Below are 136,385 nucleotides of genomic sequence, written 5' to 3'. Positions count from 1 at the left end.
CTGAAACTTTATACTCTAACCTGCAGTCAGTGTTAATTTAAAGCTTCTCATCTCCTTATCACATGATAATATGTGTAATGGAGCAAATTTTGCAATGTACCTACTTAGTCTTAAGTACGGGAAGAGCTGGCAATGGCACTTTAATTAACATTGTTTAACTTTCCTTTACAAAGCCCTGGACGGAGCAGCCTGTATCAGCCTACTGTGCTAGGCTGTGGCTGCATTAACATTTATTGGATTTTAGACATTTTCTCTCCTCGTTTCTTTGGTTTCCCATGATGTCATATTGGTATTAAAACTGTGGGATGGTGATGAAACGAACCCATGCTGGCAAACAGAAGCAGGCCATACCAAGCCACTGCAACAGGTATGATCAGGAGGAGCCAAGATGGAGCAGGCTGGGCCACAGGCGGGCTGTAAATCAAAGAAGATGAGACACAGATGGATGGAGAAGTTCCAGAGATCTCCAACCAACTGACAGGGAAAAACAGGGACTGGGATACTGCCTTCTTCAGATAAGATGATGGGGAACACCAGGAGCAGAAAGCACACAAATCTGATAGCAAAATGAGCTGGGAAGCATAGCTGATGCACTTTAAACTCACAAGTAAGCTAAACTGCTGGTCAGAGAAGGAGAAAAGAAGCTATTTGGCCACAGGCCTGACTGGAGAAGACCTCCCAGTTCTTAGGTCTTTAGGAATGGAGGAATGTGACAACTACCAGGCCCCACAGGAGTCCCTTGCTGTCCGGTTTGGGGTGGAGAAGCAGACGGACATGTCCACATCCAAGTCTGGTTATGATGGAGGGACACAGCAGAGAAGCTCCGAAGTGTTCCTGGGGGGTTGCAGCAGCTGGTGTGAGTGGCTTATTTATGGCTTCTGGGGAAATGTTCGAGGAGAGGATGCTGCAGCAGTTTGTGGATGGGCTAAATGATTCCAATCTGTAGGGGCAGGTGAACCTGAGGGGACTCAAATCCCTGAAGGAGCCTTGGTAGCAGCCCTGAAAATAGAAGCAACCTGCTGAGCAGAAAACCAGACCAGTTGGTTAGTTCATGGTGAAAAGTTTGCCCAGCATCAAATAGAAACTCCGTGGCAGAGACAGAGATAGAATTCAGTTCTCCCGGGCAGCAATCAGCTGCCCTAAGCATGAGACCTAAAGATGAGCTAAAGATGAAGACACCATGAGATGATTTAGTTGGTGTTGGTCATTCTTTGAGCAGGGGGTTGGACTAGATGACCTCCTGAGGTCTCTTCCAAACCTAATCTTCTATGACTCTATGACCTTCCTTTATTTCCTGGAAATCCCCTCCCTCATTCACTATATGTCCTCTAACTTCTGCAACAAATGAAGTAGGGCTGTATAGACAACAGCCTTCTTTACTACACAAGCCTGATTCATAGCCAGAGCATGGTCCATCCTGTGCACTGAATGAGGCAGGGGTTCTGTGGGCAAAAAATAGTATGAGATCATGTAACAAAAGATGATATCACAATTCATAAGGAGTGTGTGTGGGTTAAGGTTGTATGGGCAACCTTAATTCATACGTTTCCTAACTTTTGAGTGTTTGGGTTTGGTACCTTAACATTTTTAACGTATTTTCAATAAGTAATATATTCATCTAACAGTCAAGCATGTTTGAGATTTATGCATGCCTCTAACCTCCAAATTAAAAAAAAAAAGAAGCACATTAAGGTGTATGTAGTATGGCCACTCTTCCTGTAATACATTATCATATCTTATTGTTGCTAAGATACACTTTCTAGTCATGAATTTGACAATGGGTATTGATTTTTTCTCTTTCAGAAAAAAAACAAGATGCCATTAAGTAAGTATTCACTGATTTAAAATATTTTCACCAAATTTTATATTCCATATTATTGGGACCTTGATTGATTCCCCCACATACCCAGACTGTTCTAGGTAGAAAAGAGGTATTTGGAGCCCACAGTGTTGGGTGTGAAAATTAATTAGAGAAGAAAGGTTAACTCACAGGCTTAATTGCTCTTTCTATAAGGTTTAAGGACTGGATTGATATCAGAATATTATGGTAATTTGAGCTGACGTAATTTTAATGGGAAATTAACACACGATAAATTTCTGTATTATATTCTTCTTAGCATTTATGGGATAATTTTTTATTGCTCAAAATGTATACAATATGCTAAGGCAGTTTTCAAGAAGGCCATTTGGTGCAGGACCCCCTTGGCACATTAAAGAGGTCCTTACAATTCCTTTGCCTATAGCTAACCCTTGGAAAGCTGGACGCCACTAGCCATCACCTTCAGCCCCCAACTAAAAACTCTCCAACGCATCATCAAGGATCTACAACCTATCCTGAAGGACGACCCATCACTCTCACAAATCTTGGGAGACAGGCCAGTCCTTGCCTACAGACAGCCCCCCAACCTGAAGCAAATACTCACCAGCAACCACACACCACACAACAGAACCACTAACCCAGGAACCTTGCAACAAAGCCCGTTGCCAACTGTGTCCACATATCTATTGAGGGGACACCATCATAGGGCCTAATCACATCAGCCACACTATCAGAGGCTCGTTCACCTGCACATCTACCAATGTGATATATGCCATCATGTGCCAGCAATGCCCCTCTGCCATGTACATTGGTCAAACTGGACAGTCTCTACGTAAAAGAATAAATGGACACAAATCAGATGTCAAGAATTATAACATTCATAAACCAGTCGGAGAACACTTCAATCTCTCTGATCACTCGATTACAAACCTAAAAGTCGCAATATTACAACAAAAAGACTTCAAAAACAGACTCCAACGAGAGACTGCTGAATTGGAATTAATTTGCAAACTGGATACAATTAACTTAGGCTTGAATAGAGACTGGGAGTGGATGGGTCATTACACAAAGTAAAACTATTTCCCCATGTTTATTCCCCCCCACACACCCTCCACTGTTCCTCAGACGTTCTTGTTAACTGCTGGAAATGGCCCACCTTGATTATCACTACAAAAGGTTTTCTCTTCTCTCCCCCCTCCCCCCGCTCTCCTGCTGGTAATAGCTCATCTTAAGTGATCACTCTCCTTACAGTGTGTATGATAACATCCATTTTTTCATGTTCTGTGTGTATATAAATCTCCCCACTCTATTTTCCACTGAATGCATCCGATGAAGTGAGCTGTAGCTCACGAAAGCTTATGCTCAAATAAATTGGTTAGTCTCTAAGGTGCCACAAGTACTCCTTTTCTTTCAGCTTATGGCAGAAATTCTTGTTGTTAGTCCCTAAGTGCATGATCTTGCACTTTGTATAATTAAATTTCATCCCATTTCTATTACTCCAGTTCTCAAGGTCACCCATTTCTTCTTGTACAATGGTCTGATCCTCCTCTGTACTCATGGTGCCTCTGAACTTTGTAGCATCAGCAAATTTCATTAGCTCTCGTCCACTTTTTGTGCCAAGGTCATTAATGAACATATTAAATAAGAGCAGCACTTTCATTATAACAATGCAAAATTATAACAAGAGTCAATAACTGGAAACTGAAGTTAGACAAATTCAGAATAGAAATAAAACAAAAAGTACAGTGAAGGTAACTAATGATTGCAACAGCTTAGCTTGGGATGTGATGTGTTCTCCATCACTTGAGGTTTTTAAATCAAGATTGTATGTCTTTCTGAATGATGTGCTCTAGTTCACCCAGAAGTTATGGGCTTTATGGAGGAATCACTTGATGAAATTCTCTGGCTGCTCTTATGTAGGTCAGACTAGGCTATCTTAATGGTCTGTTCTTGCCTGAAAGCCGATGAGTCTATACAAAAGGGGAAGGGGGGAAAAGGGGTGAGAGAACCGTGAAAAATAAAATTCATGATAAAAATGAACATTTTGGAAACTCTCAAAGGAAATTTTTAAAAAATCAACAGAGAAATTTTGAAAGGATTTTTTCCCACTGGAAAATTCCACCAGAAAAAAAATTACCATTGTCCAAGCAATTCTAATGAAAAACAATGAAATGGGTTCTCTCCTATTTTTTTCTTCTTCTCTTTTTTTGTTTTTTAGAACCTAATGGAAACTACACAGCTACATTTTTGTATTTACTGTATCAGGGTTCTCTGCAATCTCCTTTAATATCACATTTCTTGACTACTATTTATTAGGGCTGTCAGTTAATCACAGTTAACTCATGCGATTAAATCAAAAAAATTAATCACGATTAATCACAGTTTTAATCACACTGTTAAACAATAGAATACCAATTGTAATGTATTAAATATTTTTGGAAGTTTTTCTACTTTTTCAAATATATTGATTTCAATTACAATACAGAATACAAAGTGTACACTGCTCACTTTCTATTATTATTTTAATACAAATATTTGTACTGTAAAAATGATAAACAAAAGGAATCGTATTTTTCAATTCCTCATACAAGTACAGTAGTGCAAACTCTTTATCGTGAAAGTGCAACTTACAAATGTAGATTTTTGTTTGTTACATAGCTGCATTCAAAAACAAAACAATGCAAAACTGTAGAGCCTACAAGTCCACTCAGTCCTACTTCTTGTTCAGCCAATCACTAAGACAAACAAGTTTGTTTAAATTTACAGGAGATAATGCTGCCCACTTCTTATTTACAATGTCACCAGAAAGTGATAACAGGCGTTCACATGGGACTTTTGTAGCTGGCATTGCAAGGTATTTACATGCCAGATATGCTAAACATTCATATGCCCCTTCATGCTTTGGCCACCATTCCAGAGGACATGCTTCCATGCTGATGATGCTCACTGAAAAAAATGCATTCATTAAATTTTTGACTGATCTCTTTGGGGGAGAATTGTATGTTTCCGGCTCTGTTTTACCTGCATTCTGCCATATATTTCATGTTACAGTAGTCTCAGATGACGATTCAACCTGTTGCTCATTTTAAGAACACTTTTGCTGCAGATTTGACAAAACGCAGAGAAGGTACCAATGTAAGATTTCTAAAGATAGCTACAGCACTTCACCAAGGTTTAAGAATTCCAAAGTTTGAGAGGGACGAGGTGTGGAACATGCTTTCAGAAGTCTTAAAAGAGCAAGACTCCAATGTGGAAACTACAGAACCTGAACCACCAAAAAAGAAAATCAACCTTCTGCTGGTGGGATCTGACTAAGACGATGAAAATGAACATTTGTCAATCCGCACTGCTTTGGATTGTTATTGAGCAGAAACTGTCATCAGCATGGATGCATGTCTTCTGGAATGGTGGTTGAAGCATCAAGGGACATATGAATCTGTAGCGCATCTGGCATGTAAATATCTTGCAACGCCAGCTACAGCAGTGCCATGTGAACGCCTGTTTTCACTTTCAGGTGTCATTGTGAACAAGAAGTGGGCAGCATTTTCTCCTGTAAGCGTAAACAAACTTGTTTTTCTGAGCAATTGGCTGAACAAGAGGTACGACTGAATGGACTTGTAGGCTCTAAAGTTTTACATTGTTTTATTTTTGAATGCTGGGTTTTTTTGTACATACTTCTACATTTGTAAGTTCAGCTTTCATGACAAAGAGATTGCACTACAGTACTTGTATGAAGTGAATTGAAAAATACTATTTTTTTTGTTTTTTTACAGTGCAAATATTCGTAACCAAAATAAATATGAAGTGAGCAGTGTACACTTTGTATTCTGTGTTGTAATTGAAATCAATGTATTTGAAAATGTAGGAAACATACAAAAATGTTTAAATAAATGGTATTCTATTGTTAGTGCAATTAATCGTACAATTAATCACAATTAATTTTTAATAGTTTGACAGCCCTATTATTTATTAATCAAATTCACAGTTTATGGGTGTAATTCTTGGACAGGTGAAATGGTTTCCTGCTTGCAATTGTCTGTGCTCCATAAGACTGTTTAACCACTGCAGCCATTTCTTCAATGAGCCAAAGGGAATTTGATGTCCATGTTAACTCCCTGAGGGTTCTTTTAAAAATATCCATCTAACAGCTCAGATATGGAGTGAACTAGAGAATAAAGATGGGAGTTTCATAAACTCCCAAAACAACTAAAGATTCTCTGTGGTGTTTCTTTACTCATCATATAAAATCAAATCAACCAATGACAAGGTGCTATGATAACACAAATATATTATAATAACAAATAATATTAACTATTTTCAAGCAAGATTTCACTTTTTTATTTCATTTTTAAAATGGAAATATATATCTAACAATAATACACAGTACAGTAAATGGAATTTTCAAGAATTCATAAATAATTTTTCTGTTGCAGAATGGATGCCATTGTTGTATTTTATGCTAGTTCTTACTTCCATCATCGTCATTTTCATCTGATGTAGAGGGAAATGGTTCACTAAGAATTTCAACATAAAATAATATTGATTGTTACAACCAACATATTCAAAATACACAGGCAACTTGAATTCTGGCTTTTCCTACTTTTTGAGTGCTTAACTATTGAGATGTAACAAGAATATTTTAACAGAGTTTTTAGTATATTTTTCAAACTTTTTTTTAAAAAGTAAAATATGTTCTGAGCAACTGTAATCCCCTCACGTCTACATCATCAGCCTTTGAACCCTGGGTCTTCAGAATTTCAGCACAGACCTCTAGAAATTTAGCTAGAGGATTAACTGTAATAGGTAGCAGAAGGAATAGGTTGTAATCTTCTATAGACCAGCCACATTATATAATCTCAGGTGTGAAATTGGGTCAATAGTTGTTTGCCCTTGAAATTACACCAATCAGGGTGCCAGACTACCTGAATTCTGGGTGTTTTTGAACACTCATTTGATGATGGAAATAAAATTTCTCCTTCAGTTTTGGAAACCAGGTTGAGAGTTGGCTGAGACTGAGGTGCATTACATTCTAAATATTTCCTGTTGTCATAATAGTATCAGGTGTCTTGTTTGATTAACTTGGAAAGAACAACCTACTGTAGTTAATATAATGTACCTGATCCTGACTAATATAACCAAATAGGAAATAGGAATGCAATTCTCCCCTAACTTGTTAAAAAAAAAACCCACAATAGTTTGCTCAGTCTTCAAGAAGTCACTATTCAACCTCTGCAAACATAGTCCTGTCTCCTCAATAATGAGAGAGAATTAAACATCAAGCTCCAACAACACGTGATATCAGCCAACACTCCGGATGCCTCACTATTACAGTTCAGACTGGGGTGCAGCACAGACAGCTCTGGTGGCTCAAAAAGACTGATCTTCTTATGTCACAGGCAAAATCTCCCTGCTCAAACTGCAGGGCATCTCTGCAGTTTTTTGACACAGCAGACCAAAGCATAATGCTAACCTGCCTACATGACATAGCAGGGATAGATGGCCAAACACTACAATGGCTCAAGTCGTTCCTCTCCAGCAGAACATCAGAGAGTGGGAAAGGGGAACTGCTCCTCTTATCGGAAGGCCCTCACCTACAGGGTCCCTCATGATCCAAACTATCTCCTCTTCTCTCCAATGTCTACATGAGACCAATGGGAGAGAAAGTCGGACACCATGGTCTTAGCTGCCAATGGTATGCTGATGGCTCTCAGCTATACATCTCATTTCTCAACTGATGCAACCACTGCCACTGCTAAGAAGTCAGAACATCTATGAGAGATCAATTCTGGGAAGAAGAACAGCTGGAGAAGCCTGAAGCAATACTGCTCGGAAAGAGGAAGAAATAGCTTGGACTTAGTTTCCACCTTCCTGGGTGCAGCCCCCATTCATCAAAGTGGTACATAACATTGGCGTCTTGTTTTATTTCTCATTAAACTTGGATGACCAGGTAGCATCAATATATACAAATTCCTTATTCCATCTCCTCCTTGCTAGATAGTCTTTATCACAGAAAGGGAAAAGTACCAGAGTCTCAATGAAATCCACTAAGGAGTTCGCTATTGTTACTGATTTTATATGCAAGGGCCACTCAGATATTCAAGTGATGTCTGCCAGTAAAAAATCCTTAGACAGATAGCTAGGACTACAGTTTTGTTTACTTTATAGCATCAACAGCAGGAATGTTTTATAATTAAGGTTCAAAAGCGCCATTATATTTAACACCTCATTTCTAGCATATGTTCCTATTATTAAAAGTAAGTATGGTTAGGCTTGACACAATTTGAATTTTATTTATTTATGATTTCAATGATTTTTAAGCATTTTTTATTTTTCCAATTTAAATTTTCAGAGTTGTGGGAGATAATCGGGGGGGGGGGGGTCAGACAATAGTAGGGGGTAGACAATAATTATTTAATGACAGTAGACACTGAGATTCAAAACATTAATGCTTTATAACCATTAAAACACAAATTGTCCACATCACATGTGTCATAAATATAAAGGGAAGGGTAAACCCCTTTAAAATCCCTCCTGGCCAGAGGAAAAATCCTCTCACCTGTAAAGGATTAAGAAGCTAAAGGCAACCTCGCTGGCACCTGACCAAAATGACCAATGAGGAGACAAGATTCTTTCAAAAGCTGGGAGGAGGGAGAGAAACAAAGGGTCTGTGTCTGTCTGTATGCTGCTTTTGCCAGGGACAGAACAGGAATGGAGTCTTAGAACTTTTAGTAAGTAATCTAGCTAGGTATCTGTTAGATTATGATTTCTTTAAATGGCTGAGAAAAGAACTGTGCTGAATAGAATGACTATTTCTGTCTGTGTGTCTTTTTTGTAACTTAAGGTTTTGCCTAGAGGGATTCTCTATGTTTTGAATCTAATTCTCCTGTAAGGTATCTACCAACCTGATTTTACAGAGGTGATTCCTTTACTTCTATTAAAAGTCTTCTTGTAAGAAAACTGAATGCTTTTTCATTGTTCTAAGATCCAAAGGTTTGGGTCTGTGGTCACCTATGCAAATTGGTGAGGATTTTTACCAAACCTTCCCCAGGAAGTGGGGTGCAAGGGTTGGGAGGATTTTGGTGGGAAAGACGTGTCCAAACTACATTTCCCAGTAAACCCAGTTAAAGTTTGGTGGTGGCAGTGGAAATTCCAAGGACAAAGGGTAAAATTAATTTGTACCTTGGGGAAGTTTTAACCTAAGCTGGTAAAAGTAAGCTTAGGAGGTTTTCATGCAGGTCCCCACATCTGTACCCTAGAGTTCAGAGTGGGGGAGGAACCTTGACAACATGTCAAAAAATACAAAGTAAGTATCCTTAAATCAAAGTCCAATGAATTGTCAAAGTCTAATAGCATTTTTCTTACCTGGCCTATCTGTACATTTTTATTATTATGAAAGAAATTATTTTTTCATTGGTTTCTGTGTGTCTGCTGAAATCTATGTTTACCAACATTTACAGAAAAAAATCTAAACTTTCTGAGCCTAAATACAGTATTAAAATCATAGAATCATAGAATATCAGGGTTGGAAGGGACCTCAGGAGGTCATCTAGTCCAACCCCCTGCTCAAAGCAGGACCGATCCCCGACTAAATCATCCCAGCCAGGGCTTTTTCAAGCCTGACCTTAAAAACTTCGAGGGAAGGAGATTCCACCTAGGTAACGCATTCCAGTGTTTCACCACCCTCATCGTGAAAAAGTTTTTCCTAATATCCAACCTAAATCTCCCCCACTGCAACTTGAGACCATTACTCCTTGTTCTGTCATCTGCTACCACTGAGAACAGTCTAGATCCATCCTCTTTGGAACCCCCTTTCAGGTAGTTGAAAGCAGCTATCAAATCCCCCCTCATTCTTCTCTTCCGCAGACTAAACGTCCCCAGTTCCCTCAGCCTCTCCTCATAAGTCATGTGTTCCAGTCCCCTAATCACTTTTGTTGCCCTCCGCTGGACTCTTTCCAATTTTTCCACATCCTTCTTGTAGTGTGGGGCCCAAAACTGGACACAGTACTCCAGATGAGGCCTCACCAATGTCGAATAGAGGGGAACGATCACGTCCCTCGATCTGCTGGCAATGCCCCTACTTATACATCCCAAAATGCCATTGGCCTTCTTGGCAACAAGGGCACACTGTTGACTCATATCCAACTTATTGTCCACTGTAACCCCTAGGTCCTTTTCTGCAGAACTGCTGCCGAGCCATTCGGTCCCTAGTCTGTAGCAGTGCATTGGATTCTTCCGTCCTAAGTGCAGGACTCTGCACTTGTCCTTGTTGAACCTCATCAGATTTCTTTTGGCCCAATCCTTCAATTTGTCTAGGTCCCTCTGTATCCTATCCCTACCCTCCAGCGTATATCTACCACTCCTCCCAGTTTAGTGTTATCTGCGAACTTGCTGAGGGTGCAATCCACACCATCCTCCAGATCATTTATGAAGATATTGAACAAAACCGGCCCCAGGACCGACCCCTGGGGCACTCCACTTGATACCGGCTGCCAACTAGACATGGAGCCCTTGATAACTACCCGTTGAGCCGGACAATCTAGCCAGCTTTCTATCCACCTTATAGTCCATTCATCCAGCCCATACTTCTTTAACTTGCTGGCAAGAATACTGTGGGAGACCGTGTCAAAAGCTTTGCTAAAGTCAAGGAACAACACGTCCACTGCTTTCCCTTCATCCACAGAGCCAGTTATCTTGTCATAGAAGGCAATTAGATTAGTCAGGCATGCCTTGCCCTTGGTGAATCCATGCTGACTGTTCCTGATCACTTTCCTCTCCTCTAAGTGCTCAGAATTGATTCCTTGAGGACCTGCTCCATGATTTTTCCAGGGACTGAGCTGAGGATGACTGGCCTGTAGTTCCCAGGATCCTCCCTCTTCCCTTTTTTAAAGATGGGCACTACATTAGCCTTTTTCCAGTCATCTGGGACCTCCCCCGTTCGCCATGAGTTTTCAAAGATAATGGCCAATGGCTCTGCAATCACATCCGCCAACTCCTTTAGCACTCTTGGATGCAACGCATCAGGCCCCATGGACTTGTGCTCATCCAGCTTTTTTAAATAGTCCCAAACCACTTCTTTCTCCACAGAGGGCTGGTCACCTCCTCCCCATGCTGTGCTGCCCAGTGCAGTAGTCTGGGAGCTGACTTTGTTCGTGAAGACCGAGGCAAAAAAAGCATTGAGTACATTAGCTTTTTCCACATCCTCTGTCACTAGGTTGCCTCCCTCATTCAGTAAGGGGCCCACACTTTCCTTGACTTTCTTCTTGTTGCTAACATACCTGAAGAAACCCTTCTTGCTAGCTGCACCTCCAGGTGTGATTTGGCCTTCCTGATTTCACTCCTGCATGCCCGAGCAATATTTTTATACTCTTCCCTGGTCATTTGTCCAATCTTCCACTTCTTGTAAGCTTCTTTTTTGTGTTTAAGATCAGCAAGCTGGTCTCCTGCCATATTTACTATTCTTTCTACACATCGGGATGGTTTGTCCCTGTAACCTCAATAAGGATTCTTTAAAATACAGCCAGCTCTCCTGGACTCCTTTCCCCCTCATGTTATTCTCCCAGGGGATCTTGCCCATCAGTTCCCTGAGGGAGTCAAAGTCTGCTTTTCTGAAGTCCAGGGTCTGTATTCTGCTGCTCTCCTTTCTTCCTTGTGTCAGGATCCTGAACTCGACCATTTCATGGTCACTGCCTCCGAGGTTCCCATCCACTTTTGCTTCCCTTACTAATTCTTCCCGGTTTGTGAGCAGCAGGTCAAGAAGAGCTCTGCCCCTTGTTGGTTCCTCCAGCACTTGCACCAGGAAATTGTCCCCTACATTTTTCAAAAACTTCCTGGATTGCCTGTGCTCCACTGTATTGCTCTCCCAGCAGATATCAGGGTGATTGAAGTCTCCCATGAGAACCAGTGCCTGCGATCTAGTAACTTCTGCGAATTGCCGGAAGAAAGCCTCGTCCACCTCATCCCCCTGCTCTGGTGGTCTATAGTAGACTCCCACCACGACATCACCCTTGTTGCTCACGCTTCTAAACTTAATCCAGAGACTCTCAGGTTTTTCTGCAGTTTCATACTTGAGCTCTGAGCAGTCATACTGCTCTCTTACATACAGTGCAACTCCCCCACATTTTCTGCCCTTCCTGTCCTTCCTGAACAGCTTATATCCATCCGTGACAGTACTCCAGTCATGTGAGTTATCCCACCAAGTCTCTGTTATTCCAATCACATCATAATTCCTTGACTGTGCCAGGACTTCCAGTTCTCCCTGCTTGTTTCCCAGGCTTCGTGCATTTGTGTATAGGCACTTGAGGTAACCTGCTGATCGCCCCTCTTTCTCAGTATGAGGCAGGAGCCCTCCCCTCTCACGCGCTCCTGCTTGTGCCTCCTCCCGGTATTCCACTTCCCCACTTACCTCAGGGCTTTGGTCTTCTTGCCCCGGTGAACCTAGTTTAAAGCCCTCCTCACTAGGTTAGCCAGCCTGCTTGCGAAGATGCTCTTCCCTCTCTTCGTTAGGTGGAGCCCCTCTCTGCCTAGCACTCCTTCTTGGAACACCATCCCATGGTCAAAGAATCCAAAGCCTTCTCTCCGACACCACCTGTGTAGCCATTCATTGACTTCCACGATTCGACGGTCTCTACCTAGGCCTTTTCCTTCCACGGGGAGGATGGACGAGAACACCACTTGCACCTCAAACTCCTTTATCCTTCTTCCCAGAGCCACGTAGTCCGCAGTGATCCCCTCAAGGTCATTCTTGGCAGTATCATTCGTGCCCACGTGAAGAAGCAGGAAGGGGTAGCGATCTGAGGGCTTGATGAGTCTCGGCAGTCTCTCCGTCACATCGCGAATCTTAGCTCCTGGCAAGCAGCAGACTTCTCGGTTTTCCCGGTCGGGGCGGCAGATAGATGACTCAGTCCCCCTGAGGAGAGAGTCCCCGACCACCACCACCCACCTCCTTCTCTTGGGAGCGGTGGTCGTGGAACCCCCAACCCCAGGACAGTGCATCCCATACCTTCCAATCGGCGGAGTCTCCTTCTGCTCCCTTCCCTAAGACGTATCATCTTTTCCTTTTGCCAATTTACTGGGACCTCTCCAGTTTTTCAAAAATGAAAGTCAGTTTCCTGAACCAGCCATTCAATCTATCTGGTTATTCTCTCAATTGCTTTTTGTCAATAGATGGTTTTAGAAGATATTAATTAGTGACTAACTTCCTAAACTTAGTATCTTTGGCCCAGATAATTCATTCCTAGGGAGAGACCCATGGGATGGGAAGTTAGAAGCAGGAATATAGATTTTTGATATACTGTGGAACCTCAGTGCTATGAACAACAGTGTCACAAACTGACCGGTCAACCACACACCTCATTTGGAACTGGAAGTACACAATCAGGAAGCAGCAGAGACAAATAAAAATAAAATAAAATAGAATAAAAAAGCAAATACAGCACAGTACCGTATTAAATGTTATCTGTTAAAAAATATAAAGGGAAAGATTAAAAAAGATTTGACAAGGGAAGGAAATGGTTACTGTGCTTGTTTAATTTAAATTCAGATGGTTAAAAGCAGCATTTTTCTTCTGCATAGTAAAGTTTCAAAGCTATATTAAGTCAATGTTCAGCTGTAAACTTTTGAAAGAACCATAACATTTTGTTCAGAGTTACGAACATTTCAGAGTTACAAACAACCTCCATTCTCGAGGTGTTCGTAACTCTGAGGTTCTACTGTGCTAAAAGCCCTTTTGCAATCACTCCTTTTGGGAGTAGTGGGGAAGCGAAAGGACACTTTCTTTTATCCTGGCTCTTTAAGGCTAACCAGATATTGCAAAAGATTTTACCTGTGGTAACAGAACCAATGGTGACCTTTTTGAGACAAGTTACAAAAAGTCAAAAACAACTTTCCAGTTTCACCCACAGAAAAATGAAACAGTCAGCAGTACCTAAGTCCCTTTGTAGGCCTGGGCCTGAGATATTAATTGTGATGTTCCCCTCTGATATTATCTGGACTGGTGATCTGCCAGGTCACTCCAATCCTTGACTCTGGGAGCCAGCCTTACCCTGCTCTGCTGTGAGAACCCGCACTTCTGGGCTGTTCACGCACAGCCTTTGGCATGTAAGCTCCTCCTTGGATTGTGCAACCGAATGACACAAGCCAATATCTCCAGTCCCAGTCACAACCCTAGGAACCTCTGTCTTGCAGTGTCCAGTTATGCCCGCTGGATGCTGCAAGCTTATATGAGTTCACCAATTTAACAAAGAAATTGATATGTACCAGGCTTGCTATCCCAAAGGGAGTCTCTGACATGCTTCAAACCAAATGCACTGCTTCAGGTAGGATAAACAAATAGACTTATTAACTACAAAGATAAATTTTAAGTGATTGTAAGTGAAAGCATAACAAGTCAGATTTGGTCAAATGAAATAAAAGCAAAATACATTCCAAGCTGATCTTAACACTTTCAATGCCCTTACAAACTGAGATGCTTCGCACCACAGGCTGGGTGGTTGCCCTTCAGTCAGGCTCTCCCTTTTGATCAGCAATGCAGTCGCTTGGTGATGATGTCTGTAGATGGAGGTGGAAGAAAGAGGAAGAGCAGGGCAAACATCTCTCCCTTTTATCATGTCCTTTCCTCCCTCTTGGCTTTGTCTCCCCCCCACCCTTCAGAGTCAGGTGACCATTACCTCATCGCATTCCCAAACTGACCAAAGGAAAGGGAGTGACTCACTCGAGAGTCCAACAGATCCCTTTGTTGCTGCCTAGGCCAGTGTCCTTTGTTCCTGGGAGGCTGGGCTGTGTTTGTCCCATACATGCCCTGATGAGGTGTGAACTGCCTCTCTGCTCTTGGAGACTTTTCGCCTGGTCTTATTTTAAGCCATGAGGATACATTTTCAGCCTCATAATTATATATATGAAATTATAACCTATAACATCACTATAACAACAATACTCAGTGCATCATGATCCTTCCGAAGACACCCACCATGACAAACTTTGCATTGGATACCACACAATCATTTTATAAGGATGAACATGGGGTATAGGGTGTTCCCACGAGGTACAGAATGTCATACTAATAAATAACAAACCTTAGCATTAATTATTGCTTCTGTAGATCCAGGCCCGCTCCCTGACTTTAAAGGGACTAGGTGTGTGAGTTAGTGTTTTAAGATTGTTCAGTGATAGCCAGTGCAACGGTGATTAAGGGCTTGTCTTGTTTCCTTGTATTTCCTCATCTGTCTGTCTCTGTCTTCTGTCTTATATTTAGATTGTAAACTCTTTGGGGCAAGGACTGTCTTTTTTGCTCTATTTTTGTACAGCGCCTTGCACAATGGAATCCTGGTCCATACTATAGGCTCCTAGGCTCTATGATAATAAAAATAATAGTAATGATCCTGCAAAGTTCCCTAATACTGCACAGTATTTCAGTGCATGCTTAAATTTAATTAGGTTAACTGACTTCCTTGGGGCTACTCATGTGCTTCAGGCTAATCTTGTATTTAAATGCTTTGCTGGAGCATAGTGCTTGGCATCTTGTGTGAGGAAAACTAGAAATTCACCAGGTAAAAGGGCAGAATGGTTCAGATGCCATAAAAACACAAGATAAAGATAGTGTTTATGTGGATGGTGGGGGCAGGGGTGGGACTTGGATGGGGGAGTCAGAACCTGTGAGAAAAGGGTTTTAGAAACTACAAAAAAGCAGTAAATAAAAAGGATTTAAAAGTTCACAAGAGCCCTGAGCAAGTTCTGACCCTGAATCAGTTAACATTATTTTATATTTTTAAAATTACTTACTGTATCTTACTCTTTATTTTTCAGGTCATACATGGATGAGAAATATAAATTGCACAAAACAGAAGGAGAATAACATGCGTTCTGTGTATCCTGTTAAAATAGGACTCTGTTTTAAATTAACTGTACCTTTCCAGGTTTTATTTTTGGTCTTATGTTTTCTTCCAGGTTAGCTTTTTTACTGTTTATTTCTATCATAATTAGAAGAAGTAAATTTTAAAATTAACAAAAGATGTTTATGAAAGTTACAATATAACTTCTTATAGTCTCTTTACACAAACATACTATAGCACTTTAGAGTGCTGTGAAAATGGAAAACTTCAGAAAAGTCCTCTCAAGTGAAAAATCTATGTGGAAAATAAGTGACACCAAATTAGGCAGATAGACAGGACCATAAATGATAACTCCAGCTGCAGAAACATAATGGCTGCATATGCTCAGACTCCTTAATTAGTGATCTGTCCCAATGCAGCCATATGACTACACAAAGTAATATTGGGATGGGGAGTCAGACTCTAACAAGGAAGGAAACAATGAATCTGCAGAAAAAAAATCTCTAAGGCTTGTGTGACAGAAGTCACAGGTGGCAAATAACTTTTCTCCACACTATCAGCTGTAACCCATAGGACGTAGCCTGTGGGAAAGGGCAGTGACCGCCCAGGTGCATAACCTCACAGAATCCTCAGATGAATGGATTAAGTACAGACACTGCAACATCCCTTTAAGGAGTAACACATAGTCTCTCTTTCTCCTCCACCCACCGGCACATGGGTGGAATCAGAGCTTTGCTCACTCCCTGTCTCTCCCCAACCCTCTTGGGCACTATTCACCCCTGGATAGTAGACAGAAGAGTGCAAGGACTATGGTGTGAACATGAAGATTTTAATCCTTCTAAGCCCTTTACCAGGCAGAGGGAAGTTTCTTAGCACTCTCTCCTCAGTGTGTACCTCTGTGAGAGTGAGCCAGAATTTAACACTATGTGGCTCCATTCTAATTACCTTAATATTTCAGGAATACAGTGTAATTAACTTGTGAACCTGAAAAATTACTAAAAATGTACATAATCTACCTTCTGGTTATATTTTTAAGCTCGGGCTGCTCCAACTGGGATCAGGGATTACTCTGGTAAGTAATCTCACAATTTCCGGTGTGCAAAAGGTGTATTATGTGCACTTTATTATCACACACAGACACATTTACGTTGAAGAATTAAATCTGCTCTGGATTGAATTTCACCCACAGAGAACAGTGTAACTACAAATTGATAATTCCTGGTAAATGAAACTTTAATCTGTGAAGTATATCATGGTTAATGGGACATATATCAGAAGCTGGAGAGTCAGAATCAAAACAGTAATTCATATATTTCATTTTAAAGTCCAAGTAATTTAAATCTATTGGTGGTTTTTTTCCATCATAGTTACTTCGTAGTGTTATTTTGAAATATGCACACCCACCACAAAATGTATCAAAAAGTGTAATGTTGGAGTAAATATAGTGTAAATGCAACATAATTAATTTATTTGGATTGTAACAAACCCAAACCATCCCCAGTCTAATCAACAGCATACATATTGCAGGGAAATTCAAAAAACACAAATGGGAGTTAAGCACCCAAATGTCATTGACTTCCAATGGGAATTGTGAGTGTAAATGTCGTTAGTGTATTTGATAATCTCCCCTAAAATAAACAAGAGAGATAATCAGTGATATTCATGAAAAAATTATGCACTTCATCAACATTTTGCCCAACTTCTTATCCATTTACTTTCCAGATCCTGTTCCAAATCCTACAAATGCAAGTTCCAGGGCTCCTGGTAAGTGAAATTTTAATGTGTGAATATATCATGGTTTGGGGGACAAATATCAGAAGCTGGAGTATCAGAGCCAAGACAGTAATTCAGACATATCATTTTAGAGTCAACATACATTAAATCTATTGTTTTTTACACCATAGCTGCTTAATACTGTTATTTTGAAATATACCCACCTACCACAAAACGTATTAAAAATATAATTTTGGAATAAATATAGTGTAAATGCAACATAATTAATTTATTTGGATTCTAACAAACCAAAACACCCCCAGTCTAATCAACAGCATGCAGACAAAAGTCCTATCCAGCTGAGTATTCAGGGCTTCATTTCGAAAATGGGTGGGGCTGTGATGACAACCACTGATTAGAAATGGACCAAAAAAAGATGAACTTTCATCCACTAATAAATGGAGGGTCGGGGAGAGGAGGGAAGAAGGGGAAGGGCTGGCTCTGCAGGGAAAGGTATTACAGCACTGCATGACCCCAGTTCAAGGAGATGGCAGGTGCAAGTCATTCCTCACCTGACACTTCTTTGATGTGGAGGTCTGCAGAGGTTGTGATGATGGATCCTACGCAACATGCAGCTACCATATGATGCAGCCATACCCTGAGCAGTGCACCTGCTTGGAGGCGAAAGAGGCCATCCTCTACCAGCACCTAGCAAAATGGGATACTGGTCTGTAACTAGGGCTCCTATCTACTGTAATAACACAAATAAATAATAATAAATGAAATACTAGCATTCAGAGATGCAGTGTCTCCCCAAGAAGATGCAGAGGCAGGAGTGAGCGGGACCCAAAAAGATCCCATCTCTTTTGACTAGCACCTATTTTCTGCCATAGAGAACCACGGGGGTCTATGCCTCTGTCTAAAGCTGAATGATTGAGGAGAGCGGGATGGCCTCTTGGGGGACAGAAAGGCCCTGGCTTGGGGAGAGTGGTTTCTCAAGGAAAGAGATTTTGTATTTCTTGATCATACTCACTGTTAGCTGTCTCTCTCTGTTACAACTCTGACCGTTCCACATGCGGGATAGTTTGTGGTTTTAATACCCTAGGAAAGGGTCGGGGTTTTTTAAAGGTGACCTATAGGGTGTGGCGGGGAGTGGGGGGACTAGCCCTTTCTGCCCCTTTTAGCATCTGTATGATGAATTAAGTAAGCCTGTCTTTTTATTTTTTTATTCTTATGCTTGCTTTTTTACATGAGAAATTCCAGTGCTGTCTACCCTGGAAGATTCTGTGGTAACTAATGAAGTAGTGTAGTTATGACATTAAAAGAATCAAGATTGTGAATGTCAAGCAGTTGTGAAATAAAGGGATTTTTATTCAGACAGTTTAAAATACACTGTTGTATTTTTTTAACTTCAGTGACTAACATTTTGGAGAAAATACTCTATTTCTCTAAAATCCAGTCCCTTTTTCCCAGGATTACAGCATGTTTTGTTAACAATGTGAATCTTCTAAGACATTTAACAAATCTTTTAGAAAACTAAGGAAACCAGAATTGATATTCCTGTCAGCCTGATAATTCTAAGATAAAAAACCAAGCAGGAATAAAATAAAATAAAATAAAATTTCCAGCCCTGTATACAAGGAATGAAATGTGGGGGGAAAAAGATGAGGTTTTTTTTGCAATCTCCTCTCAAGGTCACCTGTAAGTTCTTTCATTTGTCACACCAGTAGCTCTCTATAGCTAAAGTATTTTATGGTGCTTTAAACTTCAAAAAAATAGTATTGGATTGTTGTCCGTTACTTTATTTTAATGACTTTACTAAAGAGTAATATTTTAGGAATTAATTTTAAACTGATATTTCAAATATATATTTGTGATGGCAAAAAAAGAAAAAAAAAGTCATGATTAATTTCAAGAATGGTTGCCTTCATTTCCATCCCACTGGTTTAGAAAAATAAGGGTGGGTTTGTGGGGTTGTTTTTTTTTTTCAAAAATTTCACATTTTTTTCTGAACATTTGTTGTGTTTTGGGATAAATGTTGATTTTTAAAAATGGCAAGAATAGGAAACAATTTATGAACCATTTTCTGAGGTGGGGAAGAGCAGAAGATGAAGAAGGATGGGTGCTTTTTCAGAGGAGGTGTGTCCCATGGAGGGGAGGGCAGGTTCTGCAGGGAGCTGCAGAGGAAGTGAGGAAGGAGGTGGAGGTGGGGTACAAAGGTTTGTCCCATTCTGTGAAGGGAGGGCATAATATGCACTCAGAAGCTGGTTTGACGTGGTGGCAGCTGAGGAGTTGGGAGGAAGCGTAAGCAGGCATTTCAGCCTCTTGGGACCAACTGATACACAAGTTAATGGCTAAGGATGCAGCCTGTGTTGTAGTTGTGAGTTGGGTACACCAGCAGCCCCAGCTTCCAAGGGGTTTGGGGTGGCGATCTCAGCCCCAGGGCAACCTAGCCGCAGGAAAAAAGGAACAGCAGAAGCTGCAATTGCCACCAATAAGCCTTGGCTCCTTTTCCAAAGAACAAGACCAAGTGCTGCTAGTGCTGGAGTTTTCTGTGAGTGTGGACACCAGAGGAGCTGAGAAGGGCAAGGAGGAGAGAAGGACCTCTAGAGATCAACGAGTGGTCCTAGAGGAGAGGGAGGGTGAGATGACCCAGCCGGAGAACGACCTAAAGTCTCATGAGCAGGCCTTCTTCAGGCAGATAAAGGTAGTTAAGGCTGCACTTTCCCCATCATGAACCTGCTCTCTTTAAAAGAATAATAAAAATATAAGTTTAGATCGGTTCTTGGGGCAATGTGCAGGGGAGGGATTTGTCCAACTCTGTGTGTTCCTATCCATGTTTTGTATGTGGTTAGCTGGGGAACCTGAGAGCACCGCATTTATGGGCGCTCTCACACAACAAACACACAGCTACACTTTCCCAGGCCCTCTCCTCCTTGGGCTGCTGTTGGGGGGCTTTTTCCAAGTCCATCTGTGTCGCTGGACCTGTCTGTGCCAAATGCCTCTTCCACCTCATTGGCCATGGAGCATGTGGCTTCCTCCATTTCTGTGTTCTGAGGGGCACACAGCACCAAATGCAAACAAAGTTCCAAATGGAGTAATGGCCTTTGTGCGGAACTTGCATTTATTAGTCAGAGCTGGAGCCAAAAGGGCATGCCAGAGGTAGGCCTGATCCTCCCTTCTGCTGGGCCAGACACAACCCAGGCTTGTGTTGCAACAGTGAGCTGCTGCTGGCATTCCAGTACCCCAGTGGAAAGAGACAACCCTCCTCAAGATACATTGTAAATTCTGGCCATCTGTGGTTTCCATCCCTGTAGGTTCTAGATATTGATGTGAAATTTGTATGGTAAATCTGTATACATTTATAATCTACTGTGATGTATATTATCAACTTTAATATCACTCATCTGTCAAGGTGACAGTAAAATCCATCATCACCATCAACTATACGACATTCATGGAAAATCTACGTACTTCATCTACATTTTGCCCTCATTGTTATGAATCTGAATTCCACATCCTGTTCCAAATCCTATAAGCGCTAATTCCAATGTTACTGGTAAATGAAACTTTTATCTGGGACTATATCATGGTTTGTGGGACAAATATCAGAAGCTGGAGTGTCAGAACAAAGACAATAATTCATACATTTCATTTTAGAGTCCAAGTACTTTAAATCTATTGTATTTTCCACACAATTGTCAAGGTTCCTTCCCCACTGTAGGGAGCCAGGGTGGCTTCCCTCCGAACCAGAGGGTAAAGAGCCACCCTCTCAGCCTGAGTGGGCGGGGCCAGACCAAGTTTACGCCAATCACCGGAAGGGGAGGGGTGGGACAGGAAGTACAAAGGGCGAGGCCCTTTGCCCAGTGAGGAGAGCACCAGGGAGGGAGACGGACACAGGCTGCTCCCTTGCGATCCTGCTACCGACCCAGGGGAGGCCTGGGGCCAGGAGGAACCTGACCGGGAGGAAGGCCTGTGGCGACCAGGACTGCCAGCCACTGAATACCCAGAGGACCTGGAGGGGCCCAGCTGTAGTCCGGGCCAGCGTGGGCCCGACACAGAGGGGGAGCTGGAGCTGCCAGCAGTGGAATACCCGGACGAGCTGGAGGGACCGGAGAGACCTGATTGAGAGACTGGGTAGGAAGTAGCCCAGGGGCAGAACTGCACTGTGGGGAGGATGTGTTTGGTCAGTGGGCGCGGATGGCCCCCCGCTGACCCAGGGGTGGGACCTTTGCCTCCCGCCACTGTCGGGGCCCTGGGCTGGAACGCAGTGGAGTTGGGAGGGCCTGCGTTCCCCTAACCCGGCCAACCTGCCTTGGGTAGCAGAACTGTGCGCCGCAGACGCGTGCCGGCGCTCCCCTGCCTGAGGGGTGCGCCGCAGACTCCAGCCGGCACACCTTCCCTGCTAATTCCCCAGTGCCCGAAAGGTGTGACTAAGGCATGCCAGTGGGACCATAGCTCTCCATTGCCCCCTAGGGGATCGGAGGACCGACTGAACCCGTCACACCCACTCTGAACTCTAGGGTACAGATGTGGGGACCTGCATGAAAACCTCCTAAGCTTACTTTTACCAGCTTAGGTTAAAACTTCCCCAAGGTACAAACTATTTTACCCTTTGCCCCTGGACTTCCACTGCCACCACCAAACTTTATCTGGGTTCCTGAAAAAATGTAGTTTGGACACATCTTTCCCCCCCAAAATCCTCCCAACCCTTGCACCCCACTTCCTGGGGAAGGTTTGGTAAAAATCCTCACCGATTTGCATAGGTGACCACAGACCCAAACCCTTGGATCTTAGAACAATGAAAAAGCATTCAGTTTTCTTACAAGAAGACTTTTAATAGAAGTAAAAAAGGAATCACCTCTGTAAAATCAGGATGGTAGATACCTTACAGGGTAATTAGATTCAAAACATAGAAAATCCCTCTAGGCAAAACCTTAAGTTACAAAAAAGACACACAGACAGGAATATTCATTCTATTCAGCACAGCTATTTTCTCAGCCATTTAAAGAAATCCTAATCTAACACATACCTAGCTAGATTACTTACTAAGTTCTAAGACTCATGCCTGACTAATCTAATCGCCTTTTATGATGAGATTACTGGTTCTGTGGATGAAGGGAAAGCAGTGGATGTATTGTTTCTTGACTTTAGCAAAGCTTTTGACACGGTCTCCCACAGCATTCTTGTCAGCAAGTTAAGGAAGTATGGGCTGGATGAATGCACTATAAGGTGGGTAGAAAGCTGGCTAGATTGTCGGGCTCAACGGGTAGTGATCAATGGCTCCATGTCTAGTTGGCAGCCGGTGTCAAGTGGAGTGCCCCAGGGGTCGGTCCTGGGGCCGGTTTTGTTCAATATCTTCATAAATGATCTGGAGGATGGTGTGGATTGCACTCTCAGCAAATTTGCAGATGATACTAAACTGGGAGGAGTGGTAGATACGCTGGAGGGGAGGGATAGGATACAGAAGGACCTAGACAAATTGGAGGATTGGGCCAAAAGAAATCTGATGAGGTTCAATAAGGATAAGTGCAGGGTCCTGCACTTAGGACGGAAGAACCCAATGCACCGCTACAGACTAGGGACCGAATGGCTAGGCAGCAGTTCTGCGGAAAAGGACCTAGGGGTGACAGTGGACGAGAAGCTGGATATGAGTCAGCAGTGTGCCCTTGTTGCCAAGAAGGCCAATGGCATTTTGGGTTGTATAAGTAGGGGCATAGCGAGCAGATCGAGGGACGTGATCGTTCCCCTCTATTCGACACTGGTGAGGCCTCATCTGGAGTACTGTGTCCAGTTTTGGGCCCCACACTACAAGAAGGATGTGGATAAATTGGAAAGAGTCCAGCGAAGGGCAACAAAAATGATTAGGGGTCTAGAGCACATGACTTATGAAGAGAGGCTGAGGGAGCTGGGATTGTTTAGTCTGCAGAAGAGAAGAATGAGGGGGGATTTGATAGCTGCTTTCAACTACCTGAAAGGGGGTTCCAAAGAGGATGGCTCTAGACTGTTCTCAATGGTAGCAGATGACAGAACGAGGAGTAATGGTCTCAAGTTGCAATGGGGGAGGTTTAGATTGGATATTAGGAAAAACTTTTTCACTAAGAGGGTGGTGAAACACTGGAATGCGTTACCTAGGGAGGTGGTAGAATCTCCTTCCTTAGAGGTTTTTAAGGTCAGGCTTGACAAAGCCCTGGCTGGGATGATTTAACTGGGACTTGGTCCTGCTTTGAGCAGGGGGTTGGACTAGATGACCTTCTGGGGTCCCTTCCAACCCTGATATTCTATGATTCTATGATTCTATGATTCTATGACTCCATTCCTGTTCTGTCCCCAGCAAAAGCATCAAACAGACAGACACAGACCCTTTGTTTTTCTCCCTCCTCCCAGCTTTTGAAAGTATCTTGTCTCCTCATTGGTCATTTTGGTCAGGTGCCAGCGAGGTTACCTTTAGCTTCTTAACCCTTTAGAGGTGAGAGGATTTTTCCTCTGGCCAGGAGGGATTTTAAAGGGGTTTACCCTTACCTTTATATTTATGACAACAATAATTACTTTGTAATGTTGTTTTGAAATATACACACCTACCACAAAATGTATCAAAGTGTAATGTTGGAGGAAATGTTGTGTAAATGCAACATAATTAATCTGGATTCTAAAAAACCAAAACACACCCCAGTCTAATCAACAGCTTTCACGTATAAGTCCTATGGACCTTGAGTCCTCAGGGCGCCATTTCCAAAATGGGTGGGGCTGTGATGACAACCACTGATTAGAAATGGACCAGAAAAAAAAGAGGAACGTTCATCCACTAATAAACAGAGGGCAGGGGAGAGGAGGGAAGAAGGGGAAGGACTGGCTCTGCAGGGAAAGGAGATGTCACCGCACTGCATGACTCCAGTTCAAGGAGGTGGCAGGTGCAAGTGATTCCTCACCTGATACTTCTTTGATATGGAGGTCTGTTGTGAGAATGGTCCCTTTGCAAAATACAATTACCACATGATGCAGCATCACCCTGAGCACTGCACCTGCTTTGGGGAAAGAGAGGCCATCCTCTAACAGAGCAGGGGCAACGGCAGGCTCTGGAATGGGCTGGATTGAACAGCACTTAGCACAATGGGGTCCTTGTCTGTGACTAGAGCTCCTATCTACTATAGTACATAAACCTAATAATAATAATAATTAATTAATAATGAAAATACTGACATTCAGAGATGCAGAATCTTCCTGAGGAGAAGCAGAGGAAGGAGTGAGCGTGATCCAGAGAGATCCCTTGTCTTTTGACTGGCACCTATTTTCATAGAATCATAGAATATCAGGGTTGGAAGGGACCTCAGGAGGTCATCTAGTCCAACCCCCTGCTCAAAGCAGGACCAATCCCCAATTAAATCATCCCAGCCAGGGCTTTGTCAAGCCTGACCTTAAAAACTTCTAAAGAAGGAGATTCTACCACCTCCCTAGGTAACGCATTCCAGTGTTTCACCACCCTCCTAGTGAAAAAGTTTTTCCTAATATCCAACCTAAACCTCCCCCACTGCAACTTGAGACCATTACTCCTTGTCCTGTCATCTTCTACCACTGAGAATAGTCTAGAACCATCCTCTTTGGAACCACCTCTCAGGTAGTTGAAAGCAGCTATCAAATCCCCCCTCACTCTTCTCTTCTGCAGACTAAACAATCCCAGTTCCCTCAGCCTCTCCTCATAAGTCATGTGTTCCAGACCCCTAATCATTTTTGTTGCCCTACTTTCTGCCATACAGAACCACAGGCTGTGTGCCTCTGTCCAAAGCTGAGATATGGACGAGAGAGGCGTGCCCTCTCGGGGAATAGACAGTGCTGGAGAGGGGAGAGGGATTACTCAATGACAAATATTCTATATTTCTTCATCAGATCCCCCTGTTAGCTGTCTCTCCCTGTTACAACTCTGGTCTTGCCATATGCAGGATATTTCAATATCCTAGGAAAGGGACATCGTCTTAAAGGTGACCTTAAAAGGAGGAGCGGGGGCTTTTTCTGCCCCTTTTTTTGCATCTGTAGGATCAGTTAAGTAGGCCTGCTTTTTATTTATTTATTCTTATGCTTGCTTTTTTTCCATGACAAATTCTAGTGCTATCTAGGCTGAAAGATTCTGTGGTAACTAATGAAGTCGTGTAATTATGACATGAAAAGAGCCAAGACTGTGAATGTCAAGCAGCTGAGAAAGAAAGTAATTTTTATTCCGACAGTTTAAAATACATTGTTTTTGTTTTCTTTGCGGTGGTGGTATTTGGTTATTGTTGATACCTATTTAACTTTTATGACTAAAATTTTGGGGGAAAAACTTTCTTTCTCAGAGAGCCAATACCCTAATTCCCTTGATTACAGCATGTGTAGTTAACCATTTGCTTCTTTTAATACCCTTAACAAATTTTCTAAAAAACTATGGAGACTGGAAGAGATATTCCTCTTAGCCTGATATTTCTAAGATAAAAAGTAAGCAGGAATAAAATAAAATGAAATAAATAAAATTTTAGGCCCTGTATATACAGCATAAATTTGTGTGGGGGAAAACAATTTTCTTTCCAAAGTACTTTCAAAGTCACCCCTAAGTTCTGTCATTTTGCACTGCAGTAGCTCTCTATAGCTAAAGAACTTTCTGACGCTTTAAACTTCTATAGAATTTCACTTGATCATTGACAGTTATTTTATTTGAATGTCTTTAAATTTAGATTATAAAAATACTAAACGTTTATTAACCGGCTATTTGAAATATATAATATATTTATTAAAGATGGTAAAAAAATACGAATGCAACCATTTTTGAAATTAGTCATTACTTTTTTTCATCACACAGCTTTAGAAAAATAAGGCTTTTTTTCAAAATTTTCACATTTTTTTTCTGAACACTTTTCATGTTTTGGATAAATATTCATTTCTAAAAATGGCAGGAGTAGGAAACAAGTTTTCAGACATTTTGTGAGGTGGTGAAGAGTAGATGGTGAAGAAATTTAGGTGCATCATGGCTGCTAAGTCAGAGGAGGTAGGTCCCCTGGAGAGAGGGCAGCTTCTGCAGGGAGCTGCAGAGGATTTGAGCAAGGAGGTAGAGGGGTGGGGAACAGAGGTTTTTTCCACTGTCTGAAGGGAGGGAGTAAGATGCACTCAGGAGCAGGTTTGACATGTGGTGATAGTGGGGAGTTGGGTGGAAACCTAAGCAGGCACTTTGGCCTCTTAGAAGCAATGGATGCACAAGTTAATGGCCAAGGATGTGGCTCATGCTGCAGTTGTGGGCTGGTTACACCAGCAGCCCTAGCATCCAAGATTTTGGAGATGGGGACCTCAGCCTCAGGCCAACCCAGCAACAGAAAATGAAGAAAGAGCAGAAGCAGGAATCACCACCAATGACCCTTGGCTCCTTTTCCAAAGAACAAGATCAAGTGCTGCTAGTGCTGGAGTTTTCTGTGAGTGTGGACAACTGAGGAGCTGAGAACAGCAAGGAGGAGAGAAGGGCCTCTTGAGATCAACGTGTGGCCCTTGGGGAGTGAGAGAGGGAGGTGACCCAGCTGGAGAAGGACCTAACTTCTCATGAGCAGGACTTCTTCTGCTGGATGATGGGAGTTAAGGCTGCCCCTTCCACCCTGAACCTGTTCTGTTTAAAATGTAATAAAAAATTAAGTTGATCAGTTCTCGGGGCAGGGTGCAGGGGGAGGGATTTGTCCAACCCTGTGTCTCCCTGCCCATGTTATGTCCATGGTTAGCTGGGGAGCCTGAGAGCGCTGCATTTATGGGCATTCTCACACGACTCACACACAGTGACACTTTCACCAGCCCTCTCCTCCTTGGGCTGCTGTTGGGGGGCTTTCTCCAAGTCCACCTGTGTTACTGGCCCTGTCTGTGCCAAATGCCTCTTCCACCTCATTGGCCATGGAGCGTGTGGCTTCCTCCATTTCTGTGTTCTGAGGGGCATGCAGCAAAGTCCCAAATTAAGTACAAGCCTTTGTGTGGAACATTCATTTATAAGTCAGAGCTAGAGCCAAAAGGGCATGCCAGAGGTAGGCCTGATCCTCACTTCTGCTTTGTGGTCCTGAGCTGGGCCAGACACAATCCAGACTTGTGAACTTCTACTGGCATGGAAGCAGTCCTATTTTAGATACATTGTAAATTCTGTGCATCTGTGGTATCCAACTATGTAAATTCTATATATTGATGTAAAATTTGTATTCTAAATCCTTATTATCTTAACAGATGTGTAATCTTCTGTGATAAAAATTCTCAACTTTAATAACACTCACCCGTCAAGGCGACAGTAAAATCCATCATCACCATCAATTGCAGTCTCTGCACTTCATCTACATTTTGCCACCTTCTTATTCATTTGTTTTCCAGATCCTGTTCCAAATGCTACAAATGCAAATTCCAGTGTTATTGGTAGGTAAAACTTTAATTTGTGAATATATCATGGTTTGTGGGACAAATATCAGATCCTGGAGGGTCAGAATCAAGACACTAATTCATACATTTCATAGAATCATAGAATCATAGAATATCAGGGTTGGAAGGGACCCCAGAAGGTCATCTAGTCCAACCCCCTGCTCAAAGCAGGACCAAGTCCCAGTTAAATCATCCCAGCCAGGGCTTTGTCAAGCCTGACCTTAAAAACCTCTAAGGAAGGAGATTCTACCACCTCCCTAGGTAACGCATTCCAGTGTTTCACCACCCTCTTAGTGAAAAAGTTTTTCCTAATATCCAATCTAAACCTCCCCCACTGCAACTTGAGACCATTACTCCTCGTTCTGTCATCTGCTACCATTGAGAACAGTCTAGAGCCATCCTCTTTGGAACCCCCTTTCAGGTAGTTGAAAGCAGCTATCAAATCCCCCCTCATTCTTCTCTTCTGCAGACTAAACAATCCCAGCTCCCTCAGCCTCTCCTCATAAGTCATGTGCTCTAGACCCCTAATCATTTTTGTTGCCCTTCGCTGGACTCTTTCCAATTTATCCACATCCTTCTTGTAGTGTGGGGCCCAAAACTGGACACAGTACTCCAGATGAGGCCTCACCAGTGTCGAATAGAGGGGAACGATCACGTCCCTCGATCTGCTCGCTATGCCCCTACTTATACATCCCAAAATGCCATTGGCCTTCTTGGCAACAAGGGCACACTGCTGACTCATATCCAGCTTCTCGTCCACTGTCACCCCTAGGTCCTTTTCCGCAGAACTGCTGCCTAGCCATTCGGTCCCTAGTCTGTAGCGGTGCATTGGATTCTTCCATCCTAAGTGCAGGACCCTGCACTTATCCTTATTGAACCTCATCAGATTTCTTTTGGCCCAATCCTCCAATTTGTCTAGGTCCTTCTGTATCCTATCCCTCCCCTCCAGCGTATCTACCACTCCTCCCAGTTTAGTATCATCCGCAAATTTGCTCAGAGTGCAATCCACACCATCCTCCAGATCATTTATGAAGATATTGAACAAAACGGGCCCCAGGACCGACCCCTGGGGCACTCCACTTGACACCGGCTGCCAACTAGACATGGAGCCATTGATCACTACCCGTTGAGCCCGACAATCTAGCCAACTTTCTACCCACCTTATAGTGCATTCATCCAGACCATGCTTCTTTAAGTTGCTGACAAGAATACTGTGGGAGACCGTGTCAAAAGCTTTGCTAAAGTCAAGAAACAATACATCCACTGCTTTCCCTTCATCCACAGAATCAGTAATCTCATCATAGAAGGCGATTAGATTAGTCAGGCATGACCTTCCCTTGGTGAATCCATGCTGACTGTTCCTGATCACTTTCCTCTCATGTAAGTGCTTCAGGATTGATTCCTTGAGGACCTGCTCCATGATTTTTCCGGGGACTGAGGTGAGGCTGACTGGCCTGTAGTTCCCAGGATCCTCCTCCTTCCCTTTTTTAAAGATTGGCACTACATTAGCCTTTTTCCAGTCATCTGGGACTTCCCCCATTCGCCACGAGTTTTCAAAGATAATGGCCAATGGCTAAGACGGTTAATGGATAAGAGCATTGGATTTTTTCTGGGGCCACTAACAGGCCATTTTGGCCAAGAATCTGAGACAAAGATTCAAGCTGTTGTTCCGTGACCTGGGGACCACTAAGCAAAATGTCGTCTATATAATGGTAGACCTTTCGCGTAGGGTACCGGGCACGAAAAGGGGTGAGGGCCCGATCCACAAAAAGCTGACACAAGGTTGGACTATTTTGCATTCCCTGGGGCAAGACCTTCCACTGATACCTTTGAGAGGGTTGCTGATTATTATATTGTGGCACCGTAAACGCGAATTTTTCGCGATCTTGTGGGCAAAGGGGGATGGTGAAAAAACAATCTTTTAAATCTAACACACAGAGCTGATCGGTTTGAGGAATTAAATTTGGATTTGGTAAGCCAAACTGCAAGGGGCCCATAGGTTGGATGCGTTTATTTATTTCCCTTAAATCATGTAACAGCCGCCACGCACCAGATTTTTTCTTAATAACGAACACCGGGGTGTTCCAGGGACTAGTAGAGCTCTCCAAGCGCTGTGCCTGCAAATGCTGCTGCACAAGCGAATGAAGCGCTTTCAGCTTTCAGCTTTTCTAGAGGGAGGGGCCACTGGTCAATCCATACGGGCTCTAAGGATTGCCATACCAAGGGTAAGGCGGAGGGCAATGTGGGTGAGGGAGGGTTTTGGGCCATCAGATGTTAATATCGAGGGTGGTGTCCAGCTTTGTAAGTAAATCACGGCCCCAAATATTGAGGTGGACAGGGAGCACAAAAGGGCGAATAGTAGCAAGGGCACGGCCTCCCGATTTAGAGACTGTGACCCAAGACAAACTCTGTCGCCCGGGTTTACTACCCCCGATCCCCCACAACTCTTTAGAAGGAACCGTAGGCCAACTAACCGGCCACTCCGGATCACGAATCACCGTAACATCAGCTCCAGTGTCCACCAGCCCTGTAAAAGGAACATCATTTAAGAGAAGTGTTAACTGAGGTTTTGAGGGGCGGACTGACATTGTTAGAGCAACAAGTGGAGAGGACGTGCTGTGAGACGGCGAGTGAGACAGCGTTGATCCAAAGCCGCCTCTGCCCCGGGTTCGATCCTCTGCGGCTGGCACCTGATAGGGGACTAAAATCAATTGTGCAATTGACCGTCCACGCGGGAGCGACTGTGGGAGATGAGTCCACACCTGAACCTTAATAATGCCGGTGTAATCAGCATCAGTGACCCCGGGGATGACAAAAAAAGCCCTGTTTCCCAGCATGTGAGCGAGGGAGAACGAGACCCACAAAGCCAGCAGGGAGAGGTCCCGTCACCTGGGTAGGTATGGCGCAGACCTCCCCTGGCAGCCGAAAATCAGTGTCCTCCTGCATGATCAAATCAAGCCCTGCACTTCCAGCAGTCGCCGCCCTCATAGAGTCTATGGATTTTAAGGCAGAGGAACGGTTCTCTGAGTGGGAAACACCCCCGTTTGGCCCTGGGTTCGGGGGGGACCCGTCGCGCGGTTTCCCGACCCGCTACGACACTGATTAGCCCAGTGATAGCCCTTCTGACACTTGGGGCACTTCTTTGAGGGTCGGGCGGGTGCCTTTGATGAGTGGCACTCCCGCTGAAAGTGACCCTCCTTACCACAGCGGTAACAACGCTTCCCCTCCTTCCCGGTCTTTCTCAGGGCGGCAGCCAGAACTCCAGCCTTATGGGCTTGTGTGCCGATGTTCTGGCACGCCCGTAGCATGTCTGAGAGCTCTAAAATGCCAGAGGCTTGAGCCGTCTGGAGAGCACGGCGGCAATCCTCATTTGCATTTTCAACCGCCAGTTTTAACAGGATTTCCTGAGCTGCCTCAGGGTTATCCACCTGTCGGAGGATAGCCTCCTGCAATCTGTTGGTAAAATCCAGAAAGGACTCTGATGCACCCTGACGGATACTGACAAAGCTTTTAGTAGGCTTGCCTGACTCTGGGACCTTCCGGAAAGCATGCTGGGCACAGGTGGAAATAATGGGGAAGAGGGCCGGAGGGAGTCGGGTCTGCATCTCAACAGTGGCAAACTGTCCCTCCCCTGCCAAATGGTCAAAAATGATACCGTGCCCTCTAAGAAGCTGGGCCTGGCATTCTGCCATCTGCCGATACTCACTAATCCAAATAACATACTGACTAGGTGTTAACATCATGCGCAAGAGCGCCTTCCAATCTTCAGGGATTAGGGAGTACCCAGTACCTATCCCTTCAATGAGACCACGCACAAAGGTGCTAGTCAGGCCGAACTCGCGAATAGCTTTCTTTACCTCTCTAATCACCGAGTAAGGCAAACTGACCCAGGTTCCAACCGGGTGGCCCTGGTCATCATTTTGCCAGGTCACTGGACAAACTGAGACCAGTTCAGCCAGCTCCTCTGCTGTAAGATCTGAGCAAGTCTTCGCTGCGTGAACCATTTGCTGCACCAGCGAAAGCCTCTGAGCAGATGCAGACGACTCCCCGGGGGGCCCCAGAGCACGGGGCCCCACGGGCGGAGGGCGATCACCCACCGGCTCCAGTGGGGAAAACAAGGGAGGTGGTGGTAATAAAGGCACTGGGGGCGAAGCAGGGAGAGGGATAACTGCAGGAGCAGACGGGGGTGGCGAAATCAGCAGCCCCTCTGTTGGTGCGGGAGAGGGTCTTTCCTAGGCGACACACTGTGTTGCATCGGCAGGAGGGGGGAGAGCTGCAGGAGCCGACGGGCGTGGCGAGATCACCAGCCTCGCGAGAGAGGATCTGTCCGAGGCGACACGCAGTATCGCGTCACGACAGAGGTGCCAGGCATGTAAAGCCTGCACGGGCGCCCAAGGCTCTTCGTGCAATGTCTGGCCCAATCGCTCCCAGTCCGCTAGCTTAAGGGTTCCTGCTTCAGGGTACCACGGGCACTGGGCACGTACCTCCTGTAGCAGGAGAGTGAGTGCTTGAGCAGGGCAGTCATGCTGAGCCTTATGCAGCAAATACTGTAGCTCATTGCGGTGTTGCACTTGCAAAGCAGAGAGAGAGCTTCCCATACTTACCACAATGAAAAATACTCACCGGGATCCACGAAGCGGATGAGTGACGCGTCTGAAACCCTTGCCGGGCGAGGTGAGTGCTGAGGGCCCCACGTTGGGCGCCAGTTGTGGTGGTTCAATAATGAGACAGAACACAGCTTTATGCAAGCAAGCAGGCTGGTCAGCTGAAATGGGCTGCTGCCCCCCCAGCTTTCAACCTTCTCCTTTTATTATATTTCTCCCCCATATGCATTACATACTCCTACTGCAAAAAGATACAACAAAGGAATGCATGACGTTGATTAATATTCTTACTTACCAACTTTTATCTACTACAATCCTGGTTCTCAGGCCTTGAGCCCAGGCTAAGAAAGGTTTCCACGGTCACCGTCTTATAATTAACTTTTTATGGTTCATATCTAGTCTTTGTCCTTGGATAGAAGCAATGTGTGCATTGTCTCTACAAAACAGACAGAGTGTGCTCTGACTGTTTCCAGGTGGAATAACCAAACATGAACCCTTCATCATTCCATGTGATTTTAGACTTTTTAACCCTTGAACCTCTAACAAGGCAACCGCGGACAAGATGCCAAGTTGAGCTCTTGGGTAATTTTTTCTTTTCACATCCTATGTGGCACTTAGTATGCCACTCAGAGGCACTACATTCTTCAGCATTGGTAGCAATTGGATGCACAGGAATCTCTCTGAGTATTTAACCAGTGGGATGTTTGTGTCTTTCCCCATTAAAGAAGTGGCTCCAATTCGACTGGTGAATGGCTCAAGTCACTGTGCTGGGAGAATCGAGGTGCTTCATAACCAGCAGTGGGGAACTGTGTGTGATGGCAGCTGGGACTTACATGATCCTGAAGTCATTTGCAGGCAGCTGGGCTGTGGGATGGTGCTATCAGCCCCAGACAGAGCTCGATTTGGGCAAGGATCTGATCCCATCTGGCTGGATGAGGTCAACTGCACAGGAATGGAACTTTCCCTTTCTGAATGCAGGACTAGACCTTGGGAAGACTATAACTGTAACCATGGGAAAGGTGCTGGTGTTGTGTGCTCAGGTAACCCTCATCCATGTCAACTCCTACATAGCACCACAGGGCGGTGTGCTGCAGGGAGCGGTGTTGGTGTTGTCACAGGTCAGGGCAGTTGCACCTGTATTCACCCTGTGTGGTCCAGAAAGGGCCCCCACTCTCAGGTTTCTGACTCCACTGCCGTCACCTGTCTTGGGCACAGAGCCACCTCTCTCTCCCTTCTCACTGAGGTGTTTCAAGGCTGCATAATCTCTCTTCATACCATGATTTTCCCCAGCAAGACAGACTGGCTAAACAGAGCTGCTTGCTTTCTCTTCAGAGACTAATAGTAGCATCACTACCCATAGTTAAGTTATCCCACAGCTCTTTCTGAGCAAGCACATTTATTCTTAAGGTGAGAACATTACAGATAAAACATATTAAAAACAATAAAAGAACCTACAAGTGTGCTAATCAGCCTATTGGACATCACCCTGTCTGCAACATGGGCTGTGGCAGGAGTTCTCCTTCACCACACCCAGGGGTTTTCCAGTGGTTTCAAGTTGTCGCACTCTGCCCCGAACAAGAATTCAGTCCTATGGGACCACAGGAGGCGAAGCACTTCCAAGCCTTCCCTAAGCATTGGGGCCCTCCATGCACTTGAAGTCCTGTGCATTTGGTGGGTTGGGAAGGAGGTCCTGAGTCAGTTTCAACACAGGTTATTTATCCCCAAATCCTTTCTTGTCTGCTGGTCTCAAGAGAATCCAGTTTCACCCTTTTAAAAGACTATGGATGGGTGATCAGCCACCCAGTGTGTTCCCTCCCCATGGCCAAGCTTCAATGGGCCTAGAACCAGAGGGATCAAATTAGCTTCCCCCCTCCCGCTAGAGAAGTTACAAACAATCTCACAATCCTTGAGGAGAGGGAGAGTAAGATGACCCAACAGGAGAATGACTTAACTTCTCATGAGCAGGCCTTCTTCAGCTGGATGAAGGGAGTTAAGGGTGCCCCTTCCCTTCCTGAACCTGTTCTTTTGAAAATAATAATAATAAACAGCTAAGTTAAGAGGGTTTCTTGGGGCAGTGTGCCAGGGGAGGGATTTGTCCAACCCTGTGTCTCCCTACCCATGTTTTGTCCATGGGTAGTTGGGGAGCCTGAGAGCACTGCATTTATGTGAGCTCTAAAACAATACACACAACATCTCTTTCCCCAGCCCTCTCCTCTTTGGGCCACTGTTGGGGGGCCTTCTCCAAGCACAGGCTCTGTTGGTGGCCCTTCCTGTGGCTACTACTTCCTCCACCTCATTGGCCTCCTCCATTTCTTTTTTTTCTGAGGGTCACACAGTACCAAAGGCAAGTAAAATCCAAAATAAAGTAAAGACCCTAAGCATGGAACAGAAAGTTCTAAAGCACAGCTGTAGTCAAAGTGGCATGACAGATCTAGGCCTGGATCTCACTTCTGCTTTGTGGTCCAGAGATGGGCCAGAGACTATCCCGGTTTGCATTAAAACAGTGTATTACTGATGGCCTGGCAGCAGCCCTGGAAAGGAGACAACCCTCCTTTAGATATGTTGTAAATTCTGTGCAATTGTGGTGTCTATCCGTGTAAATGCTAAATATTGAAGTTTAATTTCTATGGTAAACCCGTATTCACAGTATAAAATACAAATATGGTCTGATATAAATGATCAATTGTAATATCACTCACCCATCAAAGCGACAGGAGAATCCATCAACAACTGTAAAAGATTAGTGTAAAACAATACACATCATTTACATTTTGCTCAACTTCTTAATCCATTTGTTTTCCAGATCCTCTTCTCCATCCTACAAATGCAAATTGCAATGCTAATGGTAAGTGAAACTACAATCTGTGAAAAATATCATGGTTTGTGCCACAAGTATCAGAACTTGGAGGGTTTGAATAGAGATATAATTAATACATTTCCTATTACAACAGGCAAATTCACACATTGTATTCATACTTCATTTTGGCAAAATTAAAAATCTTTATTTTTTCGTACCAGTCTACTTTCTCATTTTTCATCCCCTCCCCTCACAGCTAAAACTACTTTAAAATCAGAAAGTTCCACTCTGGAATGGAAGAAGAAACCGAGAATATGATATTTTAAAAAATCTGATAGTGGGATAATTTGGAGTGGAGGAGAGGTGGAGTACTGAGGCAGAGAGATGAGAGATAGTGTATCTGGAAGGGATTGGGAGGAAATACAAAGATATCTGGAGGATGATGAAGAGGGGTGAGGGAAGAAGGACGAAAAGGGGATGTTACTGCATTGCACATCTCCAATTCTTGGAGGTGGCAGGTGCAATTGTTTCCTTATATGGCACCTTTTCCGTATGGAGGTCTGCAGAGTTTATGATGATGGATTATATGCAACATGCAGCTACCACATGATATACTAACACCCTGAGCACTGTGCCTGAGTTGGGGATAGAGGCCAATTTCTGCTGGATGAGGAACAATGTCAGGCACTGCACTGGAGTGGAGATGGCAAATACCAACAGCTCCCCCAGGAGAAGCAGAGGCAGGAGTGGGCGTGCTTAGCAGAGACCCCTTCTCTTTTAATGGGAACATGTATTCTCTACCATGCAGCACCAGAGGGTCCATGCCTCAGTCCATAACTGTGTGATGAGGGGGAGAGGGATGCCCTCTAGGGGGAAAGGAGAGCCCTAGAGAAGGGAGTGGCTGTCCTTGAGGATAGAGAGAAGTTTTTTGTTACTGTCCTCAGACTGTTGAGATCTGTAGCTCCATATGTTCCAAATCTGACCTTGTCACATGTGGGATAGTTTGTCATTTTAGTGTCTGAGAAAAAGGACTGTCTGTCAAACGTGATCTGGAAAGGGACACAGCTAAGCTTATTTCCTTTTCAGCTTTTTCATAATGGAGAAAGTAGGTTTGAAATGGTTTGTTTTCTTCTTCTCTCTTTTTTTGCTTATACTCTTACATTAAATCCTCTTCCAGCCATGGCAGGACACTCTGTGTTGTATTGGGAACAGGTGAAATAACTACATCAAAAAAGCTAAGAAAGCAAACACTGAGTTGTTGAAAAGGAAAATAGATTTTTTTTATTTTGAATGTTTAAAACTTATTTGTTTTTTTAAACAGCTGTTTAAGTTAAATGACTAGGCAAACTTTGGGAGAAAGAAAATCTTAGTAAAAGGGTTTAGAAGCTCATTAAATGCATCCTATGAGATCACGGTAAATACATTAGCAAACACAAGGGAGGCCAGAGATAACTTGATGATTTATTATTATTTCATATTACTCATGTTTATTGTGGTCATGCCTAATGGCCAGCCAAGAATGGGGCCTCATTGTTCTCCACAATGGACAACACAGAGCAGCAGATGTTACTTGCCCCAAGGAACCGACAATCTAACTAGTCCAGACAAACACATGGACGGGAAAGGGCTATTACAAACAACAGTGTGATGGCAACAAATGACATGTTAGCTTTCCTTTGTTTTCCTTTTCTTTCTCTCTTTTTAGGAGGCGATTAGCTAAAAGTAAAGGGATGGGGGAATGTTAAAAGAAGGGGATTGAGGGAGACAAGGCAGGGGAGTAGAAGAGGATAAAGGCGGACACAGGGTCAGTGAGTCTGAAGGGCAGAAGATGTGAGGGAGGGGACAGAAGGGGGTTGAAATGAACAGCCAGTCAGCACAAGACACATCGTCGTCTTCCTCCTCCTCCTCTCCCTTCTGGTGTAGAATTAGGCAGTCTTTGAGAACACCTTCACATTGGACCCACAGAACATTAGGAAGAACAATATCTTGTCCATGGCTTGCTTTGGGGTTTAGGAAGGAGGAAGGCATCTGGGAACATCAAGTGAGGCAGCCATGCACACATCCAGAGGCAGAAACAAAAACGTCTGGGGAACTTTTACAGCAATAATATGAGTATTGGGTGAATTTAGACACCTACAGGGTTCAGCAGCAGCCAAACAGTAAGTTCATGGATCGCAGTGTCCCTTGAGAGCAGACTTAGGCACCTCTAGGTGCCTACGTCCAGTACTGGCAAAACATGTTCGTTAGTACATTAGCTAGCATATTTTAAGAAACACTTTTAAATCTGGTGAACACACATTTTTAGGCAAATATGAAAATATCAACTGTCATTCTAAAGCTCCTGGTCCTGCGAGCAGATGATTAACTTTATTACCCTGTGTGATCCCATTGAAGTTAAGCATACGCATAAGTGTTTGCAGGATTGAGACCTTACACAGATAAAATAGGGGTTGTTTTTTTATGTTTGTGTTGCTCCATAAAGTGATATTACAGCTTCTTGTCTGATATAAATCTAATGTGAGCTGCTTGAGCAATGTTTTTTATCTGAAATGGTATTATATTTCTTACAATATTGAATAATCACCGATGTTTGTAATATTTCTTGGATGATTCTTCTACCACAGATTGGATTCAGATATTTATTCTGATAGTAGTTGTCCCGATCTTCTTCATCTCTGTCATCAACCTGTTCATCAGTTATAAAAGTGAGTATTGTGATAAGAATTTGCACCTTAAACTATTGATTGGTATAATATATTTTGAATACATTTAGGAAACGAGCGAAAATTTTATCTTAAAATTGTTACTGTTGCTGGGATCACACATTCCTATAATGACAAATGGATTTTGATTGGTATTTAGTAATGACATGGCTTTGACAGTCATTCTTCTTCGAGTGGCCTCTACATATTCCCACTCATACGATCAAGGCACCTGTGCCGGGAGCTACTGTAATGTTCCAGAAGGCAGAATCTGTTGGGGTTACTCACACTTCTCTCCCCTTCCCTTTCAGTGGTGTAAAAGGGGATCAGCCCCAACCACCCTTCAGCTCCTTCCTACCATGTAAAGTGCAGCAACCTCCGATCAATCATACACAGGATCTTCCATGCTGCTCTCGTCGAGTTTCTTTCTTTCTGCCCTTCGGAGGCAAATGTCATTTACAGTAGATCAATTGTCACTTGGTCTGATTTCCTGTAGAAAAAGAAGAGAAAAGCAGATGTCCATCCAGGATGGGTTTTGTCTGGATCCTTGGAAGTGGGAGGGCTACCTTGCACACCCCTCAGGTCCAGTCCATTGAAGTCTGGTCATCTGTAAATCCAGCATCCATATAAGGATCCACTCACCAGCAAGGTCCCTGGGTTGCTCCAGCTTGACCCAGCAGTCCTGGCTGTGAGGCAAACTCTCAGCCGATCTAGGGCTGCTCACTCAGCTGTTGTTCTGACTCTGCAATCAGCAGGGTTGGCAGTGAATCACCCCTCAGGTATGCGACAGCAACCTATCACAAAGCAAAGACTGGGTCAGATGACCCCAGGCTCAATTATTTCCACAATGCCAGCAAAGCTGCAGATGAGTCTGAGCATCAGCACTACCCAGCCAGGGACCCTCCTGCTGCCTCGCAGTGCAACAGACTACAGCAACTCCCAACCCTTGCGCCTGCCCCTGCCCCTGCTCCTGCCACAGAGTTGCTTCAGCCCTGGCCTTGCCCTGGACTAGCCTTATTCCAGTCTCACCACTGACCTGCTCCAGCCTGGCCTCTGTCTTCTTATCCCCTCTAAATCCTGACATCTGGCTCTGGTCCTGACACTCATTTGGCTGCAGACTCTGATCTCAGTTTTGACCCTTGTCCTACCCTATATCATGATTCCAGTACAACCCCTAGCCCTGGCCTAACATTAAACCGAGCTGTGACTCATGATCCAACCACTAGGTAAGATTGCTGGAGGCAAGGCCTGATATACCAGTCTAGCGTCTCGTTTTTCATTCCCTCCCCTTGCAGCTAAAAATGAATTTTCCTCTTTAAAATCAGAAAACTCCATTCTGGAATGGAAGCAGAAACAGAGAATATGATATTTAAAATTTTGGATAGTGGGAGAATTTGGAGTGAGGGAGAGGTGGAGTACAGAGGCAAGGAGAGGAGAGATGGTGTCTCTGGAAGGGATAGGAAGAAAATACACTGATATTTGGAGGACGATGAAGAGGGGATGAGAGAAGAAGGAGGAGGCGGCAAAAGAGATAAATTGGAATTATCTGGATTTATCACCTGTCAATTCATGGAGGTGGCAGGTGCAAATATTTTTATCAGGCCCCTTTTCCATATGGAGGTGTGCTGAGGTTTCATGATGGATTATATGCCACATGCAGCTACCACATAATATAGTAACACCCTGAGCACCCCTGTGTGGGGAGAGAGGCAATCATCTGCTGAAGGAGGAACAATGGTAGGTATTGGACTGGGGTGGAGATGGCAGATACTAACAGCTCTCCCAGCAGAAGCAGAGGATGGAGTGGGTGTGCCTTCTCTTTGATTGGGAGCACATATTCTGTAGTATGCAGTACTGCAGGGTCCATGCCTCAGCGCATGTCTTTGTGATGAGGGGGGGAGAGGGATGCCCTCTAAGGGCACAGGATGGCTTTGGAAGAAGGAGACGGTGTCCTTATGGATAGAGAAGGTTTTTTTTATTTCCTGTTCTAAGGCTGCTGAGAGCTGTCGCTCCATCTCTTCCAAATCTGACCTTGTCACATATAGAATCATAGAAGATTAGGGTTGGAAGAGACCTCAGGAGGTCATCTAGTCCAACCCCCTGCTCAAAGCAGGACCAGCACCAACTAAATCATGAGATACTTTGTCATTTTAGTGTCTGAAAAAAAGGACTGCCTGTTAAAAGTGACATACAAAGAGATAAATCATAGAATTATAGAGTCAAAGGATTGGAAGGGACCTCGAGAGGTCATTCAGTCCCCAGCCCTAATGGCTGGACTAAGCAGTAATTAGACCATCCCTGACAGGTGCTTGTCTAACCAGCTCTGACAAATCTCAAATGACGGAGATCCCACAACCTCTATGAACAATTTATTCCAATGCTAAACTACCGTGACAATTAGGAAGATTTTCCTAATGTCCAACCTAAACTGCTCTATCAAGGTTCCTTCCCCACTATGAACTCTAGGGTACAGATGTGGGGACCTGCATGAAAACCTCCTAAGCTTACTTTTACCAGCTTAGGTTAAAACATCCCAAAGGTACAAACTATTTTACCCTTTGCCCTTGGACTTCCACTGCCACCACCAAACTTTATCTGCGTTCCTGAAAAAACAGAGTTTGGAAACATCTTTCCCCCCAAAATCCTCCCAACCCTTGCACCCCACTTCCTGGGGAAGGTTTGGTAAAAATCCTCACCAATTTGCATAGGTGACCACAGACCCAAACCCTTGGATCTTAGAACAATGAAAAAGCATTCAGTTTTCTTACAAGAAGACTTTTAATAGAAGTAAAAAAGAATCACCTCTGTAAAATCAGGATGGTGAATACCTTACAGAGTAATTAGATTCAAAATATAGAGAATCCCTCTAGGCAAAACCTTAAGTTACAAAAAAGACACAGACAGAAATATTCATTCTATTCAGCACAGCTATTTTCTCAGCCATTTAAAGAAATCATAATCTAACACATACCTAGCTAGATTACTTACTAAGTTCTAAGACTCCATTCCTGTTCTGTCCCCGGCAAAAGCATCACCAGACAGACACAGACCCTTTGTTTTTCTCCCTCCTCCCAGCTTTTGAAAGTATCTTGTCTCCTCATTGGTCATTTTGGTCAGGTGCCAGCGAGGTTACCTTTAGCTTCTTAACCCTTTAGAGGTGAGAGGATTTTTCCTCTGGCCAGGAGGGATTTTAAAGGGGTTTACCCTTCCCTTTATATTTATGACACGCCCCCCAAATCGCAGCTAGGGTGAAACGCTGGCTGGGATTTCTTCCTTGAGCTCTAGGAAAAACAGAGTTAATAAGACACATGCACCTCTAAATATACTACCAAGTACATGAAGACTAACAATATTTTCCACATCTCAAGGATGATTTTAACCAGTTGATTCCGGGAAACTTTCACGGGAGAGTGTATCAGCCACTTTGTTAGAAGCTCCTGAGATGTGTTGGATGTCGAAATCAAAATCTTGGAGTGATAAACTCCACCGAATAAGTTTTTTGTTATTTCCCATGGCGGCATGAACCACTCTAGAGCAGCATGGTCGGTTTGCAGGTGGAAACTCCGTCCCCAAACATATGGGCGTAGCTTTTCCAGGGCTTAGGCACTGGCGTAACATTCTTTTTCACTGACTGACCAGTTGCTTTCCCTCTCAGACAGTTTTTTGCGGAGAAACACTACAGGGTGGAATTCTTGATCAGGTCCTTTCTGCATTAAAACTGCTCTGACACCATGCTCGGACGCATCTGTGGTTACAAGGAACGGTTTGTCAAAGTCTGGGGCCCTTAGTACAGGGTCAGACATGAGTGTCGCTTTAAGCTGGTTAAAGGCCTTCTGACACTCTTCGGTCCACTGAACGGCATTTGGCTGTTTCTTTTTGGTTAGGTCTGTCAGTGGGGCGGCGATTTGGCTGTATTGCGGTACAAATCGTCTGTAATAACTGGCCAAGCCTAAGAAGGATTGAACCTGTTTCTTTGACTTTGGGACAGGCCACTTTTGGATGGCCTCCACTTTGGCCTGTAGGGGGTTGATAGTTCCTTGACCCACCTGGTGTCCAAGGTAAGTCACTCTGTTTAGGCCGATTTGACACTTCTTAGCCTTAACAGTTAGTCCTGCCTCCCTTATGCGCTCAAAGACTTTTTGTAGATGTTCCATGTGTTCTGCCCAGGAATCCGAAAATATGGCCACATCGTCCAGGTAGGCAACTGCATATTCTCCTAATCCCGCTAGGAGACCATCTACAAGTCTTTGGAAGGTGGCGGGTGCATTTTGCAGCCCGAAAGGGAGTACATTAAATTCATACAGCTCAACATGTGTGGTGAAGGCTGACCTTTCCTTCATGTGGGGACCTGAATGAAAACCTCCTAAGCTTACTTTTCCATAATTAATGGCTCCTAGGCACTCCTGGACCGTGAATGGCCCTTCCCATGATGCTTCCATTTTATGGGCCTGGAGCGCCTTTAAGACCATGACCTGGTCCCCTATTTTGAAGGAACGCTCTCTCCTATGTTTATCATACCAGGCTTTTTGCTCTTTTTGAGCATCCTTTAAGTTTTCTTTAGCAAGGGCTAAAGAGGTTCGGAGGGTGTTTTCTAGGTTGGTTACAAAGTCCAGAATGTTAGTTCCTGGAGAAGGTGTAACTCCCTCCCATTCCTGCTTCACCAACTGTAATGGCCCCTTAACCTCACGGCCATATACAAGTTCAAATGGGGAAAACCCTAAACTGGGATGTGGTACAGCTCTGTAGGCAAAGAGCAACTGCTGCAACACTAGGTCCCAATCATTGGAGTGCTCATTTATGAATTTACGTATCATGGCCCCCAAAGTTCCATTAAACTTCTCCACCATGCCATTTGTTTGATGGTGGTAAGGAGTGGCAACCAAGTGATTTACCCCATGAGCTTCCCAAAGGTTTTCCATAGTTCCTGCCAGGAAATTAGTCCCTGCATCTGTGAGGATGCCGGAGGGTAAACCTACCCTGCCAAAAATGTCTGCTAGTGCTTGGCACACACTTTTAACCCTGGTGTTGCTTAGAGCTACTGCTTCCGGCCATCGGGTGGCAAAATCCATGAAAGTCAGTATGTACTGCTTTCCTCTGGGTGTCTTTTTCGGAAAAGGACCCAGAATATCCACAGCTACTCGCTGAAATGGAACTTTAATGATGGGGAGTGGCTGGAGAGGGGCTTTGACCTGGTCTTGGGGTTTTCCTACTCTTTGGCATACTTCACAAGACCGGACATAGGTAGAAACATCCTTGCCCATTCCCTCCCAGTGGAATGACCCCCCGCAAATGGTCTTTGGTCCTGTTCACCCCAGCATGGCCACTAGGATGATTGTGGGCTAAGCTGAAGAGCTTGGCCCAGTATTTAGTTGGAACTACCAACTGTCTCTGAGGATGCCAGTCTTCCTGGTGTCCACCAGAAAGAGTTTCCTTGTATAAAAGTCCTTTTTCTACAACAAACTTGGATCGATTAGAAGAGCTGAGAGGCGGTGGGTTGCTCCGTGCCGCCGTCCAAGCTCTCTGGAGGCTTTCATCTGCTTCCTGTTCGATCTGGAACTGTTCTCTTGATGCTGGAGACATCAGTTCCTCAGTGGATTGTGGACCTATGCTTGGTCCCTCTGGAAGTGATGTAGGGGATGGGGCTGTTTCCGTTGACTGTGAACCGCTCTCTGCTGGGACACTATTTTGGGGTTCAGGCTCCGGCTTGTATAGGGTTATGGGCTGCTGCCGGTTCAGGTTCGGTGGGGCCCTCTGGTGTTGAGGTTGCAAGTACTGGATTCAGTGCTGGCAATGGGTCTGGTGCTGGTTTTTCCACTGGTTCCGTTTCTGGGACTGGTTCCATCTGGGTCTCTGGGATTGGATCCACTACTGCTGTTGCAGACATTGGCCTGGGGTCCGGGTCCATCACCTCTGACCGGGTCCTGATAGAAGTTTCCGGAACAGAGCTAGGCCTCACAGCTTGTTTAGCCTGGCTGTGGGTGACCATTCCCACCCTCTTGGCCCGCTTCACGTGATTGTCCAAGTCTTCCCCCAACAGCATGGGGATGCGATAATCATCATAGACTGCAAAAGTCCACGTTCCTGACCAGCCTTGGTACTGGACAGGCAACTTGGCTGTAGGCAAATTGAAAGAGTTGGACTTGAAGGGTTGAATCGTCACTTGGATCTCCGGGTTGATTAAATTGGGGTCCACTAAGGAAGCATGGATAGCTGACACTTGTGCTCCGGTGTCCCTCCACGCGGTGACCTTCTTCCTGCCCACACTCACAGTTTCCCTCCGCTCCAAGGGTATCTGGGAGGTATCTGGGCCTGCAAATCTTTGGTGTGATTCCGGTGCAATGAACTGTAATCTGTTGGGGTTCTTGGGGCAGTTGGCCTTTATATGCCCCAGCTCGTTACATTTAAAACATCGTCCAGCTGACGGGTCACTGGGGTGAGGCGGGTTGCTGGAGAATGGGGTGGTGGGACGATAAAGTGTCTGGAGGGTTCTTTGGGAGGTAGTGGGGCCTTGGGCGGCCCCCAGTAATAGGGTGTGGTCTGGGGCTGTCCCTTCTGGTCTCCGCTCCAACTGCAACCAGTTTTCTTCTTCTCTGCCACCACCACCCATCTGGCTCCAATCTCTCCTGCCTCGATTACAGTTTTGGGCTTCCCATCTAGGATGTATCTTTCTATTTCCTCAGGAACACCCTCTAAGAATTGTTCCATTTGCATGGAAGGGCAAATTTACTGGAGATTCAACACTTGCTCCTGATATCCAGGCATCCCAATGTTTCACAATGCGGTAGGCATGTCGGGTAAATGACACGTCTGGTTTCCACCTTAGGGCTCTGAACCTCCAACGAGAATGCTCGGGTGTTATCCCCATTCTGACTCTCGCCTTCGATTTAAACAGTTCATACTTGTTCATGTGTTCTTTAGGCATTTCAGCCGCCACCTCAGCTAAAGGTCCTCTGAGCTGCGGCCTCAGCTCTACCATGTATTGGTCGGTAGAGATGCTGTACCCAAGGCAGGCCCTTTTGAAGTTTTCTAAGAAGGCCTCCGTATCATCGCTTGCCTTGTAGGTGGGGAACTTTCTGGGATGGGAAGTGGTACCTGGAGAAGGATTGCTAGGGTTTGTTGGTATATTCTGCTGAGCCTTTACCTTCTCCATCTCCAAATAGGTTACCTTGCATAATGACTTAGCCACTCCCAGTCTCTATTCAAGCCTAAGTTAATTGTATCCAATTTGCAAATGAATTCCAATTCAACAGTCTCTCGCTGGAGTCTGGTTTTGAAGTTTTTCTGTTGTAATATCACAACTTTCATGTCTGTAATTGTGTGACCAGAGAGATTGAAGTGTTCTCCGACTGGTTTATGAATGTTATAATTCTTGACATCTGATTTGTGTCCATTTATTCTTTTACGTAGAGACTGTCCAGTTTGACCAATGTGCATGGCAGAGGGGCATTGCTGGCACATGATGGCATATATCACATTGGTAAATGTGCAGGTGAACGAGCCTCTGATAGTGTGGCTGATGTTATTAGGCCATGTGATGGTGTCCCCTGAATAGATATGTGGGCACAGTTGGCAACGGGCTTTGTTGCAATGATAGGTTCCTGGGTTAGTGGTTCTGTTGTGTGGTATGTGGTTGTTGGTGAGTATTTGCTTCAGGTTGGGGGGCTGTCTGTAGGCAAGGACTGGCCTGTCTCCCAAGATTTGTGAGAGTGTTGGGTCATCCTTCAGGATAGGTTGTAGATCCTTAATAATGCGTTGGAGGGTTTTAGTTGGGGGCTGAAGGTGACGGCTAGTGGCGTTCTGTTATTTTCTTTGTTAGGCCTGTCCTGTAGTAGGTGACTTCTGGGAACTCTTCTGGCTCTATCGATCTGTTTCTTCACTTCTGCAGGTGGGTATTGTAGTTGTAAGAATGCTTGATAGAGATCTTGTAGGTGTTTGTCTCTGTCTGAGGGGTTGGAGCAAATGCGGTTGTATCGTGGAGCTTGGCTGTAGACAATGGATCGTGTGGTGTGGTCAGGGTGAAAGCTGGAGGCATGTAGGTAGGAATAGCGGTCAGTAGGTTTCCGGTATAGGGTGGTGTTTATGTGACCATTGTTTATTAGCACTGTAGTGTCCAGGAAGTAGATCTCTTGTGTGGACTGGACCAGGCTGAGGTTGATGGTGGGATGGAAATTGTTGAAATCATGGTGGAATTCCTCAAGGGCTTCTTTTCCATGGCTCCAGATGATAAAGACGTCATCAATATAGCGCAAGTAGAGTAGGGGCATTAGGGGACGAGAGCTGAGGAAGCGTTGTTCTAAGTCAGCCATAAAAATGTTGGCATACTGTGGGGCCATGCGGTTACCCATAGCAGTGCCGCTGATTTGAAGGTATACATTGTTCCCAAATGTAAAATAGTTATGGGTAAGGACAAAGTCACAAAGGTCAGCCACCAGGTTTGCTGTGACGTTATCGGGGATAGTGTTCTTGACGGCTTGTAGTCCATCTTTTTGTGGAATGTTGGTGTAGAGGGCTTCTACATCCATAGTGGCCAGGATGGTGTTATCAGGAAGATCACTGATGGATTGTAGTTTCCTCAGGAAGTCAGTGGTGTCTCGAAGGTAGCTGGGAGTGCTGGTAGCGTAGGGCCTGAGGAGGGAGTCTACATAGCCAGACAATCCTGCTTTCAGGGTGCCAATGCCTGAGATGATGGGGCGCCCAGGATTTCCAGGTTTATGGATCTTGGGTAATAGATAGAATACCCCAGGTCGGGGTTCCAGGTGTGTGTCTGTGCGGATTTGATCTTGTGCTTTTTCAGGGAGTCTTTTGAGCAAATGCTGTAGTTTCTTTTGGTAACTCTCAGTGGGATCAGAGGGTAGAGGCTTGTAGAAAGTGGTGTTGGAGAGCTGCCGAGCAGCCTCTTGTTCATATTCCGACCTATTCATGATGACAACAGCACCTCCTTTGTCAGCCTTTTTGATTATGATGTCAGAGTTGTTTCTGAGGCTGTGGATGGCATTGTGTTCTGCACGGCTGAGATTGTGGGGCAAGTGATGCTGCTTTTCCACAATTTCAGCCCGTGCATGTCGGCGGAAGCACTCTATGTAGAAGTCCAGTCTGCTGTCTCGACCTACAGAAGGAGTCCACCTAGAATCCTTCTTTTTGTAGTGTTGGTAGGGAGGTCTCTGTGGATTAGTATGTTGTTCAGAGGTTTGTTGGAAATATTCCTTGAGTCGGAGACGTCGAAAATAGGATTCTAGGTCACCACAGAACTGTATCATGTTCGTGGGGGTGGAGGGGCAGAAGGAGAGGCCCCGAGATAGGACAGCTGCTTCTGCTGGACTAAGAGTATAGTTGGATAGGTTAACAATATTGCTGGGTGGGTTGAGGGAAACGTTGCTGTGGCCCCTTGTGGCATGTAGTAGTTTAGAAAGTTTAGTGTCCTTTTTCTTTTGTAGAGAAGCAAAGTGTGTATTGTAAATGGCTTGTCTAGTTTTAGTAGAGTCCAGCCACGAGGAAGTTTGTGTGGAAGGTTGGTTTTTTATGAGAGTATCCATTTTTGAGAGTTCATTCTTTATCTTTCCCTGTTTGCTGCAGAGGATGTTGATCATGTGGTTCCGCAGTTTCTTTGAGAGCGTGTGGCACAAGCTGTCAGCATAGTCTGTGTGGTATGTAGATTGTAATGGATTTTTTACCTTCAGTCCTTTTGGTACGATGCCCATCTGTTTGCATTTGGAAAGGAAGATGATGTCTGTCTGTATCTGTGCAAGTTTTTTCATGCAGTTGATAGATTTCCACTCCATATGGCTAAATGCAGTGCCTTGCATCATGACAGGTTTCAGAGTAGCAGCCGTGTTCGTCTGTATTCACAAAAAGAAAAGGAGTGCTTGTGGCACCTTAGAGACTAACCAATTTATCTGCACATAACCTTTCATGAGCTACAGCTCACTTCATCGGATGCATACTTTCCACAGTATGCACCAGGAAGACTGGCATCCTCAGAGGCAGTTGGTAGTTCCAACTAAATACCGGGCCAAGCTCTTCAGCTTAGCCCACGATCATCCTAGTGGCCATGCTGTGGTGAACAGGACCAAAGACCATTTGGGGGGGGTCATTCCACTGGGAGGGAATGGGCAAGGATGTTTCTACCTATGTCCGGTCTTGTGAAGTATGCCAAAGAGTGGGAAAACCCCAAGACCAGGTTTTTGGCAGGGTAGGTTTACCCTCCGACATCCTCACAGATGCAGGGACTAATTTCCTGGCAGGAACTATGGAAAACCTTTGGGAAGCTCATGGGGTAAATCACTTGGTTGCCACTCCTTACCACCATCAAACAAATGGCATGGTGGAGAAGTTTAATGGAACTTTGGGGACCATGATACATAAATTCGTAAATGAGCACTCCAATGATTGGGACCTAGTGTTGCAGCAGTTGCTCTTTGCCTACAGAGCTGTACCACATCCCAGTTTAGGGTTTTCACCATTTGAACTTGTATATGGCCGCAAGGTTAAGAGGCCATTACAGTTGGTGAAGCAGCAATGGGAGGGAGTTACACCTTCTCCAGGAACTAACATTCTGGACTTTGTAACCAACCTAGAAAACACCCTCCGAACCTCTTTAGCCCTTGCTAAAGAAAACTTACAGGATGCTCAAAAAGAGCAAAAGGCCTGGTATGATAAACATGCCAGAGAGCGTTCCTTCAAAGTAGGGGACCAGGTCATGGTCTTAAAGGTGCTCCAGGCCCATAAAATGGAAGCATCGTGGGAAGGGCCATTCACGGTCCAGGAGCGCCGTGTTAATTATCTCATAGCATTCCCCAGCTCCAACCGAAAGCCAAGGTGTACCATATTAATTCTCTAAAGCCCTTTTATTCCAGAGAATTAAAGGTTTGTCAGTTTACAGCCCAGGGAGGAGACGACGCTGAGTGGCCTGAAGGTGTCTACTACGAAGGGAAAAGTGCTGGTGATGTGGAAGAGGTGAACCTCTCCATGACCCTTGGGCGTATGCAGCGAGAGCAGATCAAGGAGCTGTGCACTAGCTACGTGCCAACGTTCTCAGCCACCCCAGGACTGACTGAACGGGCATACCACTCCATTGACACAGGTAATGGTCACCCAATTAAAGTCCAACCTTACCGGGTGACTCCTCAAGCTAAAACTGCTATAGACCAGGAGATCCAGGATATGTTACAGATGGGTGTAATCTGCCCCTCTGGAAGTGCATGGGCATCTCCAGTGGTTCTAGTTCCCAAACCAGATGGGGAGATACGTTTTTGTGTGGACTACCGTCAGCTAAACGCTGTAACTCGCCCAGACAACTATCCAATGCCACGCACAGATGAACTCTTGGAGAAACTGGGAAGGGCCCAGTTCATCTCTACCTTGGACTTAACCAACGGGTACTGGCATGTACCGCTAGATGAATCCACCAAGGAAAGGGGAGCCTTCGTCACACGTGTCGGGCTGTATGAATTTAACGTGCTCCCTTTCGGGCTGCGGAATGCACCTGCAACCTTCCAAAACTTGTAGATGGTCTCCTAGAGGGATTGGGAGAATATGTAGTTGCCTACCTGGACGATGTGGCCATATTTTCGGATTCCTGGGCAGAACACATGGAACATCTACAAAAAGTCCTTGAGCGCATAAGGGAGGCAGGACTAACTGTTAAGGCTAAGAAGTGTCAAATAGGCCTAAACAGAGTGACTTATCTTGGACACCAGGTGGGTCAAGGAACTATCAGCCCCCTACAGGCCAAAGTGGATGCTATCCAAAATTGGCCTGTCCCAAAGTCAAAGAAACAGGTTCAATCCTTCTTAAGCTTGGCCAGTTATTACAGACGATTTGTACCGCAATACAGCCAAATCGCTGCCCCACTGACAGACCTAACCAAAAAGAAACAGCCAAATGCCGTTCAGTGGACCGAAAAGTGTCAGAAGGCCTTTAACCAGCTTAAAGCGACACTCATGTCTGACCCTGTACTAAGGGCCCCAGACTTTGACAAACCGTTCCTAGTAACCACAGATGCGTCCGAGCATGGTGTCAGAGCAGTTTTAATGCAGAAAGGACCTGATCAAGAATTCCACCCTGTAGTGTTTCTCCGCAAAAAACTGTCTGAGAGGGAAAGCAACTGGTCAGTCAGTGAAAAAGAATGTTACGCCAGTGCCTAAGCCCTGGAAAAGCTACGCCCATATGTTTGGGGACGGAGTTTCCACCTGCAAACCGACCATGCTGCGCTACGGTGGCTTCATACCGCCATGGGAAATAACAAAAAACTTATTTGGTGGAGTTTAGCTCTCCAAGATTTTGATTTTGACATCCAACACATCTCAGGAGCTTCTAACAAAGTGGCTGATGCACTCTCCCGTGAAAGTTTCCCGGAATCAACTGGTTAAAATCATCCTTGAGATGTGGAAAATATTGTTAGTCTTCATGTACTTGGTAGTATATTTAGAGGTGCATGTGTCTTATTAACTCTGTTTTTCCTAGAGCTCAAGGAAGAAATCCCAGCCAGCGTTTCACCCTAGCTGCGATTTGGGGGGCGTGTCATAAATATAAAGGGAAGGGTAAACCCCTTTAAAATCCCTCCTGGCCAGAGGAAAAATCCTCTCACCTCTAAAGGGTTAAGAAGCTAAAGGTAACCTCGCTGGCACCTGACCAAAATGACCAATGAGGAGACAAGATACTTTCAAAAGCTGGGAGGAGGGAGAAAAACAAAGGGTCTGGTCTGTCTGTCTATGCTGCTTTTGCCGGGGACAGAACAGGAATGGAGTCTTAGAACTTTTAGTAAGTAATCTAGCTAGGTATGTGTTAGATTATGATTTCTTTAAATGGCTGAGAAAAGAACTGTGCTGAATAGAATGACTATTTCTGTCTGTGTGTCTTTTTTGTAACTTAAGGTTTTGCCTAGAGGGATTCTCTATATTTTGAATCTAATTACTCTGTAAGCTATCTACCATCCTGATTTTACAGAGGTGATTCCTTTACTTCTATTAAATCTCTTCTTGTAAGAAAACTGAATGCTTTTTCATTGTTCTAAGATCCAAGGGTTGGGTCTGTGGTCACCTATGCAAATTGGTGAGGATTTTTACCAAACCTTCTCCAGGAAGTGGGGTGCAAGGGTTGGGAGGACTTTGGGGGGAAAGATGTGTCCAAACTACGTTTCCCAGTAAACCCAGATGAAGTTTGGTGGTGGCAGTGGAAATCCAAGGGCAAAGGGTAAAATTAATTTGTACCTTGGGGAAGTTTTAACCTAAGCTGGTAAAAGTAAGCTTAGGAGGTTTTCATGCAGGTCCCCACATCTGTACCCTAGAGTTCAGAGTGGGGAAGGAACCTTGACACGCTCTCTGTCTGGGAGGGAGGCCACACACTTGCTAGAAGTCCTCTGGAAGGGGACAGTTCAGGTGGGAATTAGCACTGGGACTCCTGCCATTCGTCAAGATAGCACAATACTTTGTCTAGGGGCCCTGGTCCTCCAACCAGGCGGGGCACCAAACAGTTAGAGGGTTCTAGCCTGCAATCAGGGTAGAGCAGCACTGTCTATAAGACCCAGCCCTCAGGAAGGGTCGGGCTGCAAACAGTTAGAAGGCTCTGGCTGGTATTCAGGACAGAACAGTAACATGTCTATTAGCCCAGGCCCTCAAACAGTGTGGGGCAGCAAAGTCTAGGAGGCCAGTCCCTCGACAGGGCAGGGCAGAGAAGTCAGGATTCTCTGGCCTGTAGTCAGGACAGGGCAGTAGTGAGTCTATACACTAGGCCCTCAAACAGGGCAGGGCAGCAAACAATCGGGGGTCCTGGCTATGGCAGACCACCAACAAACACAGGTCTCTTGGCCTATGGTAAAGAGGCAACCACTCCGAGGCTCCTGGTCTGGGACGTGGTGGAGTTGGGTGGGCCCATGTCCTCTTACCTCTGCCACTCCACGACGTCCCAGCCCAAGGCCCTAACAGTGGTGGAGCGCTCCTCTACTGGGTCAGCGGGGAAATCCAGCCACAACACGCTGGCCAGCGGTCAGTCAGCAACACAACCAAACTATATTAGGCTCCCCTAGGCTACTTCCTATGCCGTGGACTACTTCCTACACTCCTGTTCGAGAGGGGTACCTGGGGCCATCGTCCATCTTGCTGAGATAAACAGCTAATGGCAGCCACAGCAAATCCTACATGTCTCTGGCGATAAGCAAATTTAGCAGTCCCTCCAAATCTTGGGTGCTGCAGCAGTTGCTGTAAGGTTCAAGCTCCAGTGGTGGGGAAGAGACATCCTTCTCCTCCAGTGGCTCCTCTCCGACTGAGCTGGAGGGCCTTCCCTTTATACTTTTTGTTCCTATCCCACCCCTCTGCTTCCGGTGGGGAAGGCAGTGGTGTCCCAGCTCTGCCCACCAGGGGGTGGTTGCCTCTGTCCTTTGGTCCATCTGGGAAGGAGGCAATGCCCACTCGCTCCTGTTGTGCTCCAAGATGAGCCTCTGCATATTCACACTCTCCTACCACCTTCCCAACTTCTTTGGAGTCTCTGTTTAGGAATTCTCAAGTTAGAGGAAGGCACTGAAGGGAAGTTGGGGCTATTTCCCCTTTGACACCATCAGAACCCTCCAGAATGGGAGGAAGAGATGAGGGCGAGTAACCCCAGTGGATGCCGCTCTCCAGAATATCCTGGTGGCTCATGATGCACATATCTTGATGAGTGTAAATATGCAGAGGCTCACTGCAAAGTACTCCAGTTATAAGTAAGTAACCCTAGTTCCTGAAATGCCATATTTTAATGCTCAAATTTAAAAATTTGAGTGATGATAAAACAGTGCAACTTCTCAGTGTCCCATGCTACATTACCCAATGGAGTGCTTGGGATGCAGGACGAATGCAACACCAGTCCATGAGGTTCGGTGCACTCCTCCACTGCATCAGTCCCACTCACAGGCTGGTGAGGGGTGAGGTAGGAAGGAGGGAGATGGCCCAAAGCCTGAAGTTGTGTCTGGTCCTTATAATATGGTGCAAAGGAGATGATTTCATAGAATCATAGAATATCAGGGTTGGAAGGGACCTCAGGAGGTCATCTAGTCCAACCCCCTGCTCAAAGCAGGACCAATCCCCAACTAAATCATCCCACCCAGGGCTTTGTCAAACCTGACCTTACAAACCTCTAAGAAAGGAGATTCCACCAACTCCCTAGGTAACCCATTCCAGTGCTTCACCACCTTCCTAGTGAAAAAGTTTTTCCTAATATCCAACCTAAACCTCCCCCCTGCAACTTGAGACCATTACTTCTTGTTCTGTCATCTGCCACCACTGAGAACAGTCTAGATCCATCCTCTTTGAAACCCCCTTTCAGGTAGTTGAAAGCAGCTATCAAATCCCCCCTCATTCTTCTCTTCTGCAGACTAAATAATCCCAGTTCCCTCAGCCTCTCCTCATAAATCATGTGCTCCAGCCCCCTAATCATTTTTGTTGCCCTCCGCTGGATGTTTTCCAATTTTTCCACATCCTTCTTCTAGTGTGGGGCCCAAAACTGGACACAGTACTCCAGATGAGGCCTCAACAATGTCGAATAGAGGGGAACGATCACGTCCCTCGATCTGCTGGCAATGCTCCTACTTATACAGCCCAAAATTCCATTGGCCTTCTTGGCAACAAGAGCACACTGTTGACTCATATCCAGCTTCTCGTCCACTATAACCCTTAGGTCCTTTTCTGCAGAACTGCTGCCTTGCCACTCGGTCCCTAGTCTGTAGCAGTGCATGGGATTCTTCCATCCTAAGAGCAGGACTCTGCACTTGTCCTTGTTGAACCTCATCAGATTTCTTTTGGCCCAGTCCTCTAATTTGTCTAGGTCCCTCTGTATCCTATCCCTACCCTCCAGCTTATCTACCACTCCTCCCAGTGTAGTGTCATCTTCAAACTTGCTGAGGGTGCAATCCATGCCATCCTCCAGAGCATTAATTAAGATATTGAACAAAACTGGCACCAGGATCGACCCTTGGGGCACTCCTCTTGATACTGGCTGCCAGCTAGACATGGAGCCATTGATCACTACCCGATGATCTAGCCAACTTTCTATCCACCTTATAATCCATTCATCCAGCCCATACTTCTTAAACTTTCTGGAAAGAATACTGTGGGAGACCGTATCAAAAGCTTTGCTAAAGTCAAGGAATAACATGTCCACTGCTTTCCCCTCATCCACAGAGCCATTTATCTCATCATAGAAGGAAGTTAGGTTAGTCAGGAATGACTTGCCCTTGGCGAATCCATGCTGGACTGTTCCTGATCACTTTCCTCTCCTCTAAGTGCTTCAAAATGGATTTGTTGAACCATTTATGCCCACATAAGGGTGAGGCACAATGTGGCCTTTATTTTGTTTTGTAGAGTGGGTGGTTGGGTGCGTGCCCAGGGGGCAGGGCTGGAGATTAAAGGAAAAGGGAGGAAGAGACATCTTGCCAGACATTGTCAGTTTCAGCTGGGAAAAGTTGGCAAGATGCTAAGCAAACCAGATTCTGAATTCAGTAAAGACAAGTGCAAAGTACTAGACTTAGGAAGGAAAAATCAAATGTGCAACTACAAAATGGGGAGTAACTGGCCAGGTGGTAGTGCTGCTGAAAAGGATCTGAGGGTTATAATGGATGACAGATTGAATATGAGTCAATAATGTGGTGATGCTATGAGGCTAATATCAGTTTGGAGTGTATTAGCAGCAGTGTTATATGTAAGACATGGGAAGTGATTGTTCCACTCTACTCGGCACACAGTGCTTTACTTAAGCAAGATAATAGTGCCCAGTGTCTTGAAAGATTGAGTTCTTAGTGACTTGCATGACATTCCAAAGAACACTGAAACTATCACTTTGGGGGTAACAAACTGGATCTTTAAGAGGAGTATGACACTGCCATGAAATGTGGTGTGTTCTTGTTATGGACTGTAGAAGTTATTTTAGGCTGAAGAAAAAGGGAAACCTTTACTGAATGGAAGATTACGCTCTTTTTCTGAATCTTGTGTTTGGTAACTTGAATAAGAAGATCCTATATGGTACATGTGCTGAACAGTAACTGGAAAATTATCTGCATGCCTAGATTAAATACCTTATATCTTTTTTCTATTTCAGGAAATCACAGGGAACAGCATGATCCTGAAGCAGGTAAAAACATTGTAGGCTAATCTAAAATATTAGCAAGTGTTAACTGCCATGCCATGTATAATATTTTTGTTTGATGATACAGTGTGTATTGTCAAGAAAGGGTAAGTCTAATGACACAGGTCTGCCCAGACTGACACCCCCTGCAATATAATTGGCCACTGTCAGCAGACAGGATACTGGGCTAGATGTGGACAAATTGGAGAAAGTCCAGAGAAGAGCAACAAAAATGATTCAAGGTCTAGAAAACATGACCTATGAGGGAAGATTGAAAAAAATTGGGTTTGTTTAGTCTGGAGAAGAGAAGACTGAGAGGGTACATGATGACAATTTTCAAGTACATAAAAGGTTGTTAAAAGGAGGGAGAAAATTTGTTCTCCTTAACCCCTGAGGACAGGACAAGAAGCAATGGGCTTAAATTGCAGCAAGGACGGTTTAGGTTGGACATTAGGAAAAAAATTCCTAACTGTCAGGGTGGTTAAACACTGGAATAAATTGCCTAGGGAGGTTGTGGAATCTCCATCATTGGAGATTTTTAAGAGCATGTTAGACAGACACCTGTCGTGGTGGTCTAGATAATACTTAGTCCTGCCTTGAGTGCAAGGGACTGGACGAAATGACCTCTCGAGGTCCCTTCCAGTCCTATGATTCTATTCTATTAGATGGACCATTGATCTGATCCAGTGGCCATTTTTATGTTCTTAACTGGAGTTATATATATTGAGGTCAACTGGATTGCACAGGGAGTAAGTCGGGGAGAATTTATACATAAACATTGAAATCAATGGGATTATTCATGTTCTTAAAGTTTAGCCTGTGCTTAAATACCTTGCTGAAATTGGGGTCCTCAGTCTAAACACCCTTGAACTTTGGTTGGACAGGGAGTGCAAAGTATTAAATGTATTTAAACAATACTGGAAAGTACATATAAAAAGCTATGTTAAAAGGAAGTTATTTAGGTTGCAAAGTCAAACATTTGAAAGTTAGACAATGCTAGATATACAATTGCCAGAGCAACCTTAATTCTGTCCACACGTGCATCCATCCTGTGCACTGAATGACACAGGTGATCATATAATTAAAGTCTATATCATAATACGTGAAAGTGATAGACTCAAAGAGCTCAATCTATTTAGCTTTACGAAGGGAAAGTTAAGAGGTAACTTGATCACACTCTATAAGTATCAATACGGGGAACAAATACTTAAGAATGGGTTCTTCAGTGCAGCAAAGAAACTATAACACAATCCAATTGCTGAAAGTTGAGGCTAGACAAATGGAGAGTGGAAATAAGGTGTAATTTTTTACCGGTGAGGGTAATTAACCAATAATAAAATATAATAAAAATTGTAATTAACCATTGGAACAATTTACTAGATTCATGGTGGAATCTCCACCACTGACAATTTTTAAATAAAGGTTGATTTTTTTTTTAAACAGATCTGCTCTAGGAACTATTTTGGGGCAGTTCTCCAGCCTGCGGTATACAGGAGGTCAGACTAGATGATCACAATGGTCCCTTTTGGCCTTGAAATTGATGCATCTATGTCTGCACAGGCAACTGCAAATCTGGTATTTCCTAACTTTCAACTGCTTGATTTTGGCACTTAAATAACATTAATTTAATGTAGAGTTTTTGTGTATATAATTTCCTAAGCTTGTTTTAAAGAAAACAAGTTCCAGCAATTTCAGTGATGTGGTAGTGTAACAACTCCTCCACGATCAGCAACGTTTGAATCCTGAATCTTCAGCACCACAGCAGACTAACTCTGTTAGCTGGCAGCGGGAGAAGGATGTTATTCCAGAGGGCGGAGTGTAGGGGGGGAATCAATGGGGCCATGTGGTGGGTCTGGGGTGTCAATGGAGTGTAAGGCCAGCCCTGCAGCATCCCACTCATTCACAAGCTGGAACATGTGGTAGTTCCTGCCTCATATGCTGCTCCCAGATGGAATCTGGGCCACTAGGGACACATCCTGGGTCAGGGTGGGGACAGGCCTGCCCAGCTCACTCTGACCATAGCTAGATCTGCTCTGACAGCTCCCAGCTATACCCAGTGTAGGGTGTGGTGCTGCCAGTTTGGCAGCAGCATGATTTTGGCCTTAAACAGTATCTCGTTAGTAATTATTTTGGGGTCTGGCAATATTTTCCTGAAGAACAAATGTGAAAGAATAGGAAATGGGGATTTTTGACAGTTTTGTTGCATGTTTAATTTTTTAATAATAATAATGAGATGTCAAATATTAGGGTCACATGGAATTTGTTTAGTCAAAGAATCCAACTGTGCACTTGCAGAGTTCCACCAAGACTGTGGGCGCTGAGTTAGATCCAAAGGGGACTTAGACTCAGCAGTGCAATGCCTCGCTTTAAGCACCCTGTTGCTTAGTGCAATTCACAGTCACAATGTAGGTGCTCAGGCTCCTTGTACAATGCATAGGGAGAGGTGGGTGCCTAAAAAGGGATTCACAGAAGTCAACATGCTGTGCTGCCTAAAGCAACCAGTAGGAATTGCTGATGAAACCAGCATGGCCTAAGCTTAACCCTCAAAGAGAACTGGCTACTTAAGTCAGGTCAACTGCAGAAAAGGTTCCTTTTTACTCTATATATCAGTAGTTAGAGCATTCACCCAGGACGTGAGAGATGTGGTTTCAAATCCCAACTCCACCTGACATGGAGCAGTGATTTGACCCCATGTTTCCTTCCTCCCCTGAGAACTGTTATGAGGGGCCTCTTAGTGTCTACTATTAAAGGTATTCCACTATGTATGAAGTACTTAGTCATTGGATCAGGGACTGGAAATCGGGCCACCCACTTCCCAGGTCAGTGCCCCAACCACTGGGCTCTAGAGTCTCACTCACTCCTTGCTGCAGTGACTATTCAAGTATTTCATATAAAGTCAAACAGGTTGAAGAGGACAGATTGAGAGAAGAACCCCCAACATAATACCCTATAGCCCACCCAGTGGTTCAGGCATTTACCTGGGAGGTGGAAGACCTATGATCAAATCCCTGCTCCAAATGGGGTACTGTGGCATTTAAACGCAGATGTCCCACGTTTTGGGTGAGTGCGCTAACTACTCCTGAGGGGCCTAATCTGGTAAGCCTGCTCTTGGACAGGCTCTGAGATGGCCTACCTGTTCTGGCCCCACAGGAAAGATAGTGGGGGATCCCCTAGCTTGAGCATCCTGCTAGGGCTTTGCTTTGAACTAGGCAACAGGTCTTAAGCTGCTTTTCACAGGCCCACCAGCCAAATTTTAGGCACCTACAGGTTTAGGCACAGGGTATAAAATTCTTTGTGTGTGTGTGTGTGTGTGTGTGTGTGTGTTCCCTCCCCCCCCCTTGGGGGGGGGAGGGGGCGTGTGGGGGCATTGTGCCAGCATACAGAACATTGTATGTGATTATATTATATCCTGGAAAATCTAGGGAGGGTAAAAAGTGAAAGACAGACTGGGGCATAAAGACCTGCAGCACCTGGGCAGGGACAAGCCAAAGTCTTGGGGAGCACAATTGCCCCTTTATGCCATAGCAAATGAGGCCCCGGGTTAGACAGCAGCTGAGTAAAGGTTTTGAGGATCCAAATCTTGGAGTGAGGTATCAAAATGGGCAGTTAGGCACCTAAATCCCTTTGTGGACCTAGCCTCTGGGCTTGTTTTTCAACCTCTTTGGGGACAACCTGACAGCAAAGAACCACAGGTGTAGGCAAAGAGAATTTCTTAACCACAGTTGACTTTACTCTTAAAGGCAGCCTTAGAGTTACAGATTTTTTAAAAATAACAAACACCTGAAATTCAATCCTCAGAACAGTTCTCACTACCCTGGGTGTCCTGGGGTTTGGGAAGTGTCCCTAGGGGAGTCCACTTATTTCTTATCTCCACTCTCTTCAGCTAGGTGTTCTGTTCCTGGCTACAAAAAAGCCCCTGAGCTTAGAGACCATTCAGCTTTTAAAACAGCTTCTGACACCTTTTTCCACTTCTACCAGGGAATTTTCAGGCTCCACCCTTTATAAGCAGAGTAATTTAAAGTCACTGGGCTTGCTTCCAGCAGAACTATTGTCCCACTGGGATAAAGCCCTTCAAACCTGATGACTACTGCTTGCTCTGTCACAGCTTCCAGATATAGTGCATCCACTATGTGTTAAATCTCTGATACATAAGGGCTACTCTAATCCAAAATTAATATAATCATAAATGGTCTTCACAAAACAAAATGGAGTTCATCAGTTGACAAAGACATTCAAAGTAGAGCTGGCTGGGAATTTTGTACAAATCATTTTTTTTCATAGAAAGATGCCAATTTGTTGAAACTGAAACGTTTATGAAACAGGTTTGTATTCAATGATGCTCCAGGTTTGAAAAAAAGCTTCAAAGTTGTCACAACATTCTGACATTTTCAAAACAAAATATCCCAATACAAATGATTTTTATTCAAAATATAATCTAAATATACTAAAAAGGGGGCTAAAAAAAGAGAAAACGTCAACATTGAAATGCAACATTTCAATATTATTGAAACAAAATATTTCAGTTGGCCTGAGCTGAATTTTTGTTTAGATTTTGACTTTTTGGTTTGTGAATATTTTTGAGATTTTGACTTTGTCCCCATTTAAGGTGGGAAAAAGACAAACTCTTGAAAGTATTCCAGGGATGGAAAATCTATTTTCCACCCAACTCTCATTCAAAGCCCTGGATTGATACATGAAGCTAATTCTTTGAACATTCTAGCCACATCTTAAACCCTTACATAATAACAGCCTCCAATCCACTCATAACTCCTGAGTAGGTTCCCTATATAAAGACTGTCTAGTTAGTGACCGAATTTCCGCAGATCATATCATGTGTGAAGAGCCAGCACAAGAAGCATTTTGCCACTGTCCCTCCTCAGCACAGGAAGCCTCCAATCTTGGGTGACATTCAATACAAAATGTCATAGTTGCAGTGCAGCCAACCAGTACAATGAACTGTAAAAGGAATATGTGGTGTAGGGGCCTCTGCAACAGATACAATCTGGTGTAGCTGGCTCTAAACCCCCTTCAGAAGTCCCTAGCACAGGGGTTATGCTGCTGCAAGGCAGCTGGGGCCATACTGGGGCATTTCTATGAGCTGGCTAGTGTCAGATAGTGCAACCATACATAGGGTCTGTTACAGTTCAGGGTGCAAGTTAGAGCAGCTCTCAAGCCTGCTCTAACCTGCATCAAAGAGTGAACCAGCAGCCCTGCAATAGGTGAGGACACAGGCAAGTTTCAACCCCATTGTTCCTGTGCCTGTCTCCACATTGCTGCAGGCTGAAATAAAGTTCTCACTTTTCAGGGTAATTCAAAATATTACATAAACTGAAGAGGCTGAATTATGTTTGTGAGTGAAGCAGTATTAAAATCTGATTTTGTTTGTGTACAGACAAACATAACATTACATAGGGTGATAGTTTAAAATGATCAAGGAGGAGTGAGGCACCCAACTTCCAATGACTTTTAGTGAGAGTTGGGCACCTACCTTCCCTCTGTGCCTTTGAAAATGTCCCTAGATTTTTATTGTATTTAATCGCCTTTAGCTAATTCGGTCAATTTCATGCTCTTCAGGGCAATTCAAAGTACTACATTCACTTAAGAGCCTGAATCATGCTTGTGAGTGAGGCACAGATTTAAATCCTGATTTTTTTGGTGCACAAACCAAAACATAATATGGCATAGTAGAGGTGATATTTTAAAAGGCACAAATAGGAGTTAGGCACCCAACTTCCAATGGGAGTTGGGCACCCACCTGCCCTTTTTACCTTTAAACATCTCCCCCTAATTTTAATTTTATGTAATTGCCCTTAAGTAATTTGATCAATTGCAGGTCGTTAGAGACCTGATTTTGTATATCCATTCATGCTTTTGTATCAGAATTTTGTAACATCATCTCCAGATGATTTAAACTGATTAAAGGTTTTCTGATTTTTGTAGCACTACTCATGGGGGAACATAAGTGTGTTTGCTTCTGAAAATCTGAGAACAGCTCTACAATCAGGGGGATTTTGGGAAATGTTTTCATTCTTTATCTTTCATTACAATGTGTCTGACCAATTCACAAACCTCTGCACAGGGTAGGAAGATACATTTTAAGGCTCCATCTCCTGAGATGTGTGTCTCCTCAGTTCCCACTAATTTCAGCAAGAGATGGGGGTATCCCACACATCAGAGTATTAATGCTTTGAGCCCAGTTTACTCTCCTTATTCACATGAGTACTCTTTAGAGCTGGTTGAAAAGTCAAGGTTCCCCCCCACCTCGCAAAAAAAAAAAATTCCAGCTGAAATGAGTTTTTCAAAATGTAAGATAAATATACTAAAAATGGGCTAAAAAGGAAGAAAAGGTCAGAATTGAAATGAAACATTTCAAAATTATTGAAACAAAATGTTTTAGTTGACCCGAGCTGAATATTTTGGTTTGTTTTTGGTTTTTTGTTATGTAAATATTTTCAAGATTTTGTCCCCATTGCGGTGGGAAAAAAAGTCAAACCCTTGAAAATATTCCAGGATTGGGAAAAATATTTTCCACCCAACTCTAATTCAAAACCTTGCACTGATATGTGAAGAGTAACTCTTTGAACTCTCAAGACACATCCTAAACCCCTACATAATAACAGCCTCTGATCCACACATAATCCTTGAGAAGGTTCCCTGTATAAAACCTGCCTACTTAGGGGCATAATTTCTCCAGACCCTATCTTGAGTGTGGAGGGATGGCACAAGAGGCCTTTTACCACTGTCCCTTCTCAGCACCAAAAGCCTCAACTCTTGGGCTAGATTCAGAAACTGTCCTTGGGAAATGTCATAGTTGCAGTGCAGCCATCTGGTACAAAGAACTGTAAAGGAATACATTGGTTTTAGGGGGACTCTGTGACATACAATGTGGGGTAACTGGCTCTAAGCCCCCTTCAGCAGTCTCTAGCTCAGAGGTTACATTGCTTCTGGGCAGATGGGGCCATATCTGGGGCGTTCCTATGATCTGGCTATTCTCATAAAGTGCAACCATACATAGGGGCTGTTATAGTCAAAGTGCAAGTTAGAGCAGCCCTCAAGGCTGCTCTAACCTTCATCATTGACTTAACCAGCAGCCCTGGAATAGGTGGGGTTGTGGGCGAGTTTACACTTTTTAAATCTTGTGCCCATCTCAGTATTGCTGCAGGCTGAAGTAAAAAATTTCACACTCATCAGGGTTATTCAAATTACTACACAAATGTAAGGGGCTGAGTTATTTTTGGTGAGTGAGGCACAAGTTTAAATCTTGATTTTGTTTGTGTATAAACTTAAATATAACATGAAATAGTAGAGGTGATATTTTAAAAGGCACAAGTAGGAGATAGGCACCCAACTTCCAATGTCTTTCAATGGGACTGAGGCACTGAACTTTGTGCCTTTGAAAATCTCCCTCTAATTTTTATTATATTTAATGGTCCTCAACTAATTTGGTCAATTCCAGATGGTTGGAGACCTGACTTTGTATTTTCATTTCATCCATTATCAGAGAATTTTGTAACATCTCTAAATTATTTAGTCTGATTAAAGATTTGCTGATTTTTGCAGGACCACTCCTGGAGGACCATGGTAAGTGTCTATTGCTTCTGAAAATCTGAGAAGAGCTCTACAATCAGAGACATATTGATGTTGCTGTTTCTGGAGAAATGTTTTCAGTCTTTATCTTTAGTTACAATGTGTCTGACAAAGTCAGGAACTACTACACAGGGAAGATAGATTTTAAGGCTGCATCTCAGGAGATGCTGGGTGTCCTCAGCTCCCATTGATCTCAGTGAGAGACGTGGGTATCCCACACATCACAGTACTGAGTACTTTGTTCCATTTTTACTTACCTTATTCACATGAGTACTCTTTAGAGCTGGTTGAAGAGTCAAGGACTTTTTCCCATCCAAAAAAATTCAATCAACATTCAATTCCAATCTCAATGAACATCTTAATTTTGGTTTAAAATTTCTTGACAACAACAAAACAAAAAAAATGTAATTTTCCTGAAAAAATATTTTCAGTGAAAAAGCAGGAAAAAATATAGTTGAAAACTTTTTTTTAAGCAGTTCTAACATGAGTAAGAAGAACGGGATTTCACCCTTAATTTATTTAGTTTTCCAGAATAAAAATGTGTCTGTTTCAGTATTTTCTTTCCTTTTCTTAGATTCTCAGGGAGGGCAGCAGTGAGTCTGTGCTGATTTTTCATCCGTTTCACTCACACTTAAATTGTCAAAAATAGAAATTTCCATACTGAACTCTTCCCCTCCTCTCATTACAGTGGGTGCATTTAAAAATTCATTCTCATTTTAGCAATATCCCCTATACTTGTAGAAGTTAGGGAAGCTAAAACCAGTAGAGTTTCTGAAAGACCATAAGGTGTCAAACACTGGGCAAGGGAGGGAAGCAGTGTCATGTGTGTGTGTGTATTTTTGATAACACATAATAACATAACAGCCATACTGGGTTAGACCAATGGTCCATCTAGCCCAGTATCCTGTATCTGACAGTGGCTAGTGCCAGGTGCTTCAGAAGGAATGAACAGAACAGACAGACAATCAAGTGATCAAGTATGAAACTGCATAAAAACCTGAGAGTCTCTGGATTAAGTTTAGAAGCGTGAGCAACAAGGGTGATGTCGTGGTGGGAGTCTGTTATGGACCACCGGACCAGGGGGATGAGGTGGACGAGGCTTTCTTCCGGCAACTCGCAGAAGCTACTAGATCACACGCCTGGTTCTCATGGGCGACTTCAATCATCCTGATAGCTGCTGGGAGAGCAATACAGCGGTGCACAGACAATCCAGGAAGTTTTTGGAAAGTGTAGGGGACAATTTCCTGGTGCAAGTGCTGGAGGAACCAACTAGGGGCGGAGCTCTTCTTGACCTGCTGCTCACAAACCGGGAAGAATTAGTAGGGGAAGCAAAAGTGGATGGGAACCTGGGAGGCAGTGAACATGAGTTGGTCGAGTTCAGGATCCTGACACAAGGAAGAAAGGAAAGCAGCAGAATATGGACCCTGGACTTCAGAAAAGCAAACTTTGACTCCCTCTCGGAACTGAAGGGCAGGATCCCCTGGGAGAATAACATGGGGGGGAAAGGAGTCCAGGAGAGCTGGCTGTATCTTAAAGAATCCTTATTGTGGTTACAGGGACAAAACATCCTGATGTGTAGAAAGAATAGTAAATATGGCAGGCGACCAGCTTGGCTTAACAGTGAAATCCTTGCTGATCTTAAACACAAAAAAGAGGCTTACAAGAAGTGGAAGATTGGACAAATGACCAGGGATGAGTATAAAAATATTGCTCGGGCACGTAGGAGTGAAATCAGGAAGGCTAAATCACACCTGGAGTTGCAGCTAGCAAGAGATGTCAAAAGTAACAAGAAGGGTTTCTTCAGGTATGTTGGCAATAAGAAGAAAGTCAAGGAAAGTGTGGGCCCCTTACTGAATGAGGGAGGCAACCTAGTGACAGAGGATGTGGAAAAAGCTAATGTACTCAATGCTTTTTTTGCCTCTGTCTTCACGAACAAGGTCAGCTCCCAGACTACTGCACTGGGCAGCACAGCATGGGGAGGAGGTGGCGGCCAGCACTCTGTGAAGAAAGAAGTGGTTCGGAACTATTTAGAAAAGCTGGACATGCACAAGTCCATGGGGCCGGATGTGTTGCATCCGAGAGTGCTAAAGGAATTGGCAGATGTGATTGCAGAGCCATTGGCCATTATCTTTGAAAACTCATGGCGATAGGGGGAAGTCCCGGAAGACTGGAAAAAGGCTAATGTAGTGCCAATCTTTAAAAAAGGGGAGGAGGAGGATCCTGGGAACCAGAGGCCTGACAGCCTCACCTCAGTCCCCGGAAAAATCATGGAGCATGTCCTCAAGGAATCAATTCTGAAGCACTTAGAGGAGAGGAAAGTGATCAGGAACAGTCAGCATGGATTCACCAAGGGAAAGTCATGCCTGACTAATCTAATTGCCTTCTATGATGAGATAACTGGTTCTGTGGATGAAGGGAAAGCAGTGGACGTGTTATTCCTTGACTTTAGCAAAGCTTTTGACACGGTCTCCCACAGTATTCTTGTCAGCAAGTTAAAGAAGTATGGGCTGGATGGATGCACTACAAGGTGGGTAGAAAGTTGGCTAGATTGTTGGGCTCAACGGGTAGTGATCAATGGCTCCATGTCTAGTTGGCAGCCGGTATCTAGCGGAGTGCCCCAAGGGTCGGTCCTGGTGCCGGTTTTGTTCAATATCTTCATAAATGATCTGGAGGATGGTGTGGATTGCACCCTCAGCAAGTTTGTGGATGACACTAAACTGGGAGGAGTGGTAGATACGCTGGAGGGTAGGGATAGGATACAGAGGGACCTAGACAAATTGGAGGATTGGGCCAAAAGAAATCTGATGAGGTTCAACAAGGACAAGTGCAGAGCCCTGCACTTAGGACGGAAGAATCCCATGCACCGCTACAGACTGGGGACCGAATGGCTAGGCAGCAGTTCTGCAGAGAAGGACCTAGGGGTGACAGTGGACAAGAAGCTGGATATGAGTCAACAGTGTGCCCTTGTTGCCAAGAAGGCCAATGGCATTTTGGGGTGTATAAGTAGGGGCATTGCCAGCAGATCGAGGGATGCGATTGTTCCCCTCTATTCGACATTGGTGAGGCCTCATCTGGAGTACTGTGTCCAGTTTTGGGCCCCACACTACAAGAAGGATGTGGAGAAATTGGAGAGAGTCCAGCGAAGGGCAACAAAAATGATTAGGGGACTGGAACACATGACTTATGAGGAGAGGCTGAGGGAACTGGGATTGTTTCGCCTACGGAAGAGAAGAATGGGGGGGATTTGATAGCTGCTTTCAACTACCTGAAAGGGGGTTTCAAATAGGATGGCTCTAGACTATTCTCAGTGATGGCAGATGACAGGACAAGGAGTAATGGTCTCAAGTTTCAGTGGGGGAGGTTTAGGTTGGATATTAGGAAAAACTTTTTCACTAGGAGGGTGGTGAAACACTTGGAATGCGTTACCTAGGGAGGTGGTGGAATCCGCTTCCTTAGAAGTTTAAGGTCAGGCTTGACAAAGCCCTGGCTGGGATGATTTAGTTGGGGATTGGTCATGCTCTGGGCAGGGGGTTGGACTAGATGACCTCCAGAGGTTCCTTCTAACTCTGATATTCTATGATTCTATGATCCATCGCCCATCATCCACTCCCTGCTTCTGTCAGTCAGAGGCTAGGGACACTCAGGAGTATGGTGTTGCATCCCTGATGATCTTGGCTTATAGCCTTTGTTGGACTTATCCTCCATGAATTTAACTGAAGTTCTTTTTTGAACTCAGTTATAATTTTGGCCTTCACAACATCATCTGGCAAAGAATTCCACAGGTTGACTGTATGTTGTGTGGAGAAGAACTTCCTTTTGTTTGTTTTAAAGCTGCTGCCTATTCATTTCACTAGGTGACCCCTGACTCTTGTGTTATATGAAGGGTAAATAAAAACTTCCGTATTCACTTTCTCCAAACCATTCATGTTTTTATACACCTCTATCATATAACCTCTTAGACGTCGCTTTTCCAAGCTGGAAAGTCTGTCTTTTAAATTTCTCCTTATATGGAAGTTGTTCCTTACCCCTAATCATTTTTGTTGCACTTCTCTGTACTTTTCCAATTCTAATATCTTTTTTGAGATGGGATGATTAGAACTGAACATAGTAGATACGGGCGTACAATGGATTTTTATAGTGGCATTGTGATATTTTCTGTCTTATCTATCCTTTCCTCGTGATTCCTAACGTTCTGTTTTTTGACTGCCACTGCATATTGAGATGTTTTCAGAGAGTTATCCAAAATGACTAAGATCTTTTTTCTTGAGTGGTGTCATAAATGTAAAGGGAAGGGTAAACCCCTTTAAAATCCCTCCTGGCCAGAGGAAAAATCCTCTTACCTGTAAAGGGTTAAGAAGCTAAAGGTAACCTCGCTGGCACCTGACCAAAATGACCAGTGAGGAGACAAGATACTTTCAAAAGCTGGGAGGAGGGAGAAAAACAAAGGGTCTGTGTCTGTCTGTATGATGCTTTGGCCTGGGACAGAACAGGAATGGAGTCTTAGAATTTAGTAAGTAATCTAGCTAGGTATGTGTTAGATTAGGATTTCTTTAAATGGCTGAGAAAATAGCTGTGCTGAATAGAATGAATATTCCTGTCTGTGTGTCTTTTTGTAACCTAAGGTTTTGCCTAGAGGGATTCTCTATGTTTTGAATCTAATTACCCTGTAAGGTATCTACCATCCTGATTTTACAGAGGTGATTCCTTTACTTCTATTGAAAGTCTTCTTGTAAGAAACTGAATGCTTTTTCATTGTTCTAAGATCCAAGGGTTTGGGTCTGTGGTCACCTATGCAAATTGGTGAGGATTTTTACCAAACCTTTCCCAGGAAGTGGGGTGCAAGGGTTGGGAGGATTTTGGGGGGAAAGACGTGTCCAAACTATGTTTCCCAGTAAACCCAGATAAAGTTTGGTGGTGGCAGTGGAAATCCAAGGGTAAAATAATTTTGTACCTTGGGAAAGTTTTAACCTAAGCTGGTAAAAGTAAGCTTAGGAGATTTTCATGCAGGTCCCCACATCTGTACCCTAGAGTTCACCACCGCGGCACTTCCTCACCACTTCACTCACCACCGCGGCACTTCCTGCTAGTCATTCTGGGAATTAGCTCAGCCCTCCTCCAGTGGTCTCTCGCTGCCATCAATTCTGCTCCAGACCCATGTCGCCTCAAGGATCGTGGCGTCCTCTTCAGGACACAGCCCTCCAGCCATGCCCTACTCCATTCTCTCCCCACATTCTGGGGGACTGACAGTCCTCAGTCCTTCCACTTGCCTCACTGGCAAACAGCAGTCTTACGTCTAGCCACTTTCCGCAGTGACAAGCTGCGGTTGATACTGGCCACTCCCCTCAATGACAAGTGGGGGAAAGGGAGTGGGGGAGACCTGGGCTAGCCCTAGCCCACTACTCCAGGTCCCGACCCAGGGACATCTAGGCAGCAGCCACATGCTGCATGTCCCTTCTACCCCCACCATCCATTTCCCTGGGCCACTTCCCCATAGCCCTAGCACCTTCTGTGCCCCTGTATTGGGGCTTCAGTCTGGAGCACTGCTCTATCTGAGGTGCTCCTCCCAGCCACCAGTCCTTCTCCCTTACACTCCAGGGATAGACTGCCCTCTGCTCTGCTGAGCAGCCCTTTTTATATGGCCCTCACTGGCCCAGATTGGCTGCTCCAAAAAGCTTCCTCCTTATTGGCTGTCTCAGTAAGCCTGCTTCCCATTGGTTGGGGTTCTGCACAGCCGCTCTGAGGGCTGCTTTAATCCCCTTGTTTCCCGTGTGGGGCAGCTGCCCCACCACAGTGAACAATTTGACTTCCAGAGAAGCAGGCTGTGTGCTGAAACTAAGAATGGTGGATGTATTTGTCATAGAGTCACAGTCTCGGTGCTCTGAAACTGCTCTGAATGAAGTCAGTCAGGACTCTAGTGCCGTGCCCCCCTCCCCCCTCTCCAGGGTACAGTCTCACGAGGGCAAGAAGCCTCCTTGGCTTCAGCACTCCCTGGGCCTGACCTTGGAGCATTCAGCACCCCTGTTCACACCGTGAGCTTCCCGCAGTGAGTCCACCTGGATGGGACACCTGGGGAAGGCTTACACACTCCCAAAGGGCCATGCATCCCAGCTTCACACTCAGAAGTAACTCTCAGCCAGCGAAGTAATACAGGTTTATTAGTCGATGGGAAAACAGCCTAAAACAGATCCTACTAGCACAGAAAGTAGGAAGTCACAGCAATGTCCATCTTGGGGTGGGGGGGGAGTACCAGAGTCCTGGGCTCTCCTTCCCCCCCACCCCCACCCCACTCCACTCCACCCCACCCCAAGTCCCAAAACCAGGAAACTGAACAGTTTCCACAATTCCAGCCTCAGTCACACTCAGCTACCTTGCCTATGGGCTTTTTCTCTTTCCTGTGCAAACAGGTCACCTGGTCTCTTTGTTCTCCTACACCTTTGGCTGGCTCCTTGCAGAGGATGGGGCCTGGCCATCAGTTGCCAGGTTACAGAGTGTCAGCCATTCTCTGTGCCCAGGCAGTCAGTCGGCAGTCACTCCTGCCCCCTAGGGTGTCTGCAACAATCACACACCCTTATGCCACCACCTAGACACTTGGGTAACACATAGGGGAAACTGAGGCACACACAGTATTCAGATAAAACATTAGGAACATTCCTACTTCATCACAGTATTCTTCTCATTGTCCTTTAAAAAATTACCCTTTATTTGGATGACTCATTCTTTGGTTTTGTGGAAGATAATCCCCTGCAACCCAGGAATGGAATTCATATATCTAGTTATTTTTCTTTCTCAAGCTCGTATGCTAAAATTTACAGTGTGGACACAGTAGCAAAGGCGGCAGCTCAGTCTAGCCACCAAAGTACCCTTGGGGGTATGTACTCAGGCAGATAGCCTAAGACACCTCCTGGGCCTCTTTGGCAACACTGCTGTTTTTAGGCATTAGCTCAAAGAGAGAGGTCATGTGTATGTCTATACAGTCTGGGATTCATACCTCCCAACTGCAGTGTACACATACCCTGAGTGTCACAAAGGGAGTATAGCAGCATAGACAATCTGTCCATTACTTTAAATTGAGGTGCTACAGTGCGTATTGCATATCACAAGACTTCTATTATATTTTATTTCTGTGTTTTTTTTTTTCAGTCGAACTTCAGATACACAACAGTAGGTTTACTTTGATATTTGAGTTTATTGTTAATCGGACTGAGCACAAATTACTTATAGATTGAGGGTATCACTATAGTTCCTTGGACACACTGAGCATTCAAGCCATTGTCAATAACGTATCACTAGTAATGGGTGGCTGGGGGAAGGGCATTTGTAAACAGGAGTCAGTGGCTTATGGGCTGAGTCTCCAGTTTTGTGTGAGCCCAGGGTCTTGATTTTATTTAGCTATAGATTGTGAGCTGTTACTAGATCTGGGTGATGGATCTGGTGTGGTGTGTAGGCAAGTTGATGAATATGAAAACGGTCAGCTGATCACTGGGGAGGTCTGCAGGGACAGCTCCTTCAGTAAAGTAATACCTGTTTACCTAATTTCAAACTGAAATCACACTGTTCTTTTGCAGGCTAACTCACAAATAACAAGAATAACTTCTATTTGATTTCTCACATGCCACTATCCTTCAGAAGAACGTCCTTAACCAAAAACAGATATTTCTTCATTTCATTGTCTTTCCTCAATCATAGGAGATTCATTACACATCAGATTTCTTTTAAAACACATAACTGAACTGTTGAGGACTTTCTCTCCCATCATAGAATCATAGAATCATAGAATATCAGGGTTGGAAGGGACCCCAGAAGGTCATCTAGTCCAACCCCCTGCTCGAAGCAGGACCAATTCCCAGTTAAATCATCCCAGCCAGGGCTTTGTCAAGCCTGACCTTAAAAACCTCTAAGGAAGGAGATTCTACCACCTCCCTAGGTAACGCATTCCAGTGTTTCACCACCCTCTTAGTGAAAAAGTTTTTCCTAATATCCAATCTAAACCTCCCCCATTGCAACTTGAGACCATTACTCCTCATTCTGTCATCTGCTACCATTGAGAACAGTCTAGAGCCATCCTCTTTGGAACCCCCTTTCAGGTAGTTGAAAGCAGCTATCAAATCCCCCCTCATTCTTCTCTTCTGCAGACTAAACAATCCCAGCTCCCTCAGCCTCTCCTCATAAGTCATGTGCTCTAGACCCCTAATCATTTTTGTTGCCCTTCGCTGGACTCTCTCCAATTTATCCACATCCTTCCTGTAGTGTGGGGCCCAAAACTGGACACAGTACTCCAGATGAGGCCTCACCAGTGTCGAATAGAGGGGAACGATCACGTCCCTCGATCTGCTCGCTATGCCCCTACTTATACATCCCAAAATGCCATTGGCCTTCTTGGCAACAAGGGCACACTGCTGACTCATATCCAGCTTCTCGTCCACTGTCACCCCTAGGTCCTTTTCCGCAGAACTGCTGCCTAGCCATTCGGTCCCTAGTCTGTCGCGGTGCATTGGATTCTTCCATCCTAAGTGTAGGACCCTGCACTTATCCTTATTGAACCTCATCAGATTTCTTTTGGCCCAATCCTCCAATTTGTCTAGGTCCTTCTGTATCCTATCCCTCCCCTCCAGCGTATCTACCACTCCTCCCAGTTTAGTATCATCCGCAAATTTGCTGAGAGTGCAATCCACACCATCCTCCAGATCATTTATGAAGATATTGAACAAAACCGGCCCCAGGACCGACCCCTGGGGCACTCCACTTGACACCGGCTGCCAACTAGACATGGAGCCATTGATCACTACCCGTTGAGCCCAACAATCTAGCCAACTTTCTATCCACCTTGTAGTGCATTCATCCAGCCCATACTTCCTTAACTTGCTGACAAGAATACTGTGGGAGACCGTGTCAAAAGCTTTGCTAAAGTCAAGAAACAATACATCCACTGCTTTCCCTTCATCCACAGAACCAGTAATCTCATCATAAAAGGCGATTAGATTAGTCAGGCATGACCTTCCCTTGGTGAATCCATGCTGACTGTTCCTGATCACTTTCCTCTCATGTAAGTGCTTCAGGATTGATTCTTTGAGGACCTGCTCCATGATTTTTCCAGGGACTGAGGTGAGGCTGACTGGCCTGTAGTTCCCAGGATCCTCCTTCTTCCCTTTTTTAAAGATTGTTAAAGATTTAAAGACCATCAAGTTGGTTCGTTACCGTAGAATATTTGTACTTATTTTCTCTCTTACTTTAAAAATCAATCCTTCAATTTGAGGCATCACTTTACAGTATACAGAGTCAATAATGGCGTACCACCTCTTCAATTAATTTTCTCTTTGAGTGTATGCAGGAGGCTAACATAAGATAACCTAACATAAAATGCTTTGTTTCATATTCTCGGCCACACTGTTGCTACTTCATGCTGCTCTCACTACACAAATTTCCCTTCCCCCCCCAAATCTCAGAACTAGGGGATTTCTCTTCTCCTGGGAAATGTTTCTGTGGTGTACAGCCAGTATATATGCCTCCATTTTCCCCTCCTTCTTGCCCAGTGTAAGGGATGTGGCCAGGAAGAAGGGGGCAGGGCTTGCCATTCATACTATCTGCCTTCTAAAACACCCATAGGAACTGTTGATAACAAGAACAATGTAGTGAATCCTTCAAGCTGCTCTATCCTGTAAGGTGGGAATATCTGATTGAAGAGCCAGCTCAAAATTGGAGGGAATGATGAAAGCAGAACCTTTCATCACTCCTCCTCCCAAATCCTATCCCGAGTGTCCTTGAGCATTCTTTAGCCAGTAGTTCAGATCTCTTTAATAATCTTGATCCCACTGATTAGTGCATTCTGGTAAGAGGTGGGAAATCCAAGTTCAAACCCCTGATCCACCTTTGGCATGGGGTGCAAACTGGTTCTCCTACATCCTGGGTAAGTACCATAACAACAGGCACTGGTTAGAGATGGGTTATGTATGTATGTAGGAGGATCTTGAGCTGAGAATGGTCACTGCTTCCTCTGTCCATTTCTGAAGGAAAAAAAATTATGTTCCAACCGACCTTGTGTGCATTTCCATGGATTTTCCTATGAGCTATTTATACATGTCCAAGGCAGGATGGAGTCAGTTTGTGAATGCTTAAATATTGATTTTCTTTCTCAGGAAAACTGCAAGAAAATAATCATAAGTATTGATGGGATTGTCTGGTGGCTTCCCCTCCCACCCCACAACCACCCAATGAAATAAAATAAATCAGTGGTTAAATAGATAAGGAAAAAACTAAGCAAAAACCTCTATAATGGAAGAAAATTATGATTTATTTCTCTAACTCTGTATTTTCTTAGCTCAGAAATGGCTATTACTACCTAGGGAATCATGTGTTTTTGTTATACTTGCCCTTGATTTTACATCTCTACCTTCTGTCATAAATATAAAGGGAAGGGTAAACCCCTTTAAGATCCCTCCTGGCCAGAGGAAAAATCCTCTCACCTATAAAGGGTTAAGAAGCTAAAGGTAACCTCGCTGGCACCTGACCAAAATGACCAATGAGGAGACAAGATACTTTCAAAAGCTGGGAAGAGGGGGAAAAAACAAAGGGTCTGTGTCTGTCTGTATGCTGCTTTTGCCGGGGACGGAACAGGAATGGAGTCTTAGAACTTTTAGTAAGTAATCTAGCTAGGTATGTGTTAGATTATGATTTCTTTACATGGCTGAGAAAAGAACTGTGCTGAATAGAATGACTATTCCTGTCTGTGTGTCTTTTTTGTAACCTAAGGTTTTGCCTAGAGGGATTCTCTATGTTTTGAATCTAATTACCCTGGAAGGTACCTACCATCTACCATCCTGATTTTACAGAGGTGATTCCTTTTTTACTTCTATTAAAAGTCTTCTTGTAAGAAAACTGAATGCTTTTTCATTGTTCTCAGATCCAAGGGTTTGGGTCTGTGGTCACCTATGCAAATTGGTGAGGATTTTTACCAAACCTTCCCCAGGAAGTGGGGTGCAAGGGTTGGGAGGATTTTGGGGGGGAAAGACGTGTCCAAACTACGTTTCCCAGTAAACCCAGTTAAAGTTTGGTGGTGGCAGTGGAAATTCCAATGGCAAAGGGTAAAATTAATTTGTACCTTGGGGAAGTTTTAACCTAAGCTGGTAAAAGTAAGCTTAGGAGGTTTTCATGCAGGTCCCCACATCTGTACCCTAGAGTTCAGCGTGGGGAAGGAACCTTGACACCTTCAAAGAACATGGGCCTGATTTTCAGAGGTTTTGAGCACTCCCAACTCCCAATTAAGTCAACAGGAGATACAGATTCTCTGGACACAAGGGGTCTCAAAAGTAGGCTCTGCAGATCAGTGGCCACTCTTAAATATTTAACTTCAAGATGTGCAACAGAAAAAAGGGAATTCAGCTAAGACTCTGAATAGACCTTTTCATTTAGCTTTAATATGTCTCTTATTTTTTTCTACAAAACATGTTTCACCTTAGTCTCACATTCCAATGTTTTCTGCATCTTTCCTCTTTAATATTGCTACCTATGTGCCATGTTCTCCTTCTCACTGTTTGAGTCCTCTCATTTCTCATTCTACAAGTTAATATAGTGATGAATGTAATCTAAAAATCCAGATGGAATCTATTATCAAGGCTATCTTTTCACTATTAACTTTCTGTATTTATATGTATATATCACCCTCCCATACCATGTGAAAACATTTGTGTCCTCTGTTTTCTCATAGCTCAAACACTTGCCTTAAGGTTGGATTTCATAGTGCTGCCATGCTAGTTGCATCAAGTTAGATTTGGGCTTTGATCCTCTGCCCCTCACTATTAATTTCTCTGTAAAAGTATTCACGCTTGACAAAGTGTTTTAGCTGAATTTTGTATCATGGCTGATTTGATTCCAATGTTTGTGATCTCCTGGGGGAAAAAAAATGGGAAAGTTAGGATCGATTCTGAACAATGTCACTCACACAGAAGCAGGGTCTGTTTATAACAAAGAGCCATGGATGTACTCATCTCACTGTCCTTCAAGAAATCAGCCTTTCTTCAGATGGCCCACAAAAGCCAGGAAGGGAGTTCAGGTTATTTCTCCTGCTCGAGGTAATGCACTAAAAGGAGCAGGGTAGACAAGGTGGCAGAGGCGGAGACTCGGGCTAGTCACCAAAGTACAATGCCATAAAACCCTCTCGGTAGGTGTCAAAGTTCCCTCCCCACTCTGAACTCTGGGAAACAGATGTGGGGATGTGCATGAAAGACCCCCTAAGCTTATTTTTACCAGCTTAGGTTAAAAACTTCCCCAAGGCACAAATCCTTTCCTTGTCCTTGGACGGTATTGCTGCCACCACCAAGTGATTTAGACAAAAAATCAAGAAAAGGGTCACTTGGAATCCCTTGTTGCCCAAAATATTCCCACAAGCCCCTTCATCCCCTTTCCTGGGGAGGCTTGAGAATAATGTGAGTACTGACCAGACCCTTTGTCTCTAGGACACTGAAAAATCAATCAGGTTCTTAAAGGAAGAACTTTATTTAAAGAAAAAGTAAAAGAATCACACCCGCAAAAATCAGGATGGAAGGTAACTTTACAGGGTAATAAAAAGATTTAAAACACAGAGGATTCCCCTCTAGGCTCAGCTTCAAAGTTACAAAAAACAGGAATAAAACTCCCTCTTAGCACAGGGAAAATTCACAAGCTAAAACAAAAGATAATCTAATGCATTTCCTTGCCCGTACTTACAATTTTTGGAATATTAGATGCTCATTTCAGGTATGTTTTCAGGAGATGTTTTTCCTGCATGGTCTCTCTCTCCGTCCAGAGAGGGAACAACAAAGAGAGTACAAACAAAACCTGCCCGCACCCCCCAGATTTGAAATTATCTTCTTTCCTTATTGGTCCTTTTGGTCAGGTGCCAACCAGGTTATTTGAGCTTCTTAACCCCTTACAGATAAGGATTCAGTACAGCTGCTCAGGAGGGATTTTATGATACACTTAGCTGTATGTTTATGACAGTAGGTACTTGGGCAGATAGCCCAAGCCCCTGCCACTGACCAGAGCCACCACACTGCTCTTTTGTACCACATCCTCGAGGACTGCTGTTGTGTGTAAATCCACCCAAACTGGGATTCACACCTCCCAGCTGCTGTGTAGACGTACCCAGAGTGTCACAAAGGTAGTGGAGCTGGGCAGGGAATCGCTCCATTATGTTACGTTTGGATACTGGATTGCATATTGAAAGACTTGTATTATTATATGGTCTCCCACAGTATTCTTGCCAGCAAGGTAAAAAAGTAGGGATTGGATGAATAGACTATAAGGTGGATAGAAAGCTGGCTAGATTATCAAGCTCAATGGGTAGTGATCAACTGCTCGATGTCTAGTTGGCAGCCGGTATCAAAGGGAGTGCCCCAGGGGTTGGTCCTGGGGCCGGTTTTGTTCAAAATCTTTATCAATGATCTGGATAATGGGATTAATTGCACCCTCAGCAAGTTCGCAGATGACACTAAACTGGGGGGAGAGGTAGATACACTGGAAGGTAGGGATAGGGTCCAGAGTAACCTAGACAAATTGGAGGTTTGGGCCAAAAGAAATCTGATGAGGTCAACAAGGACAAGTGCAGAGTCCTGCGCTTAGGATGGAAGAATCATATGCACCTCTACAGGCTGGGGACCGACTGACTAAGCAGCAGTTATGCAGAAAAGGATTACAGTGGACGAGAAGCTGGACATGAGTCAACAATGTGCCCTTGTTGCCAAGAAGGCTAACTGCATATTCGGCTGCATTAGTAGGAGCATTGCCAGCAGATCGAGGGAAGTGATTATTCCCCTGTATTCGGCACTGGTGATGCCACATCTGGAGTACTGTGTCCAATTTTGGGCCCCCCACTACAGAAAGGATGTGTACAAATTGGAAAGAGTGGAGCAGAGGGCAACAAAAATGATCAGGTGACTGGGGCACATAGAATCATAGAATCATAGAATATCGGGGTTGGAAGGGACCTCTGGAGGTCATCTAGTCCAACCCCCTGCTCAAAGCAGGACCAATCCCCAATCAAATCATCCCAGCCAGGGCTTTGTCAAGCCTGACCTTAAAAACTTCCAAGGAAGGGGATTCTACCACCTCCCTAGGTAACGCATTCCAGTGTTTCACCACCCTCCTAGTGAAAAAGTTTTTCCTAATATCAAACCTAAACCTCCCCCACTGCAACTTGAGACCATTACTCCTCATTCTGTCATCTGCTACAACTGAGAACAGTCTAGGTCCATCCTCCTTGGAACCCCCTTTCAGGTAGTTGAAAGGAGCTATCAAATCCCCCCTCATTCTTCTCTTCCGTAGACTAAACAATCCCAGTTCCCTCAGCCTCTCCTCATTAATCATGTGTTCCAGTCCCCTAATCATTTTTGTTGCCCTCCGCTGGACTCTTTTCAATTTTTCCACATCCTTCTTGTAGTGTGGGGCCCAAAACGGGACCCAGTACTCCAGATGAGGCCTCACCAATGTCGAATAGAGGGGAACAATCACGTCCCTCGATCTGCTGGCAATGCCCCTACTTATACATCCCAAAATGCCATTGGCCTTCTTGGCAACAAGGGCACACTGTTGACTCATATCCAGCTTCTCGTCCACTGTCACCCCTAGGTCCTTTTCCGCAGAACTGCTGCCTAGCCATTCGGTCCCTAGTCTGTCGCGGTGCATTGGATTCTTCCGTCCTAAGTGCAGGACCCTGCACTTATCCTTATTGAACCTCATCAGGTTTCTTTTGGCCCAATCCTCCAATTTGTCTAGGTCCCTCTGTATCCTATCCCTGCCCTCCAGCGTATCTACGACTCCTCCCAGTTTAGTATCATCCGCAAATTTGCTGAGAGTGCAATCCACACCATCCTCCAGATCATTTATGAAGATATTGAACAAAACCGGCCCCAGGACCGACCCCTGGGGCACGCCACTTGACACCGGCTGCCAACTAGACATGGAGCCATTGATCACTACCCGTTGAGCCCGACAATCTAGCCAACTTTCTACCCACCTTATAGTGCATTCATCCAGCCCATACTTCTTTAACTTGCTGACAAGAATCCTGTGGGAGACCGTGTCAAAAGCTTTGCTAAAGTCAAGAAACAATACATCCACTGCTTTCCCTTCATCCACAGAATCAGTAATCTCATCATAGAAGGCGATTAGATTAGTCAGGCATGACCTACCCTTGGTGAATCCATGCTGACTGTTCCTGATCACTTTCCTCTCCTCCAAGTGCTTCAGAATTGATTCCTTGAGGACCTGCTCCATGATTTTTCCGGGGACTGAGATGAGGCTGACTGGCCTGTAGTTCCCAGGATCCTCCTTCTTCCCTTTTTTAAAGATGGGCACTACATTAGCCTTTTTCCAGTCATCTGGGACTTCCCCCGTTTGCCACGAGTTTTCAAAGATAATGGCCAATGGCTCTGCAATCACATCCGCCAATTCCTTTAGCACTCTCGGATGCAACTCGTCCGGCCCCATGGACTTGTGCACGTCCAGCTTTTCTAAACAGTCCCTAACCACCTCTTTCTCCACTGAGGGCTGGCCATCTACTCCCCATGTCGTGACGCCCAGCACAGCAGTCTGGGAGCTGACCTTGTTCGTGAAGACAGAGGCAAAAAAAGCATTGAGTACATTAGCTTTTTCCACATCCTCATGACTTAAGAGGAGAGGCTGAGGGAACTGGGCTTGTTTAGTCTGCAGAAGAGAAGAGTGAGGGGGATTTGATGGCAACCTTCAACTACCTGAAGGGGGGTTCCAACGAGTGTGGAGCTCGGCTGTTCTCAGTGGTGGCAGATGACAGAACAAGGAGCAATGGTCTCAAGTTGCAGTGAGGGAGGTCTAGGATGTATATTAGGAAACACTATTTCACTAGGAGGGTGTGAAGCACTGGAATGGGTTGCCTAGGTAGGTGGTGGAATCTCCATCCTTAGAGGTTTTTAAGGTCTGGCTTGACAAAGCCCTGGCTGGGATGATTTAGTTGGTGTTAGTCCTGCTTTGAGCAGGGGGTTGGACTAGATGACCACCTGAGGTCTCTTCCAACCCTAATCTTCTATGATTTTGAAATAATTTTTATTTTTAAATTTTACAGAGGAGCTTGAGATACAGAACTGTAGATTTACTTAAATTTTGGGGTTTAATGTTAATCAGATTGAGCACACATTTCTTTTAAACCCTATAACAGAACTGTTGATGACTCTCTTTCATAGCAAGTTGGTTTGCTATCTTAGAAGATTTGTATTTAATTTTAATTGCTGGAAATTTAATTAATTTAACTGCTGGAAATGGCTCACCTTGATTATCACTACAAAAAGTCCCCCCCACCCCGCTCTCCTGCTGGTAATAGCTCATCTTAATTGATCACTCTCCTTACAGGTTTGGTTTTCGGTTTTGTTTTTTTTTTTTTCTCATGTTCTGTGTGTATATACAAAAAGAAAAGGAGTACTTGTGGCACCTTAGAGACTAACCAATTTATTTGAGCATGAGCTTTCGTGAGCTACAGCTCACTTCATCAGATGCATACTGTGGAAACTGCAGAAGACATTATATACACACAGAGACCATGAAACAATACCTCCTCCCACCCCACTCTCCTGCTGGTAATAGCTTATCTAAAGTGATCATCAAGTTGGGCCATTTCCAGCACAAATCCAGGTTTTCTCACCCTCCGCCCCCCCCCCCCCAAAAAAAAACTCACTCTCCTGCTGGTAATAGCCCATCCAAAGTGACCACTCTCTTCACAATGTGTATGATAATCAAGGTGGGCCATTTCCTGCACAAATCCAGGTTCTCTCACCCCCTTACCCCCCTCCAAAAACCACACACACAAACTCACTCTCCTGCTGGTAATAGCCTATCCAAAGTGACCACTCTCCTTACAACGTGCATGAAAATCAAGGTGGGACATTTCCAGCACAAATACAGGTTTTCTCACCCCCCCCCCCTTTTTTTTTCCAAAAAACACACACACACAAACTCACTCTCCTGCTGGTAATAGCTTATCCAGGGGACACCATCACAGGGCCTAATAACATCAGCCACACTATCAGAGGTTCGTTCACCTGCACATCCACCAATATGATATATGCCATCATGTGCCAGCAATGCCCCTCTGCCATGTACATTGGTCAAACTGGACAGTTTCTACGTAAAAGAATAAATGGACACAAATCAGATGTCAAGAATTATAACATTCATAACCCAGTTGGAGAACACTTCAATCTCTCTGGTCACGCAATCACAGACATGAAGGTCTCTATCTTACAACAAAAAAACTTCAAATCCAGACTCCAGCGAGAAATGGCTGAATTGGAATTCATTTGCAAATTGGATACTATTAATTTAGGCTTAAATAGAGACTGGGAGTGGCTAAGTCATTATGCAAGGTAGCCTATTTCCCCTTGTTTTTTTCCTACCCCCCCCCCCGACGTTCTGGTTAAACTTGCATTTATGCTGGAAATGGCCCACCTTGACTGTCATGCACATTGTGGGGAGAGTGGTCAGTTTGGATGAGCTATTGCCAGCAGGAGAGTGAGTTTGTGTGTGAGTTTGGGGGGGTGGTGGTGAGAAAACCTGTATTTGTGCTCGAAATGTCCCACCTTGATTTTCATGCACGTTGTAAGGAGAGTAGTCACTTTGGATAGGCTATTACCAGCAGGAGAGTGAGTTTGTGTGTGTGGTTTTTGGAGGGGGATGAGGGGGTGAGAGAACCTGGATTTGTGCAGGAAATGGCCCACCTTGATTATCATACACATTGTGAAGAGAGTGGTCACTTTGGATGGGCTATTACCAGCAGGAGAGTGAGTTTGTGTGAGGGGGGGCGGAGGGTGAGAAAACCTGGATTTGTGCTGGAAATGGCCCACCTTGATTATCATGCACATTATAGGGAGAGTGGTTACTTTGGACGAGCTATTACCAGCAGGAGAGTGAGTTTGTGTGTGTGTGTATGGGCGTGGGGGGGTGAGAAAACCTGTATTTGTGCTGGAAATGTCCCACCTTGATTTTCATGCACGTTGTAAGGAGAGTGGTCACTTTGGATAGGCTATTACCAGCAGGAGAGTGAGTTTGTGTGTGTGGTTTTTGGAGGGGGGTGAGGGGGTGAGAGAACCTGGATTTGTGCAGGAAATGGCCCACCTTGATTATCATACACATTGTGAAGAGAGTGGTCACTTTGGATGGGCTATTACCAGCAGGAGAGTGAGTTTTTTTTTTTTTTTTTGGGGGGGGGGGGCGGAGGGTGAGAAAACCTGGATTTGTGCTGGAAATGGCCCAACTTGATGATCACTTTAGATAAGCTATTACCAGCAGGAGAGTGGGGTGGGAGGAGGTATTGTTTCATGGTCTCTGTGTGTATATAATGTCTTCTGCAGTTTCCACAGTATGCATCTGATGAAGTGAGCTGTAGCTCACGAAAGCTCATGCTCAAATAAATTGGTTAGTCTCTAAGGTGCCACAAGTACTCCTGTTCTTTTTGTGAATACAGACTAACACGCCTGTTACTGTGAAACCTGTGTGTATATATATGTCCTCACTGTGTTTTCCGCTAAATGCATCCGATGAAGTGAGCTGTAGCTCACGAAAGCTTAATAAATTGGTTAGTCTCTAAGGTGCCACAAGTACTCCTTTTCTTTAAATTAGGATGCTATAGCGCATACTGCATATTGAAAGACTTTGTATTCTTTTAAACCAAATTTTATTGTTATGTTTTTAGGCAAGCTTGAAAAACAGGACATTAGGTTTACTTTGAATTTTTAGTTTAGTTTTAACCATGGTGAGTACAAATTACCTACAGACTGTTGATGTCACAATAGATCCTTTGACAGACTGAGGGTTCAAGCCATTGTCAATAAGGTGTTTGTGATAATGGGTGACTGGGAGGAGGGCATTTGTAAACAAGAATCAATAGGTTGTGGGCTGGGTCTTCAATTTTATGAGTAAACAGTGCCTTTGTTTAGTCATGGAATGCAAGATTCTGAGCTGTTACTGAGTTTGGGTGATGTGTCAGGAGTGGTGTGTAAAAAAAGGGGATGAATGACAAAAGTGGCAGCTGATGACTGGAGAAGACAGCTCCTTCAGTGAGGTAAGGTAATACCAGTACATCTAATTTCTAATTGAAATCACACTGTTCTTTTTCAGACCAACTCCAGAATGAACTTGGTAAGTTCTTTGATTTCTCAACTGCTACTATCCTTCAGAAGAATGTTTTTAAATGAAAACAGATATTTCTTCATTTCATTAACTTTGCTCAAACCAAGGAGAGCAAATTATTCTGCAGATTTCTTTTTAACCCCCTAACAGAACTGTGATAACTTTCTCTCCCACCAAGTCGATTCATCATCCTAGAATATTTGTATGTATTTTCTCTCTAGTCTAAAATTGAAGGTGTGATTTTCAGAATCACTGTATAGTATGCACATTCAATACTTCCATGCCTCCTGTTCTGTTCATTTTACCTTTGAGTGTATGTAGAAGTCTAGCATAAAATCTCTATTGTGTTAATTTTTTTCATGATATAGTGTGTTAATAATTGGGAAAACCATTTTGAGTAGATAAAATTATACCTATTTTAAATGTGCACACTGCTGTGGAACATTAGCTCTTTGAATGAAAAAAATGTCTTCTCAGCACTGGGAAAGTCCCTCTGCCTCTCCTCTTGGTCATGTCCTGTTCATGCTGCTGCTGCTTTTCCTCATGCTTTCGCTGTTTCTCCCAGTCCTCTTGTTCCTTCTCATGGTCCTCCAGCTCTTTCAGTCTCAGCTCCAATTCCATCTGTCTCAAATCCACCAACGGGGAACCCCATGAAGATCCCCTGATGGCTGGGGATGTGGGTCTTAGTGACACCCAGCTGTCTCTCTGACTGCTCCCAGACCATCTTGCAGCCCCATTTCAGTCAGGAACCTGCTCCTTAGAGTGATCATCATCCTCCAGCTGTGCAGTCGGCTGCACTTTGGTGAACTTTCCAATGTATAACCCTCTCCCTCTGCTCCAGTCTACAATGTCCTTCTTAAGGAGACAGTTATACACCATTTTTCCACTGTTCTCTCTAATTCCTCTATGCCTTACTGCTCCCAGTCATTTACTGCAGGATGCTTTGGTGCCCTCAGCAGCTAACCGTCCACCGGGTGCTCGTCCCAATGCTAACACCAGCTATCAAAGTCACAATCAGTGCTATGAAACTGCTCTGAATGAAATCAGTCAAGACTCCAGTGCAGTGTCTCTCCCCTCAGGGCACACTAGATTTTACCCCTCTAAAGAACTCATCACCATGTGTTCTTTGACAGGTTTCCATGCCTCATTTAGGGTTTATGTTCTGCCCTCCGTTTCCATTTTTGGTCATGTACAGGTTGGGCACCACTGGACATTTTGGAAAAAAAAAATAAATTTTTGGATGGGGGAATGTTGTGTGCTTGAGTTTTGACACGTTTGTCTGGGTTTTGTGACAGAACTTAAAGAAAAGGAGTTTTAAAAAAGGAAAGATTTTTGGTTAGGTTTAGTAAGGAGAGAGGATTTTAGAGAAAAAGTTTACAAGAGTAAAAAAGGGTTATTAAATAAAAGAGGAGTTATTTTGAAACAAAAGAGAAAAATATAAAGGTAAAAAAGGAATGTTAGGTTAAGAGAATGCACATGGCAGAAGAAAGGAGATTTTAAAAATTAGCTAGAGAATCAGTGTTCAGTGACACATGGCTGTGTGAAGGAGGTAAAGCATAGAAAACAGCATCAATAGAGAAAGATCCTTTTTTGTTAGTGAGAGAGGTGAGGTATAGAAAGGAGCAGCAAAAGAGAGAAAGATCCTTTTCTTTTAGTGAACAGAACACGTGGCTAGTGAGAAAGATTAAAGTATAGAAAGCAGCAGGAAGAGCCAAGCAGCAAGCTTACCCAGTGGCCGTCCCTAGGGAAATGATAACTATACTGGGGGCTGCAAGCCTCAGGAGCAAACCCTGTGGGACCAATCAGAAGCTGTTCTACAGCTCACCGGCCTCCTCCTCCCTCCCCTCCCCAACCCTCCATTTAACTGACTCATTCTTCTCTAAAAAGCATCCCCCAGCCCCCTTTTCTGACAATTCTGTTCCAACTGACTCTGTACCCCTCTCCACTGATTTCCATAGGAGACATTTTTGCTTATATAATGGAGAGTTTCGCCCCGTGGTGAATGCTTAGATATTGCTTTTCTTTTTCAGAAAAATTGCAGAAAAAATGGGATTGTCTCGTGGTTTCACACAAACAAATTAAAATGAAATAAATAAAGTTAAACATAAATAAAATGAAAAAAATATTAGATAAAACTTCTATAATGGAAAACATACTATTTTTGACCTTCGTGTTCTCCCTCCCTCCTCTCTCAGCTGACAAATGTCTCTTATTGCCTGGGGATCCCACTTTTTGTTATACTTCCAATTGATTTTGCACCTCGACCTTCGAAGAGCGTGGTCTTCTCCTTTCCTTTCATAGAAGGTTACTTAATTAGCCTGGAATTTTTTTCTCTGGTCTAAACTTTAAAAACTGATTTTAAATACCTTGCACGAGGATGCCTATCTGCGATGTACAGCCAGTATAAATGCTTATATTTCCTCCTCCTTCTGGCCCTAAGTACGGGTGCAGCCAGGAAAAAGGGGGCAGGGCACAAATCCTATTACCTGCCATCTGAAGTACCCATGGGATCTGTTGGCAATGAGAACAGTTAAGCATCATTCAAGCTGCTGTTTCCTGTAAAGTGGAAACATCTCAATAAAGAGCTGGCTCAAAATAGAAGGGAAAGATGAAAGCAGAACCTTTCATCGCTCCTCCTCCCCACTCCTATCCTGAGCGTCCTTGGGCGTTCTTTAGCCACTACTCCAGATCTCTCTAATAACCTTCAGGCCGGTGATTAGGGCACTCTGGTGAGTGGTGGGAAATCCAAGTTGAAATCCGTGATCCACCTCAGGCAGAGGGGAACTAACGGGGCCTCCCACCTCCTCGGTGAGTGGCGTAAGAAGAGGCCCTGGTTTAGAGGCGGCTTGTGTGCATATGTAGGAGGATCTTGAGCTGAGAACGGCAGTTGCATCCTTTGTCCATTTCTGAAGAAATGAACAACACTGTTGCGACTGACCTTTTCTGCATTTCCTCGCATTTTCATGTAAGCTCTTTGCACATCTCCAAGGTGGGATGGAGCCTCTTTGTGAATGCTGAAATATTGATTTTCTTTCTCAGGGCAACTGGAAGAAAAGAATAGTAAGTACTGATGAGATTGTCCAGTCGCTTCTCCGGCCCCCAACAAATGATATGAAATACATCTACGTATAAATATATAACAAGAACAAAACTAAGAAAAAACCCTCTGTAATGGAAGAAAATTATGATTTGTTTGTCAAACTTTGTCCTTTCTGAGCTGAAACACGAATTTTTACTGGCTAGGGAATCACATTTTTTGTTATACTTTCCCTTGATTTTGCAGCCCCACCCTCAGAGAGTGTGGGTCTGGTTTTCAGAGTTGTTGAGCACTCCTAACTCCCAATTCACTCAACAGGAGAGACAGGATATCTGGACATATAAGGTCACAAAAATACGCTCTTAAAATCAGGGGCCTCTCTTACAAATTCAACTTCAAGACGTGCAACAGCAAAAGGGAACTCCGCTTAGACTCTGAACAGACCTTTCCCTTTTCCTTCATTTTCCTTTTTCTATTATTTATTCTGGAAAAAAAAACATGTTTCAATTTTCTCTCACATTCTTATGTTTTCTCCATCTTTCCCCTTTAATCTTCTTACCAATGTGCCATGGTCTCATTCTTCCTGTTGCTGTCTGAGTCCTCCCATTTCTCTTCAATCGAGCCACTATAGAGATGAATACAATATAAAATTTGTGATAGAATCAGTTTTCTAGACTACCTTTTCATTATTAAAATATTGTAGATATATCGCCCTCTCACGTCATGTCAGAACATTTGTCTACTCTTTCCTGTCTCATACATCCAATACATCCCTTGACGTTGGATTTCATAGTGCTGAATCACACCTCCCAGGTACTTTGTAGACATACGGTGTGTTTCACAAAGGAAGTGAAGGAGGGCAGGGACTCTGTTCCTTACTTTTAATTTGGCTACAAGTTTGCATATTGAAAGCCTTGCATTATTTTGAAATAATGTTCTGGGTTTTTTTTACTTTTTCAGAGGCACTTGAGACGCAGAATGGTAGGTTTGCTTTGATTTTTGAGTTTAGTGTTAATCAGACTGATCGCAAATTATTGGTTGGTTGTTGGTATCACAATCATTCCGTCAAGAGACTCAGGGTTCAAGCCAGTGTAGATGAGCTGTCTGTTGCAATGGGTAGCTGGGAGATGGGCATTTGTAACCACAAGTTAGTGGAGTGTGAGCTGGGTCTCCAGTTTTGTACGAGCCCAGGGCCTTTGCTTTGTTTAATTCTGGAAAGGAAGATCTGGCTGATGGGTCAGGTGTGGTGTGTGTAGGAAAGGGGATGAATAAGAAAACTGGCATCTCTCACTGGCCAGTTCTGCAAGCAAATCTCCTTGAGTGAGGGAATGTTAGAAGTGTTCATCCAATTTCTAATTGAAATCACACTTTTCTCTTGCAGGCCAATTCCAAAAGGAAATTCGTAAGTTCTCTTTGATAGTCCTGATACTTTTCAAATAGTTGATATTGGCAGTAGAATGACTGAATCCAATAAGGCGAGAAAGGTGGGCAAAGCCAAGCAGCAACAATTAAGATGTTTGTATACCAAAGCAAGTAGTCTTGGTAACAAAATTGAGGAACTAGACCTACTGTGCAGGAAGTGAAACAAAATATTATCGGCATAAAAGAAACATGGTAATATAGTATTCATGGCTGGAGTACAGGTATTGAAGGGTATGTGCTGCTCAAGAAAGACAGAAATAATGGCAAATCTGATGGAGTTGCACTCTATATTAATGATGAGGTAGACTATAAAGAAATTAGAAGTGATGGAATGGATAAGACAGAGCCTGTTTGGGCCAAAATCAATTTTTGGACGGAAATACCAGAGGTACCCCTCGTATAGTGCTTAGGGTGTGCTACAGACCACTAAGATTTGATCTAGTTATGGATAGAGACCTCTTTAATGGTTTAATGAAATAAATACTACCGGGAATTGTGTGATTATGGGAGACTTGAACTTCCCACGTATAGATTGGAGGACATGTACTACTAATAATAGTAGGAGCCAGATTTTCCTGGATGTGATAGGTGACAAATTTATTCACGAAATAGTTGCTAAACTAACAAGAGGTGATATCATTTTAGATTTGGTATTGGTGAGTAGTGAGGCCCACATAGAAGAAATGGTTGTAGAGGACAGCAGCCTTGATTTGAGTGAACATGAGCTAATTCAGTTTAAATGGAAGGATAAACAAAAATAGATCTGTAAGTAGGGTCCTTAATTTCAAAAGGGATAACTTAAAAAAAATAAGGGAATTAATTAGGGAAGTTGGGGTTGGCCCTACTTTGAGCCAGGGTTTGGACTAGATGACCTCCTGTGGTCTCTTCCAATGCTGATCTTCTTCTGTGATTCTAAGTGGACTGGACTGAAGAACTCAAGGATCTGAATGTTCCGGAGGCTTTAAGTTATAGTTGCAGAAACTATCTGAAGGCTGCATCCGAAGCAAGGGGAAAAAATTCATAGGAAAGGGTTGTAGATCAAGCTGGATGAGAAACCATCTCAAACAGGGGATTAAGATACAGCAGAAAGCCTACAAGGAGTGGAAGATGGGATGGATCAGCAAGGAAAGCTACACCTTGGAGGTCAGAAAGTGTAGGAATAAAGTGAGAACTACTAAAAGCCAAGCAGAGTTGGACCTTGCAAAGGGAATTAAAACTAACAGTAAAATGCTCTAAAGCCATATAAATAAAGAAAAAAGCAAGGAAAGAATAACTGGGACTGCTAAACACTGAGAATGGGGTGGAGATATACTCCTTCCAAGAATATTAAAGGAACTAGTGCATGAAATTGCAAGACCAATAGCAAGGAGTTTTAATGAATCTGTAAACTCAGGGGTCATACCCTATGACTGGAGAACTGCAAATATATATCCTATTTAAGAACGGGGGGTGGGGAGAGAAGTGATCTGGGAAATTACAAGCCGGTTAGTTTGACCTCAATTCTATGCAAGGTCTTGAACAAATTTTGAAAGAGATGTAGTTAAGGACATAGAGGAAAACAGTAATTGGGGTAAAATACAACATATTTTTACAAAAGGTTGACCATGCCAGGCGAACCTGATCTTCTTCTTTGAGAAGATAACTGACTTTTTAGACAAAGAAAATGCAGTAGATCTTATCTACCTGTATTTCAGTAAAGCATCTGATATAGTTCCACATGGGAAATTATTAGTTAATTTGGAGATGATGGGGATTAATATGACAATTGAAAGGTGGATAAGTATCTGGTTAAAGGGGAGACTACAATGGGTCATACTGAAAAGTGAACTGTCAGGCTGGAGGGAGGTTACTAGTGGAGTTCCTCAGGGATCAGTCCTGGAACCAATCTTATTTAAGATTTTTATTACTGACCTTGGCACAAAAAGTGGGAGTGTGCTAATAAAATTGTGTGAATGACACAAAGTTGGGAGGTATTGCCAATACAATGGACAACCAGAATATCATACATGAAGATCTGGATGACCTGTAAACTGGAGTAATAGAAATGGGATGAAACTTAATAATGCAAAGTGAAAGGTCATGCTTTTAGGTACTAAGAAAAATAATTTTGGCTCTAAGATGGGGAAGTGACAGAGGAGGAGAAAGATCTGGGTGTACTGGTTGATCACAGGATGACTATGAGCCATCAATGTGTTACAGCCGTGAAAAAGGCTAATGCATTTCTAGTACCGTTATACAAGGCACTGGTGAGACATCATCTGTAATAGTGTGTTCAATTCTGGTTTAAGAAAAATGAATTTAAACTGAAACAGATGCAGAGAAGGGCTAGTAGGATGATCCAAGGAACGGAAAACCTACCTTATGAGAGGAGACTGAAAGAGCGTGTCTTGTTTAGCCTAACCAAAAGAAGTCTGAGGGGGGATATGATTGCTCTCTATAAATATATCAGAGAGATAAATACCAGGGAGGGAGAAGAGTTTTTTAAATTTAAGCACCCACATGGACACAAGAAAACAACGGATATAAACTGGCAATCAACAAGTTTAGATGTGTAATTAGATGAAGGTTTCTAACCATCAGAGGTGTGAAGCTCTGGAGCAGCCTTCCAAGGGGAGCAGTGGGTGTAAAAAACTTAACTGACTTCAATACTGAGCTTGATAAGCTTTGGAGGGGATGGTATGATGAGACTATCTTCAATGACATGCAGCCAGTCTCTACCTGGTAATAGCAAATATCTCCAACAGTCAGTTATCACTAGATGGGGAGGGCTCTGAGTTACTACAGAGAATTTTTTCCCAGGTGTCTGGCTGATGGGTTTTGCCCCCATGCTCAGGATCTCACTGATTGCCATGTTTGGGATTGGGAAGCAACTTACCCCCAGGTCAGATTGGCAGAAACCATCTTTTTTGTTTTCTTGAGTCCCCCTCACCCCCCGCCCTTCCTATGAAGTATGGGGCCTGGGCATGGGTCACTTGCAGGTTTAAACTAATATAAATGGTGGATTATGTGTAACTTGAAGAATTTAAACTGATTTGAGGACTTCAGTAATTCAGCCAGGTGTTAGGGGTCTATTACAAGAGTAGGTGGCTGAGATCCGGTGGCCTGCAATGTGCAGGACGTCAGACGAGATGGTCATGATGATCCCTTCTGACCTTAAAGTCTATGAGTCACACCCAAAAAAAGAGTGGGTTACATGATGAGATGAGGCGTTATCTTGAGGTGCAAGACAGACAAAGCAGTTCTTAGGCAGACCAAGACCGCTGTTCAGGTTTCTAATCACAGGAGTTCAGCAAAGCCCACATGTACGTATGGTGAACCACATCTGTCTGTGTGTGCATTCTAGGGAGATTTTTTGTGTGCATTTTAATATCATATTTCCAGATTCAGGAAAATGTTTAGTATGGGTTTCTTTTAATTCAATGTCTGTTTTCTCTCACTTTTATTCCAGAATGGAGAAAGGCTCGCAATGAAACGGGTAACAAACTCCACATTTCTTCCAGGATTAAGAAATCATTTTGTTAACACACAACGAAACTAGAAGCATATCATAGAACGCTGTTATCCTGAGAACAAATCCTGAGAGCCATGCTCAGTTTTTACACCATCTTTTCTTTTATATATATATATATACTTACACTGGTGTGAAAGTGGGAGGTGGTCAGCATTAGTTCCTGATATATATCAGGAACTAATGCTGGCCACCTCCCACTTTCACACCAGTGTAAGTTCATAGATCTATGTAGAGTCTCTCCTAATTTACACAGATGTGAGATCAGAGTCAGCGCTCATTTAGAGTTAGATCTGGGTAAGGACTGAGGAAATGCCAAGTCAGGGTCTCAGGATTTGGATCAGTGTAAAAGCACTGAACAAGCTCATTCAATGAGTCCGTGTCAAAGAGGGGAATAGTCCCTAGGCAAAACATTATTTTCATTAGTAAAATAGTCCATTATAACATTTATAGTACAGTAATGAAGACAATAGGGAAGTACAGTGATCCAACATAACAGGTACAATAATTTTCTTCTCTACAGTCTGATTGTCTGTATGGAGATTAATGTCTTTTCCAAGGCCCCAGGCCTGCAGGGCATTTAAGCAAGGGCTAAATATAAAGCATATTTAAGAGTGCCATCTCCTCATCTGAGCAAATCTACTGGATCAGGCCATAGAGGCAGGGGAGCACCTTGTTTGTGAATCCGGCTGGGGCTTGAGCATGAGTTAGGTACCAAACTGCTAGGCAATGCCTAGATTCCTAGGTAATTTAGAGACATGCAGAGTTAGGCAGCATTCTGTGAATTTTAATGTCACCTAAATGTTGAACTTATTTGCTTATATCTCCCCTTGTGAATGCCACCCAAATAATTCAGAATCACTTTCAGTTTTGTGTGAACCTCACACAACTCTCATATATCTGAAATATTTCCATAGAACAAAAACATTGTCAAGCAGGCCTTAATCAGGCAAAACTCTCACCTTGAAGGGAGTGCAGGATGGAGCCCACCCTGTAAACATCCTCTTATCCCCACTCAGACTGACATTAGACCAGTGCTTTTGAAAACCCAGTCTCTCTTTTCAGATGACATCACTCTTGATGCAGGAACAGCCCACCCCAACCTCTCCATTGCTGGGGATAAGAAGAGTTTGAAACATGAAGCCCAACCTCAACAAGTTTCATATAACCCAGAGAGGTTCGATTCGACTGTCTGTGTGTTGGGCTCTGAAGGATTCTCCTCTGGAAAGCACTACTGGGAGGTGGATGTCAGGAGCAGCACTGACTGGGACCTGGGCGTGGCCAGAAAATCCATACAGAGACAAGGAAAACTTTCCCTGTCCCCTAAAGAGGGATTCTGGGCTCTGGGTCTGAGTGGGAGAGATTATTGGGCAAAAACAGATCCATGGACCCGGGTCATAGTGCAGAAGAAGCCCAAGAAAATTGGAGTTTACCTTAGTTACAAAGAAGGGCAGGTGACATTTTTCAATGTAACTGACATGTCTCTGTTGTTCACATTTAACGATTGTTCATTCTCAGGTGCTGTTTATCCATTCTTTAAAAATTCCCACAAAGAAACAGCAATGAAAATTTGTTCAATTAAAGAAGAGGAATAAATTTATAATGGCAGTGAGGCTCAGTTTTGTTGACCAGTCTAATTTAAAGCCCCCTGACACATTATAGCACGGTTGACCAAACTGAACCAAAGCAATAGAATGTTTTGCAGCCAGAAGAAAGACAAAGTGGAAAAACATTGCCTGTGAAATTTTAGTTACATACATTGCTAATGCTGCAGGGGTGGCTCCCCGTGTAACACATGGAACTGTACTGGAATCTACAACTGAGCTCTCGCAAACAGAGCTATAAACTAGGATTTTTTTTTTTGTATTACTAACTACTAGTTTATCTGGATAAGGTATATTAGCAGCTAAGAGTAAGTGAATGATATATTATGCTAATGGATCTGTGCTAAATTGTACAACCAATCTTCGAGTCAGGTATAAATATAGGTGGGGAATGCACACAAACTTGAGAAAATTTGACCAGCTTCACTGCTGTCTTCAGGATGGGTTGGTAACAAATTGACTTTTCCTTTCTTTATCATGCTGTGTTAATCTTTGATTAATAATTTTTTATTAATAAAATTTGATTGAGCCTAGTTATTTGGCATCTCATAATATTAATCCATACCAATTTATACTGATCCTTCTTTAGGGAAGGAAAAAAAGATGAGCTGTTTACTGTTTGTGGTGCCATCTTATCTGTATGTTTTCCACCAAATAAGTGTTTGGCCTCTTGGCAAATACTGATATCTGCATAGCCATTAAAGAAGATGAAGTTTCTGACATAGACATTGAGGATTTTACTGAGGAAAGCCCAACACTGTCTCATGTCATCATTGGTTAGTATTGTCTTTGGAAACAAAATAACATCAAGTTTATTACTAATTTAATTTCAACATATTTCTGTACAATAAATGGACCAGTTTAATGTCTGATTAATAACTATAATCTGGGTCTATATTCAACTGAATAGGTCTTTCTGTGTACACCTCACCCCCTGCGAGCAGGGATAACAGGAGCTCAACTACCGCCAGCAGCAGTCAGGAGCCTTTGAAAGCAATTTCACCCTTCACAGGTAAATGCAGCACAGAGGAGGTGGGGTAGCTGTCCTGTTCCCCTTCTGATATAGAGGATGTTTGAACTATGGATGTGTCTGCACTGCCCCCTTCTTTTGCACTGTGTTTTGTTCACGCACACCTAGTCCTCCTAGGACAGGTATAAATAGCAGTGTAACTAATGAGGCATGGCTTAGGCACATGGAGTAAAGCCACACCTGAAGGGTGAGGGTATATATCCAAGTACATACTCTACACAGCTCTCTACTTGCCCAAGCCAGGCCACCTTGTCCACACTGCTATTTTTAGCAGGGAAAAGCTCTGCCAGCTCCCTGCTGCTGGAGCACTTCTTCACCACAAGGAAAGAATCCAAGTTTGGCAGCAGGGTGAGGCTCTGGCAGTCAGAAGGCAGTGGGGAAAGGTGTCTCCCACCCCTTCCCCTGAGCCTTTTCTTGTGACAATGAAAGTGCCGCTGAAGCCTTTTCCCACTGCCAGAGCCCTTCTCTGACGTGTGTAGCTACACAGCGCATTCTGGATGCAGTGTGCATGTCACTGTGGCATGTAGCTACATGCACACTACGCACCTCCATCAGTGGTGGGTGATGGCAACATAGCTGAAGAGACAAACATGACTGCATCCATATGATCTGCAGGATGAAGGTTTAAAGTCCTTTAGTGCTGTACAGCCCTCCAAATGGAAACCCTGTCAACCCAGGAGGAACTCACAGAGCTGCCACCCAGCACAGCAGTGGCATCCCCCAAATTCCTTGTCCTCAGGGACAGCTAGCTTCACTTACACAATACAAGTTGCACCATGATATGTGATCTCCTGGGTCACATGGTACTCTCCCAGACAGTCTCTGGATCTACACATGCCTCCATACATATGCTGAATCCTAGCTTCAGCCTAGGGCTGGAAATTTGAGTTGTCCCCAATGTACCACTCTCGTGACCTGATCACCTCCTCATCCAGGCAGAGGTCAGAGCCTTCCCTCCTTCCCACCTGGGTAGCAAACAGTCAAAGCTGGTCACCCCTAAAGACTCCTGAACTCTCTAGTTTTGCAACTCACCCTCAGAGAACAAGCACCACAATTACAAGGCCAAGGTGCTGATGACTTAATACAGTCACCTGATGTCTACTACCAGATGCCTAGGACTCAAGCTCCCACCCCTCTCCCCCTATGTTAACTAGTAAGCCCACGGTCTTTCACAGGTGAATTGCAAGAGATGAAGTGCACCTTCTGGGTGTGGTGTTCTGTCCTATCTAGTGGCATCAAGACCACTGAGAGAGAGAGAGAGAGAGAGAGAGAGAGAGGGAAGGAGTCTACTCTACAGCCTTAGCTAACAGCCAGTTGGCTTTTAGCTCATGCAGTAGAGGCTCATGCACTAAGCTCCAGAGGTCCCCGCTTTGATCCTGCCTGCCAATGACCGGGGTCTGTCGACGTTACACACAGGCAGAAAATTAAAATGCCATTGGTGCAAAAATATTCAGAATCCCTCTGCCAGCAGCATAAACAACACTTAAAGGACTAGGCCTCTGCAGCAAAGGGGGTGAAATGACCCTTTTACTCCCCTGCAGTGAAGGCATCAGGAGTACATCTGGCAGACCTATTCTGCCAGCCACTTGGCTAATCGATCCAGAATGCATAGCCAAGACACCAGACCTAAACATCAACCATCATGAAGAGCTGTCAGCTTATTTTGCTGATAAGATCAAACAAATCTCTGAAATGCTTCCATGTGCAGGGCCAGTTAGACAGGCAGAACTGCAGAGTCTCAATGTGTGGATGAGACTATGGTGTTAGGATAAAGGATTTAGGTTTATTAGGAATTGGGAAACCTTTTGGAAAAGGAGGAGCCTATACAGGAAGGACAGGCTTGACGTAAACCTAAAATGGAACCAGAATGCTGGCACATAACATTAAAGAGGTGGTTTGAAAGAGTTTTTAAACTAAGGTTGGGAAAAAGCCTACAGGTGTGGAGGAACACATGGTTCAGACAGAAATATTCCTTAGGGGAAGCTTTATTAAAGGTGATAGTCTATATCCCAGACAAGATGAGAGAATAGATGTTGATAAAGTAAACGTAGGACCTGAAGGGGAAACAGACTAATGAAAAAGAGTATCATTCAATTGCATTACGTGAAGGCAGATAAATAAATACTAAGATGAGTGACTTGAGTGCCAGGTATTAAATTATGCTATTGATATAATAGAGAATCACAGAAATTTGGTTGAATGATTCTAATCAATGGGACACAGAAATACCAGGGTACAAAATACATAGGAATCAAAGAAGAGGTTGTGTTGATGTGAGTATTGGACTATATGTGAAAGAAAGCATAGTCATATACAGTACAAATCTTAAATTAATCAAAATGTAGCATAGAATCTCTGTGAAGAGAAATGCCATGCTTGAATAATTACTATAGTAGTAGGAATATACTATTGACCACTTGACCAGAGTGGTGATAGTGATGGGGAACTGCTCAAGGAGATTGTAGAGGTTACAAAAACAGAAAAATCAATAATAATGGTGGATTCAACTATCCCCATATTGACTGTGAACATGTCACCAAAGGAAGGGATGCAGAGATAAAATTCGTGACTGCTTTAATGACAGTCCTGGAACCCACAAAGGGAGAGGTAATTCTTCACTTAGTCCTCAATATCTGGTCCAAGAGCTGACTATAGGTGAACCACTATGTTACAGCGACCATACTGTAATAAAATTTAATATCCTTTCAGGGGGTGAAATACCAAAGAAACCTACCACGGTAGAATTAAACTTCAAGAATGGGAACAAAATAAAAATAAGGACACTACCTAACTAAATGGAAATTAAAGGAAGAGTCACAAGAGTGTAATGCTTGCCTGCTGTACGGAAAACGCTATAATAGAGCCTCGAACTAAATTATTACCCCAAATAATAAAAGAGTAAGAGGACCAAAACAGAAATACCACAATGGCTAAATAAAGTAAAAGAGGCGATTTAAGACAAAAAAGAGGCATGCTTTAAGAACTGGAAGTCAAATCCTACTGAGGAAAATACAAAGGCACATAATCTCTGGCAAGTGTAAAACCATCATTAGGTAGGCCAGAAAAGAATTTGAAGAACAATTAGCAAAAGACAGAAAAACTAAGAGCACATTGAGTTTTAAGTACATCTGAATCAGGAAGCCTTCCAAACAAAAAGTGAGGCCACTGGGTGAGCCAGGTGTTAAAAGGGAACTCAAAGAGGTTGCAGAGAAGCTAAACACATTCTTGTTATCAGTCTTCACAGCAGAAAATGTGAGGGAGATTCGCACACCTAGGGCATTATTTTTAGGCGACAAATCTGAGGAAGTGCTGCAGACTGAGGTGTCAATATCAGAGATTTTGGAATAAATTGATAAATTAAACAGTAATAAGTCATCGGGACCAGACTATATTCACCCAAAATTCTGAAGGAACTTAAATATGAAACTGCAGAGCTGCTAACCTGAATTACCTCTATTATATCAGAGCTGCTAGTATGAAAACCTACTGCTTAAATCAACCTCTGTACCAAATGACTGGCTTGTAAGCCTAACTTCAGTACCAGGTGAATAGGTTGAAACTATAGTAAAGAAATCAATTTTCAGACACAGAGATGATCATGATATGTTGGGGGAAGCATCGATATTGTTTTTGTAAAGTGAAATCATGGCTCAGCAATCTCTTAGACTTCTTTGACGGAGTCAGCAAGCATATGAATAAGGGTGATCCAGTTGATGCTGTGTACTGAGACTTTCAGAAAGCCTTTGACAAAGTCCCACAGCAAAGGCTTTTAAGTGATCATGAGATAAGAGGGAAGGTCCTCTCATGCATCAGTAACTGGTTAAAAGCTAGAAAACAAAGGTTAGAAATAAATGGCCACAAAGGAGAGTTCAATAGTGGGGAGCCCCCAAGGATCTGTACTGTGACCTGTGTAGTTCTACATCTTCATAAAAATGTATGAAAAGGGGGGTGAACAGTGTGGTTGCAAGTATCAGAGGGATATTCATGTTAGTCCATATCCACAAAAACAACGAGGTGTCCAGTGGCACCTTAAAGACTAACAGATTTATTTGGGCATAAACTTTCCTGGGTAAAAAACTCACTTCTTCAGATGCATAGAGTGAAAATTACAGATAGAGGCATAAATATATTTTGGCACATGAAGAGAAGGGAGTTACCTTACAAGGGAGAACCAATGTTGAAGGCCAATTTAGTCAGGGTAGATGTTGTCCACTCCCAATAAGTGATGAGGAGGTGTCAATACCAAGAGAGGGAAAATTGCTTTTGTAGTGAGCCAGCCACTCCCAGTCCCTATTCAAGCCCAAATTGACGGTGTTAAGTTTGCAAGGAATTGTAGCTCAGCAGTTTCTATTTGAAGTCTGTTTTTGAAGTTTTTTTGTTGAAGGATGGCTACTTAGAAATCAGTTATTGAGTGTCCAGGGAGATCGAAGTGTTCTCCTACTGGCTTTTTTATGTTACCATTCCTGATGTCTGATTTGTGTCCATTTATCCTTTTACGTAGAGACTGTCCGGTTTGGCCAATGTACATGGCAGTGGGCATTGCTGGCACATGATGGCATATATCACATTAGTAGATGTGCAGGTGAATGAGCCCCGATGGTGTGGCTGGTGTGGTTGGGTCCTGTGATGATGTTGCTAGAGTAGATATGGGGACAGAGTAGGCAACGGGGTTTGTTACAGGGATTGGTTTGTGGGTTAATGTTTCTGTGGTGTGATGTGTAGTTGCTGGTGAGTATTTGCTTCAGGTTGGGGGGCTGTCTGTAAGCGAGGATTGGCCTGCCTCCCAAGGTCTGTGAGAGTGGGGGATCATTTACCAGGGTAGGTTGTAGATCGTTGATTATGCACTGGAGAGGTTTTAGCTGGGGGCAAAATTTGTGTGGTTGCAAAATTTTCAGATTACACAAAATTACTTAAAATATTTAAGTCTAAAGCTGACTGCAAAGAGATATAAAGGAATCTTATTACATTAAGCTATTAAAAATGATAGATGAAATTCAGTGTTGATAAGAGCAAAGTAATGAACATTGCAAAACATAACCCCAAAAAACCAAAATTATGGGATCTAAATTAGCAGTTACTACTCAAAAAGGGGGAGGGGTATCTTGGAGTCACTGTCAATAGTTCTCTGAAAACTAAGAAAGCATAGTCATATACAGTACAAATCTTAAATGAATCAAAATAAGCTTAGGTCTGTTTTTGAAGTTTTTTGTTGAAGAATTGCCACTTTTAAGTTTGTTATTGAGTGACCAGGGAGATTGAAGTGTTCTCCAACTGGTTTTTGAATGTTATAATTCTTGACGTCTGATCTGTGTCCATTTATTCTTTTGCCTAGAGACTGTCCGGTTTGGCCAATGTACATGGCAGAGGGGCATTGCTGGCATACGATGGCATTTGTTTTTCATTGGTAGATGTGCAGGTGAACAAGCCCCTGATGGTGTGGCTGATGTGATTAGGTCCTATGATGGTATCACTTGAATAGATATGGGGACAGAGTTGGCAACAGGGTTTGTTGCAGGGATAGGTTCCTGGGTTAGTGTTTTTGTTGTGTGGTGTGTAGTTGCTGGTGAGTAATTGCTTCAGGTTGGGGGGCTGTCTGTAAGCGAGAACTGGCCTGTCTCCGAAGGTCTGTGAGAGTGAGGGATCGTCCTTGAGGATAGGTTGTAGATCCTTGATGATGCACTGGAGAGGTTTTAGTTGGGGGCTGAAGGTGACAGCTAGTAGCATTCTGTTAGTTTCTTTGTTGGGCCTGTCCTGTAGTAGGTGACTTCTGGGTACCCTTCTGGCTCTCTTTCTTCACTTCACCAGGTGGGTACTGTAGTTTTAAGAATGCTTGATAGAGATCCTGTAGGTGTTTGTCTCTGTCTGAGGGATTGGAGCAAATGTGGTTGTAGTTTAGAGCTTGGCTGTAGACAATGGACCGTGTGACGTGGTCTGGATGAAAGCTGGAGGCATGTAGGTAAGTATAACGGTCAGTAGGTTTTTGGTATAGGGTGGTGTTTATGTGACCATCGCTTATTTGCACTGTAGTGTCCAGGAAGTGGATCTCTTGTGTTGACTGGTCCAGGCTGAGGTTGATGGTGGGGTGAAAATTGTTGAAATCCTGGAGGAATTCCTCAAGGACCTCTTTCCCATTGGTCCAGATTATGATGATGATGATGTCCTCACCCACAACTATTTTGGATTCGGGGACAATGTATACCTTTAAGTCAGCAGCACTGCTATGGGTACCTGCATGACCTCACAGTATGCCAACATTTTTATGACTGACTTAGAACAACGCTTCCTCAGATCTTGTCCCCTAATGCCCCTACTCTACTTGCACTACACTGATGACATCTTAATCATCTATTGTTACTCACACCTTCTTGTCAACAGTTTGAAATGGACCACCCTGATTACCGCTACAAAAGTGATTTTTCCTCCTATTGATAATAGCCCATTTCCACTTTATTTGAATTGTCTCGTTAGAAATGACCCCCCACACACTTGGTAAGGCAACTCCCATATTTTCATGTACTGTGTATATATATCTGCCTACTGTATTTTCCACTCCATGCATCTGATGAAGTGGGTTCTAGTCCACGAAAGCTTGTGCCCAAATAAAGTTGTTAGTCTCTAAGGTGCCACAAGTACTCTTCGTTGTTTTTGTATTTTTATAGTATGACAACAGAAAAATCCTAACAATTCATTGTTTCATAGCTAAAATTAAATTGGAATAAACATTTGTAAATATATTGTCTGGTTAAACTTCGTGTTTCTCTAACAAAATTAATCAAACTTTTTTTCCATTTATTCATATGAAAAGAAGGATAATTATCCTTATTCTGGTGTAAAAAAATTATATATCCTCTCTTGCTTTCCTGTTAGAACATAAAGCTTTCATGTTTATATATTCAATGTCCTTTCTGTGAAAATAATATATATGTGTATATATAATTATATATATATAATTATATATATATATATATATATATATATATATATATTATGGTATGTGGCCTCTTACACTTGACATAGTTTGGGCCTCAGAATGTCATAAACCGGCCTGAGTATGGGAGTCAGGACATCTGAGAAGGGACTGCACCTATATGGCGTATAACCTGGCTGAGGCCTGCTCTACACTAAAAAGTTAAGTCAACCCAACAGTGTCGCTCAGGGGTGTGAAAAATCCACATCCCCTGAGCGAAGTAGTTAAGCTGACGTAACCTCCGGTGTAGATAGCACTAGGTTGATGAAGGAATTCTTGTGTCAGCTTAGCTACTGCCTCTTGCAGAGGGGGACTAACTTTGCTGTTGGGAGAACCCCTCCTTTTGGAGTAGGTATTGTCTTCACAGAAGCACTACAGTTCCTCAGCTGCAGCAGTAAGGCTGTGCTGCTGTAGCATTTCAAGTGTATACAAGCCCTGAGTTCTATGTGTGGACAGAAACCATCAGGAGGCAGTTAAATCATACACCCACCATATCCAAGACTGCTGGACAGTGCCATGGGATGTTCCTGACTGACTCTGCTGCAGGGTACTTGTTGGTCAGGAGAGACTGGGTGAAATGCTACTGGATAGTGCTAGGGGAAAGAATAAAGTAATGTGACTTAAAGGAAAAGAGATATATAAAATATCTCAATAATCAAATTGATTATTAGATATATATTGTCCAGTGGCCAGGGTGCTTTTAGAAATATGTGCACCGTTTAGACGGAAATGGGTTGGGACCTTGCCCCAGCCTGTGTTACTCATGACAGTTTGGACCCCTTTTCCATTAAGAAAGGAGATAAATACCCAGAGAACTGAACAGCTGAAAAGTGAAAGTGGGATACCGAGAAATAGGTTAAGAAGCCAAAGCATGGATAGAGGAGGAAAAAATGGGACAGACTAGACAGAAGACTAGCCAAGAACCCAAAGGCCTGGGAGAAGATCCCAAGGCAAAGGAAAATGCAAAGGAGGCAAAAGAGGAACAAGGTTTGGTAGAGAAGGAAGGGGGAAGTGTATGTGAAATGGTCAAAAGACAGAGTGATCCAGAATTAGGACAAGAGTGTACTGAAATCCAAGGTTACCTGGGTGAGATACTAAAAGGGGATTGTGGGGAGAGAAAGTCCAATGTGGTAAAAGCATGCCTCTAGTGTGAAGAATGGTGGATAGTAACAGAGATATGGGGGTTACCCATTCCGTAAGAGTGCACTTTTTGCAGGTGGAAGATGGAGAAGGCTCTGCACTGTGACAAAGTCTTATTGCTGGGAGTGGGAGAGCAGTAGAAGATAAGAGGGAAGAAATTTGCACTTCCTCGATCTAACTGTTCACTTGTTATACAACTGTGCATTCTAAAAGACTATGAATTACAATGAATAGTCACTGGACCAAGGGGAAAAAAGGGACAATGATGTGTTTGCACATGGGCCAGGATCCCATAAAGTCTTATGCAGTTATGCTAACTGGTTGTTGTCACATAGGCCTGGAGTTCCCAGCATCTCTTCCAGTTATGTCAAGAAACCAAAAAGTGAACATGACTTTGAGTATATGAAGCATATGCCGCTTCGTGAATGGAAATGTATGATCTATTTTCAGAACCAATTCTCATAACTGTATACAGTGTTTTTAACACCATATGTGTTTGTTTATCTGAATAACAAGTTACAATATTATAATGGAAACCACAACAATGAAATATAATGGAATATTTCTGACAAATGAACTTTTTACTTTAGACTAGATAATGCACAGGATGTTCTAACTGCAAAGGGCAAAGTGAAATGATTGATTAAGAAGTGTTATGCAGCCAAGTACATAATCTAGTATTATCTTTGTTATTAATCAGGCCAAATATTATAACCTTTGATTTGTATGTCATTTTGGAAACTTGGAACCAATACTGTCTAGACTTTGGATCACAAGTGTCACATTTGATGTTGATTGGACAATGATTGCACATAAATTGCAAAAATAGGTAAACAACTAATCTATAAAAATCTGTGGAATTGTAAACCAGTTCAGATCAGTGTGAGTTCCAGATGCTGGACCAGGGACTGGCAAGTGATTGCCTTTCTGTTTGTACTGATTAATCCTGGGTGCCTAATCTTTAATTAATAAACCAAATAAGTTTGTCTATTTGACTTCTCATTAATCAATAATCTAAATAGAACCTGTAATTCCAATTAGAGACTTTAGAGCCTGGTGATTACAACAATCACATAAGATGTAGAAGAAACAAGTTCAAGTACCCCTGCCCGGATGATTATTTAAGTATTTTATACTTAGGCGAAGAGATTCATCAGGAGAGAGTGAGAACAGATTGTCCCATAACAGAATGTCCCATAGCGCAGTGGCTAGGGAATTGAATGCCAAAATAGAAGAATTAAGTGCAGATCCTTCCTCCACATCAGGCAGAGGGGGGCAGAGTTTGAAGCAGGGACATCTGCATCCTAGTGAGTGCTCTAACCACTGGGATTAAGGTTACATGGGAACTCCTCATCCTTGGCCCTCTTGTGATCGTAGTCCTTCTTTGCCTTTGTCAAAAAGCCAAAAATCAAAATGGAAGTAGTTTGGGTTGGGTTGAAACAAAATATTTTGTTTTGACATTTCCAAAAAGTTTCAATTTTTTTGGTTTGTTCACAACTATTGGTGAACTCAATGTGAAGTAACAAATAGTTTCAGGTCAACCAAAACTGAATTTTTCAGCTAATAAACTATTCACGCACCCCCTCCCCACAAATGGACCGGCTCTATTAGCAGTAACTTGTGGTCCATAGTGTCAAAGGCTGCAGAGAGGTTCAGTTTGACCATGGAGATTATAACTGTATCCATTGGCATCAGGAAGTTACCATTTTGTGTCACTAGCTAGAGCCATCTCTGTGCTGTGCCCTGCTCTGACCCCTAATTGTGAGACATCAAGGATGTCGGCTTATGTCAATTCATGTGTGAGTTTGGTGGTTACTGCTTTCTCAAATATTTGTTTCAGGAATGGGAGTCTGGAGATGGGACGGTAAATAAAGAGGTCTTTTGCATCAAGGGTTGGCTTCTTGAGGGTTGGATGAATTATCATGCTTTTTAGGGAGCTCGGTAGCTGTGCTTCTCTGAAGGAGGCATTCACTATTTCCATTAACAATGGGCACCATTGTTCTGCACTGGCATTTACCAGCCAGGAGGGACATAATCCTTCTTCAGTGCAAGTAACTGAACTAAATGATGTGTTGACATCCTTTCCAGTCTTACATTTCTATGATACTTTGTGAAATGGATGTAAGCATTATCTAGAGGATCCCTGACAGGTATTTTTCTAACCTGTTCTTAAAATCCTCTGATGACAGAGATTCCATAACCTCACTAGTTAATTTGTTTCTGTCCTTAACTACTCTTAGAGTTCGAAAGTTTTTCCTAATGTCTACCCTAAATTTCCCTTGCTGGAGCTGAAGCCCATTCTTTCATGGTCTCAGTAGTTAAGGAGAACAGCTTACTACCATCCTTTTTATAACAACCTTTTAGAGACTTGAAGACTGTTATCAAGTGCCCACTCAGCCTTCTTTTCTCCAGGCTAAACAAACCCATTTTTTTTCAATCTTTCCTCATAGGTCGTGTCTTCTAAAACTTTAGTCATTTGTGTTGTTCTCCTTTGGACTGTCTCCAATTTGTCCACATCTTTCCTGAAGTGTGATGCCCAGAAATGGACACAGTACTGCAATTAAGGCTTTATCAGAGTGGAAGAACTAGAACTTGGGTCTTGCTTAAAACATTCCTGCTAATACATGCCAGAATGATGTTCGCTTTTTTTGCAGAAGTATTATATTGTTGATTCACATTGAGTTTGTAATTCCCAATAACCTGCTGGTCTTTTTCTGCAGCACTCCTTCCTAGTTAGTGATATCCTGTTTTGTACGTGTGAAATTGATTATTCATTCCAAAGTAGTACTTTGCATTTGTCCTTTCTCAATTTCATCCTATTTATTTCATACCATTTCTCCACTTTCTCAAGATCATTTTGAATTCTCCTCTAAGTGCTTCAGAATTGATTCCTTGAGGACCTGCTCCATGATTTTTCCGGGGACTGAGGTGAGGCTGACTGGCCTGTAGTTCTGTGGAAGTATAACATTGTATAAGTATAACGTTGTATAAGGGGACATGCTGGATACATTGTATATGAGAGGGCATGCCAAAACATGTTACAAAGTATCTGAGGGAGCACAGGTAGGGACAGTTAGCTTTTGAATGGAGAAGCAATTAAGATAGAGCCAGCACGTCTAAGAAGCAGGCATCAGAATGGAAGGTGTGAAGGGCAATTAGTTAAGTTAACTGGAAGCTGTTAAAGGAGATTGTTAAGGGTGGCAGGTAATTGAAGATACGTGACTGGTCTCAGGGATCTCAAAGGGTGGTGACTAAAATCTTTTTCTTCTTTTGTCTGCAACTTCTCTGTAACTTGTTCTCCAAAAAACTGTATAAATTAAGAGACACAAGCCCCACTCGGGGGGCTCACTTCTAAATGTATTAGCAGAGCAGCTTTGCTAATAAAACAGAGTGGTCTGATAAATTGTGAGTCTGAGTCAAACTTTGACAGTTCCCAGGATCCTCCTTCTTCCCTTTTTTAAAGATGGGCACTACATTAGCCTTTTTCCAGTCATCCAGGACTTCCCCGGATCGCCATGAGTTTTCAAAGATAATGGCCAATGGCTCCGCAATCACATCCGCCAACTCCTTTAGCACTCTCGGATGCAACGCATCCGGCCCCATGGACTTGTACACATCCAGCTTTTCTAAATAGTCCCGAACCACTTCTTTCTCCACAGAGGGCTGGTCACCTCCTCCCCATGCTGTGCTGCCTAGTGCAGTAGTCTGGGAGCTGACCTTGTTCGTGAAGACAGAGGCAAAAAAAGCATTGAGTACATTAGCTTTTTCCACATCCTCTGTCACTAGGTTGCCTCCCTCATTCAGTAAGGGGCCCACACTTTCCTTGACTTTCTTCTTGTTGCCAACATACCTGAAGAAACCCTTCTTGTTACTCTTAACATCTCTTGCTAGCTGCAACTCCAGGTGTGATTTGGCTTTCCTGATTTCACTCCTGCATGCCCGAGCAATATTTTTATACTCCTCCCTGGTCATTTGTCCAATCTTCCACTTCTTGTAAGCTTCTTTTTTGTGTTTTAAGATCAGCAAGGATTTCACTGTTAAGCCAAGCTGGTCGCCTGCCATATTTACTATTCTTTCTACACATCCGGATGGTTTGTCCCTGTAACCTCAATAAGGATTCTTTAAAATGAAGCCAGCTCTCCTGGACTCCTTTCCCTCTCATGTTATTTTCCCAGGGGATCTTGCCCATCAGTTTCCTGAGGGAGTCAAAGTCTGCTTTTCTGAAGTCCAGGGTCCGTATTCTGCTGATTTCCTTTCCTCCTTGTGTCAGGATCCTGAACTCTACCAGCTCATGTTCACTGCCTCCCAGGTTCCCATCCACTTTTGCTTCCCCTACTAATTCTTCCCGGTTTGTGAACAGCAGGTCAAGAAGAGCTCTGCCCCTAGTTGGTTCCTCCAGCACTTGCACAAGGAAATTGTCCCCTATATTTTCCAAAAAACTTCCTGGATTGTCTGTGCACCGCTGTATTGCTCTCCCAGCAGATATCAGAGTGATTGAAGTCTCCCATGAGAACTAGGGCGTGAGATCTAGTAGCTTCTGCGAGTTGCCCGGAAGAAAGCCTCGTCCACCTCATCCCCATGGTCCGGTGGTCTATAGCAGACTCCCACCACCACATCACCCTTGTTGCTCACACTTCTAAACTTAATCCAGAGACTCTCAGGTTTTTCTGCAGTTTCATTCCAGAGCTCTGAGCAGTCATACTGCTCTCTTACATACAGTGCAACTCCCCCACCTTTTCTGCCCTGCCTGTCCTTCCTGAACAGCTTATATCCGTCCATGACAGTACTCCAGTCATGTGAGTTATCCCACCAAGTCTCTGTTATTCCAATCACATCATAATTCCTTGACTTTGCCAGGACTTCCAGTTCTCCCTGCTTGTTTCCCAGGCTTTGTGCATTTGTGTATAGGCACTTGAGATAACCCGCTGATCTCCCCTCTTTCTCAGTATAAGGTAGAAGCCCTCCCCTCTCACACGCTCCTGCTCGTGCTTCCTCCCGGTATCCCACTTCCCCACTTACCTCAGGGCTTTGGTCTCCTTCCCCCGGTGAACCTAGTTTAAAGGCCTCCTCACTAGGTTAGCCAGCCTGCTCGCAAAGATGCTCTTCCCTCTCTTCGTTAGGTGGAGCCCGTCTCTGCCTAGCGCTCCTCCTTCTTTGGAACACCATCCCATGGTCAAAGAATCCAAAGCCTTCTCTCCAACACCACCTGCATAACCATTCGTTGACTTCCACGATTCAACGGTCCCTACCCAGGCCTTTTCCTTCCACGGGGAGGATGGACGAGAACACCACTTGCGCCTCAAACTCCTTTACCCTTCTTCCCAGAGCCACGTAGTCCGCAGTGATCCGCTCAAGGTCATTCTTGGCAGTATCATTGGTGCTCACGTGAAGAAGCAGGAAGGGGCAGCGGTCCGAGGGCTTGATGAGTCTCGGCAGTCTCTCCGTCACATCACGAAACTTAGCTCCTGGCAAGCAGCAGACTTCTCGGTTTTCCCGGTCGGGGCGGCAGATAGATGACTCAGTCCCCCTGAGGAGAGAGTCCCCGACCACCACCACCCGCCTCCTTCTCTTGGGAACTGTGGTTGTGGAACCCCCAACCCTAGGACAGTGCATCTCATGCCTTCCAACTGGCGGAGTCTCCTTCTGCTCCCTTCCCTCAGACGTATCATCTGTTCCACTCTCCGCATTGGTACCTGTGGAGAGAACATGAAAATGGTTACTTACCTGTATCTGTGTTGCTGGTATATGGACGTTCCCCTTTCTTCTTCTGGAGGTCACATGATGCCAAATTTCTTCACCGGCCTCCTGTCCCCACTGTGCAGCCTGCTCTGAATCTTCAGAACCTTGTGCCTGTAGAAGCATTTCCTGATGTCTGTCCAGGAAATCTTCAGTTTCTCTTACGCAACGCAGGGTCGATACCTGTTGCTCCAGACCTTGAACCTTCTCTTCCAATATGGAGACCAGTTTGCACTTTGTACAGACAAAGTCGCTTCTGTCCTGTGGAAGAAAGACAATCATAGCACATCCAGTGCAGGTCACAACAGCTGAACACGCCCCCTCCCCCATCCGTATTACCTTCCTTCTAGGAGCTCACTCAGGAGATGCAGTAACTACTCAGAGAAGCCGGCAAGATGTAAGCCCCAGGCAAACTCCTGGTGTTAGCTGCTCTGCTGTTTGCCGCTGCTCAGCTGGTTCCCCGCCGCTCAGCTGGTTCACTGCCGACTCATGAATGAAATGATATCATTCATGGTCACCTGGTTGAAATAGGGGAAGTTTGGTAAGGGAACAGTAATCCCCTCTGTTTGGTGATCCCGGGCATGCTGGGCTGTTTGCGCTTGGCTAAAAGGGATCATCCCAGAGAATAGCAATTCTGGGGGGCGGGGAAGGGTATGCTGCAAATCCACCCCAAAACCGCTGCCCCTCCTTTGAAATGGCAAACACAACTGACATTGCTTGCTATGGGAAAGGAGGGTGCTGCAGTTTGAAACCGTTCCCACATGTTATGAATGCAGAAGAAGCCAACCCCACGTAACCTTTTGCTTACCATGGCTGCCTGCAAACCGAATTCTGTTGCCCAGCTGTGTGTGATGTGTCACTGTACTGGCAGGCACTCAATATAAAAGGCAAAATGCGACCTTGTATCTAAAACACATGTGCTGTCTGCTGTGAATTGCTTGATTCACTGTGAAAGTCTCCCTTTTGTTCTCAGAAATGTATCTTCTGTAAACTCTACTCTCCCTTTTTCCCCCCTGCAGCTGCAAATGTTTCTATGCTCCCCACATCAACTCCATCCCTGAGGTTATCGCGGATGAGAAGACGAAAAAAATGCACTCGCGATTACATGTTTTCAGAGCTTATGCAATCGTCCCGCACTGATAGGGCACAGCTGAATGCACGGAGGCATTTGGTGGCAGAGGCCAGGAAAGCATACAGTGAGCATGATCGTAACACGCAGGAGGAGATGTTGAGGCTAATGGAGGAGCAAATGGACATGATGAGGTGGAGCTGAAGGAAAGGCAACTAGATGACAGACCCCTGCTGCAGCCATTGTGTAACCGCCTGTCCTCCTTGCTAAATTCCATATCCTCCTCACCCAGATGCCCAAGAATGGGCGGGAAGGCTCCGGGCACCATGCCACTGAACTCCAGGGGATAGCCCAAGCAACAGAAGGCTGTCATTCAAACAGCTTTGATTTGTAGTCTGGCTACAATAAGCAATGTGGCCTTGTCCTTCCCTCTTCCCCCACCCCACCCCGTTATCAAACCCTTTGTACACCAGGGCTTCCTTTTACTAGTCAACGTTGCCAGTGATATGAAGTTTTTTGTTTTTTTTTTAATAAATAAAGAATGAATGGATTCAGAACAATAGGGACTTTATTTCCTGTGCCAGCTCTTGTTGAAGGGGGGAGGAGGATTGGCTTACAGGGAAGTACATTCAACAAAGGGGGTGGGTTTGCATCAAGGACAAACAAACACAACTGTCACACCATAGCCTGGTCAGTCATGAAACTGTTTTTCAAAGCCTCTCTGATGCACAGTGCGCCTCGGTGTGCTCTTCTAATTGCCTTGGTGTCTGGCTGTTCAAAATTGGCCACGTTTCCCCCTTACTCTCACAGATATTATGAAGCACACAGCAAGAAGCAATAACAATGGGAATATTGCTTTCGCTGAGGTTTAACCTACTCAGCAAACTGTGCCAGCGCTCTTTTAAATGCCCAAAGGCACATTCTACCACCATTCTGCACTTGCTCAGCCTATAGTTGCAGTGCTCCTTACTGCTGTCCAGGCTGCCTGTGTACAGCTTAATGAGCCATGGGATCAAGGGGTAGGCTGGGTCCCCAAGGATATCTATTGGCATTTCAACATCCCCAATGGTAATTTTCCAGTCTCGGAAGAAAATCCCTTCTTGCAGCTTTCCGAACAGCCCGGAGTTCCGAAGTATGCGAACATCATGCACCTTTCCCGACCATCCCACGGTGATGTCGGTAAAACAGCCCTTGTGATCCACCAGTCCTTGCAACACCATTGAGAAGTACCCTTTGTGGTTTATGTACTCTTTGGCAAGATGGTGTGGTGCCAAGAGAGGGATATGCATACCGTCTATCGCCCCACCACAGTAGTATAGGGGCCCTACCGTCAATCAAACATTAACCCTGTACTTTGTGCAGTATTTATTGCAATTTTCTAACAGTGGTGACTATATTAGTGTAGCTAGTTATTTTCCTTTTTATACAACATCACAGATGCATCTACACCACACCATTCTTTTTGCAGCATGTATCATACACACACACGTAGTCCCCCTAGGAGGGCTATAAATAGCAGTGTACCTAGTAAGGCATGACTTAGGCATGTGGAATAAAGACACATCTCAGGGGTGCGGTTATAGCCCCAAGTACATACCCTACACAGCTCTCTATTTACCCAAGCCATGCCACTCTACACTGCTGTTTTTAGCAGGGAAAGGCTCTGCCAGCTACCTGTTGATAGAGCACTTCTCCACCACAGGGAAGGACTCCTACTTTGGCAGTGGGGAACAGCTCTGGCAGGAGATGACAGCTCCCCCATTTCCCCGCTAGAGCCTTTTCCCTTGGCAGTGGAAGTGCAGCTGAAGCTTTTTTCATAGAATCATAGAATCATAGAATATCAGGGTTGGAAGGGACCTCAGGAGGTCATCTAGTCCAACCCCCTGCTCAAAGCAGGACTAATCCCCAATTAAATCATCCCAGCCAGGGCTTTGTCAAGCCTGACCTTAAAAACTTCTAAGGAAGGAGATTCTACCACCTCCCTAGGTAACGCATTCCATTTTTGTACTTCCTGAGTCTTTCACTGATGCTTGCAGCAACATACTGCAGTAGGGATCTGGTGTGCATTCCACTGCAATGTGTAGCTACACGTACACTACACATGGCTGCCGAAAAACATGTAGCCTAAAAACAGACGTGACTGCATCCATATGATCTGCAAAGCAAAGGCTGAGAGACTCACAGTGGTGTACAGCCCTCCAAATGGAAATACTGTCAACCAAGGAGGAACTCTCAGAGCTTCTGCGCAACACGGCACTGTATGAGGGCATGTCTACACTAAAAAATTAGGTCGATTTTATGGAAGTCAATCTTTAGCAACCGATTTTATACAGTCAATCGTGCATGTCCCCACAAAGCACAATAGGTCGGCAGTGTGCATCCTCAATACTGTGGCTAGCATGGACTCATGGAGTGGTGCAGTGTGGCTAGTCATCACACAGTCCCCGCTGCCCACTGGAATTCTGGTTTAAGCTCCCCATGCCTGATGGGGCAAAAACATTGTCGCGGGTGGTTTTTGGTACATGTCGTCAGTCTCCCCTCCTCCCTCCCTCCTTGAAAGCAATGGCAAACAATCATTTTGCACCTTTTTTCCTGGGTTATCCAGGCAGACACCATAGCATGGCAAGCATGGAGCCCACTCAGCTATACACTGCTTTTGTGAGCATTGCACAAACCTCTCGCATTATTCCACAGTTTGTGCATAGCCTAGCTAGGAGCCGCCAGCATGAGGAAGATTGTGAGGAGGTGTCATAAATACAAAGGGAAGGTTAACGACCTTTATGTATGCAGTAACATAAAATCCCTCCTGGCAAGAGGTACAGAATCACTTACCTGTAAAGGGTTAATCAGTTCAATTAACCTAGTCAGCACCTGACCAGAAGGATCAATGGAGAAAGAAGATACCTTCAAATCGGGGGGGGGGGGGGGGGGGCAGGAAGGTTTTGTTTGTGCTCTCTTTGTTTGTTCCCTCTTGGGACAGAGAGAGAGAGAGACCAAGCAGGTAAACCAGCTCCTAAAAAGATACCTGAAATAATACATCTTAAATTACAGAAATTGTAAGGAAAGGAAAGGAAATGTGTTAGAGTATCTTTTGTTTTAGCTTATGAATAGTTTTATTCATGTTTTTGTAATGGTGAAGTTGTGTCCAGAGGGGAGTCCTCTGTGTTTTCAATCTTTTATTACCCTGTGAAGTTACTTTCCATCCTGATTTTGGAGGTGTGATTCTTTAACTTTTTTCTTTATAATAAAGTTCTTTTAAGAATCGGATTGATTTTTAGTGTCCTAAAAACCCAAGGGTTTGGTCTGTGCTGACTTTGTTAACCTATTGGTTAGTATATTATTCTCAAGCCTCCCCAGGAAGGGGGTGAAGGGGCTTGGGGGGATATTTTGTGGAAATAGGGACTCCAAGTGGTCTTTTTCCTGAATCTTTGTCTAAATCACTTGGTGGTGGCAGCAATATCATCCAAGGACAAGGAAAGGATTTGTGCCTTGGGGAAGTTTTTAACCTAAGCTGGTACATATAAGCTTAGGGGGTATTTCATGTGGGTCCCCCAGAGTTCAGAGTGGGGAGGAAACCCTGGCAGGAGGACATGGACACAGATGTTCCTGAAAGCACAGGATGTGGCAATTGAGATATTATGGTGTCATTGGGGCATGTTGATACAGTGGAACACCGATTCTGGGCCCGTCAAACAAGCACAGACTGGTGGGACCGCATAGTGTTGCAGGTATGGGATGATTCCCAGCGGTCACAAAACTTTCTCATGCATAAGGACACTTTCATGGAAGTTTGTGAGTTGCTTTCCCCTGCCCTGAAGCGCAGGAATACCAAGGTGAGACCTGCCCTGACAGTTGAGAAGTGAGTGGCGATAGCCCTGTGGAAGCTTGCAATGCCTGACTGCTACCAGTCAGTCGGGAATCAGTTCGGAGTGGGCAAATCTACTGTGGGGGCTGCTGTGATCCAAGTAACCAGGGCAATCAGTACCCTTCTGCTAAGAAGGGTAGTGACTCTGGGAAATGTGCAGGGGATAGTGGATGGCTTTGCTGCAATGGGGTTCCCTAACTGTGGGGAGTAGTATAAGGGCCCTACCATCAATCAAACGTCAACCCCACCCCTTTACCCCTTAAGAACCACCCACCTGTCACCGAAAGTCCCGCCCCTGGGGGTATTACTTCTGGGGTCAAGCCGGAAACATGACTGGAAGCAAGATGTGTCATGTGGGACAGCTTGTCTTCAGGGAGCCAATCACAAGGGAACACATCTAAGAAATTCTTTTTTGTGTAAGGGTCCGTTGATAAGATGCATGAGAGCTGCACAGTGTCTATGTTCACATGTAGTCAAACAGAATGTTTCTCCTCTGATTTATCTCTGTGAGGTTGTCAAAAACCCCATACACGATCATATTGACGGTGACCATCAAAGCCTTCCCAAAATGTATTTCTGTTCTGAGGTTCCCAGTTTTAATCAGAAAATAGTGATCGGTGCATTCCTGGTCGGGAGACAGGTCAAAGGCAAACAAGGTATAACCCTGTGCAAATGCCTCATGGTTGATTAACAGAGAACGATCTTTCATGTGTTTACCAGCCGTCTGTACCACATTAATGTATTCTCTCACTCAGCCTCTGGCCTCAAAGTCTGTTTGCAGAGGCTTGGTTGGTATCTGTTCACCATCCACATACAAGGCCACAAAATTAATATCGTAATGTCTAAAATGAAAGGGTTTGTTAGCATAACTTCCGCTAAAGGCATCATTATCCACAAACCCTAGGACAAGCATTTTGGGTAGCTGTCCCAAGAACAGGTTCTTCTGGTTTCTGACCCTGCTGCCTGCGGGGATGCTAAACACTTTCATTCCCACACGGTCCACAGGGTATTTAGCATTAGCGCTAAGCAGTGCCTCCGCGTGCCCCAGATGGACACCCGGGTTCACCCATAATTTCTTCACAAAAAGGGACGCCAATACAATGTGCAGTTTAAAGCCTTTGGCTGCACTGCCCATTAAACAGAAGGCATCTTTACTGTGCATCAGTTTAATTTTCACATCCATCCCATTCAACAAAAGTTTTTCTTGAAAAAACAGGTTGTTGTGTAGATGACCCAGCAGCTCTATCGTCCTGCTCTGGGCTTTCAGCTTTGCACGCCTCACAAACCTTAGATTCCCGCCATCCAACTCCATTTCTTTGTGTTGTCTGGGAGTGTCTTTGTAAAACAGGCTGGTGGAAAATTGCATGGAGAGGGTGTCGTTGCTGTACTTGAGCACCAATTCTATAAAGGCCCTGTAAGGGTAACTGTTGTTGCTTTGGCTTACAAGGCGGTCTCCCAGCGTGACATCCAACTGCCTGAAAATAGAGGTCATGGGGTAATTCACCAATCCCACCTTGGCATTCCTGGTGAGTCCAGTTCCATCTCCTTTTACAATCTTGCAAAACAGGCACAGCAGCGTGTTGTTTAAATACATATAATCTATGCCATTTCCTGCTATAAAAAAGTCAATGGGGACAGACTCTGTAATGGCCAATAGAGGCGGCACCTCAATGTAGATGCTTTTCTCGATGCTGGTCTGTGTAGGGGCTATTTGGAACAAGTCTAGTTCGGATTTGGTGAACTCTTCAGATCTGCAGTGAATAAAAGCCATGTTGATTAAAATATATCTCTTTTACCAGGTGGAGAGTGTCTCTTCTTTTGCCCAGGCTTCCTCTTGGACTTTTGCTTATGGCCAGCCCTGTGCATCAAAGCCCTTCTTTTAAAGGGTTTTGGGGGACCTGTGCATCGCGGATATGACTCATTTCTCTTTCTCTTCCTCCTTTTAATGTACATCAACCCCAACGCCTCCTGTGCAGCTGGATTCCCCACCTCCTCCCGAACAACAGGGGAAAAGTGGCATACCACGTCTTTAGCTATGTTTTGAGCAGCGTTTTTTACTTGGGGTTTAATAATTTCTCACCCCCTCCTCAAAAGCGGTACAGCTTTTCAAAAGAAGCTATGGAATATTCCACCCATGGCAGCCCTGTACATCACGGGGGACCCATGATATCCAAGAAGGGTATATCCAGCCTGGGCTTTGTAATAGTTCCTGTAGATGATGGGGTCGCCGTAATTTTTTAGGATCGCCATAATAGTGTTTTGCTTTTTAGAAACCTCACTCTCTCCGGGGATGGAGGTGCTGCTTGATGATCATCTTGTCAAAGCGAAATGAGATGTGTCTGTTCTTATCTGTCTTTATTTCAATGGTGATGGTGTCAACGTGGTGTTTACTGAGAGGGACGTAATGTGGTTTATTGTAGGTAATGGTGACAAACTCGTTGTTCTTTCCTCGGACGGGGACGCAGCATAAAAGGGGAACAGAAAAGTCCCCCACAAACTGGTGTTCTACGATATCCATGTACAGATAGAAGGAGTTGCAACCCCCTGTGATGTCTGCTGAGAAGGGGAATTTTTGGAGACTGCATTTGGAGCCCAAACCCAGAATGTTAGTTAGCTCCCGGCCAGTAGAAAACATATAAGTAAAATCGGCGGATTTAAGTCTAACTTTTCTACCCACAGGGTCGTAGTTCATGACCACCTCAGGCAGTCCGGGATGATGAACGATGGTGCTGTTCATATGATCCAGAAATTCGGGTATGGACGAGTAATAACCTCATCGCAGGATGAAACTCCACACCATATCTACAAAGTTGATTTCTAAAGAGGTGTCTTCATTGATAGTGTTCCAGCTGTGCGGGTATTGTATTTCCACTAACCCCACCTCAAAGGCCCCGGGACATCCAAGGGCTTAATTAGCGGTATTGTAAAGTTCAAGCTGGTTTTTTGGGGAAAAACTGCAGAGCTGGCATTGCTGGGCAAAGTACGGTAAAACCGGCCTTCACTCATTTCTCTCTCTCTTTCTCTCTCTCTCTCTCTTTGCAGGACGCATCTTTTTTGTTTGTGTCTAAATGTCACAGAGTTGAGAAGCTTCCGCCCAGCTGTTAAACGTATCGGGCTACCCAAACCATTTCACCAGTAGCTGCTTTTTTCTCCCTTTTCCTTTCTCTGCTAGAACTTTTTCAATCCTTTAAAAAAATCCTCTCATTTGGGGTTTACTTTTTGTAATTCTTCAGGGTAAAAAGATCCAGTAACTGTCTCACCCTTGTAATCTTTTAATTGGTATACAGGTCTCTGGCCCCTGGTTTAGGCTTCATCCACTATGAATATGTAGTCTCACATGGTTGCCTTTTCTAAAAGAGGCAACAACTGTTTTTATTTTAAAACCATCTCCATAAACTGTTTTCCATACCTTCAGAGAATTAGAAGGGTTAACATCAACGGGTCTGGTAAGTATAGTTCTGTGAAAGCACTGGTTGTAACTCTTTATAAAGTCAGGTAACACGTTGATGTAATGAAAGGTGTTATGGCTGTAAAATATCTCCACAGCCTAGTTTTTAAAGTTGTGAAACACTGGAATGCGTTACCTAGGGAGGTGGTAGAATCTCCTTCTTTAGAAGTTTTTAAGGTCAGGCTTGACAAAGCCTTGGCTGGGATGATTTAATTGGGGATTGGTCCTGCTTTGAGCAGGGGGTTGGACTAGATGACCTCCTGAGGTCCCTTCCAACCCTGATATTCTATGATTCTATGATTCTATTTTAAGTTTTACTATGCTTTTGAAAAAAAACACTTGAAAAAGAGGGTTCACCCCGTCGAAGCTCTTAACTTTCCCAGGGGTGTAATATATTGTCTTTAACAGAGCCGTCTGCGTAGACATGACTGTTACTGGTACTGTCTTTTACTAACACGAGTATGGAGGGGACACATTCATATTGACAAATTTAAATCAGTTTTATTAATCATCTGGTTTAACATGACCTTTTACAGCCACCTGTGAAAATGGATGCCATGACCTCTACCATTTGGGAGTCTGAGCTGGTTCATTCTTCTATTTTGTCCTTTTCTGGATTTTCTTCTTGAGATCTGTGTCTCAGACACGAGCAAAAACAGCTGATGCATGGTATATTTACTCCCACAGTAAGTTCTCAAAGGCCTCTAGAAAGCTGTCGAGAGATTTTCAGAAAAGAAACAGTGTAAGCACCCCACTGCTTGTTTTTAGATTTACACAATCGCAGGTCGGTTCCTAACTCCATTACACCCCATCCTCGACCATCACTTCTTCATCATTCATTTACTTTTCCGTTCACCTTGTCTGCCAGTGACTCCCCCAAGCCGTGATCGCCTTCCTCCTCCAGAGGGGTGGATGATGAGAGGCCATCACACTCATTGGGGTGCCTCATGAGGGTTTGGGCTTCGGCGTCGGGTTCCACCATAGCCATTAACGGTTGAGTCAAAGAACTGTGAGAACTGTCGCTGATGTAGCACTTTCTCAACAAAAGTCCAAAGGTGCTCAGGGCTAAAACAAAGTACGAAGTTATCAAGGGGGTGGTGAAGGAGTCCGTTTCCTTTCAGCCTTTCCTCAATTTCTAAAACACACATGCTTGGTAAGAGATGGCGTCTTCCGCCTTGTGCTGGGACTTACTGGGTGATGGTGCTGTGCTCTACTTGGCAAAGGGTAGTGGGAGGAGTTCTTAGAGGGATCACACAACCCTGTTCTGGGCTATTTATCCCGCCCCAGGACCTGCCCTATTTTGGTCAAATCTGTTCTTGGGCGGGGGGGGGGCCCTCTGTGGCTGAAACCCATCCCAATTGGAAGAGGGTGGTGGAACGAGTTCTTATAGGGGTCACACAACCCTCTTCCGGGCATGTCACCCCACCTCGGAACTCCCCAAGACTGGTCAAATCATCTCTCGGGGGTGGTCCGTAGCAGCTGAACCCCCTCCTGATTGGTAGAGGGTGGTGGGAGGAGTTGTTAGAGGGGTCACATGACACATCTTGCTTCCAGTCATGTTTCCGGCTTGACCCCAGAAGTAATACCCCCAGGGGCGGGACTTTCGGTGACAGGTGGGTGGTTCTTAAGGGGTAAAGGGGTGGGGTTGACGTTTGATTGATGGTAGGGCCCTTATACTACTCCCCACAGTTAGGGAACCCCATTGCAGCAAAGCCATCCACTATCCCCTGCACATTTCCCAGAGTCACTACCCTTCTTAGCAGAAGGGTACTGATTGCCCTGGTTACTTGGATCACAGCAGCCCCCACAGTAGATTTGCCCACTCCGAACTGATTCCCGACTGACTGGTAGCAGTCAGGCATTGCAAGCTTCCACAGGGCTATCGCCACTCACTTCTCAACTGTCAGGGCAGGTCTCACCTTGGTATTCCTGCGCTTCAGGGCAGGGGAAAGCAACTCACAAACTTCCATGAAAGTGTCCTTATGCATGAGAAAGTTTTGTGACCGCTGGGAATCATCCCATACCTGCAACACTATGCGGTCCCACCAGTCTGTGCTTGTTTGACGGGCCCAGAATCGGTGTTCCACTGTATCAACATGCCCCAATGACACCATAATATCTCAATTGCCACATCCTGTGCTTTCAGGAACATCTGTGTCCATGTCCTCCTGCCAGGGTTTCCTCCCCACTCTGAACTCTGGGGGACCCACATGAAATACCCCCTAAGCTTATATGTACCAGCTTAGGTTAAAAACTTCCCCAAGGCACAAATCCTTTCCTTGTCCTTGGATGATATTGCTGCCACCACCAAGTGATTTAGACAAAGATTCAGGAAAAAGACCACTTGGAGTCCCTATTTCCACAAAATATCCCCCCAAGCCCCTTCACCCCCTTCCTGGGGAGGCTTGAGAATAATATACTAACCAATAGGTTAACAAAGTCAGCACAGACCAAACCCTTGGGTTTTTAGGACACTAAAAATCAATCCGATTCTTAAAAGAACTTTATTATAAAGAAAAAAGTTAAAGAATCACACCTCCAAAATCAGGATGGAAAGTAACTTCACAGGGTAATAAAAGATTGAAAACACAGAGGACTCCCCTCTGGACACAACTTCACCATTACAAAAACATGAATAAAACTATTCATAAGCTAAAACAAAAGATACTCTAACACATTTCCTTTCCTTTCCTTACAATTTCTGTAATTTAAGATGTATTATTTCAGGTATCTTTTTAGGAGCTGGTTTACCTGCTTGGTCTCTCTCTCTCTCTGTCCCAAGAGGGAACAAACAAAGAGAGCACAAACAAAACCTTCCTGCCCTCCCCCCCCCCCCCCGATTTGAAGGTATCTTCTTTCTCCATTGATCCTTCTGGTCAGGTGCTGACTAGGTTAATTGAACTGATTAACCCTTTACAGGTAAGTGATTCTGTACCTCTTGCCAGGAGGGATTTTATGTTACTGCATACATAAAGGTCGTTAACCTTCCCTTTGTATTTATGACACCTCCTCACAATCTTCCTCATGCTGGCGGCTCCTAGCTAGGCTATGCACAAACTGTGGAATAATGCGAGAGGTTTGTGCAATGCTCACAAAAGCAGTGTATAGCTGAGTGGGCTCCATGCTTGCCATGCTATGGTGTCTGCCTGGATAACCCAGGAAAAAAGGTGCAAAATGATTGTTTGCCATTGCTTTCAAGGAGGGAGGGAGGAGGGGAGACTGACGACATGTACCAAAAACCACCCGCGACAATGTTTTTGCCCCATCAGGCATGGGGAGCTTAAACCAGAATTCCAGTGGGCAGCGGGGACTGTGTGATGACTAGCCACACTGCACCACTCCATGAGTCCATGCTAGCCACAGTATTGAGGATGCACACTGCCGACCTATTGTGCTTTGTGGGGACATGCACGATTGACTGTATAAAATCGGTTGCTAAAGATTGACTTCCATAAAATCGACCTAATTTTTTAGTGTAGACATGCCCTCATACAGTGCCGTGTTGCGCAGAAGCTCTGAGAGTTCCTCCTTGGTTGACAGTATTTCCATTTGGAGGGCTGTACACCACTGTGAGTCTCTCAGCCTTTGCTTTGCAGATCATATGGATGCAGTCACGTCTGTTTTTAGGCTACATGTTTTTCGGCAGCCATGTGTAGTGTACGTGTAGCTACACATTGCAGTGGAATGCACACCAGATCCCTACTGCAGTATGTTGCTGCAAGCATCAGTGAAAGACTCAGGAAGTACAAAAATGGAATGCGTTACCTAGGGAGGTGGTAGAATCTCCTTCCTTAGAAGTTTTTAAGGTCAGGCTTGACAAAGCCCTGGCTGGGATGATTTAATTGGGGATTAGTCCTGCTTTGAGCAGGGGGTTGGACTAGATGACCTCCTGAGGTCCCTTCCAACCCTGATATTCTATGATTCTATGATTCTATGAAAAAAGCTTCAGCTGCACTTCCACTGCCAAGGGAAAAGGCTCTAGCGGGGAAATGGGGGAGCTGTCATCTCCTGCCAGAGCTGTTCCCCACTGCCAAAGTAGGAGTCCTTCCCTGTGGTGGAGAAGTGCTCTATCAACAGGTAGCTGGCAGAGCCTTTCCCTGCTAAAAACAGCAGTGTAGAGTGGCATGGCTTGGGTAAATAGAGAGCTGTGTAGGGTATGTACTTGGGGCTATAACCGCACCCCTGAGATGTGTCTTTATTCCACATGCCTAAGTCATGCCTTACTAGGTACACTGCTATTTATAGCCCTCCTAGGGGGACTACGTGTGTGTGTATGATACATGCTGCAAAAAGAATGGTGTGGTGTAGATGCATCTGTGATGTTGTATAAAAAGGAAAATAACTAGCTACACTAATATAGTCACCACTGTTAGAAAATTGCAATAAATACTGCACAAAGTACAGGGTTAATGTTTGATTGACGGTAGGGCCCCTATACTACTGTGGTGGGGCGATAGACGGTATGCATATCCCTCTCTTGGCACCACACCATCTTGCCAAAGAGTACATAAACCACAAAGGGTACTTCTCAATGGTGTTGCAAGGACTGGTGGATCACAAGGGCTGTTTTACCGACATCACCGTGGGATGGTCGGGAAAGGTGCATGATGTTCGCATACTTCGGAACTCCGGGCTGTTCGGAAAGCTGCAAGAAGGGATTTTCTTCCGAGACTGGAAAATTACCATTGGGGATGTTGAAATGCCAATAGATATCCTTGGGGACCCAGCCTACCCCTTGATCCCATGGCTCATTAAGCTGTACACAGGCAGCCTGGACAGCAGTAAGGAGCACTGCAACTATAGGCTGAGCAAGTGCAGAATGGTGGTAGAATGTGCCTTTGGGCATTTAAAAGAGCGCTGGCACAGTTTGCTGAGTAGGTTAAACCTCAGCGAAAGCAATATTCCCATTGTTATTGCTTCTTGCTGTGTGCTTCATAATATCTGTGAGAGTAAGGGGGAAACGTGGCCAATTTTGAACAGCCAGACACCAAGGCAATTAGAAGAGCACACCGAGGCGCACTGTGCATCAGAGAGGCTTTGAAAAACAGTTTCATGACTGACCAGGCTATGGTGTGACAGTTGTGTTTGTTTGTCCTTGATGCAAACCCACCCCCTTTGTTGAATGTACTTCCCTGTAAGCCAATCCTCCTCCCCCCTTCAACAAGAGCTGGCACAGGAAATAAAGTCCCTATTGTTCTGAATCCATTCATTCTTTATTTATTAAAAAAAAAACAAAAAACTTCATATCACTGGCAACGTTGACTAGTAAAAGGAAGCCCTGGTGTACAAAGGGTTTGATAACGGGGTGGGGTGGGGGAAGAGGGAAGGACAAGGCCACATTGCTTATTGTAGCCAGACTACAAATCAAAGCTGTTTGAATGACAGCCTTCTGTTGCTTGGGCTATCCCCTGGAGTTCAGTGGCATGGTGCCCGGAGCCTTCCCGCCCATTCTTGGGCATCTGGGTGAGGAGGATATGGAATTTAGCAAGGAGGACAGGCGGTTACACAATGGCTGCAGCAGGGGTCTGTCATCTAGTTGCCTTTCCTTCAGCTCCACCTCATCATGTCCATTTGCTCCTCCATTAGCCTCAACATCTCCTCCTGCGTGTTACGATCATGCTCACTGTATGCTTTCCTGGCCTCTGCCACCAAATGCCTCCGTGCATTCAGCTGTGCCCTATCAGTGCGGGACGATTGCATAAGCTCTGAAAACATGTAATCGCGAGTGCATTTTTTTCGTCTTCTCATCCGCGATAACCTCAGGGATGGAGTTGATGTGGGGAGCATAGAAACATTTCATAGAATCATAGAATCATAGAATATCAGGGTTGGAAGGGACCCCAGAAGGTCATCTAGTCCAACCCCCTGCGCAAAGCAGGACCAAGTCCCAGTTAAATCATCCCAGCCAGGGCTTTGTCAAGCCTGACCTTAAAAACCTCTAAGGAAGGAGATTCTACCACCTCCCTAGGTAACGCATTCCAGTGTTTCACCACCCTCTTAGTGAAAAAGTTTTTCCTAATATCCAATCTAAACCTCCCCCATTGCAACTTGAGACCATTACTCCTCGTTCTGTCATCTGCTACCATTGAGAACAGTCTAGAGCCATCCTCTTTGGAACCCCCTTTCAGGTAGTTGAAAGCAGCTATCAAATCCCCCCTCATTCTTCTCTTCTGCAGACTAAACAATCCCAGCTCCCTCAGCCTCTCCTCATAAGTCATGTGCTCTAGACCCCTAATCATTTTTGTTGCCCTTCGCTGGACTCTTTCCAATTTATCCACATCCTTCTTGTAGTGTGGGGCCCAAAACTGGACACAGTACTCCAGATGAGGCCTCACCAGTGTCGAATAGAGGGGAACGATCACGTCCCTCGATCTGCTCGCTATGCCCCTACTTATACATCCCAAAATGCCATTGGCCTTCTTGGCAACAAGGGCACACTGCTGACTCATATCCAGCTTCTCGTCCACTGTCACCCCTAGGTCCTTTTCCGCAGAACTGCTGCCTAGCCATTCGGTCCCTAGTCTGTAGCGGTGCATTGGGTTCTTCCGTCCTAAGTGCAGGACCCTGCACTTATCCTTATTGAACCTCATCAGATTTCTTTTGGCCCAATCCTCCAATTTGTCTAGGTCCTTCTGTATCCTATCCCTCCCCTCCAGCGTATCTACCACTCCTCCCAGTTTAGTATCATCCGCAAATTTGCTGAGAGTGCAATCCACACCATCCTCCAGATCATTTATGAAGATATTGAACAAAACCGGCCCCAGGACCGACCCCTGGGGCACTCCACTTGACACCGGCTGCCAACTAGACATGGAGCCATTGATCACTACCCGTTGAGCCCGACAATCTAGCCAGCTTTCTACCCACCTTATAGTGCATTCATCCAGCCCATACTTCCTTAACTTGCTGACAAGAATGCTGTGGGAGACCGTGTCAAAAGCTTTGCTAAAGTCAAGAAACAAAACATCCACTGCTTTCCCTTCATCCACAGAACCAGTAATCTCATCATAAAAGGCGATTAGATTAGTCAGGCATGACCTTCCCTTGGTGAATCCATGCTGACTGTTCCTGATCACTTTCCTCTCCTCTAAGTGCTTCAGGATTGATTCTTTGAGGACCTGCTCCATGATTTTTCCAGGGACTGAGGTGAGGCTGACTGGCCTGTAGTTCCCAGGATCCTCCTTCTTCCCTTTTTTAAAGATGGGCACTACATTAGCCTTTTTCCAGTCATCCGGGACTTCCCCCGTTCGCCACGAGTTTTCAAAGATAATGGCCAAGGGCTCTGCAATCACAGCCGCCAATTCCTTCAGCACTCTCGGATGCAATTCGTCCGGCCCCATGGACTTGTGCACGTCCAGCTTTTCTAAATAGTCCCTAACCACCTCTATCTCTACAGAGGGCTGGCCATCTCTTCCCCATTTTGTGATGCCCAGCGCAGCAGTCTGGGAGCTGACCTTGTTAGTGAAAACAGAGGCAAAAAAAGCATTGAGTACATTAGCTTTTTCCACATCCTCTGTCACTAGGTTGCCTCCCTCATTCAGTAAGGGGCCCACACTTTCCTTGGCTTTCTTCTTGTTGCCAACATACCTGAAGAAACCCTTCTTGTTACTCTTGACATCTCTTGCTAGCTGCAGCTCCAGGTGCGATTTGGCCCTCCTGATATCTTTCCTACATGCCCGAGCAATATTTTTATACTCTTCCCTGGTCATACGTCCAACCTTCCACTTCTTGTAAGCTTCTTTTTTATGTTTAAGATCCGCTAGGATTTCACCATTAAGCCAAGCCGGTCGCCTGCCATATTTACTATTCTTTCGACTCATCGGGATGGTTTGTCCCTGTAACCTCAACAGGGATTCCTTGAAATACAGCCAGCTCTCCTGGACTCCCTTCCCCTTCATGTTAGTCCCCCAGGGGATCCTGGCCATCTGTTCCCTGAGGGAGTCGAAGTCTGCTTTCCTGAAGTCCAGGGTCCGTATCCTGCTGCTTACCTTCCTTCCCTGCGTCAGGATCCTGAACTCAACCAACTCATGGTCACTGCCTCCCAGATTCCCATCCACTTTTGCTTCCCCCACTAATTCTACCTGGTTTGTGAGCAGCAGGTCAAGAAAAGCGCCCCCCCTAGTTGGCTCCCCTAGCACTTGCACCAGGAAATTGTCCCCTACGCTTTCCAAAAACTTCCTGGATTGTCTATGCACCGCTGTATTGCTCTCCCAGCAGATATCAGGAAAATTAAAGTCACCCATGAGAATCAGGGCATGCGATCTAGTAGCTTCCGTGAGTTGCCGGAAGAAAGCCTCATCCACCTCATCCCCCTGGTCCGGTGGTCTATAGCAGACTCCCACCACTACATCACTCTTGTTGCACACACTTCTAAACTTAATCCAGAGACACTCAGGTTTTTCCACAGTTTCGTACCGGAGCTCTGAGCAGTCATACTGCTCCCTTACATACAGTGCTACTCCCCCACCTTTTCTGCCCTGCCTGTCCTTCCTAAACAGTTTATAACCATCCATGACTGTACTCCAGTCATGTGAGTTATCCCACCAAGTCTCTGTTACTCCAATCACGTCATAGTTCCTTGACATCACCAGGACCTCCAGTTCTCCCTGCTTGTTTCCAACAGAATTCGGTTTGCAGGCAGCCATGGTAAGCAAAAGGTTACGTGGGGTTGGCTTCTTCTGCATTCATAACATGTGGGAACGGTTTCAAACTGCAGCACCCTCCTTTCCCATAGCAAGCAATGTCAGTTGTGTTTGCCATTTCAAAGGAGGGGCAGCGGTTTTGGGGTGGATTTGCAGCATACCCTTCCCCGCCCCCCAGAATTGCTATTCTCTGGGATGATCCCTTTTAGCCAAGCGCAAACAGCCCAGCATGCCCGGGATCACCAAACAGAGGGGATTACTGTTCCCTTACCAAACTTCCCCTATTTCAACCAGGTGACCATGAATGATATCATTTCATTCATGAGTCGGCAGTGAACCAGCTGAGCGGCGGGGAACCAGCTGAGCAGCGGCAAACAGCAGAGCAGCTAACACCAGGAGTTTGCCTGGGGCTTACATCTTGCCGGCTTCTCTGAGTAGTTACTGCATCTCCTGAGTGAGCTCCTAGAAGGAAGGTAATACGGATGGGGGGGGGGCGTGTTCAGCTGTTGTGACCTGCACTGGATGTGCTATGATTGTCTTTCTTCCACAGGACAGAAGCGACTTTGTCTGTACAAAGTGCAAACTGGTCTCCATATTGGAAGAGAAGGTTCAAGGTCTGGAGCAACAGGTATCGACCCTGCGTTGCGTAAGAGAAACTGAAGATTTCCTGGACAGACATCAGGAAATGCTTCTACAGGCACAAGGTTCTGAAGATTCAGAGCAGGCTGCACAGTGGGGACAGGAGGCCGGTGAAGAAATTTGGCATCATGTGACCTCCAGAAGAAGAAAGGGGAACGTCCATATACCAGCAACACAGATACAGGTAAGTAACCATTTTCATGTTCTCTCCACAGGTACCAATGCGGAGAGTGGAACAGATGATACGTCTGAGGGAAGGGAGCAGAAGGAGACTCCGCCAGTTGGAAGGCATGAGATGCACTGTCCTAGGGTTGGGGGTTCCACAACCACAGTTCCCAAGAGAAGGAGGCGGGTGGTGGTGGTCGGGGACTCTCTCCTCAGGGGGACTGAGTCATCTATCTGCCGCCCCGACCGGGAAAACCGAGAAGTCTGCTGCTTGCCAGGAGCTAAGTTTCGTGATGTGACGGAGAGACTGCCGAGACTCATCAAGCCCTCGGACCGCTGCCCCTTCCTGCTTCTTCACGTGAGCACCAATGATACTGCCAAGAATGACCTTGAGCGGATCACTGCGGACTACGTGGCTCTGGGAAGAAGGGTAAAGGAGTTTGAGGCGCAAGTGGTGTTCTCGTCCATCCTCCCCGTGGAAGGAAAAGGCCTGGGTAGGGACCGTTGAATCGTGGAAGTCAACGAATGGTTATGCAGGTGGTGTTGGAGAGAAGGCTTTGGATTCTTTGACCATGGGATGGTGTTCCAAAGAAGGAGGAGCGCTAGGCAGAGACGGGCTCCACCTAACGAAGAGAGGGAAGAGCATCTTTGCGAGCAGGCTGGCTAACCTAGTGAGGAGGCCTTTAAACTAGGTTCACCGGGGGAAGGAGACCAAAGCCCTGAGGTAAGTGGGGAAGTGGGATACCGGGAGGAAGCACGAGCAGGAGCGTGTGAGAGGGGAGGGCTTCTACCTTATACTGAGAAAGAGGGGAGATCAGCGGGTTATCTCAAGTGCCTATACACAAATGCACAAAGCCTGGGAAACAAGCAGGGAGAACTGGAAGTCCTGGCAAAGTCAAGGAATTATGATGTGATTGGAATAACAGAGACTTGGTGGGATAACTCACATGACTGGAGTACTGTCATGGACGGATATAAGCTGTTCAGGAAGGACAGGCAGGGCAGAAAAGGTGGGGGAGTTGCACTGTATGTAAGAGAGCAGTATGACTGCTCAGAGCTCTGGAATGAAACTGCAGAAAAACCTGAGAGTCTCTGGATTAAGTTTAGAAGTGTGAGCAACAAGGGTGATGTGGTGGTGGGAGTCTGCTATAGACCACCGGACCAGGGGGATGAGGTGGACGAGGCTTTCTTCCGGGCAACTCGCAGAAGCTACTAGATCTCACGCCCTAGTTCTCATGGGAGACTTCAATCACTCTGATATCTGCTGGGAGAGCAATACAGCGGTGCACAGACAATCCAGGAAGTTTTTTGGAAAATATAGGGGACAATTTCCTTGTGCAAGTGCTGGAGGAACCAACTAGGGGCAGAGCTCTTCTTGACCTGCTGTTCACAAACCGGGAAGAATTAGTAGGGGAAGCAAAAGTGGATGGGAACCTGGGAGGCAGTGAACATGAGCTGGTAGAGTTCAGGATCCTGACACAAGGAGGAAAGGAAATCAGCAGAATACGGACCCTGGACTTCAGAAAAGCAGACTTTGACTCCCTCAGGAAACTGATGGGCAAGATCCCCTGGGAAAATAACATGAGAGGGAAAGGAGTCCAGGAGAGCTGGCTTCATTTTAAAGAATCCTTATTGAGGTTACAGGGACAAACCATCCGGATGTGTAGAAAGAATAGTAAATATGGCAGGCGACCAGCTTGGCTTAACAGTGAAATCCTTGCTGATCTTAAAACACAAAAAAGAAGCTTACAAGAAGTGGAAGATTGGACAAATGACCAGGGAGGAGTATAAAAATATTGCTCGGGCATGCAGGAGTGAAATCAGGAAAGCCAAATCACACCTGGAGTTGCAGCTAGCAAGAGATGTTAAGAGTAACAAGAAGGGTTTCTTCAGGTATGTTGGCAACAAGAAGAAAGTCAAGGAAAGTGTGGGCCCCTTACTGAATGAGGGAGGCAACCTAGTGACAGAGGATGTGGAAAAAGCTAATGTACTCAATGCTTTTTTTGCCTCTGTCTTCACGAACAAGGTCAGCTCCCAGACTACTGCACTAGGCAGCACAGCATGGGGAGGAGGTGACCAGCCCTCTGTGGAGAAAGAAGTGGTTCGGGACTATTTAGAAAAGCTGGATGTGTACAAGTCCATGGGGCCGGATGCGTTGCATCCGAGAGTGCTAAAGGAGTTGGCGGATGTGATTGCGGAGCCATTGGCCATTATCTTTGAAAACTCATGGCGATCCGGGGAAGTCCTGGATGACTGGAAAAAGGCTAATGTAGTGCCCATCTTTAAAAAAGGGAAGAAGGAGGATCCTGGGAACTGTCAAAGTTTGACTCAGACTCACAATTTATCAGACCACTCTGTTTTATTAGCAAAGCTGCTCTGCTAATACATTTAGAAGTGAGCCCCCCGAGTGGGGCTTGTGTCTCTTAATTTATACAGTTTTTTGGAGAACAAGTTACAGAGAAGTTGCAGACAAAAGAAGAAAAAGATTTTAGTCACCACCCTTTGAGATCCCTGAGACCAGTCACGTATCTTCAATTACCTGCCACCCTTAACAATCTCCTTTAACAGCTTCCAGTTAACTTAACTAATTGCCCTTCACACCTTCCATTCTGATGCCTGCTTCTTAGACGTGCTGGCTCTATCTTAATTGCTTCTCCATTCAAAAGCTAATTGTCCCTACCTGTGCTCCCTCAGATACTTTGTAACATGTTTTGGCATGCCCTCTCATATACAATGTATCCAGCATGTCCCCTTATACAACGTTATACTTATACAATGTTATACTTCCACAGAACTACAGGCCAGTCAGCCTCACCTCAGTCCCCGGAAAAATCATGGAGCAGGTCCTCAAGGAATCAATTCTGAAGCACTTAGAGGAGAATTCAAAATGATCTTGAGAAAGTGGAGAAATGGTATGAAATAAATAGGATGAAATTGAGAAAGGACAAATGCAAAGTACTACTTTGGAATGAATAATCAATTTCACACGTACAAAACAGGATATCACTAACTAGGAAGGAGTGCTGCAGAAAAAGACCAGCAGGTTATTGGGAATTACAAACTCAATGTGAATCAACAATATAATACTTCTGCAAAAAAAGCGAACATCATTCTGGCATGTATTAGCAGGAATGTTTTAAGCAAGACCCAAGTTCTAGTTCTTCCACTCTGATAAAGCCTTAATTGCAGTACTGTGTCCATTTCTGGGCATCACACTTCAGGAAAGATGTGGACAAATTGGAGACAGTCCAAAGGAGAACAACACAAATGACTAAAGTTTTAGAAGACACGACCTATGAGGAAAGATTGAAAAAAAATGGGTTTGTTTAGCCTGGAGAAAAGAAGGCTGAGTGGGCACTTGATAACAGTCTTCAAGTCTCTAAAAGGTTGTTATAAAAAGGATGGTAGTAAGCTGTTCTCCTTAACTACTGAGACCATGAAAGAATGGGCTTCAGCTCCAGCAAGGGAAATTTAGGGTAGACATTAGGAAAAACTTTCGAACTCTAAGAGTAGTTAAGGACAGAAACAAATTAACTAGTGAGGTTATGGAATCTCTGTCATCAGAGGATTTTAAGAACAGGTTAGAAAAATACCTGTCAGGGATCCTCTAGATAATGCTTACATCCATTTCACAAAGTATCATAGAAATGTAAGACTGGAAAGGATGTCAACACATCATTTAGTTCAGTTACTTGCACTGAAGAAGGATTATGTCCCTCCTGGCTGGTAAATGCCAGTGCAGAACAATGGTGCCCATTGTTAATGGAAATAGTGAATGCCTCCTTCAGAGAAGCACAGCTACCGAGCTCCCTAAAAAGCATGATAATTCATCCAACCCTCAAGAAGCCAACCCTTGATGCAAAAGACCTCTTTATTTACCGTCCCATCTCCAGACTCCCATTCCTGAAACAAATATTTGAGAAAGCAGTAACCACCAAACTCACACATGAATTGACATAAGCCGACATCCTTGATGTCTCACAATTAGGGGTCAGAGCAGGGCACAGCACAGAGATGGCTCTAGCTAGTGACACAAAATGGTAACTTCCTGATGCCAATGGATACAGTTATAATCTCCATGGTCAAACTGAACCTCTCTGCAGCCTTTGACACTATGGACCACAAGTTACTGCTAATAGAGCCGGTCCATTTGTGGGGAGGGGGTGCGTGAATAGTTTATTAGCTGAAAAATTCAGTTTTGGTTGACCTGAAACTATTTGTTACTTCACATTGAGTTCACCAATAGTTGTGAACAAACCAAAAAAATTGAAACTTTTTGGAAATGTCAAAACAAAATATTTTGTTTCAACCCAACCCAAACTACTTCCATTTTGATTTTTGGCTTTTTGACAAAGGCAAAGAAGGACTACGATCACAAGAGGGCCAAGGATGAGGAGTTCCCATGTAACCTTAATCCCAGTGGTTAGAGCACTCACTAGGATGCAGATGTCCCTGCTTCAAACTCTGCCCCCCTCTGCCTGATGTGGAGGAAGGATCTGCACTTAATTCTTCTATTTTGGCATTCAATTCCCTAGCCACTGCGCTATGGGACATTCTGTTATGGGACAATCTGTTCTCACTCTCTCCTGATGAATCTCTTCGCCTAAGTATAAAATACTTAAATAATCATCCGGGCAGGGGTACTTGAACTTGTTTCTTCTACATCTTATGTGATTGTTGTAATCACCAGGCTCTAAAGTCTCTAATTGGAATTACAGGTTCTATTTAGATTATTGATTAATGAGAAGTCAAATAGACAAACTTATTTGGTTTATTAATTAAAGATTAGGCACCCAGGATTAATCAGTACAAACAGAAAGGCAATCACTTGCCAGTCCCTGGTCCAGCATCTGGAACTCACACTGATCTGAACTGGTTTACAATTCCACAGATTTTTATAGATTAGTTGTTTACCTATTTTTGCAATTTATGTGCAATCATTGTCCAATCAACATCAAATGTGACACTTGTGATCCAAAGTCTAGACAGTATTGGTTCCAAGTTTCCAAAATGACATACAAATCAAAGGTTATAATATTTGGCCTGATTAATAACAAAGATAATACTAGATTATGTACTTGGCTGCATAACACTTCTTAATCAATCATTTCACTTTGCCCTTTGCAGTTAGAACATCCTGTGCATTATCTAGTCTAAAGTAAAAAGTTCATTTGTCAGAAATATTCCATTATATTTCATTGTTGTGGTTTCCATTATAATATTGTAACTTGTTATTCAGATAAACAAACACATATGGTGTTAAAAACACTGTATACAGTTATGAGAATTGGTTCTGAAAATAGATCATACATTTCCATTCACGAAGCGGCATATGCTTCATATACTCAAAGTCATGTTCACTTTTTGGTTTCTTGACATAACTGGAAGAGATGCTGGGAACTCCAGGCCTATGTGACAACAACCAGTTAGCATAACTGCATAAGACTTTATGGGATCCTGGCCCATGTGCAAACACATCATTGTCCCTTTTTTCCCCTTGGTCCAGTGACTATTCATTGTAATTCATAGTCTTTTAGAATGCACAGTTGTATAACAAGTGAACAGTTAGATCGAGGAAGTGCAAATTTCTTCCCTCTTATCTTCTACTGCTCTCCCACTCCCAGCAATAAGACTTTGTCACAGTGCAGAGCCTTCTCCATCTTCCACCTGCAAAAAGTGCACTCTTACGGAATGGGTAACCCCCATATCTCTGTTACTATCCACCATTCTTCACACTAGAGGCATGCTTTTACCACATTGGACTTTCTCTCCCCACAATCCCCTTTTAGTATCTCACCCAGGTAACCTTGGATTTCAGTACACTCTTGTCCTAATTCTGGATCACTCTGTCTTTTGACCATTTCACATACACTTCCCCCTTCCTTCTCTACCAAACCTTGTTCCTCTTTTGCCTCCTTTGCATTTTCCTTTGCCTTGGGATCTTCTCCCAGGCCTTTGGGTTCTTGGCTAGTCTTCTGTCTAGTCTGTCCCATTTTTTCCTCCTCTATCCATGCTTTGGCTTCTTAACCTATTTCTCGGTATCCCACTTTCACTTTTCAGCTGTTCAGTTCTCTGGGTATTTATCTCCTTTCTTAATGGAAAAGGGGTCCAAACTGTCATGAGTAACACAGGCTGGGGCAAGGTCCCAACCCATTTCCGTCTAAACGGTGCACATATTTCTAAAAGCACCCTGGCCACTGGACAATATATATCTAATAATCAATTTGATTATTGAGATATTTTATATATCTCTTTTCCTTTAAGTCACATTACTTTATTCTTTCCCCTAGCACTATCCAGTAGCATTTCACCCAGTCTCTCCTGACCAACAAGTACCCTGCAGCAGAGTCAGTCAGGAACATCCCATGGCACTGTCCAGCAGTCTTGGATATGGTGGGTGTATGATTTAACTGCCTCCTGATGGTTTCTGTCCACACATAGAACTCAGGGCTTGTATACACTTGAAATGCTACAGCAGCACAGCCTTACTGCTGCAGCTGAGGAACTGTAGTGCTTCTGTGAAGACAATACCTACTCCAAAAGGAGGGGTTCTCCCAACAGCAAAGTTAGTCCCCCTCTGCAAGAGGCAGTAGCTAAGCTGACACAAGAATTCCTTCATCAACCTAGTGCTATCTACACCGGAGGTTACGTCAGCTTAACTACTTCGCTCAGGGGATGTGGATTTTTCACACCCCTGAGCGACACTGTTGGGTTGACTTAACTTTTTAGTGTAGAGCAGGCCTCAGCCAGGTTATACGCCATATAGGTGCAGTCCCTTCTCAGATGTCCTGACTCCCATACTCAGGCCGGTTTATGACATTCTGAGGCCCAAACTATGTCAAGTGTAAGAGGCCACATACCATAATATATATATATATATATATATATATATATAATTATATATATATAATTATATATACACATATATATTATTTTCACAGAAAGGACATTGAATATATAAACATGAAAGCTTTATGTTCTAACAGGAAAGCAAGAGAGGATATATAATTTTTTTACACCAGAATAAGGATAATTATCCTTCTTTTCATATGAATAAATGGAAAAAAAGTTTGATTAATTTTGTTAGAGAAACACGAAGTTTAACCAGACAATATATTTACAAATGTTTATTCCAATTTAATTTTAGCTATGAAACAATGAATTGTTAGGATTTTTCTGTTGTCATACTATAAAAATACAAAAACAACGAAGAGTACTTGTGGCACCTTAGAGACTAACAACTTTATTTGGGCACAAGCTTTCGTGGACTAGAACCCACTTCATCAGATGCATGGAGTGGAAAATACAGTAGGCAGATATATATACACAGTACATGAAAATATGGGAGTTGCCTTACCAAGTGTGTGGGGGGTCATTTCTAACGAGACAATTCAAATAAAGTGGAAATGGGCTATTATCAATAGGAGGAAAAATCACTTTTGTAGCGGTAATCAGGGTGGTCCATTTCAAACTGTTGACAAGAAGGTGTGAGTAACAATAGATGATTAAGATGTCATCAGTGTAGTGCAAGTAGAGTAGGGGCATTAGGGGACAAGATCTGAGGAAGCGTTGTTCTAAGTCAGTCATAAAAATGTTGGCATACTGTGAGGTCATGCAGGTACCCATAGCAGTGCTGCTGACTTAAAGGTATACATTGTCCCCGAATCCAAAATAGTTGTGGGTGAGGACATCATCATCATCATAATCTGGACCAATGGGAAAGAGGTCCTTGAGGAATTCCTCCAGGATTTCAACAATTTTCACCCCACCATCAACCTCAGCCTGGACCAGTCAACACAAGAGATCCACTTCCTGGACACTACAGTGCAAATAAGCGATGGTCACATAAACACCACCCTATACCAAAAACCTACTGACCGTTATACTTACCTACATGCCTCCAGCTTTCATCCAGACCACGTCACACGGTCCATTGTCTACAGCCAAGCTCTAAACTACAACCACATTTGCTCCAATCCCTCAGACAGAGACAAACACCTACAGGATCTCTATCAAGCATTCTTAAAACTACAGTACCCACCTGGTGAAGTGAAGAAAGAGAGCCAGAAGGGTACCCAGAAGTCACCTACTACAGGACAGGCCCAACAAAGAAACTAACAGAATGCTACTAGCTGTCACCTTCAGCCCCCAACTAAAACCTCTCCAGTGCATCATCAAGGATCTACAACCTATCCTCAAGGACGATCCCTCACTCTCACAGACCTTCGGAGACAGGCCAGTTCTCGCTTACAGACAGCCCCCCAACCTGAAGCAATTACTCACCAGCAACTACACACCACACAACAAAAACACTAACCCAGGAACCTATCCCTGCAACAAACCCTGTTGCCAACTCTGTCCCCATATCTATTCAAGTGATACCATCATAGGACCTAATCACATCAGCCACACCATCAGGGGCTTGTTCACCTGCACATCTACCAATGAAAAACAAATGCCATCGTATGCCAGCAATGCCCCTCTGCCATGTACATTGGCCAAACCGGACAGTCTCTAGGCAAAAGAATAAATGGACACAGATCAGACGTCAAGAATTATAACATTCAAAAACCAGTTGGAGAACACTTCAATCTCCCTGGTCACTCAATAACAAACTTAAAAGTGGCAATTCTTCAACAAAAAACTTCAAAAACAGACCTAAGCTTATTTTGATTCATTTAAGATTTGTACTGTATATGACTATGCTTTCTTAGTTTTCAGAGAACTATTGACAGTGACTCCAAGATACCCCTCCCCCTTTTTGAGTAGTAACTGCTAATTTAGATCCCATAATTTTGGTTTTTTGGGGTTATGTTTTGCAATGTTCATTACTTTGCTCTTATCAACACTGAATTTCATCTATCATTTTTAATAGCTTAATGTAATAAGATTCCTTTATATCTCTTTGCAGTCAGCTTTAGACTTAAATATTTTAAGTAATTTTGTGTAATCTGAAAATTTTGCAACCACACAAATTTTGCCCCCAGCTAAAACCTCTCCAGTGCATAATCAACGATCTACAACCTACCCTGGTAAATGATCCCCCACTCTCACAGACCTTGGGAGGCAGGCCAATCCTCGCTTACAGACAGCCCCCCAACCTGAAGCAAATACTCACCAGCAACTACACATCACACCACAGAAACATTAACCCACAAACCAATCCCTGTAACAAACCCCGTTGCCTACTCTGTCCCCATATCTACTCTAGCAACATCATCACAGGACCCAACCACACCAGCCACACCATCGGGGCTCATTCACCTGCACATCTACTAATGTGATATATGCCATCATGTGCCAGCAATGCCCACTGCCATGTACATTGGCCAAACCGGACAGTCTCTACGTAAAAGGATAAATGGACACAAATCAGACATCAGGAATGGTAACATAAAAAAGCCAGTAGGAGAACACTTCGATCTCCCTGGACACTCAATAACTGATTTCTAAGTAGCCATCCTTCAACAAAAAAACTTCAAAAACAGACTTCAAATAGAAACTGCTGAGCTACAATTCCTTGCAAACTTAACACCGTCAATTTGGGCTTGAATAGGGACTGGGAGTGGCTGGCTCACTACAAAAGCAATTTTCCCTCTCTTGGTATTGACACCTCCTCATCACTTATTGGGAGTGGACAACATCTACCCTGACTAAATTGGCCTTCAACATTGGTTCTCCCTTGTAAGGTAACTCCCTTCTCTTCATGTGCCAAAATATATTTATGCCTCTATCTGTAATTTTCACTCTATGCATCTGAAGAAGTGAGTTTTTTACCCAGGAAAGTTTATGCCCAAATAAATCTGTTAGTCTTTAAGGTGCCACTGGACACCTCGTTGTTTTTGTGGATATGGACTAACATGAATATCCCTCTGATACTTGCAACCACACTGTTCACCCCCCTTTTCATACATTTTTATGAAGATGTAGAACTACACAGGTCACAGTACAGATCCTTGGGGGCTCCCCACTATTGAACTCTCCTTTGTGGCCATTTATTTCTAACCTTTGTTTTCTAGCTTTTAACCAGTTACTGATGCATGAGAGGACCTTCCCTCTTATCTCATGATCACTTAAAAGCCTTTGCTGTGGGACTTTGTCAAAGGCTTTCTGAAAGTCTCAGTACACAGCATCAACTGGATCACCCTTATTCATATGCTTGCTGACTCCGTCAAAGAAGTCTAAGAGATTGCTGAGCCATGATTTCACTTTACAAAAACAATATCGATGCTTCCCCCAACATATCATGATCATCTCTGTGTCTGAAAATTGATTTCTTTACTATAGTTTCAACCTATTCACCTGGTACTGAAGTTAGGCTTACAAGCCAGTCATTTGGTACAGAGGTTGATTTAAGCAGTAGGTTTTCATACTAGCAGCTCTGATATAATAGAGGTAATTCAGGTTAGCAGCTCTGCAGTTTCATATTTAAGTTCCTTCAGAATTTTGGGTGAATATAGTCTGGTCCCGATGACTTATTACTGTTTAATTTATCAATTTATTCCAAAATCTCTGATATTGACACCTCAGTCTGCAGCACTTCCTCAGATTTGTCGCCTAAAAATAATGCCCTAGGTGTGCGAATCTCCCTCACATTTTCTGCTGTGAAGACTGATAACAAGAATGTGTTTAGCTTCTCTGCAACCTCTTTGAGTTCCCTTTTAACACCTGGCTCACCCAGTGGCCTCACTTTTTGTTTGGAAGGCTTCCTGATTCAGATGTACTTAAAACTCAATGTGCTCTTAGTTTTTCTGTCTTTTGCTAATTGTTCTTCAAATTCTTTTCTGGCCTACCTAATGATGGTTTTACACTTGCCAGAGATTATGTGCCTTTGTATTTTCCTCAGTAGGATTTGACTTCCAGTTCTTAAAGCATGCCTCTTTTTTGTCTTAAATCGCCTCTTTTACTTTATTTAGCCATTGTGGTATTTCTGTTTTGGTCCTCTTACTCTTTTATTATTTGGGGTAATAATTTAGTTCGAGGCTCTATTATAGCGTTTTCCGTACAGCAGGCAAGCATTACACTCTTGTGACTCTTCCTTTAATTTCCATTTAGTTAGGTAGTGTCCTTATTTTTATTTTGTTCCCATTCTTGAAGTTTAATTCTACCGTGGTAGGTTTCTTTGGTATTTCACCCCCTGAAAGGATATTAAATTTTATTACAGTATGGTCGCTGTAACATAGTGGTTCACCTATAGTCAGCTCTTGGACCAGATATTGAGGACTAAGTGAAGAATTACCTCTCCCTTTGTGGGTTCCAGGACTGTCATTAAAGCAGTCACGAATTTTATCTCTGCATCCCTTCCTTTGGTGACATGTTCACAGTCAATATGGGGATAGTTGAATCCACCATTATTATTGATTTTTCTGTTTTTGTAACCTCTACAATCTCCTTGAGCAGTTCCCCATCACTATCACCACTCTGGTCAAGTGGTCAATAGTATATTCCTACTACTATAGTAATTATTCAAGCATGGCATTTCTCTTCACAGAGATTCTATGCTACATTTTGATTAATTTAAGATTTGTACTGTATATGACTATGCTTTCTTTCACATATAGTCCAATACTCACATCAACACAACCTCTTCTTTGATTCCTATGTATTTTGTACCCTGGTATTTCTGTGTCCCATTGATTAGAATCATTCAACCAAATTTCTGTGATTCTCTATTATATCAATAGCATAATTTAATACCTGGCACTCAAGTCACTCATCTTAGTATTTATTTATCTGCCTTCACGTAATGCAATTGAATGATACTCTTTTTCATTAGTCTGTTTCCCCTTCAGGTCCTACGTTTACTTTATCAACATCTATTCTCTCATCTTGTCTGGGATATAGACTATCACCTTTAATAAAGCTTCCCCTAAGGAATATTTCTGTCTGAACCATGTGTTCCTCCACACCTGTAGGCTTTTTCCCAACCTTAGTTTAAAAACTCTTTCAAACCACCTCTTTAATGTTATGTGCCAGCATTCTGGTTCCATTTTAGGTTTACGTCAAGCCTGTCCTTCCTGTATAGGCTCCTCCTTTTCCAAAAGGTTTCCCAATTCCTAATAAACCTAAATCCTTTATCCTAACACCATAGTCTCATCCACACATTGAGACTCTGCAGTTCTGCCTGTCTAACTGGCCCTGCACATGGAAGCATTTCAGAGATTTGTTTGATCTTATCAGCAAAATAAGCTGACAGCTCTTCATGATGGTTGATGTTTAGGTCTGGTGTCTTGGCTATGCATTCTGGATCGATTAGCCAAGTGGCTGGCAGAATAGGTCTGCCAGATGTACTCCTGATGCCTTCACTGCAGGGGAGTAAAAGGGTCATTTCACCCCCTTTGCTGCAGAGGCCTAGTCCTTTAAGTGTTGTTTATGCTGCTGGCAGAGGGATTCTGAATATTTTTGCACCAATGGCATTTTAATTTTCTGCCTGTGTGTAACGTCGACA

The 136,385-nt window shown here is 44.1% G+C and overlaps 1 protein-coding gene and 1 long non-coding RNA gene across 2 annotated transcripts; both read left to right on the top strand.

Moving 5' to 3' along the window:
- The first annotated feature begins 37,785 nt into the window (after window positions 1-37,785).
- LOC122463631 lies at window positions 37,786-62,538 on the top strand. Its single transcript, XR_006287175.1, has 3 exons — window positions 37,786-37,865; window positions 54,927-54,959; window positions 62,514-62,538. It is a non-coding gene; the product is annotated as an uncharacterized LOC122463631 (long non-coding RNA).
- A 6,164-nt stretch (window positions 62,539-68,702) lies between these two features.
- LOC122463696 (butyrophilin subfamily 1 member A1-like) lies at window positions 68,703-91,758 on the top strand. The gene is made up of 8 exons (XM_043534877.1): window positions 68,703-68,742; window positions 69,681-69,701; window positions 81,654-81,674; window positions 84,705-84,725; window positions 85,663-85,683; window positions 86,084-86,104; window positions 89,573-89,599; window positions 90,698-91,758. Exons 1-8 carry the CDS (start codon window positions 68,703-68,705, stop codon window positions 91,225-91,227), a joined length of 702 nt encoding a protein of 233 aa, XP_043390812.1. The 3' UTR covers window positions 91,228-91,758.
- The last annotated feature ends 44,627 nt before the right edge of the window (window positions 91,759-136,385 follow it).

This window comes from Chelonia mydas, chromosome 23 (genome assembly GCF_015237465.2).
Source record: "Chelonia mydas isolate rCheMyd1 chromosome 23, rCheMyd1.pri.v2, whole genome shotgun sequence".
Classification (NCBI taxonomy): domain Eukaryota; kingdom Metazoa; phylum Chordata; order Testudines; family Cheloniidae; genus Chelonia; species Chelonia mydas.
The sequence above is the reverse complement of the archived record's forward strand: the minus strand, read 5'-3'. Positions and strand labels throughout refer to the sequence as shown.

Coding starts and splice junctions, on each gene's coding strand:
- LOC122463696 (XM_043534877.1), top strand. CDS start 68,703: ATGGGAAAACAGCCTAAAACAGATCCTACTAGCACAGAAA. Junction 69,702..81,653: donor CGAACTTCAGATACACAACA/GTAGGTTTACTT, acceptor GTTCTTTTTCAG/ACCAACTCCAGAATGAACTT. Junction 89,600..90,697: donor AAAGGCTCGCAATGAAACGG/GTAACAAACTCC, acceptor CTCTCTTTTCAG/ATGACATCACTCTTGATGCA.